Source organism: Theropithecus gelada, chromosome 19 (genome assembly GCF_003255815.1).
Source record: "Theropithecus gelada isolate Dixy chromosome 19, Tgel_1.0, whole genome shotgun sequence".
NCBI classification, from domain to species: Eukaryota; Metazoa; Chordata; class Mammalia; order Primates; family Cercopithecidae; genus Theropithecus; species Theropithecus gelada.
In genome coordinates, this window is record NC_037687.1 from 9,579,442 (window position 1) to 9,704,065 (window position 124,624).

At 51.1% G+C, this 124,624-nt stretch overlaps 3 protein-coding genes and 1 long non-coding RNA gene across 10 annotated transcripts in view; 2 read left to right on the forward strand and 2 right to left on the reverse strand.

Annotated features, from left to right (window-relative positions):
• The window catches only part of UBL5 (ubiquitin like 5), a 3,064-nt gene extending 1,055 nt beyond the window's left edge, over nucleotides 1-2,009 (forward strand). Inside the window, exons 3-5 of one of the 2 annotated variants that reach the window (XM_025366746.1) lie at nucleotides 151-234; nucleotides 388-425; nucleotides 1,850-2,004. In XM_025366746.1, the coding sequence (XP_025222531.1) occupies nucleotides 151-234; nucleotides 388-425; nucleotides 1,850-1,893 (166 nt within the window). In that variant the 3' untranslated portion in view covers nucleotides 1,894-2,004. Of the gene's footprint in view, nucleotides 1-150; nucleotides 235-387; nucleotides 426-1,849 lie in introns of both variants that reach the window. The other variant, XM_025366747.1, reaches the window with a different exon arrangement.
• A 5,387-nt stretch (nucleotides 2,010-7,396) lies between these two features.
• Nucleotides 7,397-8,363, reverse strand: LOC112612341. Its single transcript, XR_003116846.1, has 2 exons — nucleotides 8,180-8,363; nucleotides 7,397-7,995 (listed from the first exon to the last, which is right to left on the reverse strand). It is a non-coding gene; the product is annotated as an uncharacterized LOC112612341 (long non-coding RNA).
• A 158-nt stretch (nucleotides 8,364-8,521) lies between these two features.
• PIN1 (peptidylprolyl cis/trans isomerase, NIMA-interacting 1) lies at nucleotides 8,522-22,991 on the forward strand. 4 transcript variants are annotated; one of them, XR_003116844.1, is made up of 5 exons: nucleotides 8,523-8,718; nucleotides 11,748-11,960; nucleotides 21,332-21,442; nucleotides 22,391-22,613; nucleotides 22,835-22,984. XR_003116844.1 is itself a non-coding variant. In XM_025366744.1 (5 exons), exons 1-4 carry the CDS (start codon nucleotides 8,661-8,663, stop codon nucleotides 22,498-22,500), a joined length of 492 nt encoding a protein of 163 aa, XP_025222529.1. In that variant the 5' UTR covers nucleotides 8,523-8,660; the 3' UTR covers nucleotides 22,501-22,502; nucleotides 22,835-22,984. The 4 variants fall into 4 exon arrangements, 3 of the variants coding, with proteins under 3 accessions (XP_025222528.1, XP_025222529.1, XP_025222530.1); XM_025366744.1 differs by having other exon boundaries at nucleotides 22,391-22,502; XM_025366743.1 differs by having other exon boundaries at nucleotides 8,522-8,718; nucleotides 22,391-22,991.
• Nucleotides 22,992-27,298: 4,307 nt separating this feature from the next.
• OLFM2 (olfactomedin 2) lies at nucleotides 27,299-113,692 on the reverse strand. 3 transcript variants are annotated; one of them, XM_025367249.1, is made up of 6 exons: nucleotides 113,451-113,692; nucleotides 34,599-34,748; nucleotides 31,600-31,746; nucleotides 31,148-31,367; nucleotides 30,692-30,798; nucleotides 27,299-28,441 (listed from the first exon to the last, which is right to left on the reverse strand). In XM_025367249.1, the coding sequence occupies exons 1-6, from the start codon at nucleotides 113,511-113,513 to the stop codon at nucleotides 27,764-27,766; spliced, it is 1,365 nt and encodes a 454-aa protein (XP_025223034.1). In that variant the 5' UTR covers nucleotides 113,514-113,692; the 3' UTR covers nucleotides 27,299-27,763. The 3 variants fall into 3 exon arrangements, with proteins under 3 accessions (XP_025223034.1, XP_025223033.1, XP_025223035.1); XM_025367248.1 differs by lacking the exon at nucleotides 113,451-113,692 and adding an exon at nucleotides 91,987-92,267; XM_025367250.1 differs by lacking the exons at nucleotides 34,599-34,748; nucleotides 113,451-113,692 and adding an exon at nucleotides 31,982-32,053.
• Nucleotides 113,693-124,624: the final 10,932 nt, after the last annotated feature.

Sequence of the window (124,624 nt, forward strand, 5' to 3'; positions counted from 1 at the left end):
AAAAAAAAAAAAAAAAAAAAAAAAAAAAAAAAAAAAAAAAAAAAAACCCGGGAGAGGGGGCGGATGGGGTCCTGGCAGATGGTATTTAGCCCTGGAATGTCCTCTTCCTCGTTCTACCGCTCCCATTTGCCTTAACTCCTCTGCGCCCAGCACGGATGATACTATCGGGGACCTTAAGAAGCTGATTGCAGCCCAAACTGGCACCCGTTGGAACAAGATTGTCCTGAAGAAGTGGTGAGTGCAGTAGTAGAGCCACTGGGTGGACTGGACTAGGCCGGAAGGTTTTGGTTTGGGGGAGCGCTGCAAGCAGCCCTTTGCTTAGGCTGGGCTACCTCATTCAGCCTCGAGCCTACTTAGCCTTATCTCTGAAATGTCTCTTTTCCTTAGGTACACGATTTTTAAGGACCACGTGTCTCTGGGGGACTGTATCCTTTGTGTGACTTCTTGAGGAAGCATCTACATACCCAGCCTCGGTTATCTTCGTTCAAAACTAACGTCTGCATGAGATAATGTTTATTAAGTGTTTAACTTAGTACGTGGCACATGGTGAGCACTTAGAAAGTGGGAGCTAGTCTGAGCGCGGTGGCTCACGCCTGTAATCCCGGCACTTTGGGAGGCCGAGGTAGGCGGATCACAAGGTGAGGAGATCGAGACCATCCTGGCTAACACGGTGAAACCCTGTCTCTACTAAAAAATACAAAAAAATTAGCCGGGCATAGTGGCGGGCGCCTGTAGTCCCAGCTGCTCGGGAGGCTGAGGCAGGAGAATGGCATGAACCGGGGAGGTGGAGCTTGCAGTGAACCGACATCGTGCCACTGCACTCCATCCTAGGCAACAGAGCGAAGACTGTCTCAAAAAAAAAAAAAAGAAGAAGAAGAAGAAGAACATGGGAGCTATGTAACTATTTGGTTGGGGAAGAGGGTAGTTGGTGAAAGTTTGACTTCAAGTTCAAAATATTTATTACTGACCTCCACCTGAGTGCTGGACAGTAGGTCAGGGTGGGGTGAGACTCAGGTATATCTATTGTGCAGAAGGAACAGAAGCTTTTTGAATTTTTATTTTATTTATTTTTTTGAGACAGTCTCGCTCTGTCGCCCAGGCTGGAGTGCAGTGGCGCGGTCTTGGTCCACTGCAACCTCCACCTCCCGGGTTCAAGCAGTTCTGCCTCAGCCTCCCAAGAAGCTGGGATTACAGGCGTGTGCCACCACTCCTTGCTAGTTTTTGTATTTTTAGTAGAGATGGGGTTCTGCCACATTTTCCAGGCTAGTCTCGAACTCCTGGCCTCAAGTGATCCTCCCGCCTCGGCCTCCCAAAGTGCTGAGATTATAGCCATGAGCCACTACACTTGACCTAGAAGGAACATAAACTTTTTTTTTTTTGAGATGGAGTTTTGCTGTTGTTGCCCAGGCTGGAGTACAGTGGCACAATCTTGGCTCACTGCAGCCTCTACCTCCTGGGTTTAAGCGATTCTCCTGTCTCAGCCTTCCAAGTAGCTGGGATTACAGGTGCCCACCACCACGCCCAGCTAACTTTTTTGTATTTTTAGTAGAGATGGGTTTTCACTGTGTTTGAACATCACGATGTTGGCCAGGCTGGTCTCAAACTCCTGACATCAAGTGATCCACCTGCTTCAGCTTCCCAAAGTGCTGGGATTACAGGTGTGAGCCACTGCACCCGGCCAGAAATTTTTTGGTAAAGTTTCAGTTCTCTCCAAATAAAAATGGCCTGGTCCAAAATGGGCTTCCTTAGCCCTGAACTGAGACCTCAGGCCACCCTGACCCAGCTGTGAATGGATGAGAGGGGTGGGGATGGAAGCCAGAGTCAGGATTCCTTAACACCTTTCCTTCAGATGAAATCCACGATGGGATGAACCTGGAGCTTTATTACCAATAGATGAGAATCCTCATCTTCCTGCTGCCCCGCTCTCCTTTCCCATCCTCATCCCCCACACTGGGATAGATGCTTGTTTGTAAAAACTCACCTTAATAAAGACTTAGATGTTGCTTTGTTGCTGTCTCTTTGCATGAGAGCTGTCTAGTGATGGATGGATTGGTCGCTGTTTGGTCTTCACTGCACCATCAGTATGTACCTGCTGAAATAAGAGCTCCAGATCAACTGGATCCATGAGGGCAGAGTAGACCAGCAGGCTGGGAGTCTGTGTAGGAGCCCAGAGAGAGCTCTGGGGTTTGCTGTGGGTGTCTGAAGGTCAAGAGACGCTGGGATTATTGTCACCCTAATAGACCAAAGAGCCTCCAGGTAATGACAGTAGATGGAATTGTTAGGAATTAAGATTCTGAAATCACACAGACCTGAGGAGGTATAGATGAGTTTAAAGCATGTTTAAACATCCACAGTTGCTGGCACCATTTTTTTTTTTTAAGACAGGGTCTTGCTCTTTCACCCAGGCTGGAATGCAGTGGTGCGATCATAGCCCACTGCAGCCCTAAAGTGGACTCACACAGTCCTCCTGCATCAGCCTCCCAAGTAGCTGGGCGGTGTGTACCACCATGCCTGCTAAAATTTTTTTATTTTTATTTTTTTTTTGAGACAGAGTCTCGCTCTATCGCCCAGGCTGGAGTGCAGTGCAACCTCTGCCTCCTGGATTCAAGCAATTCTCCTGCCTCACCTGAGTGCTGGGATTACATACCATGTAAAATTTTTTGTAGAGACGGTATCCCTATATTGCCCAGGATGGTCTTGAACTCCTGACCTCAGACGATCGTCCAGCCTTGGCCTCCCAAAGTACTGAGATTATAGGCGTGCGCCATCATGCTTGGCCCTGGCACTTCTTTTCAAGACAAAAATAAGGTGATAGTAGAAAGTGTGGCACTGTAAGTGTGACTACATGAGCTCAGCCTCAAGAGTCAGACCAACTAGATGTGAATTTTTTTTTTTTTTTTTTGAGACGGAGTCAGCCCAGGCTGGAGTGCAGTGGCGCGATCTCCGTTCACTGCAAGCTCCGCCTCCCGGGTTCACGCCATTCGCCTGCCTCAGCCTCCTGGGTAGCTGGGACTACAGGTGCCCACCACCACGCCCGGCTAATTTTTTGTATTTTTTTCATAGAGACAGGGTTTCACCGAGTTAGCCAGGATGGTCTCGATCTCCTGACCTCGTGATCCACCTGCCTCGGCCTCCCAAAGTGCTGGGATTACAGGTGTGAGCCACTGCGCCTGGCTTAGATTTGAATTTTCTTTTTTTTTTTTTTTTTTTGAGACGGAGTCTCGCTGTATCGCCCAGGCTGGAGTGCAGTGGCCGGATCTCAGCTCACTGCAAGCTCCACCTCTTGGGTTCACGCCATTCTACTGCCTCAGCCTCCCGAGTAGCTGGGACTATAGGCGCCTGCCACCTCGCCCGGCTAGTTTTTTTGTATTTTTAGTAGAGACGGGGTTTCACCGTGTTAGCCAGGATGGTCTCCATCTCCTGACCTCGTGATCCACCCATCTCGGCCTCCCAAAGTGCTGGGATTACAGGCTTGAGCCACCGCGCCCAGCTACATTTGAATTTTGATTGATCCTTAGCATGTGATCCTTTTGCCTCAGCCTCCTGAGTAGCTGGAAGTTATAGGTGCACGCCACCATGCCCAGCTAATTTTTTTAGTAGAGCTGGGGTTTCACCATGTTAGCCATGATGGTCTTGATCTCCTGACCTCGTGATCTGTTCGCCTCAGCCTCCCACAGTGCTGGGATTAGAGGCGTGAGCCACTGCACCCGGCCCTGAATTTCTTATTTCTTTATACCACTCCTCCCACCAGTGGTGAGCATTAATACATTTAAGTGACTCTAGAAACTTTCTGAAATGACCTAGAGTTTTCATCATACGGGGATAATTATATGTTCTGTAATATTTATATGCCATTCCACAGTTTGCTTTTCTATGCTTTATTTTTTTTTATTATTATTTTTGATTATTATTATTTTGTGAGATGGAGTTTTGCTCTTTTTGCCCAGGCTAGGGTGCGATGATGCAATCTCGGCTCACTACAACCTCTGCCTGCCAGGTTCAAGCGATTCTCCTGCCTCAGCCTCCCAAGTACCTAGGACTACAGGCAGGAGCCACCACACCTGGCTAATTTTTTGTATTTCCAGCAGAGACGGGGTTTCACCATGTTGACCAGGCTAGTCTCAAACGCCTGAGCTCAAGTGATCCGCCCGCATTAGCCTCCCAAGGTGCTGGGATTACAGGTGTGAGCCCTTAGGCCAGCCATGATTTAGCAATTTTGAAACTACTTTTGTAGGTATGGGCATATGGGCCCATGTAATACACACAAACAGGGTTGAACAAATAAGAGAGCTGGGTGTCTCACTGTGGAGAAGGAAGTTACAAATAAAACAGGAGATGGGAGTGCTTAAAATGAACCTTGTAGGATTGGATTTGGAGGCATCAGTCTGAATTCAAGGTTTTTGTTTAATAGATACATTAGTACCTATAGATGTGTGTATACATATATATATATTTCCTTGCTCTGTCCACTTCGAGGGACCAGAAACAGTGACACTCCAGTAGCAGTGAGCACCCATCCTGGAACATAAAGAGAACACTAGTGGGATAACAGGACCGGGGGTGGAATTTGTGGTTTAGTTAATAGTATTATATTGATATTGGTCTCTTAGTGTTGATAATTATATTATGGCAGGGTTTCTGAGCTTTGGCATTGTTGACCTTTTTGGGTTGGATTTTTTTTTTTTTTTTTGAGACAGAGTCTCGCTGTATCGCCCAGGCTGGAGTGCAGTGGCACGATCTTGGCTCACTGAAACCTCCACTCCCTGGGTTCAAGCAATTCTCCGCCTCAGCCTCCCGAGTAGCTGGGATTACAGGCGCCTGCCACCACGCCTAGCTAATTTTTGTATTTTTAGTAGAGATGGGTTTTGACCATCTTGGCCAGGCTGGACTTGAACTCCTGACCTCGTGATCCACCCACCTTGGCCTTCCAAAGTGCTGGGATTACAGGCGTGAGCCACTGTGCTCGGCCTTTTTTTTTTTTTTTTTGGGTGTTTTTGGAGACAGTCTCATTCTGTCACCCAGGCTAGAGTGCAGTGGGAAGCTTATGGCTAATTGCAGCCTCTTAACTCCTAGACTCAAGATCTTCCCACCTCAGCCTTCCAAGTAGCTGGGATTACAGGCACGTGCCACCACACCCAGTGAATTATTTTTGTAGAGATGGGGGTCTTGCCATATTGCCCAGGCTTGTCCCAGACTCTGGGTTCAAGCAATCCTCCTGCCTTGGCCTTCCAAAGCCCTGGATTACAGGTGTGAGCCACCACGCCCAGCCCTTGGGTTGGATAATTCTTTTGGTTGGGGCTGTGCCTTGCAGGATGTTAGCAGCATCCTTGGCATATAATACGAAATGCCAGTAGCCAGTAGCATCTCCTGCTCCAAAATGTCTGAAGATATTGTAATAACCAAAAATGTATCAAGATGTTGCCAAATGTCCCTTGGGAAACAAAGTCCCTACTGGTTGAGAATTTTGTTCTATTATTTATTTAAGACACTAATATTACGGAAGGCTGGGTGAAGCGTACATGAAAACCCCACTGTTTTTCTAACTGCCCATGTCTACAATTATTTTTTTAAAAAAGTATCTTTTTGCCCAGGTGCAGTAGCCAAAATCCCAGCACTTTGGGAGGCCGAGGTGGGTGGATCACCTGAGGTCAGGAGTTCGAGACCAGCCTGACCAACATGGAGAAACCCCATCTCTACTAAAAATACAAAATTAGCCGGGCATGGTGGCGCATGCCAGTAATCCTCGCTACTCGGGAGGCTGAAGCAGGAGAATTGCATGAACGAGGGAGGTGGAGGTTGCAGTGAGTCGAGATAGTGCCACTGCACTCCAGCCTGGGCAACAAGAGCAAAACTCCGTCTCAAAAAAAAGTGTATTTTTATTATGCTAATACATGCTTGTAAAAAATGTTCTATTAAAACTTACGCTTTTTTTTTTTTTGAGACGGAGTCTCGCTCTGTCACCCAGGTTGGAGTGCAGTGGTGCGATCTCGGCTCACTGCAAGCTCCACCTCCTGGGTTCATGTCTTTCTCCTACCTCGGCCTCCCGAGTAGCTGGGATTACAGGCTCCCTCCACCATGCTCAGCTAATTTTTGTATTTTTTGTAGAGACAGGGTTTTACCATGTTGGCCAGGCTGGTCTTGAACTCCTGACCTCAGGTGATCCTCCTGCCTTGGCCTCCCAAAGTGCTGGTGTGAGCCACCATGCCCAGCCTAAAACTTAAATTCTTAATTTCTTCCTTCACCTGCATCTCCAGTGATAGTCATTAACATATTGGAAAGAATCCAGAAGTTTTTAGTGATATAAATCTATAGTTTTTATATAATTGTGATAATTACATATTACTTATTTTTATTTATTTATTTATTTATTTATTTATTTTATTTTATTTTTGAGATAGAGTCTCGCTCTGTCGCCCAGGCTGGAGTGCAATGGCATGATCTTAGCTCACTGCAACCTCCGCCTCCCGGGTTAAAGCGATTCTGCCTCAGCCTCCCAAGCAGCTGATGGGACTACAGGCACGTGCCACCGCACCGGGCTAATTTTTTGTATTTTTAGTAGAGACGGGGTTTCACCATGTTAGCTAAGATGGTCTCGGTTTCCTGACCTTGTGATCTGCCTGCCTCGGCCTCCCAAAGTGCTGGGATTACAGGCGTGAGCCACTGTGCCCGGCATATTATTTATTTTTTAACAGGTAATTGATAGTTATATATAATTTAATACTCATACTGTTCAGCAGCTTGCTTTTTATGCTTTATATCTTTGATATCTTTCTATAAGTGATCTATTCATAAATTTCCTTTGCTTTGGTTTTGTTGTTCTTTCATACATACTATAATTGCTGTACCATATTATGACTTGCTTTTTCACCCGGCAGACAATACCAGTTAACACTACATATCCTAGGTATGGGCCAGGCACTGTTTTTTGTTTTTGGAGGTGGGTTTTTTTTGTTTTCTACATGGGGTCTTGCTCTGTCAACCAGACTGGAGTGCAGTGGCATAATCACAGCCTCACTGCACCCTCAACCTCTGAGGCTCAAGCTATCCTCCCACTTGAGCCTCCTGAGTAGCTGAGATTACAGGTGCGCCACCACACTCGCCTTTTTTTTTTTTTTTTTGAGATGAAATCTCGCTCTGTTGCCCAGGTTGGAGTGCAGTGGCACAATCACGGCTCACTGCAACCTCTGCCTCCCAGGTTCAAGTAATTCTTCTGTCTCAGTCTCCTGAGTAGCTGGGATTAAAGGTGCCCACTACCACGCCTGGCTAATTTTTGCATTTTTAGTAAAGACAGGGTTTCACCATGTTACCAGGCTGGTCTTGAATTCGACTTCAGGTTGTCTGCCCGCCTGGGCCTCCCAAAATGCTGGGATTATGGGTGTGAGCCACCGAGCCTGGCTTGAGTGCTTTATGTGGATTAATTTATTTAATCTTCACATCAAACAGAAGGATGTATTATTGCTTATCCCCACTTTGCAGATTGGGAAACCAAAGTACAGAGTAACATTAAGTAATCAGTTCAAGGTCACATAGCAAGTGGCAGTGCCAGGCTTTAAACCCAAGTCTGGCTCTAGACTTCTCTTAGCCTTCTACTGCATCCTGCATCTAATTTGTTGTGGGCAGTTTTCCCTGAGTTCACTTCACTCAGCCTCATTCTTTTTAGCGGTCACATAGGGTTCTATGCTAGGTGAACTGTAGTTGAACTGTTTGCTGTCAGTGTCTTCAACTCCCATATCTACCCACAGTTCCCGAACCCTGGGTCCCAAATACCTCCTCTGTGTCCCACGGGCTCTGCAGACTCTATTTTAAGTTGGCTAAAACTGAGCTCATCTCCTCCCACCTGTACCTCCTCCATGTTCTTATATGAATGTCAATGTCGGCACCCATTGGTCACCCAGGATGGAGGAAGGAGCCAGACTGTGAAGGAATAAGGGAAGTAAGCAGGTTCCAAAAGACGTGGAAGGCGTTTGGGTCCAGAGCCTAGGGAAAAGTTTGGCCCTGCAAAAAATAAAAGAGGCTGGGTTAGCTTTGGACATCTGGGGAAACAGGTGGAATGAGGGAGGATGGAGGAGCCAAATTTAAGCATCGGGCACTTAGGTGCTCATCTCCAAGGCAACTGCATTGCTATGGCAACAGCAGAGGCAGCACCGCCCCGCCCAAGTACCACCTCGACCGCCGTTACCTCCGCAGCAGCCAGACGCTTCCGCATGAGAGGGCTGGGGGCTTGCGGACCTTCGGGAACGGCTCAGGAAGGCGGGAGTTGCTGCTGCATTAGCCAATCCATAAGCTCTGTCCCGCCTGGGTGGGCTCTGCGGCGAGGCGCGCCAAGAAGGGGTCGGGAGTTTTTTGGCGCTCGCTAAAGGGCGTTGAGAAGGGCGGGGCCGCGTCGCTTCGGACCACTCAGGAGCCGAGGAGAGCGAGTGGGCGGGGCCAGGCTGAGGCTGGCCGGGGGCGGGGCAAAGGGATAACGTGGGAGGGTCCGCCCAATCTCTCTTCTACCCAATAGAAGGCCAGAAAGCCAATCCGGACGGTTGGGGCGTCCAATGGGCGTTGCCGCGAGGCCCCGTTGCAGAGCGCGTCTAGCCAATAGGCAGCGGCGGCGGGCGGGCGCGGGCGACCGGCGGCGCGGCTGAGGCGGAGCAGGCGCTGCGGCAGGAGGGAAGATGGCGGACGAGGAGAAGCTGCCGCCCGGCTGGGAGAAGCGCATGAGCCGCAGCTCAGGTGCCGCGGGGGTCGGGGCTGGGGCGGGACCGCGCGGGCCCGCGTAAGCAGGGCTCGAGCTCACCTCTTGGGCGCGGCGGCAGCGGTGCCTCCCTCCTGTGGGGTCCTGGCTCCTCCGCGTCGTACCCGGGGTAACGGCCCCGGCCCGCCCTGTTGTGGGGACTGCGAGCCTCAGGAGCCGCCGGGAAGCCAAAGGAAGCTGAGGCAGGGGGCTGGGCGGGTGAGGGTCCGGGAAGTCCGGGGCGATGGCCCTGGCCCTACCGGCCCGGCTGATACCTCTCGGCCTAATGCACCTGACGCCCCCGGGGGACGTCTCTGCACCTTGCTGGGCCCGGGGGCACCCCTGGGAAGGGGACACTCCAGTACCCTGCAAAGGGCATAGGGTGTTGCCCGACCTCGGGTCCACAACCTACCGTTGCTAACACCCCTACCGTGTACACCTAATGCTGAGTCTGCGACATCGCCGGTGACATTCTGCCAGACGATGGCCCCTGTGCTTAGGCCCGATTTAACGGTTAGCCACAATGATAATATTGCCAGTAACAGGGCACGTTTGTCTCTGTGTCAAGCGCTTTAAGTTCTCTCTGAATTGCCACAACTCTGGGAGCCAGATAGTTATTACTTCCTTTCTTACCAGCAAGGAAACTGAGGCCAGAAAACTGAAGGAACTCGTCCAAGATCATTCCAGGGGCTGGGGGTTGAATTAGGACCTAGGCAGTTTGCCTCCAGATCCCCCCGCCCGTGTCAGAGCAAACTCCTGAGTAGCAGGCCCAGCATCTGTGGGCAGGTCGCGAGTCACTCTGCTGCCTCCAGAGCCCATAGCAATCGCATTTGCAGTAATAATTCTCCTTGGTTGAGTGCCAGGTTCTGGTGAACGCTTTGGATACATGGACTCTCCTCATTAACCCCGTGAGGTTTGATCTCCTTATTCTCTAGTCCCCATTTTTCAGATGAGAAAACTGAGGTGCAGAGAGAGAGAGCCCATTGCCAAGGTTTTAGAGTGAGTCCGTAGCTCAGCTGCATTTGCCCCTGGAACCCGTGCTCTGGCCCATTCTGCTCTAGCCCTGGCCTGTGGCTGGGACCTCCAGCATAAACCGGATGCTCTGCCCAGCCCTGGGCCCATTTCTGCTGTGTCTGCTCGGTTCAACCCTGATGGCTTCCTTTATGGGCGACACTCCATGTCACCCAGGCGAACTGTCAGCCTTTAGAGTGGCACCCAGTAGGGTCTTTACTTCCAGCTTCTTGTTCACAGTATTCACTCCTTCATACCCCTCACTCCCTGGGTAACATCTGGCCACCAGTAATGCTGGTTCCTAGCTCTGCAACACTGTGCACGGTGTAGTAGCTAAGAGCAGAGCTTTCAGGTGTGAAGTACCTGAGTACAGTTCCTCCCTCCCCCTGTATGTGCCTGGAACAGAGTAATGTTACTCATTGCTGCCATTCCCAGAGATGCAGAAGGTGAGGCCTCCGTTTTGTCGTCTATACAATGGAGATAATAAAGGCTATCCCACTCTTAATGTGTGCCAGTTTCTGTCCTAGGCATTTTGCAGATGTGTGAGCTTATTTGGTGCTTTCTTCTTCTTTTTTCTGGAGACGGTCTCACTGTGTGGCTCCGGCTGCAGTGCAGCGTCTGCCTCCCAGGCTTAAGCAGTCCTCCCACCTCAGCCTTTCAAGTAGCTGAGACCACAGGCATGTACCACCACCCATGGCTAATTTTTTATTTTTTATTTATTTACTTCTATTTATTTATTTATTTTGAGACAGAGTCTCACTCTGTCGCCCAGGCTGGAGTGCAGTGGCATGATCTTGGCTCACTGCAGCCTCCGCCTCCCGGGTTCAAGTGATTCTCCTGCCTCAGCCTGCTGAGTAGCTGGCATTACAGGTGCCTGCCACCACATCTGCCTAATTTTTGTATTTTTAGTAGAGACGAGGTTTCACCATGTTGGCCAGACTGGTCTTGAACTCCTGACCTCAGGTGATCCACCTGCCTCAGCCTCCCAAAGTACTGAGATTATAGGCCTGAGCCACTGAGCCCAGCCAGCCTGTTTTTTGGTTTGTTTTTGTTTTTTCTGAGACAAGAGTCTCACTCTTGCACCCAGGCTGGAGTGCAGTGACATGATCTTGGCTCACTGTAGCCTCCGCCTTCCAGATTTAAACAATTCTCCTGCCTTAGCCTCCCGAGTAGCTGGGATTACAGATATATACCACCACACCCGGCTAATGTTTGTTTGTTTGTTTGTTTGAGGTGGAGTTTCGCTTTTGTTGCCCAGGCTGGAGTGCAGTGGCACAATCTCAGCTCACTGCAACCTCCACCTCCCAGATTCAAGTGATTCTCCTGCTTCAGCCTCCCCAGTAGCTGGGATTACAGGTGCCCGCCACCATGCCCGGCTAATTTTTTATATTTTTAGTAGAGATGGGGTTTCACTGTGTTGGCCAGGCTGGTCTCAACCTCCTGACCTCAGGTGATCCACCCCACCTTGGCCTCCCAAAGTGCTGGGATTACAGGCGAGAGCTACCACGCTTAGCCCTTTTTAAATTTTTAAAAAATTATTATTTAGTCCTTTCAGTGACCCTAAGGTAGGAACTGTTATCTCCATTTTACAGGTGAGAACGCTGAGGCCCAGGGAAGGTAGATGACATTTGAACGCAGATTCAGATTTGAATTCAGGTGGTCTGCCTGCTGAGTGCATGCTTCGAGTCAACTTCCTGTCCCCCAGCTTCCTCCTTGAAGTTATCTGGGTTATTTTCCTCCTTGAAGTTATCGGGGATTGATGTTATCCTGTGTTTTGTTTGCTTGTTTAGCACCTGTCTGTTCTCACCTAGAATGTTAGCTCTCTAAGGGTAGGGACTGTATCCTGCCACATTGGTTCATGTCTGGAGAGCCTGTGGCACATGGTGAACACGCCATGGATTTGTTGAATGAAGGCACCCCCTGCAAGCCAGGCCCTTACCCTGGCTTCTGGCTGTGGGCTCAGGTGGTGTCATGGAAGCACAACCCTAGCTGAATTCCCACCTGCCCTCCCCTCCAGGCCGAGTATACTACTTCAACCACATCACTAACGCCAGCCAGTGGGAGCGGCCCAGCGGCAATAGCAGCAGTGGTGGCAAAAACGGGCAGGGGGAGCCCGCCAGGGTCCGCTGCTCGCACCTGCTGGTGAAGCACAGCCAGTCAAGGCGGCCCTCGTCCTGGCGGCAGGAGAAGATCACCCGGACCAAGGAGGAGGCCCTGGAGCTGATCAACGGTGAGCAGGGCAAGGGCAAAGGCTTGGGAGGGGATCTTCTCCCAGGTGGGCCTTTGTAGAAGTCACACCAGACCCTTCACCCCAGCTTGCTCAGCTACCAGGCGTTGATGTTGGCCAACACCAGAACGCCAGTGCATGACATGACCCTGACCTTCACAGCAGCCATTCTCTTTCCTTTCCATCTGGCATTTCAGGGTGAGCCAGGTAGGGGCAGAGGACCCAGTCCGGGGACTGGCAGACCTGGGTTCAGGTAGTACTGTGCCTCTGTGAACTCTGTGACCTTTGAGAGGGGACTCATGTCACCTCCCCTAGACTCAGCGTTCTCTGTAAAATGGGCATCCTCTGAGGACCATTGTGAAAGTTCAAGGGAATAAGGCAATGCATTTTGCCCAGTGGGCCCTCAGTCTGTGGGAACTGTTGTCAATAGTAATATCATCCAGTAGGGGCCCGAGTCACAAACATAGGTGGGTCCAGAGAGAGTGGTCAGAAAGGTAGTGACTGCGTGCAGGGTGCGGTGGCTCACACCTGTAATCCCGGCACTTTGGGAGGCCTTGGAGGGCAGATCACCTGAGGTCAGGAGTTCGAGATTAGCCTGGGCAGTATGGTGAAACTTTGTCTCTACTAAAAATACAAAGATTAGGCAGATGTGGTGGTGCGTGCCTGTAATCCCAGCTACTCGGGAGGCTGAGGCAGGAGAATTGCTTGAACCCGGGAGGCGGAGGTTGTAGTGAGCCGAGATCGCACCACTCCACTCCAGCCTGGGCAGCAAAGCAAGGCTCCATCTCAAAAAAGAAAAACGAAAGAAAGAAAGGTAGTGAGTGCCAGCAGAGCTAGTGAGTTAATTCTGACCTAAGGGAGGAAGCTATTCCCTGCTCTGTTCTGTGTTTCCTCTGCAGTCTGGCACTGGGGTGGCAAACTTTAAAGGCCAGATGGTAAATATTTTAGGTTTCGTGGGCCATGCAGTCTCCGTCAGCTCTGCTTTGTAACTGGATGGCAGTCATAACCAATGTGTAAGCAAGCACATGGTCATGGCTGTGTGCCAAGAAAACTTTATTATTTACAAAATCAGGGAGGATTTGGCCTGCAGGCCATCATTTGCAGAGCCCTGTGTAAAGCTGTCCAGTTTGGCTGCCACTCACCACATGTACTATTTCCATGTAAATTAATTAAAATTACCATTCAGATGCAGTGGCTCACACCTCTGATCCCAACACTTTGGGAGGCCAAGGCGGGAGGATCACTTAAGCCCGGGAGTTTGAGACCAGCTTGTGCAACAGAGCAAAACCCTGTCTCTACAAAAAAATACAAAAATTAGCTGGACATGGTGGTATACACCTATAGTGCCAGTTACTCAGAGAACTGAGGTGGGAGGATCCCTTGAGCCCAGGAGGCAGAGGTTGTAATGAGCCGAGATCATGCTACCGCACTCCAGCCTGGGTGACAGAGCGAGACCCTGTCTCAAAAATAAATAAGTAAGATAATATCAAAAATTGGTTTCTCAGTTGCACTGGTCATACTTTAGCTGGTGGCTGCCATCTTCAACAGCGGGAATATAAAACACATTTCCATTCTTGGCCGGGCATGGTGGCTCACGCCTGTAATCCCAGCACTTTGGGAGGCCGAGGTGGGTGGATCACGAGGTCAGGAGATTGAGACCATCCTGGCTAACATGGTGAAACCCCGTTTCTACTGAAAATACAAAAAAATTAGCTGGACGTGGTGGCAGACACCTGTAGTCCCAGCTACTTGGGAGGCTGAGGCAGGAGAATGGCATGAACCTGGGAGGTGGAGCTTGCAGTGAGCTGAGATCACACCACTGCACTCCAGCCTAGGCAACAGAGCCAGACTCCATTTCAAAAAAAAAAGACAATTTCCATTCTTGCAGGAAGTTGTGTCTGACAGCCTTTCTCAGAGTCCCCAGAACCTCCTGGGCTATCCCTACTCCAAACAACCCATCCCTCAACCATGCCCAGACAGCCTGGGTTGCTATGCAGCTCTGCCGGGTCCTGGCTGTGTGATCTTGAGCAAGTTACTTAACATCTCTGGACCTCAATCTTTTTCTCCTTCTTCTTTTGAGACAGGATCTTGCTGTGTCATAGCTCACTGCAGCCTCAACCTCCTTGGGATCAGGTGATCCTTCCACCTCAGCCTCCCAAGTAGCTGGGACCGCAGGCTCATAACACCACACCTGGCTGATTTTTGTATTTTTAGTAGAGAGAGGACTTCACCATGTTGCCCAGGATGGTCTCAAACTCCTGGGCTTAAGTGATCCTTCCACCTCAGCCTCCCAAAGTGCTGGGATGACAAGCGTGAACCACTGCTCCCGGTGGTCAAGTCTTTTTCATTTATAAAATTAGTATTAGAATAATAGGACCCACCTCCCAGGGTAGTTGTGAGGACTCCTGGCTAGTACAGTAAAGTGGGAGTAACAGCTCCTGGCATTGGTAAACGTTCTGTTATTGTTAGTGGCCACTGTCATTGCAGTTGTTGGTTGTGGTAACACAGGGCCCAGCACAGAGTGCTCACTCGGTCAGTATTGGCTGTTGTTTTACTCTCTCATCACTTGGTCCAGTACTGGCCTGTAGGATGTTATTACACATGCACACCCCCAACATGGCATCTAGCACAGTAAGTGCCCCCGTTAGCCTTATATGTAAGCATGGTAGAGAGAAGCCAAGCTCTTGCACGGAATCTTGAAGGCTGATTAAAGAGCCAGCCTCCTGACCTCTGAGGGCAGGGACTGGATCTCTCTCTTTCCCCTGTATTCCCATCCTGCCACACAAAGCCTGGCCCGGAGTCAGCCCTCACAGCCTTGTTTCATGAGCCAGTAGGAAGCAAGAAGGATTCCTGGCACAAGAACGGGCAGAAGTAAAGGCCTAGGGCTAGGATGTAGCCAGGACTCTGGGGAAGGCTTTGCAGGGAGCTGGGGGGTGGTGAGACCTCTCACGGGCAGGTCCCAGCCAGGTTGAGGATGGTCCTTGTCAGGTGAGGAGTTTGGGTTCTTTCCTGGAGGCAGCAGGACATAATGTGGCCATGTGGGATGAGGAGAGGAACCCAGCAGTGCTCTGCTTTCAGCAAAGATCTGGGAAGCTAGAATGTCAAGGACCAGGGAAACTGGAAGGCGCAGAACCTTCAGAGGTTCTGGTTGCCCCAGAGCAAGAGGAAGAAGTGGAGGGAGAAGCCAGGAGAGAATCACGAGATGACCCCTCGGGTCCTCCCAGCTCTAGTGGTCACTGTTCTGAGGCTTCCGGACCCCATAAGAGTGAGTAGGAGGGCTCAGGCATTTGGGGATGGAGTGGCATGAGGTGGGCTCCTGGGGGTCAGCAGAGCGGCCAGGCGTAGGACAGAGCTGCTTCAGGCGGTCCTGATGAGAGCTGGCAGAAGGCTGAGGCCGATGGGGACAGTGAGGAGGGCATGGGCCTGGGTGTGGTGGGCGAGGGTGTTCCCCCATCTCTGGGTTGGACAGGTGCACCTGGTAAGTAGCCAGGTCTTAGGGCCTCGCCGTAGGTACCTGCAGATTCGGGAATGTCAGCAGGAGCCCCGCCTGCCCACATGATGGAAGCTGTGGGAGGAACTGCAGCGAGAGACAGTGTGACTTGAACTTGGGGGCTGGAAGTGGAGGAAGAAGTGAAAGGGAGCAGACCTGAGAGAGATTCAAGAGGCAGGATAGAAAGGACTGGGTGATGGATTAGGTGGGCAGGGGTGGGATGTCTGGGGGAGGGTCAGGGAAGAATAGCATGGCCCACCCTGGGCTTGTACAGGGCTGAGTTTCAGTGCCGGCTGTGTGGTCTTCATTCCCTGGGCCTCAGTTGCCTCATCTGTAGAATGGGGAGAGGGTGGCTATGAGGATCCAGGAGCGATGGGCTCTGTGGCTGGTGCGTTCTGCATGGTGGAGCCTCAGCCCCAGTCATTCGGGTGTGGACAGTGGGGCAGCTGAGGTCAAGTCAAGGTCTCTGCTCATGGGCAGCCCCTGCTGCCACCCCACAGCCCATAGAAAGAGTTCTGGGTAGGACCACAGGCGGCCTGGTGGGCTCAGCACACAGATGATGACCTTGGCCCACGACCTCCCTCTCCTGGTATACTGCCTGAGACGGTACTGGGGCAGATCCCCTCAGAGGTCAGTAGGAGGCTGCAGTGAGGTGGCCCTGGCCAGGGTACACTCAGTAACATCCTCATGTGCAGTGTCGGTGTGGGCATTGGGCACCTGGGCCTCATTTTCTCTTCCATGAAGTGGATGTTCTCCCCTCAAGGGTTCATGCCGGGTGATCAGGAGATCATGATTTGGGCAGCTCACTCCCCAGCTGGCGGTGGGCTGAATCTCATCAGTGCCCATTTAGATCTGGTGCTCCGCCCTTGCCCCGAAGGGACAGGCTGCCTGCAGAGAGAGTCGGGGCCTCCACGTTTTCTGCTGAGGCTCCTTTTCCCAGCATTGGCTCCTCTGCAGCTGCTGGGCTGCAGCCAGAGGCTGTCAGGGATCCGAGGGAGTCATTGCCAGTGTCCTTGTCTAAGGAGGATGGGCCGTGGAGAAGCCCTCCCTGCCTACTCTCCACCCCCGGCCCCTCACATGCCCAGGGCCTGGAGGGTCCCAGGGAGGCTGAGACTATGAGCAGCCATCCTATCCACATACCCATCCCAGCATCCAGGTCAGCCCCTTTGCCCCAGGGTCCCCAAGGTCACTGGCACCCTTCCAGCTTGCTGGCCTTGGGCCAGCCTCTAGCCTCTCCTTCTGGATCTTGGTCTTCTCAGACCTGACCCTGTCACCTCTTTCCCCAACCGGGCCCCTTCCCCTCTGGTGCCTGGGCAGCCTCAAGGAAGTATGCTGGAAGCAGCGTAATGATCTGGCAAGGCAGAGGAGAGAGCACATCTCAAAACCTTTTTGGGGTCAAGGACTACCCTGTTTGTTCCCTCACTCCCACCTAGGTCACTGAGGTGCATTAGCTTGGACTGTTGTAACAAAATACCACAGACTGTGGCTTAAACAACAGTCACCACTTTCCACAGTTCTGGAGGCCAGAAGTCCATGATCCAGGTTCCCTCAGATTCTGTTCCTGGCGAGAACCCATTTCCTGGCTTGTAGATGGCTGCCCTCTCACTGTGTACTCACATGGTATTCCCCAGTCGCATGTGCACGGAGTGAAGGAGCACAGGCTCTCTGGTGTCTCTTCTTATAAGGACACTAATCCTGGCCAGACGCAGTGGCTCATGCGTGTAATCCCAGAGCTTTGGGAGACTGAGGCGGGCAAATCACTTGAGGTCAGGAATTCAAGACCCAGCCTGGCCAACATGGTGAATCTCCATCTCTACTAAAAATACTAAAAAAAAAAAGTAGTCGGATGTAGTGGCACATGCGTGTGACCCCAGCTACTCAGGAGGCTGAGGCAGGAGGATCGCTTGAACCTTGTAGGCAGAGGTCACAGTGAGCTGAGATCACACCATTGAACTCCAGCCCGGGTGACACAGCCAGACTCTGCCTCAAAAAAAAAAAAAACAAAAACAAAAAGGGGACACTAATCCTGTTGGATCAGGGCTCCACCCTTATGACCACATTTAACCCTAGTTACTTCCCTGAAGTCCCCATCTCCAAATGCAGCCACACTGGGGGTTAGGGCTTTAACACATGAATTTGGGGTGACACAAACATTGAGTCCATAACAGATGGATGGGCAGCTTGGATCTGTCAGGGGCCTGCTCTGCAACAGCCGCTGCTTAAGCGGTCACTGATTCACTCCTTGGAGCAGCCTCCAACGTGGGAGCAGCTGTTACCCCATTTTACAGGCTAGTTGAGTGAGGCTCCAAGAGGTAAGGTCACCTGCCAGACTCGCATTGTTCAGGAGCAGCAGAGGTAGGATCTGAACCTGACGTAGTCCAGAGTCAGCACCCATAACGTGTCCTCTTGGGCCTTGGGGATATGCTGTGAGCAGGCTGGCTGGGGTCTGCCAGCACAGACAGGTGCCATTCTGTTTTGCATACAATTTCAGGGGGTCCTGAACACCTTGAAGCAGGTGGAGGCCCCTGCTCCAGACTGGGAGCTCCTGGAGAGGCCACCCTGCATCTGTGTGGTTCTAAGCTGGAGCCACATCGAATCAGGATGGGGCTCCAGCACCTGACAGCCCCCATCAAATTTCATGGGTTTGGTGCCATCAAGGCTGACATGTTGTCTTGGAGGAGGCCCAGGAAATCTGGCCTTAGGATCACAGCCTGAGTTTCAGGTAGACAGGGCATGAGATTCCAGCATTTCTGCTTCAAGCCCCGTGGTAGGTCCCTGTCTGCCTCCTTCCCCATGGCCTATTTCTGTCTCATTTATTCATGAACTTCTTGAACATTCATGAACACCTGTTTTGTGCACAGTGCTGGGTTCTGAGGGTGTAGCAATGAACAAGGCCAACCCAGCAGCCTTCGTTCCCACACTGTGAGGCAGGGAAGCAACCTGCCAATAGGACGGCAGTAAATGCAGCACCCAGGGGGAGGCACCTCACACAGTAGGGGATTAGGGGAGGCTTCTGGGGGAGACCAGAGGATAGCTGGTGAGTTTCAGGCAGGACGAGAGGCTTAAACCAAGGTCTGCGAGGCAGGGGAGCAGGGCGGGAGTAGGAGGATTTCATTGTCGGGGGGTCGGGTGCAGGCTGAGCTAACAAGACACAGAACCAAACCCCTCAAGGTCAGCCTCACAGAGCAGGAACTCAGGAAGAAAGTGTTTGGTTTTTTCTTTTTGAGATGGAATTTCGCTCTTGTTGCCCATGCTTTGCCATGCTGGAGTGCAGTAGCACGATCCCAGTTCACTGCACCTTCCACCTCCCAGGTTCAGGAGAAAGCACTTTTAAAAAAAAAATCATTCCAGCTACTTGGGAGGCTGAGGCAAGAGGATTGCTGCAGCCCAGGGGTTCAAGGCCAGCCGGAGAAATATGATGAGACCCCATCTCTACAAACGGAAAACAAAACAGTCGTTGCTGGCTTTCATCAAAGCAGAAGGTTTTCCAAGAGAGCTGGCAGGTCAGAGGCAGATCTGGGTGAGATGAGCTGTGGGGGCGCCAAAGTGTGGCTTTTATTTGTTTTTAAGTGGTATGGCTTGCCACTGTGTGTGTGAGAGGACAACTTGGACGGGCTGTCCAATTTCAGGGATCCCTGTGGCTGTGCCCCCAGCCCTGGTCATTGGGGGCTGCAGCAGGGTGATGCTTGTTCAGGGCCTGGGGCTGGACCTGGCTCCTCAGATGCTCAGCGCCTGCAGGCAGTCCTGCTTCCCCGAAGCAGGTGGGTACCCTGGCTGGCTTAGTGGTCCAGACAGAAGCGGGGACAGGGGACTCCAGTGCTCTGTGCCTAAGGCCAAGGAGATACCTAGAAGTTCAGGGAGAGGAAGGGTGGGAGGGGGTCCTAGCAACATCTAATTTAAGTCGGAGTCACTGGTGGATGTGTCTGGCACAGAGGGGGACCCTGTGGCAGCCCTGGAAGTGGGGTGTTCTGATCAAACCAGGGCATCATGGGCAGAAGCCTCTGTAATATGCCATCCCAACAGAAGCTGGGGCCCTGTATGGCATTGATGTCCCTGTCGGACAGGCACCACGCAATGCCCCAGAGTGATGGCCAGATCTGACCAGGACACGTGGGCCGGAAGGGCCAAGGATAGGGGCAGCAGAGCAGTAGAGGCTGCGTCATCCCTGGGATGCAGTCCACACGGAGGGGAAGAATGATGAAAGCAAGGGACATTGGTCAGGGTCCTGCTCGGTGCCAGGCACTGTGCTGCATGTCACAGCCACTGGCACAAGACCGTCAGGTGGAGGAGCAAAGGGATGTCAGAGCAGCAGGTCCTGTTGACATCCAGCTCAGATACCAGGACACTGGTGGCTGCCATGACGTGCAGCCCAACAGGGAGCTATGGCTGTGCTGTCATGGTGGTACCATTTCCATCATGGTCCCAAGCAGGTCAGAGTGTGAGGCCGAGGAACCCTGGGGACAATTGGATCAGTTCAGTGTGTTCAGCAGGTGCCATGATTGGGTGTCCAGGCCTCCTAGCACTGGCTAGGTCACCCAGCAGTGTCCCCATGGCTCTCTGACAGGCTGTAGGCGGGTGCGTCAGCTATGTGTGTCCTGGGCAGGTTGGCCGGCAGTCGTGTCATGGCCTCATTTAGGTCAGAAGGAGCAATGGGTAGAAGTGTCAGGGTGACGTTAGGAAACCCCCTACTGAGTGTGTCAGGGTGACTCTCATGTTGGAGAGAAGAACTGGTGTCCCTGGAGCGTGGCTGCCAGGCCATAGGGTACACGGGGTGGGTGCAGTTCACCCAGAGGGCTGCCCTGGCTTGCTGGGGCTGTCACATCACTGGCCTAGGGAGGACACTGGAAGGGACACCCATTGGTGTCAGAGCAAGAGGAGGATTGGGGTAGAGCAGACTTTGGCCCATGGGCACCTTCCTGGGGGCGGCCTGGACTCGGGAAGGCGGTAAGCCATTTCTTCCCACCTGGCATGTGCACAAGAGTGCATACACAGACTTGCTCACACACATTCACACAACACACACCACGTGCACACACACGCAACCCTCCCCACTTGGCTCCCGAAACATGAGTCACTCAGATGCTACTCTGCTGCTATCCTGCCCCCCTCTGCCAGCAGCCCTGTTCCTCCTTCCTCCAGCAGCCCTGGCCTCCCCCGCCTCCTGGAGAGTCAGAGTCGATGGGCTGGTTTAGGCCACACAGGGTGGGGCCGCCCTAAGTTCTGTCAGCATGCAGACCGTAGGTGGGGAGCCAGGAGAAGAGCTGTGTCGCCTGCCTCTGGGACCCTGGGGCTACAGTCCACGAGTGTCCCTTGCAAAGCCCACCGGGGTGCCTTGGAGACCCTTCCCAGTGCCAGACTGTTCTTCCCAGATGGGACAGCTGAGGCCATGGGCTGCCGTGGCAATGCTGGGCCCTCTCTGGACAGTTCTCCCACCTCTGCCCAGGGGGCCCTGGGGGCCCAGCTCCCTGCCTGGGTCAGCGTCTCCCTGCTTCCTGCACTCCTCTGATCTGTCCAGCTTGGATGTAGATTTTCCCTCAAATGTGTGTGTGTGTGTGTGTGTGTGCATGTGTGTGTGCTGGAGAGAGTGACAGCGGGAGCAGGGATGTGAGACCCGCAGGGTTGCAGGGCTCATGGGTGACTGGCGGGGTGCACCGAGTGCTCATGCACGTGAAAGTCGCCTCTTCTTGGGTGTGTGTGAGGACAGGTGTGACTGTGCCTGCAGGTGTGTGTGAGGAGAGGGGTATGGGGAGCATGTGTGCCTGTAGGGGGAGGCTTTCCGAGTGAAGTGCTGCCTCCCCCGCCGGCCAGCTCTGGAGCCCTCCATCCTGTCTGGTCAGGTCCCGCCGCCCTGACCTGGCACTCCCATTACGTTCCATGTCCGCAGGCTACATCCAGAAGATCAAGTCGGGAGAGGAGGACTTTGAGTCTCTGGCCTCACAGTTCAGCGACTGCAGCTCAGCCAAGGCCAGGGGAGACCTGGGTGCCTTCAGCAGAGGTGCGCAAGGAATGGGCCCCACCAGGTCGGGGGACCCCCACTACCCTGAGGGATAGAGGCCGGGAGGGTCTGGGCACTGGGCTCCCGGGTGCCACACCGGCCTTCGGGGTCCAGCAGGTGGCAGCACAGCCCCTTCCTCAGGCTTCAGAGGCTGCTCTGCTGGGCAGGGCCAGGGCCACACAGGGAGGGGGCTGCAGCGCTTTCTTCCTGGAATCATCTCTACCCGGGGGTGGGGGCGCGGCCTCTGTGTGTCTGCGCGCAGATGTCCTCATCCCAGGCCCACCAAGGCAGGTACGTCCTGTCCTCTGCCTCTTCCTTTTTGTGGTTTAAGGCTGGGGGCCCTGAGAGTCCCAGGGCATGTCCCCCAGAATCCCTTTCAAAGGTGGGGAAACCAGGGGTGAGAGGAGGTGGCCCTGAGTTTAGGCCTGTCTGGCCAGGAGAGTGGAAATCAGGGACAGAGGGGACCAAGCAGCCTCCTCTTTCTCCTCTTCAGTCCTCGTGATCTGCAGAACATCAGGGAAAGGCCAGGATGGGTTGCAGGGTATGGTGTGCAGGTGTCTTAGTGGGGCGGGGTGGCAGCATGGGGCCAGGAGCTGCCCACCAGCTCCGAGAAGGCTGGCGGGACAGATGACATGGCAGGGCTGGGAACCAGGCCCAGGGAGACGAGTTCACCACCGAAGTGGCCCCTAAACGTGCAGCGGCAGCCGCAGCCCTGCCTGCCATCCTTCATGCTGTCCTCCGGCTTCCCAGGGCCTCCTTAATGGCCCTGCCGCCCCTAGCTGGGCCGCCGCTCAGCACCAGCAATAAACGTGGTGACGGATGAATGTGGACGAGTGTGAGGCTCAGCGCAGGCAGGAGCCCCATCTGTCGTGGCTGCTGCCCGCCCTGCCTCATCCTGTCCTCTGCCAGCCCAGCCTTGACGCCCCCACCGCCCCTCCTGGCTCCCAGGTCAGATGCAGAAGCCATTTGAAGACGCCTCGTTTGCGCTGCGGACGGGGGAGATGAGCGGGCCTGTGTTCACGGATTCCGGCATCCACATCATCCTCCGCACTGAGTGAGGGTGGGGAGCCCAGGCTTGGCCTCGGGGCGGGGCAGGGCAGCTGGGCCCTCCAGCTCCCCTCTTGCCCGCCAGCCAGTAGCCAAATCCCCCACTCCCTGCCACCGTAACACAGTATTTATTGTTCCCAAAATGGCTGGGAGGGGGCCCTTCCAGATTAGGGGCCCTGGGGTCCCCACTCCCTGTCCATCCCCAGTTGGGGCTGCGACTGCCAGATTCTCCCTTAAGGAATTGACTTCAGCAGGGGTGGGAGGCTCCCAGACCCAGGGCAGTGTGGTGGGAGGGGTGTTCCAAAGAGAAGACCTGGTCAGCAGAGCTGCCCCGTGTTCCCCCAGGTCCTGGAGGCAGACTTGAGGACCGAGTTATTTCTAGTTAGGCCACGCTCCTCTGTTCAGTCGCAAAAGCAAACACTCGTGCGGCCCAGCCATGGGCCCTCTGAGCAACTGTGCAGCACCCTTTCACCCCCAATTAAACCCAGAACCACTGCTCCGCTCTCCTGTGTCTCATTTCTCCCCGGGGAAGCATAGGGAGGACGATGTCGCGAGGAGGGGATCACAGCCAGCCCATCCTGAGTCCCAGCTGCATGTTCTCCCCCAAGACTCCCCCTTGCCCTGGGCCAGCACCCTGAGACCTGCACCCTGAGACCTGCTTCCCTGCCATCTCAGGTACTTCCGGAAGGTTCATGGGTCCAACCCAGCACCTGGCCCAGCACCCACTGCAGCTGCGGTTACCATGACAACAGGGCCCTCCTGGACTGGAGGGGGCTTCTGCGGGGAGGGGGATGGGAGCAGACACGGCTTCTAGTGCTCAATTGAAGGTGCAGCAGAGGGGATCCTGGGGCGGGTGGTGGGGAGATGGGGTCCCCCGCCAGTGTGGGGGCTATGGATGTGGCCTGCCTGACCCCCATCCCCTGTTCAGTCGGGGGCTGTGGGTCTGGTGGAAAAGTGGTTATGCCTGCACGCCCTATTCCCCTTCCACTTGATGGGGACCAGCCCAGATTGTGGGGGTGCCTGGCTGGCAGAGCTTAGGGACCTGAGCAACTAAAGCCTGGCCCCAGGGGACCTCCCCTCCCGCAAGCGCTGAGTTTCTAATAAAGGCCAAGCCTCATAAACAATCACCTGCGCCTGCTCCCATCTGGCTGGCTTCGGGAGCAATCGCTCACTCGCCTGCTGCCTGCCTGCCAGAGCGTTTGTCATTAGGAAGGTTTAATGGGTTTCCTCTCAGCTCCAGAGGGCTGGGGAGAGCCGGCTGCATGGCTACACCGCCAGGCAGAATGTTCTCCCGTCGCCTGGTGGAAGGGGGTTGGGAGTGAGGCAGCCGCGCCACCATTCACACCAGCAGTTGGATGTGGGGTTGGGGAAGTGACCACCCCTCCTGGAACAGTGGAGGCCCTGGTTCTGGAAGGATAGGAAATTAGTGGCTGGGGCCCAGAGGGTTTGCCGAGTTCCACTCCAAGGTGAAGAATGGGTTTTGTGTCCTGTCAGCAGCAGGGCCCAGGGAAGGGTGTGCATCATTCTGTGTGGGAGACGCTGCCCCTCACCCGTGTGTGTGTGTGTGTGTGTGTGTGTGTGTATGTGTCTGCATTTGCCCAGTAATGTGTGGGGCCATGTGATTGGTTGTCTCTGTGTCCTGTGCATTTCGGGAGTCCCCTGGTCTAGGTGTGACCACCTGCCCCTCCAGGCACCCCCTTCCCTTGTCTGTGCAGTGGCCAAAACCCAAATGAGAATGTCGCTGTTAGGTAACCATGCCTCCAGAGCCCACTTCGGGGCCGTGATTCATTATTAAGCAGCTGTGCATTCCCTTACCTCCCACTCACCCCCTCCTGCCTAGAAACAGGGCATAAATCCCAGGCCTTTAGGATGGTGACAGTGTAGTCTTCCCTAGTGCCACTTTACAGGCACCTCCCAGGCCAGACCTGCCCCAGGGGGTCAATCTCCACATGCCCCTGGCTTCTGTGGCCGTAGGGCAGGGCTGGAGCAGGTCACCTTGGGGTAAACGGGATTACTGCCCCAGGATTGGAGTTGGCTTTGCGGTGCCCATGTCCATGATGAGAGGGGAAATCAGTGAGTTAGCAGTGGACAGCCTAAGACGCACACATATGCACACAGATTGATCCTGGCCTGGGAAGTGTTAGTCTGCCTGCCCATCCTTGTTTGTAACAAAAACCACAAACTCAAAAGCTCTGAGCCTGCGTGTGTGTGTGTGTGTGTGTGTGTGAGTGATCTCTCTCTGAGGACCTGGTACAGATGTGATAGACACACCCACACCTAGCCCCAATCGCGGTTTGAGAATGTGGCTCCCCAGCACTCAGTGTATTGTGGACAAAGATTGTGGACCTCAGCATCCTCAATGCTCTACCTTACTTTGGGAGAATCCAGTATCTAAGGGCAATAAACTACCCTGTCCTCTCACTGTGGAGACTCTCTGCCTCCAAATAAATGTAAATTGGGGTGGGAGTTGGGGGGATACAGATGTTCTAGGTGTCCCGGCTTTGTGCTGCTTTTCATTTCATTTTTTCAGCCAGTACAGAGTAAGGTGCCTCTCCATGTGCTAATCCGGGAATGAATCCTTTTTCCAATGTCAAACATATTTGCTTAAATGGAAATTAATTGCTTTTCTTGAGGATTTCTCTAAAAATTGGTTTTAAATGAGTACATTAGGCAGTCCCATTTATTATTCATTGGTTTCATTCCCAATATGGCCCCAGTATCCGAGTTCCCGGAGATGCCAGCGCGGAGCGGAGATGATTTAATCAGGGAAACCATTAATTAAAAAATCATTAATTAGAGATGGGGAGAGCCTCCCCAGGGGAGTGGGGAGCACCCACTCTGTGGCCTCAGCGGGGTGGGGGTCCGGGCCACTGGGGCTCTTTAAATGATGTTTCTGCTCTGGATTCAATAGGGACCAACCACTGGGGTCAACATGGGGCAGGATCACCTGGGCAGCTTCCCCTACCTTCATTCTTGGCCCCTCAGCCCCAAGGGTGACGCTCCTCACCGTTCTTGTACCCCTTCCAGCTAGCCTGGCTGCACCCCTTAGGTCCACCTCACACAGGCCTTCAGACAGGCCTGGCTCGTATAAAGCCTTCATCTGGTTCTTCCCCGTCTGTGACTTCCCCTCCCCTGCCTTTAGCCAGATCTCTAAGGCTGCTGAAGACTTAGCTTCTCCTTTTTTATTTTTAAAATTGAGACAAGGTCTCACTCTGTGGCCCCGCTGCAATGCAGTGGCGCTCATGGTTCATGGCAACCTCGAACTCCTGGATTCAAGAGATCCTCCCACCTCAGCCTCCCGAGTAGCTGGGACTGTAGGCGCACACCACCACGCCTGGCTAGTTTTCTCAATTTTTTTTAGAGATGCGGTCTTGTTAGGTTGCCCAGGCTGGTCTTGAACTCCTGGGCTCAAGCGATCCTTCCACCTCAGTTTCCCAAAGTGCTGGGATTACAGGCATGAGCTGCTGTATCCGGCCTTCTCATAGTTCAGTCCCTTCCTGTCTCCCTCATACTCTTCTTTCCTGCCTCCAAAACATCTTGTCTTTTCCTCTTCTTCCCCTCCAAGAGTTCTGGTTCCCCATCAAGGGCTATCCCTGCCCAATCCCTCTTCCAGGCAAACAGGCTCCATGTGTGCGGGGTGAGTGTGTTCAGCTGAAGGCACCTGAGTGCCCCTTTAGGCTGTTTTTAGCTTTTTTTGTGATTAGCTAACTCGGCACAAATGTGACTCGTTTAAAAACGATTTTTGAAATTACAAAGCAACAAGAGAAAAACGAAAAAGGAAAAATTCAGCTGGGCCCTACTCTTTCATATCCTGCTTGTCAGAAGCCAGCTCGATTGTTAAAAACCCATTTAAAAAATTGCCGGACTGGCCGGGCTCAGTGGCTCACGCCTGTAATCCCAGCACTTTGGGAGGCCGAGGGGGGCAGATCACTTGAGCCCAGGAGTTCAAGATCACCCTGGACAACATGTCGAAACCCCCATCTCTACTAAAAATACAAAAATTAGCCTGGCGTGGTGGTGTGTGCCTGTAATCCCAGCTACTCGGGAGGCTGAGGCACGCGAATCGTTTGAACCCGGGAGGCGGAGGTTGCAGTGTGCTGAGATCATGCCACTGCACACCAGCCTGGGTGACAGAGCAAGACTGTCTCAAAAAAAAATTTTTTTTGGGCCAGGCGCGGTGGCTCAAGCCTGTAATCCCAGCACTTTGGGAGGCCGAGACGGGCGGATCACGAGGTCAGGAGATCGAGACCATCCTGGCTAACCCGGTGAAACCCCGTCTCTACTAAAAAATACAAAAAACTAGCCGGGCGAGGTGGCGGGCGCCTGTAGTCCCAGCTACTCGGGAGGCTGAGGCAGGAGAATGGCGTGAACCCGGGAGGCGGAGCTTGCAGTGAGCTGAGATCCGGCCACTGCACTCCAGCCTGGGCCACAGAGCGAGACTCCGCCTCAAAAAAAAAAAAAAAAAAAATTTTTTTCCAGACCACTTGGTAATGCATCAAGAGTGATCAGAGAGTGGCAATCCAGTGACGGGAGAATACTCATTTGAGACCAGTTTTCATTGTTGTGCTAGAATTCTCGGTTGTTTTGATCAAACTGCTTTTAAATGAATTGCTTTCGATCAAAACAACTTGGGATTGGGTCTCCTCACCCATCTCTCCAAAGGGCTGGCCCTGGGGAACCCCTTCCCCCCAGTTTGCTTAAGCTCAAGTCATGGAATAAGGGGATCCTCACTGGAGATGGGTCTCCAGGCTTGGACTTGGGGGCCACCTCCACCTCTGCCCCTGTTGGACACACAGAGTCATCAAAGCATCAAATGTCAAAGGTCCCGTTTATTCCGGCAAACCGGAAAGAAAAAGTGTAAATAAAAAAAGAAACAGATCCATGCACTCAACTCCTGGGGGTGGGGGTGGGAGTGAGGGATGAGGAATGGGTGGGAAGCAAGGAGGGAGGGGTGGAAGGACAGAGAGAGTGAGAGAGACAGAGAGAGGCAGAGACAGGGAAAGAACTGGAGAACCAGAGCCATAAAAAGAAAAAGACATCCATAAAAAGGCAGAAAGAAAGAAGTGTATTAAAAGCAGGGATCAATAAAGGAGAAGAGGGGAAATTGAGAAAATAGACAGAAATACACAGGCAGAGAACAAAAGCCCAGCAAAAAGGTGGGGAGAAAGGGCATGACAGAGACAGAGAGATCACCCTTGAGGGACACAGGCAGAATGAAAAGGGCCCCCAGCCCCCGGAGGCCCCCCAGGCAGCAGCCTGAGCCACAGCATTGGCTCAGGGGTCCCCAGAGGTGCTGATGACGTGAAACAGGGTGACATTGTAGAGCACCTGGTGGCCGTTGTTCCAGGTATAGAGGGCGCGCTCCCGGGGGTTGTAATCCAGCATCGAGATGTGGGAATACTGGTTGTGGAAGGGCACGTCCGTGTACTCGTAACTGGACGTGTTGGTGAAATAGGCAAAGTAGACCTTGGCCCCAGCCAGGTGGGAGTTGGTCACGTAGAGCACACCGCAGATCATGAAGGCCTCGCCGGCGCTGCGCTTGGGGTAGCCGGTGTCCCAGGACCGCATGACCTCGAGGGTGTGTGGGTCCAGCCGGCTGACCACGATGTTGCCCGCGTTCTGGTTGGTGGTGTACACAGCCCAGAGCCCGCTCTCGTCCACCATGAAGTCCATGTCGGAGAAACCGCCCCAGGAGTAGGGGAAGGTGTTGTTGTAACCGGCGCCCGGGAGGCTCCTCTGCACCAGCACGGAGCGCGAGCGGAAGTGGTATTTGACCACCACGTTGCTCTGGTACTTGTTATAGAACAGGGAGCCGTTGTACACCACGTGGCCCGTGCCCGCCCACGGCTGGGGTAGCAGGTGCTGGATAAAGTTCTGGCCTTTGATGAAGTCTCCCAGGGTACGGAACTCCAGGACCCGGCGGCCCTTGTAATAGCCATCCATGTACCAGACCTACGGGAACAGCCGCTGGTCACTGGGCTGTTCACTGGTGGGGGGGGACCACCACCAATGACCCAAGGGTCCCAGCACCAGTTACAGCCATTAGAGATCAACGGTCACTAAGTGGTCATTAGTCATGGGAATTCTGTTGACCGTTCATTACCAATTATGGCCCTAGTGTGACCATGATCGTCTCGTGGTGACAGCATTAACCATGGGCAGTGAATTCAAGTGATGTCTTATGACTCAGTGGCTGTCCAGTGACCACTAACCACCCAATATCCAATGACCAGGGAATTCCTGGGCCCAGTGAGTCCCCAGGGGCTGCAGTTTCTTGGGGAACTGCATGGCCCCCGTGGGACCACGATCCCAGTGAGTGCTATTGGTCTTTTTTTTTTGAGATGGAGTCTCTCTCTGTCGCCCAGGCTGGAGTGCAGTGGCGTGATCTCAGCTCACTGCAACCTCCCGGGTTCAAGCGATTCTCCTGCCTCAGCCTCCCGAGTAGCTGGGATTACAGGTGCGTATCACCATGCCCAGCTAATTTTTGCATTTTTAGTAGAGATGGGGTTTCGCAATGTTGGTCAGGCTGGTCTCAAACTCCCGTCCTTGTGATCCACTGTCTCGGCCTCCCAAAGTGCTGGGATTACAGGTATGAGCCACCATGCCTGGCCTTTTTTTTTCTTTTGAAACAAGGTCTCACCATTCTTCCCAGGCTGGAGTGCAGGGGCACAATCACAGCTCACTGCAGCCTTGACCTCCCAGGCTCAAGCGATCCTCCCACCTCAGCGCCCCGGATAGCTGGGACTACAAGCACAAGTCACCATACCCGGCTAATTTATTGTATCTTTAGTAGAGACAAGGTCTCACAATGTTGCCCAGGCTAGTCTCAAACTGCTGAACTCAAGTGATCTGCCTGCCTTGGCCTCCTAAAGTGCTGGGATTACAGGCGTGAGCCACTGCACCCAGCTGCTATTGATCTTAAAACAGACCTGAAGTGGACAATGCTTCATCCCAAAGGACCGGGGGAACTGCAGCCCCTGGGGACTCACTGGGTCCAGGAATTCCCTGGTCATTGGATACTGGGTGGTTAGTGGTCACTGGACAGCTACTGAATGATAAGACATCACCTGAATTCATTGCCATGGTTAACTAACCCCTGTCACCACGAGGTGACTAGGTGTGTCATTGACATTATCGCTGTCATCATGTTAACTAGCATTTGTTGTTTTTGTTTTGTTTTGTTTTGTTTTGTTTTTGTTTTTTTTTGTTTTTTTTTGAGACTGAGTCTGGCTCTGTCGCCCAGGCTGGAGTGCAGTGGCCGGATCTCAGCTCACTGCAAGCTCCGCCTCCCGGGTTTACGCCATTCTCCTGCCTCAGCCTCCGGAGTAGCTGGGACCACAGGCGCCCGCCACCTCGCCCGGCTAGTTTTTTGTATTTTTTTAGTAGAGACGGGGTTTCACCGTGTTAGCCAGGATGGTCTCGATCTCCTGACCTTGTGATCCGCCCGTCTCAGCCTCCCAAAGTGCTGGGATTACAGGCTTGAGCCACCGCGCCCGGCTTGTTTTGTTTTTGAGACAGAGTTTCATTCTTGTTGCCCAGGCTGGAGTGCAATGATGCAATCTTGGCTCACTGCAACCTCCACCTCCCGGGTTCAAGCGATTCTCCTTCCTCAGCCTCCTGAGTAGCTGGGATTATAGGCATGTACCACCATGCGCGGCTAATTTTGTATTTCTAGTAGAGACGGGGTTTCTCCATGTTGGTCAGGCTGGTCTCGAACTCCCAGCCTCAGGTGATCCACCCACCTCGGCCTCCCAAAGTGCTGGGATTACAGGCGTGAGCCACCATGCCTGGCCTCATGGATGGTTCTTGTGTGTCTAAGTGATAGGCAGTCATGACCATGGAAGCTACTAGAAGTCCAAAGGTCACTGAGCAGTGCTTGGTGGAGGAGGTCTCTTGTCCTTGGGAAGGCATTGGTCATTGGGTAGTTACTTGGACGTCAGTAGTCCCTGAGAACTGGTCGGTAGAACTCAGTAACCACTAGCCACTATACAGACACTGGAGGTCAACAGACTGGGATTCACAGGGCTGCAAAGCCCTTGGTCACTTGGGGGTTACTGGACAGGGAGGTCCAATGACCCTGGGGGATCCAGGACACTTTGGGCTACAAGACAGTCACCAGTGTGAACTCCCGGGGCACGTATGGGCAGTCAGAGGCTCTGTCCCTCCCAGGCCCTGACCCCAGGGGTGGGCGCAGTCACTCACCCGGCTATCCGCACTGGGGGCCATCGTGTCAGTCATCCAGGAGCCGAAGCGGGACCCCATGGCCCGAACGGTGATGGGGTTACTGACCCCGGTCAGCTTCCCACAGCCTGGGAGGCAGGAACAGGGGGAATAAGGATGGGGAAGGGAACAGCCCAAGAGAGGCAGGGCAAAGATGAAGTGCTATGATCAAGTTGGGAAAGTTGGGACCAGGGATGAGGGAAGACTCAAAAATCTGGTCCCAATATGTTGTTCAGTTGTGAGTGAGGGGTTAGAAGCCAAGGATCAGGGCCATTTCCAGCTTCTAGACTCAGGTGTAGCCTTAGGTAGGAAGGTCAAGGGTTGAGGTTTAGAAGTTAGAGGTCAAAACTGTGCCCAGCTTCTAGGCACAAACAGGTGATATTGGAGTTGGGTGTGGCAGTCAGAGATCAGGGGTCAGGGTCAAGGGCCAAGGCATACCCAGCTTCTGGGCGCAGGCATGGAGCCGGGCCTCCAGGGCCATCACCCGCTGCTGCAGGTCCTCGTACCCGTAGGCACCCATCTCCTCCTGGATGGTCGCCAGACTGCCGGAGAGATTCCTCACCTCCTCCCGCAGGCGTACAATGGTCCGTGTGTCTGCCTTGTACTGCTCCAGGACCGAGCTCAGGGGCAACAGTTCTGTCATCCTGTCCTTCAGCTCCTGTGCATCAAGATGGAACCATGGCCAAGCCTGACCTCTGGCCTTTGACCCAGACATGACCTCAACCTCTGACTCATAACTTCACTCTTTGTCTTTGATGCACACCTGACCCTTGGCATTTGGCTCAGACTGGACCCTAGATTCTTCCCAGACATGACTCCACTGTAGGAACTAATGGATACCAAATCCCAATCATTCGTTTGAGCTCTGGTCTGGACCCAGGAGGACCCACCTGGAAGCTCTTGGCCGAGAGGGACCCATCAGCCGCCCGGAGCCGCGCATCCAGGCTCCGCATGAGGGTCTCCATGCCGCGTACATACTGGAGGTCGCGATACGTCCGCAGCTCAAGGACCTCCATGGACTGGGAGACATTCTGGACCTAGGAATGGGGACAACTGAAGGGACCAGACCTCCTTCCCCAAATCCCAACCCAGAGATGCCACAGACAAGAGCTGGCAGGGCCAGAGGCTGCGCAAACACCAGATCAACAAGGCCACCTTCTCCTCCCCTGAGCTTACCAGCAGCCTCCCAGTCGTGTGCCCAATCCATCCATCCATCCCTCTCTCCCTCCTACCCACTGGCTCCCATCTGGTCCACCCACTACCACCTCTCACCTCCTCCCTAGTCTCCCAGTTCCACCTTCATCCCCTGTAGTCAATTCGCCACACAGCAGACAGAAGGAACTTTCAAAACAGATTAAATCACCTTCCTCCTCCACAGATCCTGCGCTGGCTGGTCCTGCCCCGCCCCCCACCCCACCCACTTCCTCTCTCTTTGTTCTCACAGACTCTAAGCTCCTTCCCTCCGCAGGGTCTTTGCACTTGCTGGTCTCTCTACCTGGAGTGCTGTTCCCCCCACATTCCCATGGCTGGCTCCTTCTCATCCTTCAGGGTTCAGCTCCAGCATCCCCCACTCAAAGCATCCTTCCCTGACCACTCTGTCCCAGGTAGCCGCTCACTCACTCTCCTCTTGCCTGGTCATTTCTTTCCCAGTGTGACTATGTAGAACATTCTTATCCATCTGCCTCCTTCAGGTGGGACCTTCAGAGACAGAGGCTGCGTCTAGCTTGTCCATAGCTTAACCTCCAGTGCCCAGCACTGGCCTGGAGTAGAGGCGCAGTAAGTACTTTTTGGCTGAATTAGTTAAATAAACTTCCCTTGCCCTGGCCTCTCCTGACCCAACCTGAGAGTCCCCAGCTCCCACCTCACTGTAGCCAGGAGTTACCTGGCTAAGGTGAACTCCGCCTGGGTAAGTTAAACTCCCCCTGGCTAAGGTAGACTCCCACCTGACTAAGGTGAACATCTGGCTAAGGTAGCCACCTTGTTAAGGTGAACTCCATCTCTGGCTTAAGTAGACTCTCACCTGGCTAAGGTAGACTCCACCTGGCTAAGGTGAACACCTGGTTAAGGTAGACTCCCACCGTATTAAGGTAGACTCTCACTTGACTAAGATGAACACCTGGCTAAGGTAGACCCTCACCTGTCTAAGGCAGACCCTCACCTGGCTAAGGCAGACCCTCACCTGACTAAGGTAGACCCTCACCTGGCTAAGGTAGATTCCTACCAGCTTCACCTGACTAAAGTGGACTCCGCCTGGCTAAGGTAAACTCAGAGTCACCACTGGATGCTTGTTGAAATACAGACTTTCCTGTACAATTATTCACATGACACTTGGAAACTCTCAGAAACCCAGCAGCCTAATACCCACCCTGAACGCCACAAAACGTTTTTACAGTACTCTTCCCTTCTCCACAGTTTCACATTTCAGCTGCCTGAGGCCAACCGCAGTCCGAAAATATTAAGTGGGAAATTCCAGACATCAGCAATTTATAAGTTTTATTTATTTATTTATTTATATTTTTTTATTTGAGATGGAGACTCGCTCTGTCACCCAGGCTGGAGTGCAGTGGCGCCATCTCAGCTCACGGCAACCTCCATCTCCCAGGTTCAAGCAATTCTCCTGCCTCAGCCTGCCAAGTAGCTGGGACTACAGGCACACGCCACCACGCCCGGCTAATTTTTGTATTTTTAGTAGAGGCTGATCTCAAACTCCTGACCTCAAGTGGTCCACGTGCCTCGGCCTCCCAAAGTGCTGGGATTACAGGCGTGAGCTACCATGCCTGGCCCAGGGGACTATTTTCTATTGACCATGATCAGAGATAGAAGGAAACTTTTATAGGAGCCTCTTGGGGTGGAGGGTGAGACCCTCCCCAACGGGCACAGAATGCCTTCTTAGCAGGTGAGTCTGGTGAACTGCAAAGCTGAGTGGGATGTGTCTGGTGGACCCATCAGACACATGTGTGAGCTATGTGTTCAGAGCTCACACATAGGACACTGAGATGCTGCCCCTCCAGTCTTCCTTCCTTCCTTCCCCTACCCCAACCCCAATAAGTGCTTGGCTTCTCTCCCAAAATAGCATTGAACAGGCCGGGCGCAGTGGCTCACGCCTGTAATCCCAGCACTTTGGGAGGCCAAGACAGGTAAATCACCTGAAGTCAGGAGTTCGAGACCAGCATGACCAGTATGGTGAAACCCCATCTCTGCTAAAAATACAAAAATTAGCTGGGTGTGGTGGCACACACCTGTAATCCCAGCTACTTGGGAGGCTGAGGCAAGAGAATCGCTTGAACCTGGGAGGTGGAGGTTGTGGTGAGCTGAGATCATGCCACTGCACCTGCACTCCAGCCTGGGTGACAGAGTGAGACTCTGTCTCAAAAAAAAAAAAAAAAAAAAGAAAAGAAAAAAAAAAGCATTGAACAGATAGTGGATAAAGTAGCCATCTGGGCATGGTGGCTCACCCCTGTAATCCAAACACTTTGGGAGGTCGAGGCAGGAGGATCACTTGAGCCCAGGAGATTGAGACCAGCCTGTGCAACATAGGGAGACCCCATCTCTACAAAAAAATATAAAAATTAGCAGGGCATGGTGGTGCATGCCTGTAATCCCAGCTACTCGGAGGCTGAGGAGTGGGGATTGCTTGAACCCAGGAGTTTGAGGCCGCAGTGAGCTGATCATGTCCCTGCATTCCAGCCTGGGTAACAGAGTGAGACCCTGCATCAAAAGGGGGAAAAAAAAAAAAAGGACCTGCCTGGAGAGAAGCTGGATTATCAGCCAGCTCTGAATAATTTGCATAGCTGGATATGGCCACTGGCTGACCTGGATGGGGCTGGAGGGCGGGGTGAGAACTGGGAGATTTTCCCAGCCGCCCCCAGGGCACCTGGAAGGTTCTCACCTTCTCCATCAGTTGCCGCAGCTCCCGACTCCTGCCATCTCGAGAGCAGGTACTCTGCGCTGGGATCACAGCCGTGCAGATGCATTTCCCATCAGGGGCCTGGGCTGAGGTGTACAGCTGCCAGCCCTCTTCTGGGCTCTGGAAGAGAGTCTGCAAAGAGATGGGCGTCAGAGACTGGGATCCCAGTGAGGATCTTGCCTCGTCCTCGCTGGGACAGGAAGGGGGCCCGAGGAAACCACAGATGCCCTTTGCTGGGTTCCAGGCATATGCCAGTGCCTGTTGTGTGTGATCTCAGGCCCTCCTTAAGGAGCCTCATTTCACAGATGGCAAGACTGAGGTGCGGAGGGGTTGAGGAACACGGCAAGGAATTGGAGGACTCAACTGTTCTCCAAGACCAGAATTCATTCTCTCACACAGATTCATGCACACACACAACACTGTCTCCGTAACTGCCATTAGAACAGAGATCTGCCGGGCGCAGTGGCTCATGCCTGTAATCCCAGTACTTTGGGAGGCCGAGGCGGGCGGATCACGAGGTCAGGAGATCGAGACCATCCTGGCTAACACAGTGAAACCTCGTCTCTACTAAAAAATACAAAAAAATTAGCTGGGCGTGGTGGTCGGCATCTGTAGGCCCAGCTACTCAGGAGGCTGAGGCAGGAGAATGGCGTGAACCCGGGAGGCAGAGCTTTCAGTGAGCAGAGATCGTGCCACTGCACTCCAGCCTGGGTGACAGAGTGAGACACCATCTCAAAAAAAAAAAAAAAAAAAAAAAAAGATCCACTCAACCCCCAAACCTGGGTCTGCTCTCTGCTTCCCCAGGCCACAGTGACATATCGGCTCTGGAGCTATCTCAGGACCACTTCATGGTTTGTTTTTTGTTTGTTTTTCGGTTTTTGGTGTTTTTTTCTTGTTGTTGTTGTTGTTGTTGTTTTTTGAGACTGAGTCTCGCTCTGTCGCCCAGGCTGGAGTGCAGTGGCCGGATCTCAGCTCACTGCAAGCTCCGCCTCCTGGGTTTACGCCATTCTCCTGCCTCAGCCTCCCCAGTAGCTGGGACTACAGGCACCCACCACCTCGCCCGGCTAGTTTTTTTTGTATTTTTTAGTGGAGACGGGGTTTCACCGGGTTAGCCAGGATGGTGTCAATCTCCTGACCTCATGATCCAACCATCTCGGCCTCCCAAAGTGCTGGGATTACAGGCTTGAGCCCCTGCGCCCGGCCTGTTGTTTGTTTTTGAGACACAGTCTTGCCCTGTCGCCCAGGCTGGAGTGCAGTGGCGCAATCTGGGCTCACTGCAACCTCTGCCTCCCAGGTTCAAGGGATTCTCCTGCCTCAGCCTCCTGAGTAGCTGGGATTACAGGTGCACGCCTCCATGCTCAGCTAATTTTTGTATTTTTAGCAGAGATGGGGTTTCATCATGTTGGCCAGGCTTATCTCCAACACCTGGCCTCCACTCTAGCCTGGGTAACAGAGTGAGACCCTATCTCAAAAGGAAAAAAAAAAAGGATCTGACCTCAGGTGATCCGCCCGCCTCAGTGCTGGCATTACAGGCGTGAGCCACTGTGCCCAGCCATCAGGGCCACTAAATGTTAAGTGCAACCCTGCTGTGCCCCACCCTACCTGGAGCCGCTCAGGCAAGGTAATGGCAGACAAAATGCTCAGATAATCCAGTGATCAATTATGGCTTTGTTTCCCAAGCCATGCTCCTTGCAACACTGGTAATCTTACCAGGTGTGCTGGGAAAAGGATGCTCTGTGGTCAAATAAATGTGTGTCTTACTGGGAGAAACAAGTTTTGTTACTGTGGGACTTATCAGAGTCTTAGAAATGCTAATAAGTACCAGGGAACTCTAGGCACAAGACAGTCATAAACTTCCAAACTGACTAGAAGATACCCATGAGGCAGGTGGATCACCTGAGGTCAGGAGTTCGAGACCAGCCTGGCCAACATGGTGAAACCCTGTCTCTACTAAAAATACAAAAATTAGCCAGGCGTGGTGGCAGGCGCCTGTAATCCCAGCTACATGGGAGGCTGAGGCAGGAGAATCACTTGAACTTGGGAGGTGGAGGTTGCAGTGAGCCGAGATAGACCACTGCACTCCAGCCTAGGTGACAGAGCAAGACTCCATCTCAAAAAAAAAAAGAAGATATCCATGAGAGTCTCTTCTGTCCCAGGCATAGGGTCTGGGATAGGATCAAGGAAGAGAAGGAATGAAGAAAACATCTGGTGGTTGTCCATGGAGCTACTAGGAGAGACGGACATCTATCACTTAATGCCATTGATGCTTCTGGAACCACATGCTGCAGTGAGTGCTTTGAAGAGATAGTGCAGGGAGTAACAGGGGGTCTTCCCTCAGGCTGAGGGTTCCTGAGGAGGTGTCCAAGAGAATGGGCTCTTGAGATGAACTTGAGGGACGAGTGAGACAGAGGAAAAGGAGAAAGCAGGGGGCATTTCTGTCATTACAAATCCTGATCAATATCTGGAGGGGCCTGGGAATTTGGCTCACGCCTGTAATCCCAGAATTTCGGGAGGCTGAAGTGGGCGGATCACTGAAGGCCAGAAGTTTTTTTTTTTTTTTTTTTTTGAGACTGAGTCTGGCTCTGTCGCCCAGGCTGGAGTGCAGTGCAGTGGCCGGATCTCAGCTCACTGCAAGCTCCGCCTCCCGGGTTTACGCCATTCTCCTGCCTCAGCCTCCGGAGTAGCTGGGACCACAGGCGCCCGCCACCTCGCCCGGCTAGTTTTTTTTTTGTATTTTTTAGTAGAGACGGGGTTTCACCGTGTTAGCCAGGATGGTCTTGATCTCCTGACCTTGTGATCCGCCCGTCTCAGCCTCCCAAAGTGCTGGGATTACAGGCTTGAGCCATCGCGCCCGGCGGCCAGAAGTTTAAGACCACCCTGAGCAATATAACAAGACCTCATCTATACTAAAAATTAAAAAAAAAAAAAAAAAAAAACATTAGCTGGATGTAGTGGCATGCACCTGTGGTCCCAGCTACTCAGAAGGCTGAAGCAGAAGGACTGCTTGAGCCCAGGAGATCGAGGCTGCAGTGAGCTATGGTTGTGCCACTGCACTTCAGCCTGGGCAACATGGCAAAACCCTGTTTCTACAAAAAATACAAAAATTAACCAGGCATGATGGCACACACCTGCGGTCCCAGCTACTCACATGGCTGAGGCGGGAGGATCGCTTGGGTGCAGGAAGTCGAGGCTGCAATGAGCTATGGCTGTGCCACTGCACTCCAGCCTCGGTGACAGAATGAGACCCCATCTCTTAAAAAAAATACAGAGTCTGGCCGGGCGCGGTGGCTCAAGCCTGTAATCCCAGCACTTTGGGAGGCCGAGACGGGCGGATCACGTGGTCAGGAGATCGAGACCATCCTGGCTAACATGGTGAAACCCCGTCTCTACTAAAAATACAAAAAACTAGCCGGGCGTGGTGGCGGGCGCCTGTAGTCCCAGCTACTCGGAGGCTGAGGCAGGAGAATGGCGTGAACCTGGGAGGCGGAGCTTGCAGTGAGCCGAGATCGCGCCACTGCACTCCAGCCTGGGTGACACGGCGCGAGACTCCGTCTAAAAAAAAAAAAAAAAAAAAAAATACAGAGGCTGGGCGCAGTGGCTCACACCTGTAATCCTAGCACTTTGGAAAGCGGAGGTGGGTGGATCACCTGAGGTCAGGAGTTCGAGACCAGCTTAGCCAACGTGGTAAAACCCTGTCTCTACTAAAAATACAAAAATTAGCCGGGCATGGTGGTGGGCGCCTATAATCCCAGCTGCTTGGGAGGCTGAGGCAGGAGAATCGCTTGAACCCGGGGGGGTGGGGACGGCAAGCCGAGGTTGCAATGAGCCGAGATCACACCACTTTACTCCAGCCTGGGCAAAAGAGCAAAACTCTATCTCAAAAAAAAAACAAACAAAAGGATGTGGGGGAACGTGAGGGTTGTGGGGTAACTGGCTTGGGCTTGCACATGTTCAAAACCTGAAGTCTTTGCTTAAGACCTGAAGGAAGTGAGGGAGGAGCCATTTGGATGTCTGGGGAAGGGGTTCCAGGCAGAGAGAACGGCAAGTGGAAAGGCTCTGAGGCAGGACCACGCCTGGTGTGTCTGTGAAACAAGGAGGAGGCCCACGTGGCTGGAGCAGATTGAGTAAGGGGTAAGTGGAGGCAGATGAGGGAAGGGAGGTGATGGGGCAAGGCCTTGTGGGAAGCAGTGACGGCTTCGGGTTCTGCTCTGAGGAAGGTGGGAGCCATGGAGGGTTCCGTGCAGAGGCGGGACGTGACCTTACTCGGGTGTTCACAGCGACCTCTGCCTGCTCTAGAGGATGAGGGAGGGAGGCCAGGGCAGGGGTGACTGCACGGATCCAGGCAGGCGATGATGGGTGGTGGCCATAGAGGCGGTAAATGGAAGATTCTGGTCCTATTCCAGGATGCATTCTGACAGGCATGGAAGAAATTCTGATTTAAAAAACCCCCAGTGTTTTACAGAGAAACAAAGCACCACAATCATTGATCATTTGCACAGCCGTTACTAGATCTCCCAGCAGAATCGGTGCCGTGAGCTGCAGCACAGAGAAACCAAGCTGTGAATTATGAGCAATCCCAGGGACTCCAACTATTAGCCCACCTTTTTCTCTCCCACTCAATCAAGTCTTTTTTTTTTAAGCCTTATTGGAATATGAGCAAATGATATAATTGTACAAATTGTACAGATGAGCTTGACTCCCCCACTAATCTATAAGGAAAACAAACCATTCATAAATGCCAGCTGAAACTATTTTAGTCATTCTTGGAGCCTTTGTACACCCTTCCTAAATGGGGATAACCCCTTTGTAAGTTGCACATCCTCAGTCCCGGCAGAGAAGCACAGTAACTCACTTTCTCCGCCTTCCTTGTATTCAGGTAGGAGCTGGGTGGAGCTAACATTCACTGCAGGTGTGCCCAGGATTGGCCACAGCCAACAGCTTTCTCTGGTGGTCAGACTCCACCCTGCCCTTGCATGGGGCCAGCAGAAAATACACCCAGCAATCCTCAAAGATGACCCACAGGCATTAGTGATTAATACCACTCCTCTTGCCTCTCCAGTGGGAAAGAACTCGAAGGTGTATGTTCCATGAAATCTCCCAGAGGAACCCATTAAATTTGCACCTCAGTTAGGCCGGGCGCGGTGGCTCAAGCCTGTAATCCCAGCACTTTGGGAGGCCGAGGCGGGTGGATCACAAGGTCAGGAGATCGAGACTATCCTGGCTAACACGGTGAAACCCCGTCTCTACTAAAAATACAAAAAACTAGCCGGGCGCGGTAGCGGGCGCCTGTAGTCCCAGCTACTTGGGAGGCTGAGGCGGGAGAATGGCGTGAACCCGGGGGGCGGAGCTTGCAGTGAGCCGAGATCGCGCCACTGCACTCCAGCCTGGGAGACACAGTGAGACTCCGTCTCAAAAAAAAAAAAAAAATTTGCACCTCAGTTGTCCACAGCAGCAACCTACTCCTTACTTCTCTTTTATTTATTCACTTATTTTATTATTTTTTATTTTTGAGACAGACTCTCGCTGTGTTGCCCAGGCTGGAGGGCAGTGGTGCGATCTTGGCTCACTGCAACCTCCACCTCCTGGGTTCAAGCGATTTTCATGCCTCAGCCTCCCGAGTAGCTGGGATTACAGGTACCTGCCTCCATGCTTGGCTAAGTTTTGTATTTTTAGTAGAGATAGGGTTTCACCATGTTGGCCAGGCTGGTCTCAAACTCCTAGCCTCAAGCTATCTGCCCACCTTGGCCTCCCAAAGTGCTGGGATTGCAGGCGAGAGCCATTGCGCCTGGCACATTTATTTATTTTTTTAAGATAAAAAAATAAGACCCAGGACTGAGTCTTGCTGTCGCCCAGCACTGGGTCTTGCTGTCACCCACCACTGGAATGCAATGGTGCAATCCTAGCTTACTGCAGCCTCAAACTCCTGGGTTTAAGCCATCCCCTCCCACCTCTGCCTCCTGAGTAGCTGGGCCTACAGGCAGGTACCAACACACCCAGCATTTTCTTTTTTTTTTTTCCCCTTTTGTAGAGACAGAGTCTCACTTTGCTGCCCAGGCTGGTCTTGAACTCCTGGGCTCAAGCGATCCACCTGCCTCGGCCTCCCAAAGTGCTGGGATTACAGGTGTGAGCTGATGCGCCTGGGGTACTCATTAACTCTCCCTGCATGGGTTTCCTTCACTTCCTCTCTCACTTCACTGCTCCCCCACTGGTTCTTCCTGGCGTCTCTTAGGTGGATACTTGCACTTACATCCTCCCTGAAGAAGCCTGACCTAAGACAGCAAGGATGGCCCAGTACAAGAGGAATACCCCATGAGAGCTTGTGCCTTTGGTTCTGCGAGGATCCAGAACTACTCTCCCCCACCTCCCTTCTTCTTCTTCTCTTTTTTTTTTTTTTGGAGATGGAGTCTCACTTGGTCACCTAGGCTGGTGTGCAGTGGCACTATCATGGCTTACGGCAGCCTCACCCTCCTGGGCTTAAGTGATTCCTCCCTCTTCAGCCTCCCGAGTAGCCGAGACTAAAGGCCTTTAGTCTCACCATCACACCTACTACTTTTTAACTTTTTTTGTAGAGATGAGAGTCTTGCTATATTGTCCAGTATGGTCTCAAACTCCTGGGCTCAAGCGATCCTCCTGCCTCAGCCTCCCAAAGCACTGGGATTACAAGGCATGAGCCACTGTTACCTCTCTGGTTATTTTTGCTTTTTTGTTTTATTCTGAGAGGGAGTCTCGCTCTGTCACCCAGGCTGGAGTACAATGGTGGGATCTCGGCTCACTGCAGCCTCCACCTCCCAGGTTCAAGCAATTCTCCTGCCTCAGCCTCCCAAGTAGCTGGGATTACAGGCATGCGCCACCAAACCTGGCTAATTTTTGTATTTTTAGTAGAAACAGGGTTTCACCATGTTGGCCAGGCTGGTCTTGAACTCCTGACCTCAAATGATCCACCTGCCTCAGCCTCCCAAAGTGCTGGGATTACAGGCATGAGCCACCTCCTCCGGCCCTCCCTTCTTAATAAATCCAATCCAATTCTTTAAAACAAAAAAACAAACAAAAAAAACAAAGAAAAACATCAAACAGGAGCCCAAGCATCCCTGCCCCTCCTCCCCTGGCTCTGGTCCCCAAGCAATTTGGATAGAACCCCCTAAGGAATATCTTTTGTGCAGAGACAAAGCCGCCGGTTCAACGTAATTAACATCTTCCTACATTTCCTAGTGTGTCCTTTGAAGCAAACAAGCCATTTTCTCTCGACAGAGGAAATATTGAATTGTAAAAGAGAAGCAAGATTTAAGTGGTGCAGAGAGAAGGCCTCCATGGTTTTCCTAAAATAATTGTCTGCGTTGGACGCATCTCACCGGAGTGTTCTCTGCAGCAGTGTAATTAAATGCCTGGGTTTTGGCTGCCAGATCTCAGCACGCAGAGGTCCTCTGTTTTGCCCATTGGGTTTAAGTTCAGATATGCAGTCAATGCATGTCCCTAGGAACCACTGGAATGTTCTGGAAGGTTCCATGTGCTAGCTCTCCCATACTGGGTCTAGCTTGGAAACAAAGTCAAGAGCTCTTGGCAGTCAGAACACTAGGGAGGAACAGAGAGTGTCCTACTCTAGGGGAAATGCTTATAACAGCAGGTGCAAGAACACAGGCGTTCTCCAGCATAGAAATCTGTGGTCTAGCAGCCTGTCTCACCTTGGATGTGGCAGATGTACTAAAGAAGCCAACGCACTTTTTTTTTTTCTTTTTTTGAGACAGGGTCTTGCTCTGTTGCCCAGGCTGGAGTGCAGTGGCATGATCTAGGCTTACTGCAGCCTCAACTTCCCTGACTCAAGCAATCCTCTCGCCTCAGCCTCCCCAGCAGCTGGGACTACAGGCGTGCACCACCAGGACTGGCTATTTTTTTTTGGTACAGATGGGGATCTCACTACGTTTCCTAGGGCTGATCTTGAACTCCTGGGCTAAAGCGATCCACCCACCTTGGCCTCCCAAAGTGCTGGGATTATAGGCATGAGCTACCGCGATAGCCCTGCCAACCACTCTCTCTTTGCTGAGCCCTTGGTTCAGGGTTTAATATTCCTGTTAATGGGCTTTAAGACAGTGAAGCTATGCACTCAAGTAGCTGTTCCTCAAATGTCTTTTCTGGCTGAAATCTTTCAAACACTGTTGCTGAGGCTGCCCCAATTAAACATCAGCCTCTAAAACAGGTCCAGGATTAACTGAGTAGGACACAGGCAGGAAAAGTTTTTCTTGCTGTCAGGCCAGGGATCATCATCTCTTACTACTCCACCACCTATATCTTGGTTCAAAAACAATTCCTGGCGGCCAGGCGCAGTGGCTCACGCCTGTAATCCCAGCACTTTTGGAGGCTGAGGCTGGCAGATCACAAGGTCAGGAGATTGAGACCATCCTGGCTAACACGGTGAAACCCCGTCTCTACTAAAAAATATAAAAAAAATTAGCCGGGTGTGGGTGGCGGGCGCCTATAGTCCCAGCTACTCAGGAGACTGAGGCAGGAGAATGGCGTGAACCCGGGAGGCGGAGCTTGCAGTGAGCTGAGATTGCTCCACTGCACTCCAGCCTGGGTGACAGAGTGAGACTCCACCTCAAAAAAAAAAAAAAAAAAAAAAGAAAAAAAAGAAAAAAAAAATTCCTGGTGGCTGGTCGCAGTGGCTTACGCCTGTAATCCCAATACTTTGGGAGGCGAAGGTGGGCGGATCACCCGAGGTCAGGAGTTCGAGACCAATCTGGCCAACATGGTGAAACCCCATCTCTACTAAAAATACAAAAAATTAGCCAGGCATGGTGGTGGGCGCCTGTAATCCCAGCTCCTCAGGAGGCTGAGGCAGGAGAATCGCTTGAACCCAGGAGGCGGAGGTTGCAGTGAGCCGAGATCGTGCCACTGCACTCCAGTCTGGGCAACAGAGTGAGACTCCGTCTCAAAAAGCAACAACAACAACAACAACAAAAAACAATTCCTGGTGCTTCCCTGGGGACGGAGGCATTGCTACAGGGTCCTGGGGATAGGAGGAGTATTGGCTATCAGGAAGTAGCCAACGAGAAGACAGCAAGCGCCTACCTCTTAATAAAATGAGGCTATTATTGTGTTTGAGGCTGGATAATTTAATCAGGAAGCCAAGGCAGCTTGGGGCTTACATATTTATTTGTGCCCTGCCTTGTTCCAGAGAGGACTCTAAGTGGTTTACAAGGATATGTAAAATACCATAAGATAGCGCCAATTAAATATGAGAGCGGGGATTAGATATTTTTGGAGGACAGACTGCCAGTCCACAGCCAAGCCATTAAGGTTTCTACAATTTGCATTTTATTCGGCCAATCCAAAGCTAAGAATTCAGCCCATGGAAACTTTGTGGACAAGCATCTGATTGCTATAAGGGAGGTTCATTAAGCATTGTTTAAAATTGGACAACTAGAAATTATTTTGATCAAAAGCTATTACACATGCTAGAAAAAAATTTTTTTTTTGGAGACAGCGTCTTGCTCTGTCACCCAGGCTGGAGTATAGCAGCGTGATCATAGCTCACCATGGCCTCAATGTCCCACGGCTCAAGTGATCTTCCCACCTCTGTCTCCTGAGTAGCTGGGACTACAGGTGTGAGCCACTACACCAGGCTAGTTTTTTTTTTTTTTTTTTGAGATGGAGTCTTGCTCTGTTGCCCAGGCTGGAGTGCAATGGCATGATCTTGGCTCACTGCAACCTCCGCCTCCAGGGTTCAAGTGATTCTCCTGCTTCAGTCTCTGGAGTAGCTGGGATTACAGACATCTGCTACTATGCCCAGCTACTTTTTGTATTTTTGTAGAGATGGGGTTTCACCATGTTGGCCAGGCTGGTCTTGAACTCCTGACCTCAGGTGATCTGCCCGCCTTGCCCTCCCAAAGTGTTGGGATTACAGGTGTGAGCCGCCACGCCTGGCCCAGGTAAATTTTTTAAAATTTTTTTGTAGAGACAGGGTCTAGCTATGTTGCCCAGCCGGGTCTCAAATTCCTGGGCTCAAGCAATTCTCCTGCCTCAGCCTCCCAAAGTATTGGGGTTACATGCGTGAGGCACTGTGTCTAACCAATTTACAAATTTAAGATGCATCTACAGAATGAGATACTATGCAGTCATTAAAAATTAGGGATTAATGGAGATTTTAATCACCATCTTTAAATTTATCTTATTTTCCAAATTTTCTACAATGAACATATATCATTCTTTTTTTTTTTGAGACAGAGTCTCGCTCTGTCGCCCAGGCTGGAGTGCAGTGGCTGGATCTCAGCTCACTGCAAGCTCTGCCTCCCGGGTTTATGCCATTCTCCTGCCTCAGCCTCCCGAGTAGCTGGGACTACAGGCGCCCGCCACCTCGCCCGGCTAGGTTTTTATATTTTTTAGTAGAGACGGGGTTTCACCGTGTTAGCCAGGATGGTCTCGATCTCCTGACCTCGTGATCCACCCGTCTCAGCCTCCAAAAGTGCTGGGATTACAGGCTTGAGCCACCGTGCCCGGCCTATATCGTTCTTATAAAGATTTTTAGGCCGGGTGCAGTGGCTCATGCCTGTAATCCCAACACTTTGGGAAGCCAAGGCAGGAGAATCACTTGACCCCAGGAGTTTGAGACCAGCCTGGGCAACATAGTAAAACCCCATCTCTACAAAAAATTTAAAAATTAGCTGAGCATGGTGGCACATGGCCTCCAGTCCCAGCTACTCGGGAAGCTGAAGTAGGAGGATCACTTGAGTCCGGGAGTTCAAGGCTGCAGTGAGCTATGAAGGCGCCACTACATTCCAGCCTGAGTGACAAAGTGAGACCCTGTCTCAAAAGAAAAAAAAAAAAAAAATTCTAAAAAGTCCCTTAAAATTTTTTTTTTTTTTTTTTGGCAAGGGAGAAAAAGAAGAAAAACAAAAGCAGGGACATAAGACAGAGCCAGAAACGAGGCTAAGAAAAACTCATCCCTTAAAAACCTGAACAATCAGCATATGGCCGGGCCATAAGTTTGGCTCCAAGCTCCTTAGCAGCCAACTCAAAAAGGGAAAGCTGGTCATTTATGCGGTTCTCAGTGTCCTGAAACAAAAGTACACCAGATGCTCAGGAGAAAGCTCAATTATTTTTGGCAGGGATTTCTCCCACAGTCCTCCCAAAAAGGATTCCACGTGATGTCACCAGCATCTCTCCGGGCAATATCCTTACGATAGAAGTGACTAGCTTCCTCTAGATGTTTCTTATTCCTCCTGGGATGGTAGAGTAGGGCCAACTGGTAAGAGCAGGGTCCTGGAGTCAGGATGTCTGGGTTTAAGTTCTGGCTTCGCCATTCGCTTGCTGTGTGACCTCAGCGAGTGGCTTAACCTCTCTGTGTCTTTCTTAGTTTTTTCATTCGTACAATGGACATGATGACTACCTACTTCTCAGGGTTGCTAGGAGGATCAAATGAGTTCATAATATATATAAGAACAATTCGAACAGTCATCAGCATGTAGTAAGAGCTACACAAGTGTCTGCCAATACTGTTATTTTTATTTTTCAAGAGATAGGGTGTCACTCTATCGTCCATGCTGGAGTGCAGTGGCACAATCATGGCTCACTTCAGCCTTGAACTCCTGACCTCAAGCGATTCTCTGGCCATCAGCTTCCTGAGCAGCTGGGACTACAGGCATGTGCCACTATGCCCAGCTAATTTTTTATTTTTTGTAGAGATGGGAGTCTTGCTATATTGCCCAAGCTGGTTTTGAACTCGTGGCCTCAGACAGTTCCTCCAGCCTCAGCTTTCCAAAATGCTGGGATTAGAGACATGTACCACTGTACCTGGTTAATTTTTAAAAATATTTTTGTAGAGACAGGATCTTACTGTGTTGCCCAGACTGCTCTTGAACTCCTGGCCTCAAGCAATCCTCCAGCCTCAGCCTCCCAAAGTGCTAGGATTACAGGCGTGTATCACTGCACCTGGTTAATTAAAAAAAATTTTTTTTTGCATAGGTGGGGTCTCACTATGTTGCCCAGGCTGGTGCAGCAGCATGATGATGGCTCACTGCAGCCTTGGATTCCTGGCCTCAAGAGATCTTCCCATCTCAGCCTCCCAAAGTACTGGGATTACTGGCCTGAGTCATCACACCTCACACCATAATAATGGCCCTGCTATTATTATTATCTTCATAACACTCAAAAGGCCAATTTGGTAACTTCCTGAGGTCAAACGGTGTGAGTCTCGACACAATAAAAAGGATCTGGCAAAAGTCTCATGGAGTTGGGGTTGAGGCTGTGGGATCATGAGGTAAAGAAAGTCCAGGCCGGGCGCGGTGGCTCAAGCCTGTAATCCCAGCACTTTGGGAGGCCGAGGCGGGCGGATCACGAGGTCAGGAGATCGAGACCATCCTGGCTAAAATGGTGAAACCCCGTGCCTACTAAAAAACACAAAAAAACTAGCCGGGCGTAGTGGTGGGCGCCTGTGGTCCCAGCTACTCGGGAGGCTGAAGCAGGAGAATGGCGTGAACCCGGGAGGCGGAGCTTGCAGTGAGCCGAGATTGTGCCACTGCACTCCAGCCTGGGCAACAGAGCGAGACTCCGTCTCAAAAAAAAAAAAAAAAAAAAAGAAAGTCCAACAAGGGAGAGAGGAGAGTGAGGGATGAGAGGGGACACTTGCTCCATCCTAGTCCCCACGCTGCCCAGCTGGCTTCCTGTTCCAGAACATCTCCTTGCTATAACCTGGCAGCAGGGGAGCCACGGTCCTGCATCCTTACAGGCAATGAACCAGGATGTAGGTGCACACTGCTGTGTTCTCTCTGGCCCATCCTCTCTAATTGTCTTTCCGTTCCCAGGTAACAAGATGCTTATTCTCATCTCCAGGCCTTTGCATGGGCCGGGCCCTCTGCCAATCCCCGCACTCTCCCCTTCTCAGGGCCAGGCTAACTCTTCCCCATGCCTGGGGCTCAAGCATCTAGGTCTCTTCCAAAAGCAGTCTTGGCTGTCCCTGCCACACGTTACCCTCCTCTCAAGTCATCCTCTGCATTTTCCCTAACGCTTCTGTTTCTTTCTTTTCTTTTCTTTCTTTCAGAGACAAGGTCTCAACTCTGTCACCCAGGCTAGAGTGCAGTGGCGCGATCTCGGCTCACTGCAGCCTTAACCTCCTGGGCTTAAGTTGTCCTCCCGCCTCAGCCTCCTGAGTATCTGGAACCACAGACATGCATCCCCACACCCGGCTAATTATTTATTTATTTATTTATTTTTGAGACAAAGTTTTGCTCTTGTTGCCCAGGCTGGAGTGCAATGGTACAATCTCAGCTCACTGCAACCTCTGCCTCCCAGGTTCAAGTGATTCTCCTGCCTCAGCCTCCCGAGTAGCTGGGATTACAGGCATGCACCACCACACCCAGCTAACTTCGTATTTTAGTAGAGACGAGGTTTCTCCAGGTTGGTCAGGCTGGTCCTGAACTCCCGACCTCAGGTGATCCACCCGCCTTGGCCTCCCAAAGTGCTGGGATTACAGGTGTGAGCCACTGCGTCCTTACTCCTCATAGAGCAAGGCTAGGAGGAAGGTACTGTCATTATCTCCTTTTAACAGGTGGAGAAACTAGGGAAGAGCGGTCAGGGCTCTTTGCTGGGTGCGGAGGCTCATGCCTGTAATCCCAGCACTTTGGGAAGCCATGTCAGGCAGATCACTCTAGGTCAGGAGTTCAGCCTGGCCAACATGGTGAAACCCCATCTCTACTAAAAATACAAAAAATTAGCTGGGCATGGTGGAGAGCGACTGTGATCCCCGCCACTCGGGAGGCTAAGGCAAGAGAATCACTCCAATCTGGGAGGCAGAGGTTGCAGTGAGCTGAGATGGTGCCACTGCACTCCAGCCTGGGCAACAGAGCGAGATCCTGTCTAAAAAAAAAAAAAAAAAAAAAAAAAAGCCACGTGCTCTGGCTCACACCTGTAACTCCAGCACTTCGGGAGGCCAAGGCAGGTGGATCACAAAGTCAGGAGTTCGAGTCCAGCCTGACCAACATGGTGAAACTCTGTCTCTACCAAAAATACAAAAAAATTAGCCAAGTGTGGTGGCGCTGTACTATAATCCCAGCTACTCAGGAGGCTAAGGCAGGAGGATCACTTGAACCCTGGAGGCGGAGGTTGCAGTGAGCCAAGATCCTGCCACTGCACTCCAGCCTGGGCGACAGAGCAAGAGTCCATCTCAAAAAAAAAAAAGGCTCTTTGCCAAAGTATCACTGCCTGTAAGTGGTGTAGCTGAAATTCGAACACAGACCATCTGGTTCCACAGTCTACATTGGCTTGTGGCACCTCTCCTGTCCTTCTCCTCAAAGCCCTGATCACAGTTGCCATTAGGAGGGCCTCACTGCTGGGAACGCTGGCTCCAGGCCTGCCTCTACCCTGGGACAGGAAACGACAGGGAGGTGGGGAGTTTTGTTTGCTTTGCAAACAATTCATCCGTGATCCTCAGAACCTGGCACGAGGTATGTTTGTTGAATGAGGATGTTGATGGCCCAGTGGGACAGAGAGCAAACACTTTCACAGGTCTACCGTCAATTTCTCCTTTCTGCCACGGAGCTGGCTTCTGTTGTTCATCGTGGGGAAGGATAACCTGAGATTAGGCTGCAGACAGGTGCCCAGTAGGCTAAGCAGAGGCTGTGGCTTCTCTCTGACTGTGGGGATGGCAGGAGGACCGTGATGAATGATGGAGAATGTGCCTGTCTGCTACGTCTGAGCTGTGACAGGGGGCCATGTCCCTTTGGAAAGCTTGAGATAATAGCAGCCTGCTCTTGTCAAACCGTGAGGTGTTGGGCAAATCTCCCCTGAGTGATAAACTTGACAGTCCTTAAAGAAGATAGCAGCCAGGCACTGTGGCTCATGCCATCATTCCCAGCACCTTGGGAGGCCAAGGCAGGTGGATGGCTTGAGCTTAGGAGTTTGAGACCAGCCTGGGCAACATGGTGAGACCCTATCTCTACCAAAAATACAAAACAATTTAGCCAGGCGTGGTAGCATGAGCCTGTGGTCCCAGCTACTCGGAAGGTTGAGGTGGGAGGATCGCCTGAGCCTGGGAAGCAGAGGTTGCAGTGAGCCGAGATCACGACACTACATTCCAACCTGGGTGACAGAGTGAGACCCTGCCTCAAAAAAAAAAAGATATCAGCTCACCCATGCCATGCTGGAAGCTTGGGAACTGCCAGGGGCCTCCCTCAGCCTGAGAAACCGGGGTTCTGCCTGGAAGAGCCTTGTGGCTCGGGGAGGGGTCAGGATAGAAAGTGATTGTGAGTCCACACATTCATTCATCCATCCATCCGTTCACCTTTCCACCCATTCATCCATCTATCCATTCATTCATACAACCAACCATCTATCCATCTATCCATCCATTCATTCTTCTGTTCATCCATTTATCTATTTAGCATTCATTCATTCATCCATCCAACCATCCATTCACTCATATTCATTCATCCAACCATCCATTTATCCATCCATCCATCTATTCATTCACCTGTCCATCCATCCCCAAGCTCTACTCCCATTCTGAATTTCATATTTTACTTAACACTTATAGAGCTCACTCTTCTAAGTTGCTTTACAAAATATTACCAACATTCAATACTTAGAGCCCTATATCATGGTAGGTACTAACACCAGCTCCATTCTACAGATGGGAAAACTGAGATACAGAGAAAGGTCAAGTTGTCCAAACTCACAGAGCTGGGATTTGGATGCCAGCCTATCAGACTCTCAGTCACTATGCTGGGAGGATAAGAGACATTTCCTTCAGGGTCTCACTCTGTCGTGCAGGCTGGAGTGCAGTGGTGCAATCACGGTGCAATCCCTGCTCACTGCAACCTCCACCTCCCGGACTCAAGCCATCCTCTCATTTCAGCTCCCTGAGTTGCTAGGACTACAGGTGCACACCACCACGCCAGGCTAATTTTTGTATTTTTTGTAGAGACGGGGTTTCACCATGTTGCCCAGGCTGGTCTTGAACTCTTGGGTTCAAGGGCTCCACCTGCCTCAGCCTCCCAGAGTATTGTGTTTACAGACGTGAGCCATCACACCTGGCTGACATTTTTGGTTTCTTAAAAGACAGGGTCTCAAGCAGTTGCCCAAGCTGGAGTGCAGAGGCATGATCATAGCTCACTGCATCTTCAGCCTCCTAGGCTCGAGCAATTCTCTTGCTTTAGCCTCCTGAGTAGCTGGGACCACAGGTGTGTGCCACCACACCCTGATACTTTTTTTTATTTTTATTTTTGTTTTGAGACAGGGTCTTACTCTGTCCCCTGACATTGGTGTGATCATGGCTCACTGCAGCCTCAACCTTCCAGACTCAAGCAATCCTCCCACCTCAGCCTCCCAAGTAGCTGGGACTACCGATGTACACTATCGTGCCTGGCTAATTTTTTTTTTTGTAGAGACAGGATCTCGCTATGTTTCCCAAGCTAGTCTCGAACTCCTGGCCTCAAGCAATTCTCCCATCTCTGTCTCTCAAATCGCTGAAATTACAGGTGTGAGTCACCATGCCTGCCTAATCAACTTTCACTTTTGGATTTATTTTAGATTTACAGGAAAGTTACAAAGATAATACAGAGAGCTCCTGTCTACCCCTCATCCTGCCTTTCCTGTTATTACACATCTTACATAACCAGGGTACACTTGTCACAACTAAGAAATCAACATCGGTGCATTCATTACTATTAACTAAACTCCAGACTTTATTCAAATTCCCCAGTTTTCCCACTTGAGTCCTTTTTCTGGTCCAGAATCTAATGCAGGATCCCACGTTGCATTGAGTCATCACATGTACTTAGACTCCTCTGGTCTATGACGGTTTCTCTGTCTTGTTTTTTCTGACCTTGACAGTTTTGAGGATTACTGGCCAGGGAGTTTTGGAGAATGCTTTGGAGAATGGAGCTGGGGTCTCATATATTGCGCAGGCTGGACTCAAACTCCTGACCTTAAGTGACCCTCCCACCTAAGCCTCCCAAAGTGGTGGCATTACAGCCATGAGCCATCATGCCCAGCCACCACTGGCTTTTATTTATTTATTTATTTTATTTTTATTTTTTTTTGAGATGGAGTCTTGCTCTGTCACCCAGGCTGGAGTGCAGTGGCTGGATCTCAGCTCACTGCAAGCTCCTCCTCTCGGGTTCACGCCATTCTCCTGCCTCAGCCTCCCGAGTAGCTGGGACTACAGGCACCGGCCACTTCGCCCGGCTAGTTTTTTGTATTTTTTAGTAGAGACGGGGTTTCACCGTATTAGCCAGGATGGTCTCGATCTCCTGACCTCATGATCCGCCCGTCTCGGCCTCCCAAAGTGCTGGGATTACAGGCTTGAGCCACCGCGCCCAGCCGGCTTTTATTTATTTATTTATTTTTGAGACAGAGTCTCGCTCTGTCACCCACCCTGGGGTGCAGTGGCGCCATCTCAGCTCACTGCAACCTCTACCTCCCGGGTTCGAGCGATTCTCCTGCCTCAGCCTCCCAAGTAGCTGGGACTACAGGTGTGCACCACCATGCCTGGCTAATTTTTCTATTTTTAGTAGAGATGGGGTTTCACCATGTTGGCTGGGCTGGTCTCGAACTGCTGACTTCAAGTGATGACCCACCTTGGCCTCCCAAAGTGCTGGGATTACAGGCGTGAGCCACCGCACCCAGCCTTTTATTTTGCTTTTTAGAGACAGGGTCTTGCTGTGTTGCCCAGACTGGTCTTGAACTGCTGAGCTCAAGTGATCCTCCTGCCTCAGCCTCCCAAAGAATAGGGATTACAGGCATGAGCCACTGCACCCGTCCCCTACTGGCTTGAAGGCAGGAACTAGGGCCTCACTTTGTTGGCCGTATCCCCAGCCTGTAACCCAATGCAGTAGCTGTTTCAGACACTTCCTAAATGAACAAATATTGAATGGCCATCACTGAGAGCTTTATCTTCCTGTCCTCCCTGTTCCGCAGGCATCCCAGCCAGAGGCTAGATCTAGAAGAGTTCACGGCGAAATAAAAGCTTTTCTCCTTTCAGAAAGATTCGTTTTTGATCCTTTCTTTGTAGACATCAAGGATTCATTTCTTTAATATTTAAGGGCTTTTGTACCAAAGAGAAGCAGCTGCATTTGCATCAGTCTCATTTTTTCAAGGCGGACGAGAGAGATCTTTCTAGCAAGATGGGGTTTCTTCCTTCATGGAGCTGTCACTTGATTTATCTGCTTTTCCTTCCCCAGCCTTCATGCCTCTGGCAGGGAGCAGGGAGGAGCGAGGGTTCTGGAATGATCCACAGACTCTGATGTCCTCTCTGCCACAGCCCAAGGAAGCTTAATTAGAACCTCGCCAATTTGCAGGGACTGAGGTGGCCTTAGGAGCTGGTGCAAGGGCCTGGCCGGGGAGGAAGATGAATTAGCAGCTTTTTTTTTTTTTTTTTTTTTTTTGAGACAGTGGCACAATCACGACTCACTGCAGTTTCGACTTCCCTGCCTCAGGTGATCCTCCCACCTCAGCCTCCCGGGTAGCTGGGACCACAGGCACTCACCACCATATCTGGTTGTTTTTGTTGTTGTTGTTGTTTGTTTGTTTTTCCCGCAGAGACAGGGTATCGCCATGTTGCCTATGTTGGTCTCGAACTCCTAAACTCAAGCAATCCTCCCACCTCGGCCTCCCCAAGGTGCTAGGATTACAGGTATGAGCCACTGCACCTGGCCCGAATTAGCAGTTTTATTTCCTGTCCCTCTCAATATCTCAATAGCTACCACGGGGACCAAAAGCCTGCCTTGGGTACTCAGAGCATGTCCCTTTTCTAACATTAGCTGGTCAGAAGCGGGAATCCCTTTAGCCACGCAGGCCTGCAGGTCTCACTGTTTTTTATTTCTCAGCCCCGGGAGGCCAAGCTGAAGGCAGAGAATCTAAAGAAACTGTCCTCAGCGAGGTCATCTCCCCGCCACCGAGGTCCCTACTGCTGGGAGACACTGGCCTCGATTTAATCTCTTGCCTGAAGTTTTTCAGACGTAAAAATGAGTCTGGGTGAGCTTTTCAGATAGTTCCTTCAACTTACAGGAATTCAATTTCTGGCCTGGATATAAATTTGCAGCCATCAGCGCCCGCGGTAGGGGCTGGGACCGGGCGCGTTGGTCGGGGATGGATTTCTAAAATCAATCCGTCAGCGCGTGGAAAAGGTCATCATGGGGGACATTTATCTTCTATGGCTGGCTGAGGCATTTCATACCAATAGCCAGGGACACCCCTGTACAAAATGGAGGTGTTTGCTGCGAGGCCCCCAGGTGGTGGCTGGAGGGAGCCCTCAAAGGCTGGACAGCACAGCCAGGAGGGGACATTGATCAACCTGCCTAATAACAGACAGTCAGGTACCGGGACTCCTGAAAACCCACCTCCAAGGGCTCCTTCCTGCTAGGTTCTCCGTGTGCCCCTGGGGGTGGCAAGTCCACTCTGGGCCCAAACCCTTTATCCCTTGGCTACACCTGCAACACACATTCCAGGGTTTCAAAGAAATGAGTCTCAAAGGCATTCAATTCCCCCAGTGGAGGTGGGAGGACATGGTCATTAAGGGTCTTAGGAGACCTCAAGCCTCAGGTCTGCTGTGTGACCTTGGGCTAGTGACTTAACCATCCTGTGCCTCCGTTCCCCCAGTTAGAATATACAGCTGAGAATAGTACTGATGTCATGAGGTGGTGGTTAATATATCAGAATGGCTTAACATAATGTTATGGTTTGAATGTGTCCCCACAAAATGCATGTGTTGGAAACGTAATCCATTTTATTTATTTATTTAAAGTGAAAGCAAGTTTATTAGAGAAGCAAAGAAACAGAAGAACAGCTGGGTGCGGTGGCTCATGCCTGTAATCCCAACACTTTGGGAGGTCAAGGAGGGGGCAGACCAGTTAAGGCCAGGAGTTCGAGACCTGCCTGGCAAACAAGGCGAAATCCTGCCTCTCGTAAAAATATAAAATTTATCTGGGCATGATGGCGGGCACCTGTAATCACTTGAACCAGGTAAGTGAAGGTTGCAATGAGCCGAGATCGTGCCACTGCACTCCAGCCTTGGCGACAGAGCGAGACTCCAGCTCAAAAAATAAAAATAAAAAATACGGCCTGGCGCGGTGGCTCATGCCTGTAATCCCAGTACTTTGGAAGGCTGAGGTGGGCGGATCACCTGAGGTCCGGAGTTTGAGACCAGCCTGACCAACATGGAGAAACCCTGTCTCTACTAAAAATACAAAATTAGCTGGGTGTGGTGGCACACGCCTGTAATCCCAGCTACTCGGGAGGCTGAGGCAGGACAATGGCTTGAACCCAGGAGGCAGAGGTTGCTGTGAGCCGAGATTGCGCCATTGCACTCCAGCCTGGGCAACGAGAGAGAAACTCTGTCTCAAAAAAATAAAATAAAATAAAAATTAAAAAAGTAAGTATTGAGAGGTAGCACCTTTAGAGATGAAGTTAGGATGAATTAATGCCATTATCAGGGAAGTGGGTTAGTTATTATCGGTGTGGGCTATTGACAAAAAGAATGATTTTGGCCCAATTTCCTCTCTCTGTGTCACTTTTGCCTTCAGCCCTTTGGCCATGGGACGACCTGTGCCAGAGGCTGGCACCATGCCCTTGGACTTCCCAGTCTCCAGAACTGGAGAAATAAATTTCTTTTCTTTTCTTTTATAAAGAAAGATTAATTAATTGATTGATTATTTTACAGATGAGGTCTGGCATTGTTGCCCAGGATGGAGTGCAATGATGCGATCCTGACTCATTGCAATCTCAACACTCCGGGCTCAATCGATCCCCCTGCCTTAGCCTCCTGAGTAGCTGGGACTACGCATGTGCCACCACATCTGGCTAATTTAAAAAATCTGTGTAGACATGGGGTCTGGCCACATTGCCCAGGCAGGTCTTGAACTCCTGGGCCCAAGCAACACTCCCACCTTGGCTGCCTAAGTGCTGAGATTACAGGCGTGAGCCACCACACCCAGCCCTTTATAAATTACCCAATCTGTGGTAGTCTGTTATAGTAATAGCAAACAGGCTGGGACACATACGCAATGTGATATTCAAGGGAGTGTGACAGAATTGCTTATGGAGTAAAAATAAGCAAATCGGTACTGACTGGGAACACAGAAAGGTGGGCTGGACCATCTGAGCTTCAATCTTGGCTCTGTGTTACCCTGGGCAAGTGACTCTCTCTGAGCCTCAGTTTCATTACTCTTTTTTCTTTTTTTTTTTTTTTTGAGATGGAATTTTACTCTTGTCACCCAGGCTGGAGTGAATGGCACAATCTCAGCTCACTGCAGCCTCCACATTCCGGGTTCAAACAATTCTCCTGTCTCAGCCTCCTGAGTAGCTGGGATTACAGACATGAGCCACTGCACCTGGCATCAGTTTCATTTCGCAAACAGGGAAACTGGCAGTAGGTGATGAGATGACCCTGTCAGCATTTTGAGGATCCAGCGAGCGAATACACCGAAAGTGCTTCAAGCACTGGTCTAGAGAGAGTGCTCAGGAAATACCAACCGCTGTTTTCCTTGCAAAGGCAGATAGGACAGCACCCTCCACAGCTTCCCCACATTCACAAATAAGCAAGGAAGAAAGAAAAGGAAAGAGGCAATTATAACAGGGTGTGACAAGTGCCGCGATGTGGGGAAGCACAGAATGCTGGAAGAGCAGAGCTGGGCTCCAGAGCCTGCGTTTTTTGTTTGCTTATTTATTTGAGACTCGGTAGCCCAGGCTGGAGCACAGTGGCGCAAATTATGGCTCACTGCAGCGTCAACCTCCTGGGCTCAGGCGATCCTCCCACCTCAGCCTCCTGAGTGGCTGGGTGACAGGGTTTGGATTTGTGTCCCGTCCAAATCTCATGTCAAATTGTAATCCCCAGTGCTGGAAGAGGGGCCTGGTGGGAGGTGACTGGATCATGGGGCTAGGTTCCCCCTTGCTGTTCTCGTGATAAGGAGTGAGTTCTTATGAGATCTCGCTGTCTGTTTGTTTATTTATTTATTTTGAGACAGAGTTTCACTCTTGTTGCCCAGGCTGGAGTGCAGTAGCGCAATCTTGGCTCATCGCAACCTCCGCCTCCCGGGTTCAAGTGATTCTCCTGCCTCAGCCTCCCGAGTAGCTGGGATTCCAGGCATACGCCACCACGCCCAGCTAATTTTGTATTTTTAATAGAGATGGGGTTTCTCCATGATGGTCAGGCTGGTCACGAACGCCCAACCTCAGGTGATCTGCCCACCTCAGCCTCCCAGAGTGCTGGGATTACAAGCGTGAGCCGCCATGCCCAGCCAAGATCTCATTGTTTAAAAGTGTATAGCACCTCCCCCAATCTCTCTCTTGCTCCTGCTCTGGCCGTGTAAAACCTGGCTGCTTCCCTTTCGCCCTCTGCCATGAATGTCAGTTTCCTGAGACCTCCCCAGCTATGGTTCTTGTACAGCCTGTGGAACTGTGAGCCAATTAAACCTCTTTTATTCATAAATTACCCAGTGTCAGGTATTTCTTTAGAGCAGTATGAGAATGAACTAATACACTGGGACTCCAGGTGTGCGCCACCACGCCTGGCTAAGTTTTTTAATTTAAAAAAATTAAATTTAAATGTTAAGAGCCTGGGCTACGTTGCCCAGGCTGGTCTTGAACTCTGTTTTTTGTTTTTTGAGGTGGAGTCTCGCTCTGTCGCCCAGGCTAGAGTGCAGAGGCAAGATCTCAGCTCACTGCAACCTCCGCCTCCTGGGTTCAAGTGATTCTCCTGGCTCAGCCTCCTGAGTAGCTGGGACTACAGGTGAACGCCACTATGCCTGGCTAATTTTTGTATTTTTAGTAGAGACAAGGATTCATCATGTTGGCCAGGCTGTTCTTGAACTCCTGACTTCAGGTGATACACCTACCTGGGCCTCCCAAAGTGCTGGGGTTACAGGCATAAGTCACTGGGCCGGGTCTGGTCTTATTTTTTTCTTTTTTTTGAGATGGAGTCTCGCTCTGTCGCCCAGGCTGGAGTGCAGTGGCCGGATCTCAGCTCACTGCAAGCTCTGCCTCCCGGGTTTACGCCATTCTCCTGCCTCAGCCTCCCGAGTAGCTGGGACTATAGGCGCCCGCCACCTCACTTGGCTAGTTTTTTATATTTTTTAGTAGAGACGGGGTTTCACCGTGTTAGCCAGGATGGTCTCGATCTCCTGACCTCGTGATCCGCCCGTCTCGGCCTCCCAAAGTGCTGGGATTACAGGCTTGAGCCGCCGTGCCCGGCCTAGTCTTAAACTCTTGAGGTCAAGTGATCCTCCCACCTCACCCTCCCAAAGTGCCAGGATTACAGATGGGAGCCACTGTGCCTGGCCCAGAGCCTGGTTTTGAGGGTGTAGCAACAAAACCTTCTGGAAGAAGCAATAGCTAAGCTTACGGATGTAGGAGCGAGAGTCGGCATGGGCAAAGGCAGGGAGGGCACAGCATCTGTTCATCCCAGAAATATTTACTGAACACCCACTATGTGCCAGTCACTGTTCTAGGGGTCACTACTGTCCAGGAGACGGGCAGACATCCCCACCCTCATAAAGCTTCTGCTCTAGTAGGAAGAGGCATGGCAAACGGAGGGTCCTGAAAGTTGTTCAGTGAGGAGCTGGGGCCCGGTGTGATGGGGCGCACCTGTAATCCCAGCACTTTAGGAGGCTGAGGTGGGAGGATCACTTGTGACCAGGCGTTTGAGGCTGCAGTGAGCTGTGATCACACCACCGCACTCCAGCCTGAGCAACAGAGCGAGACCCCATCTCTAAAAATAAATAAATAATACAAATAAATAAAAGAGGCGATGAAGACACAGACACACATAGGAAAAGACCACGTGAAGATACAATAAAATGTGGCCACCTGCAAGCCAATGAGAGCGGCCTCGAAAGAAGCCAATGCTGCCCACGATTTGATTTCAGGCTTCAAGCCTCTAGGATTGTGAGAAATTAAATTTCCATTGTTTAAGCCACCTAGCCCGAAGCACTTCACGACAGCAGACCTAGCAAACAAACACACGTTTCTGCAGCTTTGGCGCTCTCTCTGTGGCCTGGGGGTAGCAATAGTTCCTCTCAGCTGCAGACCCCAGGGATTTTCTGAGACAAAGTCTTGCTCTGTCACCCAGGCTGGAGTGCAGTGACGCGATGTTGGTTCACTGCAGCCTCTGCCTCCCAGGTTCAAGCAATTCTTCTGCCTCAGCCTCCCAAGCAGCTGAATTTACAGGCACTCGCTACCACATCCCGCTAATTTTTGTATTTTTAGTAGAGACGGGATTTCGCCATGTTGGCCAGGCTGGCCTCAAACTCTTGACCTCAAGATCTGCCCGCCTCGGCCTCCCAAAGTGCTGGGATTACAGGCATGAGCCACTGCGCCCGGCAACCCCAGGGATTTTCAACATCCTTTTGTTCCTTCTGTTAACCCTGCCCACATCTCTGAAAATAGTCATTTCATTCCAGAGAATTCTCCTCTGGAATCCCTTTTGAAGGAACTATGCTTTTTCCTGGGACCCTGCCCGATACAGTGATGTTATGCAGGAGCCTGGCCAGGCAGGGCTACTGAGAGATGGACTCTGAGATGACTCAAGGATAGGAAACTTCCAACGGCGTGCATGTGAGTTTGACTGCGTATCCCAGGCTGGGCAGCATAAGCAACAAAAATGCATTGTCTCACAGTTATGGAGGCTAGAAGTCAGAGGTCAAGGTGTCAGCAGGGTTGGTTCCTTCAAGGCTCACTGTAGCCTCAACCTCTTGGATTCAAGGGATCCTCTCAGCTTAGCCTCCCGAGTAGCTGGAACTATGTGTACATGCCACCATGTCCTGCTAATTTTTAATTTTTTCTTTTCTTTTTTTTTTTTTTCAGTTGGGGGTCTTGCTGTGTGGCCCAGGCTGGTCTCGAACTCCTGATGTCAAGCGATCCTCCCACCTCGGCCTCCCAAAGTGCTGGGATGACAGGTGTGAGCTACTGCACCCAGACCTAATCTCCTTTTCTTATACAGACATGAGTCATGTTGGAGTAGGGCCCATTCCAAAGACCTCATTTTAATTTAATCACCCCTTTAAAAAACCCCACCTCCAAATACAGTCACATTCATTGTGAGGTACTGGGTGTTAAGAATTAAACATATGGGCTGGGCGTGGTGGCTCACGCCTATAATCTCAACACTGTGGGAGGAGGCCGAGGTGGGTGGATGGCTTGAGCCCAGGCAATTGCTTGAGACCAGCCTGGGCAACATGGCAAAACCTCATCTCTACAAAAAATACAAAAATTAGCCAGGTGTGGTGGCTTGCAGCAGTAGTCTCAGTTACTCGGGAGGCTGAGGAGGGAGGATCACGAGGTCAGGAGATCGAGACCATCCCATCCTTGTTCACACAGTGAAACCCCGTCTCTACTAAAAATACAAAAAACTAGCCGGGCGTGATGGCGGGTGCCTGTAGTCCCAGCTACTCAGGAGGCTGAGGCAGGAGAATGGCGTGAACTCGTGAGGTGGAGCTTGCAGTGAGCCGAGATTGCGCCACTGCACTCCAGCCTGGGCAACAGAGCGAGACTCCGTCTCAAAAAAAAAAAAAAAAAAAAAAAAAAAAGAATTAAACACATGAATTTTTGGAGGATGGAAACACACAATTCAGCCCATAGCCATGTGTGAGTCGGGTAAGAATGTGGTCAGGGGCTGGACGGTGGCTCACACTCGTAATCCCAGCACTTTGGGAGGCTGCGGTGGGTGGATCACTTGACCTCAGGAGTTTGAGACCAGCCTGGGCAATGTAGTGAGACGCCGTCTCTACAAAATATTAAAAAATTAGCTGGGCATGGTGGTGCATGCCTGTGGTCTCACCGACTCGGGAGGCTGAGGTGGGAGGATGTTTTGAGCTCAGGACTGAGCTATGATTGCACCACTGCATTCCAGCTGGGGGAACAGAGCAAGACCCTGTCTATTAAAAAAACAAAACAAAAGTCTGGGCGCAGTGGCTCACGCCTGTAATCCCAGCACTTTGGGAGGCCAAAGCGGGTGGATCATGAGGTCAGGAGATCCAGACCATCCTGGCTAACATGGTGAAACCCCGTCTCTACTAAAAATACAAAAAATTGGCCAGGCGCGGTGGCTCATGCCTGTAATCCCAGCACTTTGGGAGGCTGAGGCGGGTGGATCACAAGGTCAGATCAAGACTATCCTGGCTAACATGGTGAAACCCCGTCTCTACTAAAAGTACAAAAAATTAGCCGGGCATGGTGGCGGGCGCCTGTAGTCCCAGCTACTTGGGAGGCTGAGGCAGGAGAATGGCGTGAACCCGGGAGGCGGAGCTTGCAGTGAGCTGAGATAGCGCCACTGCACTCCAGCCTGGGCGACGGAGTGAGATTCCATCTTGGCGGGGGGTGGGGGGAAAAAAAGCCAGGTGCGGTAGCTCATACCTGTAATCCCAGCACTTTGGGAGGCCAAGGTGGATGGATCACATGAGGTTAGGAGGTCGAGACCAGCCTGGCCAGCATGGTGAAACCCTGTCTCTACTAAAAAAAAAAAAATACAAAAAAAATTAGCCGGGAGTGGTGGCAAGTGCCTGCAGTCCTAGGTACTTGGGAGGCTGAGGCAGGAGAATCACTTGAATCCGGGGGTGAAGGTTGCAGTGAGCCAAGATCCCACCACTGAACTCCAGCCTGGGTGACAGAGCGAGACTCCATCTCAACAACAACAACAAAAAAATGTGGCCAAGAAGCAGATCATGAAAGGTGAACTGGCCAGGGCAAAACACAGGCAGAAATCCAGCAAATTCCAGGTAAGCATATCCAGGCTGACTCAGCCCATCCCTCTGAATAATTCTAAGACTTCCAAAGGAATCAATCTCAGAGGCAGAAAACAGCTCCAGCCTGGAGGCAGGCACGTCCTCTGCTTTGAGGGGAGGGGGCAGTGGCGGCCACCTGGGTCACCTGAGACCTTTGTTAGCGAGAATGGGCCGCTTAAAGAGAAATCAATCCTGGCTTACACTGAGCAGCTGCTCCCAGTCAAAGCTGCTGGAGAGAGGCCCTTGGCCCCCCAGCTTCTCCAGGGCTGGGAGTGGAGCCAGAGGAGGCTGAAGACTGCTCTGCCAGGTGGCAGGACTCAGAGGGCCTTCAATCAGCCTGCATTGTACCCACCAGCGCCTGTATTCATCCCCGGCTGAGCACGCACTTCAGTATCACCTCTAGCCACGGCATTCACCAAAGAGCAGCATCCAGCAAGTAATAACATCTTCACCAGCCTAGTCAAGCACTGCCTGTGTGCCAGGCATTCCACATGCACGATGTGTGCACGGGGGACCTCATCGCACCACCTCCTAGCCATGACCTCAAACAAGTGACTTAAGCCTCATGGTGCGCCAGTTTCCCCATCTGTAAAACGAGGTGAATGGCAGCATCCACCTCTTAGGGCGGCTGCGGAGGTTGAACGAATGCCTACGCTCACAGAGCTTAAAATCGTAGTAGTCTTGGCTGGGCATGGTGGCTCACGCACTTTGGGAGGCTGGGGTGAAAGGATGGTTTGAGCCCAGGACTTCGAGACCAGCCTGGGTAACATAGTGAGACCTCCGTCTCCACCAAATATACATAGATTAGCCAGGCATGGTGGTGCGCACCTGTAGTCCCAGTTACTTGGGAGGCTAATGGGGGAGGATCACCTGAGTCCAGGGAGGTTGAGGCTGCAATGAGCTGTGATCACACCACTGCACTCCAGCCTGGGTGACAGAGTGAGACCCTGTCTCAAAAATTTTAAAAAAGACAAAAACAACAAAACAAAACCAAACCCAGGCACAGTAGCTCAGGACTGTTATCCCAGCACTTTGGGAGGCCGAGGCAGGCAGATCACAAGGTCAGGAGTTCGAAACCTAGCCTGGCCAACATGGTGAAACCCCATCTCTACCAAAAATATTTAAAAGTAGCCGGGTGCGGTGGCAGGCGCCTGTAGTCCCAGCTACTCAGGAGGCTGATGCAGGAGAATCACTTGAATCCAGGAGGTGGAGGTTGCACTGAGCCGAGATTGTGCCACTGCACTCCAGCCCCAGGTCTATGGGATTGTAGAGATGTTGGTGTTTCTACAGCTAGGACTCCCCAATTCTAGGCATTCTTCAGGGCTCACAGCAAACATCACCACCTCCAAGAAGCCTTCTCCATCCTCTAAGATAGGTCTGTGTTCCTTCCTGTGTACCATCTCCACAGCTCCCTGCCCCTTCCCTCCACAAGGTTCCTATATTTTATTCTTTTCCTTGCATGGTAGGTGTCTGCATGCCCCATTAGGATGTGAGCTCCAAAAGGGCAGGGCTGAGTCTTTCTGCTATGGTCCCGACACCAGCAGATGCTGGAGAGAATGAACAGGCATCAAGACATGAATGAATGAATGAATGAATGAATGAATGAATGCTTCCTGTACACTCCAAGTTTTCCATGTGGCCCCTTCCTCCCCGACTCCCCAACACACTCTGTCTGCTCTCTTCCTCCTTCCTCTCCCATCACAGGGTGGATACAGGGGCTCTGGGTTTTGAAGGGGTCATGGGGTCAAAGGTTGTTGAGCACATGGACCCTGGAGGCTGATAACTTGAAATTCAAAACCCGGCTTCTCTTTCTAGCTGTGTGACCATGGACAAGTGACTTAACCTCTCTGTGCCTCACTTTCCCCACCTGCAAAATGGGAGCGATAGTAGGTGCCTTACTGTTGAGTGAGTGATTCTGACCCATTTAGAGGCCGCGTCTCTTCCTTGGGGTCCCTTCTGCAATTCCCAGACTGGGAGGCAGAGGGCTGAGTCTCCGGCAGTTAATGAATCCGGAAAAAATCTCAGCTGTGTCAGAGGAGCCCCAGTGCCAAGTTGGCCTGGTTTTTATCCCGAGAGAGCTGAGAACAGGGTCTGGTGTCAGACATCCACGCTGCGATTGGCGTAAATGCCTGGTGCTCCTATGACCCCCCTCGTTAGGGCTGGGGGAGTGTGGGAGATGCTCCTGGGGCTCTGCCCGGAGCTCCTGACTGCCTAGATGTACCCGCCCTGCAGCTGCTGAGCATGGCGGCTCATTGCTAGCAGCTGTGAACTTCTCTGGAGACCTGCCAATGGCTTTTGGGAGCCACCACACCTTGGAGATGCTTGGGAGGTGTCACCTACCCCCAGAGGCAGCTAATGACTGATGCAGGGGTAAGAAGCCCACCCCTTTTCTCATGGTGGGATAACTCCACAGTGCCCCCCACCCTTGTGGATCAAGCCAAACACGGACTTTACCTAGGATCTCATCTTTGCTCAATCTATTCTCTTCCAGGTCCTGCTCCCCTCACCCCTGCCCCGACTTTCAATTATGTGCTCCACGGTTGGGCACGGTGGCTCACGCCTGTAATCCCAGTACTTTGGGAGGCCGAGGCAGGAGGATCATTGAGCCCAGGAGTTTAAGACCAGGCTGGGCAACACAGCAAGACCCTGTCTGTCTCTACAAAAGATTAAAAAACTACACACCTGTAGTCCCAGCTACATGGGAGGCTGAGGTGGGAGGATCACTTGAGCCCAGAAGGTTGAGGCTGCAGTGAGCCATGACTGCACCCCTGCACTCCAGCCTGAGCAATGGAGTAAGACCCTGTCTCAAAAAAAAAAAAAAAAAAAAAAGAAAAAATTCATGTGCTGGAAACCTACGTCTCTAGTTCTACTTCTCAGGAACCCAACCTAACATGGAGGAAATGATGCATGTTCAACCTAAGAGGGTTATTATTATTATTATTTTTTGAGACGGAGTTTTGCTCTCATTGCCCAGGCTGGAGTGCAATGGTGTGATCTCAGCTCACTGCAACCTCCGCCTTCCAGGTTCAAGGGATTCTCCTGCCTCAGCCTCCCGAATAGCTGGGATTACAGGCGCATGCCACCACGCCCAGGTAATTTTTTGTATTTTTAGTAGAAATGGGGTTTCACCATGTTAGCTATGCTGGTCTCGAACTCCTGACCTCAGGTGATCTGCCCACCTCAGCCTCCCAAAGTGTTGGGATTACTGCACCCAGACCTAAGAGGGTATTTATGTCAGTGTCCCATCGGGCTCACATTCACACCGCGGCACTGAGTTCTGTCATTTCCACCTGAATAAGCAATCCATCCTGCACAACCCTGAGAGCAGCCCTCGCTTCGAAATGCATCCCGGATTCTGCCCAATCTGCCTTGTTTACATGTGCAGACCCCGTCATGCTCCAGGGCCAGCCCTGATGCATTTTTCTGCATAGGTCTGACTATGTTCCCCACCCCACCTTACATTCATCTCGGTTTTTTTTCTTTCTTTCTTTTTTTAAATCTTGGCTCACTGCAAACTCTGCCTCCTGGGTCCAAGCGATTCTCCTGCCTCAGCCTCCCAAGTAGCTGGGATCACAGGCATGTGTCACCACGACTGGCTAATTTTGTATTTTTAGTAAAGATGAGGTTTCACCATGTTGGCCAGACTGGTCTCAAACTCCTGACCTCAAGTGATCCACTTGTCTCGGCCTCCCAAAGTGTTGGGATTACAGGTGTGAACCACTGCACCCGGCCTACCCTCTCTTTCTCTTATACCAATGCATCAGCCTTACCTTTAGAATCTACCCATTGCCCTACCCTCTTGATGGCCATCTCCGTGATCAAGCCCCTGGCATTGCTTACCTGACCCAGCACAGTTCATCCCTTCTGTGGTCTCCCAGTTCCCCCTACTTGCCCCCACAGTCTGCTTCCCCCACAGCAGGCAGAGAGCGCCTGTGAACACCTGAATTACGTTGAGTCTCTCCTGTGCTGACAGCCCTCCATGGCTCCCATCTCCCTTGGGGTCAAAAGCCCAAATCCTTAGCCCAGCGTGGTGGCTCACACCTGTAATCCCAGTATTTTGAGAAGCAGAGGCGAGAGGATCACTTGAGCCCAGGAGTTGAGACCTGCCTAGGCAACATAGTGAGACCTCATCTCTACAAAAAATTTAAAAATTAGCCAGACGTGGTGGCATGTGTCTGTCATCCCGGTTACACAGGAGGCTGAAGTGGGAGGATCGCTTGAGCCTGGGAGGTCGAGGCTGCGGTGAGCCATAATCTCTCCTTGTCTCAAAAAAGAAAAAGAAGAAAAAGCTTTTTCTTCCTTTTCTTTAGTAGAGTTCTCCCCAAGGCACGTAAGTCCTGCACAATCTGTCCCATCACCTCCCTGCCCTCACTTCCTTCCACTCTCCCTCTCGCTCACTCTGTTCCAGCCACACGGTTCCTGCAAAACCCCAAACATGTTTCTTCTAGATCACCTCTTTGCACTGGCTGTACCCTCTGCCTGGAATGTCCTTCCACCTCCTTCAGATCCTTACTGAAATGTCATTGTTTCAAAAGAGCTTCCCTGCTGGCCGGGCGCAGTGGCTCACGTCTGTAATCCCAGAACTTTGGGAGGCAGAGACGGGTGGATCATTTGAGGTCAGGAGTTCGAGACCAGCCTGGCTAACATGGTGAAACCCCGTCTCTACTAAAAATACACAAATTAGCCAGGTGTGGTGGCGCACGCCTGCAATCTCAGCTACTCAGGAGGCTGAGGCGGGAGAATTGCTTGAGTCTGGGGGGCGGAGGTTGCGGTGAGCTGAGATTGTGCGACTACACTCCAGTCTGGACAACAGTGAGACCCTATCTCAAAAAAAGAAAAAAAAAAAACCTTCCGTGATCTCCCCTGGCCAGAACTACAAGTGCCCAAGCACCCCCCATCCACTTCCCTACTCCATCTGCTTCTGCCACATCATTTATGCATTAATTTTGCAAATTATCTTTCTTCCCCTCCAGAATGTCAGGCAGGAGATTTTACCTGTTTTTGTTCACCGCTGTGTTGCTAGCACTTAAAATAGATCATCTTGCACACAACAGGCACCTGGTATCCATTTGTTATTTTTAAAACTGCACAACCACCATATGAGGTAGGAACTCTCGGTGTGCCCCTTATGTGGGTGGCGAAACTGAGGCCCAGAGAGGGGAGGGGCTGTGCTTGGGTCATGGGTCAGGGAGTCAGCTGTGGCCATGTGTCTCTCCATGGTGTGTATGTGTGCAACTGTGTGTTTTTTGTATTTTGTTTTTTGTTTTTGAGATAGGCTCTTGCTCTGTTGCCCAGGCTAGAGTGCAGTGGCACGATCACAGCTCACACAGCCTCGATCTCCCAGGCTCAAGCAATCCTCCCACCTTAGTTGGCCAAGTAGCTGAGACTACAGGTGCATGCCACCATGCCTAGCAAGTGTTTGTCTTTTTTTGCAGAGATGGGGTCTCACTATGTTGCCCAGGCTGGTCTCGAACTCCTGGGCTCAAGCCATCCTCCTGCCTCGGCCTCTCAAAGTGTTGGAATTACAGGCATGAGCCACCATGCCCAGCCCAACTGTGTGTTTTGTGCAGATGCAGCGTGAGTGACTGGCTGCATCAGCCCGAATGTGGACAGAGGAGGATGCATTTAGGCTCACTTTGCATCGGGGTGTCTGTGAGTGGAAAGGAGGCAGTGGGCCAGACCCAGGCAGGTGTGAACACGTGTCTGGGTGTTCGGCTGGGTATGAATGCGTGTGTGTGCCAATGCACTGGCGGATGGGAAATTGTGCATCCACAGTGAAGCTGTGTGTATGTGTGTGTGAAGGGGAGGCTCTGTGAGCCTTGGATGGGGCTGGAGCTGCAGTTGAAGCAATGTTGTGGGTGAGGGAAGAACCCCACCAGCCACAGGCCTGTTATTTATAGACGAATCCTGGTTCATAAATTCCAATTTTTTTTTTTTTTATCTCCCTTACTGCCAGGCCCCTATAAATATTCATGAGTTTCCTGCCTTGGAATATTTGAGTAGTCAGAAGGAGGAGTGGGGAGGAGAGGGGAAGACGAAGGGTCCCCGGTGGCGCTGGGAGATCATGCGGGTCAGGAGGACAGGGGTCTCTCTGGTTTTGCCTTCTCTTCCCTCTGGGCTCCCCTCTTCCAAGCTGCAGCTGGCAAGATGAGGAAGGCGCTCGGATGATAGAGAGATCTACCAGCACCTATTATTATTCTTCCCCAGTGTCTGTGGAAAAATACCACCCACTCCGGGGGCAGAAAAGGTGTCTGCACTGTTTTCTCAGCTCCGGCTCTAGCTGCGGCTCAGAAACTCATTACCCCTGGGACCCCCAGCTCAGCAGAGACGGGGAGATCCCTCTGATGTATCTGAAGCTAAGGGAAGACTCTTGGGGGAGGGGGTGGGCACTGTGGCCTCCTGCCCTGCCTCAAGGAAGGAAACAGGTCATGAGAATGAGCGCCCGTGAGAAGGAATAAAGTGTGTGCATGTGGACGTATCTATGGGAGTAACTGTTGAAACATGTAAGAGGCTGCAGCAGTCAATAGAACTGTTGACAAATCTTCTAGTTCTTTTCTCTTAGGCATATGATGGGGCTGTAGGACTTCCCCAGTGTGGCCACGTGACTTCCTTTAGCCAATGCTGTTTAAGTGCAGTGACTTCCGGGTGAATACTTTAAGAGCCAGTGTGGACCAGGTGTGGTGGCTCACACCTGTAATCCCAGCACTTTGGGAGGCCAAGGCAGAAGAATTGCTTGAGGCCAGGAGTTTGAGACCAGCCTGGGCAACATAGCAAGACCCCCTATTCTACAAAATATTTAAAAAATTAATCAGGCATGGAGGGGCACACCTATATTCCCAGCTACTCAGGAGGCTAAGGCAGCAGGATTGTTTAAGCCCAGGAGTTGGAGGCTGCAGTGAGCTGTCATCACACCACTGCACTCCAGCCTGGGCACAGAGCAAGACCCTGTCTCTGAAACAACAAAGAAAAAAAAAGCCAAGTCAGTGTGCAATGCCACAGTCTTCCCTCAGCAACTGCAGAAGGGCATGTTGGGCTGGGTGCCGTGGCTCACGCTTGTAATCCCAGCACTTTGGGAGGCCAAGGTGGGTAAATCACTTGAGGTCAGGAGCTCGAGACCAGCCTGGCCAACATGGTGAAACACTGTCTCTACTAAAAATACAAAAATTAGCTAGGCCTGGTGGCAGGTGCCTGTAATCCTAGCTACTTGGGAGGCTGAGGCAGGAGAATCACTTGAACCCGGAGGCAGAGGCTGCAGTGAGCCAAGATCGTGCCATTGCACTGCAGCCTAGGCAACAGAGTGAGACTCCATCTCAAAAAAAAAAAAAAAAAAAAAAAGCGCATGTTGGGGCCAGGCATGGTGGCTCACGCCTGTAATCCCAGCACTTTGGGAGGCCAAGGTGGGTAAATCACTTGAGGTCAGGAGCTCAAGACCAGCCTGGCCAACATGGTGAAACTCCATCTCTACTAAAAATATAAAAATTAGCCATGTGTGGTGGCACGTGCCTGTAGTCCCAGCTACTTGGGAGGCTGAGGCAGGAGAATTGCTTGAACTGGGAGGCAGAAGTTGCAGTGAGCTGAGATGGTGCCACTGCACTCCAGCCTGGGCAACAGAGAAGACTCTGTCTCAAAAAAAAAAAAGAAAGAAAAGAAAAAAGAAAAAAGTACATGTTGGTATGAAGGCTCCATCACTGGGGTCCCTGAATGGCCAGACTAGGCAGAGACTCTGCCAACCCTCAGGTATCATGCTCATTTGGTTGTAGTAACCCTCTGAGACTTGGGGGCTGTTTTGTTACACAGCAAAACCTAGCCTATGCTGACTGGCACAGAGCCAGTGAGTGTGTGAGACGGAGGTGTGGTACATCTGTGTCTACGTGACCAAGAACACACATGAGCATGTAGCCATATATAGGCTTACGTGTGTTAGCATCAGCAAGTGTATAAAACTATGCATATGAATGTATAAAATAGGATGGTGTCAGATGATATATAAGTGAGAAAACTTCAGGGACACTGTTCTCCGAGAACACCACGACCCTGGAGTTGGGTACTATCGCAGATGTGAAACTGGTGTGGTGAGGAGGGCTATGTCTGAGTGTGCCAGTTGGCTGTGTTTGTAAGACCGTGATGTGGTCTGTACATGTGTGTGCCAGGGTTTGGGGTGTCAGTGTGCATGTCTGTGCCACATGTGTTGCTGTGTATCTGAGGCACGTGCATGGGTTGGTGTGACTGTGTGTCTGCACGTGCATATATGCTGCTATGTGGATATGGGATACGCTGGGTGTGACAGCTTATGTGGAGTGGGGGCATCACTCAAGTCTGTATCAGAATACACACAGTCAACACCAGAGGGAGGGACAGCCACCCTGGGCATCCCTAGTGCTGTTGGCTCATGGGCCTGAGCTGGCTCAGCCTTGGATCCTAGGATGACCTGGCATTGGGAAATAAAATTCTGGCTGGGCGCGGTGGTTCATGTCTGTAATCCCAGCACTTTGGGAGGCCGAGGTGGGTGAATCACTTGAGGCCAGGAATTCAAGACTAGCCTGGCCAACATGACAAAACCCTGTCTCTACTAAAAATACGAAAATTAGCCGGGCATTGTTGCAGGCACCAGTAGTAGTTCCAGCTACTCAGGAGGCTGAGGTGGGAGAATCGCTTGAACCCAGGAGGCAGAGGTTGTAGTGAACCAAGATGGCACCACTGCATTCCAGCCAGGGCGACAGAGCGAGACTCTGTGTCAAATGAAATCAAATAAAAATAAAATTCTCTTTCCTTCATGAGTCCTGGGACATCCCAAGTCATCTGCAATGGCCATTCATCCCAGAGGCACTCAACAGTTTGGGTGATGCGGTTCAACAAGGAGAGTAAACCTGTTCTCCCACAACTTCAAGTTAAGCTTATTTCCAAGATAAGCCCATTTTCTGATTCTATCCTCACAAGGTTCTGATCTGATCTGTCTCAAGATGTGGGTGCCGCCCTGGTCTATCTCAGGATTCAAGTTAAACTCCGGTCTATCTCAGTACCTGGGTTTAGCCTTGTCTGTCTCAAGTCCACAGCGTAGCCCTGATCTACCCAGGACTCGGATTTGGTCCTGGCCTCCTTCATCTCCTAGAACCAGGTTTCTCTTTGGTCTCTCCCAGTTTAGCCATTGTCTCGTTGTCTGTCCTGAGCTTGAGCTTGACTCTAGTTTGTCATAGAGTCAAACCACGAGGCATCTTTTTTTTTTTTGAGACAGAGTCTCACTCTGTTGCCCAGGCTGGAGTACAGTGGCACAATTGCGGCTCACTGCAGCCTCCACCTCCCAGGTTCAAGCAATTCTCCTGCCTCAGCCTCCCAAGTAGCTTGGATTATAGGCGCCCACCACCACGCCCAGCTGATTTTTGTATTTTTAGTAGAGACTGGGTTTCACCATGTTAGCCAGGGTGGTCTCAAACTCCTGACCTCAGGTGATCCACCCAACTCCACCTCCCAAAGTGCTGGGATTACAGGCATGAGCTACTGTGCCCGGCCAACCATGGAGTATCTTAACACCTTGAGGATGTGTCCCTGTTCTGTTCCAGGACTTGAATGAACCCCCCGTCTTGGAACCTGAACTGAGCCTGGTCTATCTCAGTACCTGGGCACAACTTGCCCTAGTAGAACGTTCACAATCAGGTGAGAATTTCGTGGCAGAAGTTTCCCCCTCCTGGGCACCTTCTCACGTGTGGAGCACTTCTCTTAAAGTGCTTGGGGCCTCTTGGGTGAACGTCTACTGCAAATGATTGCTGTGTCTCAGGATTAATGAGGGTAAGGGGATTTCATTTCTCCAACGCCATCATGTAAAATTCATTAAAGCAGAGTTCGCAGGTCTATTTCAAGGATTATTACCAGGGTTTCTTGATGAGCTATTACACACAGCATAAATCTTCAAGAGGTTTCAAGACTTTACAAGAACCATCCTGAGTCTCACCTCATAGATACTAGAGTTGAACGTCCCTCTATCTGAGCTCTCCCCAGCCTCAGACACCAAACCTCAGGTCAGGAGTTCAGGAGAGAGCATTCAAGAGAGTTTTCTCGGTCGGGCACTGTGGCTCACACCTGTAATCCCAGCAACTCTGGGAGGCCGAGGCGGGCGGATCACTTGAGACCTGGAGTTTGAGACCAGCCTGGCCAACATGGTGAAACCCCATATCAACTAAAAATACAAAAATTAGCCGGGTGTGGTGCTGCATGCCTGTAATCCCAGCTATCAGGAGGCTGAGGCAGGAGAATTGCTTGAACCTGGGAGGCAGAGGTTGCAGTGAGCCGAGATCATGGCAACATGCGCTAAACAGGAAGGCTCAAAACCTACGGTCACCTGAGCCCAGGTAGGTCGAGGCTCAGTGAAACCAGGATGGTGTCACTGCACTCCAGCCTGGGCAACATAGTGAGACTCTCTCTTGAAAATAATAATAATAAAAATAAAATAAATAAAATAAAGCCGGGTGCGGTGGCTCATGCCTGTAATCCCAGCACTTTGGGAGGCCGAGACGGGCGGATCACGAGGTCAGGAGATCGAGATCATCCTGGCTAACACAATGAAACCCCATCTCTACTAAAAATACAAAAATAATTAGCCGGGTGTGGTGGTGGGCGCCTGTAGTCCCAGCCACTCGGGAGGCTGAGGCAGGAGAATGGCGTGAACCCGGGAAGTGGAGCTTGCAGTGAGCCAAGATTGCACCACTGCACTCCAGCCTGGGCGACAGAGCGAGACTCCGTCTCAAAAAAAAAACAAAAAAAACAAAAAAAACAAAATTAGCCAGGCATGGTGGCGCATGCCTGTAATCTCAGCTACTCAGGAGGCTGAGGCAGAAGAATCGCTTGAACCCGGGAGGCGGAGGTTGCAGTGAGCCAAGATTGAGCCATTGCACTCCAGCCTGGGCAACAAGAGTGAAACTCCAATCAAATAAATAAATAAATAAATAAATAAATAAATAAAATAACTTCCTGCTCCCCGGTTGAGAACCACAGCTCTAGACTTAGCCTTGCATTTCCTCTTTACCTTTGTCTTTCTCTAAGGAGTCTTACCCTTACCAAAGCGTCCATCAACACCTGCCTGTATATATGTCCTCAGAGCTCCGATGCATATATGCATCATCTGACTCCTTGACCGCTCCTCCTGCCCTGGATATCTCTAAGGCATCTCAAGCCCAACATGTTCAAACTGAAGTGCACAGCCTTCCCTTCCAAACCAGTTCTTATCCAATATTCCTCATGTCACCATCTCCATCCTCCCCACCCCCGGGTCAGTGGGTCAGACACCCAGGCATTATCCTCACTCTCATTTTACTCCCTCACTAAATCCTACTGACGTTAACTCCTAGATAGCTTTAGAATTCACGCATCATTCTTCATCTCTATCACCATGCAATGATCTAAGCCACTTTCACAATTCAGCAAGTCTAGGCTGTGCGCGGTGGCTCACGCCTGTAATCCCAGCACTTTGGGAGGCCGAGGTGGGAGGACTGCTTGATCCCAGGAGTTTGAGACCAGCCTGGGCAACATATTAGGACCCCAACTCTACTCTAAAAAAAATTTTTTTTTTTGAGACGGAGTCCTGCTCTGTCGCCCAGGCTGGAGTGCAGTGGCCAGATCTCAGCTCACTGCAAGCTCCGCCTCCCCGGGTTCACGCCATTCTCCTGCCTCAGCCTCCTGAGTAGCTGGGACTACAGGCGCCCGCCACCTCGCCCGGCTAGTTTTTTGTATTTTTTAATAGAGACGGGGTTTCACTGTGTTAGCCAGGATGGTCTCGATCTCCTGACCTTGTGATCCGCACATCTTGGCCTCCCAAAGTGCTGGGATTACAGGCTTGAGCCACCACGCCTGGCCAAAAAAAATTTTTTTTAATTAGCTGGGTGTGGTGGCACATGCCTGTAGTCCCAGCTACTCAGGAGGCTGAGGCGGGGGGATCACTCAAGCCTGAGAAGTCAAAGCTGCAATGAGCCGTGATCACACCACTACACTCCAGCCTGGGTGACACAGTGAGACCCTGTCTCAAAAATAAATAAATAAATAGTTGTAAAATATGACAAAATTTTTAAATAAAAATAAAGAAAGTCTACTTGGTCTACTTCAATCTACCTTTTTTCTTGCTAGTAACTCTACACATGGGAGCTTCCAGGAAACTTTATTTATTTTTATTATTTATTTTTTTTTTTAGACGGAGCCTTGCTCGGTCATCTAAGCTGGAGTGCAGTGGCAGGATCTCGGTTCACTGCAAACTTCGCCTCCCGGGTTCAAGTGATTCTCCTGCCCCAGCCTCCCAAGTAGCTGGGATTACAGGCGCACACCACCATACCTGGCTAATTTTTGTATTTTTAGTAGTGACAGTGTTTCGCCATGTTGGCCAGGCTGGTCTCAAACTCCTGACCTCAGGTGATTCACCCGCCTTGGCCTCTGAAAGCCAGGAAACTTGACGATGCAGGTGTGATCACATTATCCTCCCAGCCAAAACCACATTGGTGGATTCCTTTAATTCTTAGGATAGAGACAAAACTCCTTAACATCGCCACAAGAGCCTGTGGGTCTGCACTTTACTTACTTATCTGCTTTCATCTGGTCTCCTCGCTCCCAGGCCTTCCTTACTTTATTTTAATTTTTTTTCAGAGACAGAGTCTTGTTCTGTTACCCAGGCTGGAGTGCAGTGGTGCAATCATAGCTTACTGCAGCCTGGAACTCCTGGCTCAAGCCATCCTCCCACCTCGGCCTCCCAAAGTGCTGGGATTATAGGTGTGTGCCACCTCATCTGGCTTTGCAAGGCCTTCTTTAGTCCATCACGTTTTCCATCCTTCCTCTCACCCCAGGGCCTTTGCATAAGCAATTCCCTCTGCCCAGAGCATCCTTTCCTCTCTGCTTCAGATCTCAGCTCTTGCTTCCTCCAACTTCCAAATTACATCAAATCTCCTTATTAGAAGCTCCTAGAGCACCAAGAATCTTTCCCTCAAAGCTGTTATCACAGCTGCCAATTATATTTATTTACAAGTACATAATCATCACCTACCTCCCTGTTTTGCAGGAGGCGCCACACATCCACGTCTGTTTGATTGAATTTAATTTCTCCGTTAAAAGCACATAAGAAGTCCTCAAAAATACTTATTGAGGGTGCAGTGGCTCACACCTATAATCCCAGCAGTTTGAGAGGCTGAGACGGGTGGATCGCTTGAGCACAGGAGTTCAAGACCAGCCTGGGCAACACAGTGAGACCTTGTCTCTACAAAAAAATTAGATGATGTGGGCTAGGCATGGAGGCTCACGCCTGTAATCCCAGCACTTTGGGAGGCCAAGGTGGGCAGATCACCTGAGGTCAGGAGTTCAAGACCAGCCTGGCCAACATGGTGAAACCCCATCTTTACTAAAAATATGAAAATCAGCCTGGCATGGTGGCAAGTGCCTGTAATCCCAGCTACTTGGGAGGCTGAGGCAGGAGAATCACTTGAACCCAGAGGTGGAGGTTGCAGTGAGCCAAGGTCCCACCACTACACTCCAGCCTGGGTGACAGAGTGAGACTCTGTCTCAAAAAAATAAATTAGAAGGCATGGTGGTGTGAGCCTGTAGTCCCAGCTACTCAGGAGGCTGAGGTGGGAGGATGAGCCTAGGGAGGTCGAGGCTGCAGTGAGCTGGGATCGCGCCACTGCAATCCAGCCTGGATGACAGAATGAGACCCTGTCTCAAAAATAAAATCAAATAAAAACAAAATACTTGTCGAATAAATAAATACACGGATGGATAAATGGCTCCGCTGTTTTCCGGATCTAGTCTGAGTGACTTGGCCTGGCATTTGAGGCTCTCCATGACCTCAGGGGCTGAGCTCCCTCCTGGTCTCAGTAAAGGTCAGAGCAAAAACCCAAGGGCACGAGATGCCAGGTGGGGAATAATAATTCAGCAGAAGCAGGAAGTCAGAAGCACAGTAACCAAGACAATTCAGGCCCCTCCACAGAGTCACAAAAATGTTGAGGGAAACACTGACTTTCTTTTCATGGAGTATAGAAGGGGGTTCGGATCATTGTTACTTCCTGGCTATTAACAGGCAGAGTGACCTGTCTGATGTCTGTTCTGCCTTGATTCTCCTTGTCTTTTATTTTATTTTTACTTTTAGACAGGGTCTCGCTCTGTTACCCAGGCTGGAGTACAGTGGCATGATCATAGCTCACTGCAACCTCGACCTCCTGGGCTCAAGCAATCCTCTCACACCTCAGCCTTCCAAGTAGCTGGGACTATAGATGCTTGCTACTGTGCCCACCTATTTTTTTTTTTTTGAGACAGAGGCGGGGTTTCACCATGTTGGTCAGGGTGGTCTCAAACTCCTGACCTCAGGTGATACACCCACCTCAGCCTCCCAAAGTGCTGGGATTACAGGCATGAGCCATGGCGCCCAGCCCCAGCTAATTTAAAAAAAAATTTTGTGTGTGTGCTAGGAGTGGTGGCTCACGCCTGTAATCTCAGCACTTTGGGAGGCCAAGGCAGGCAGATCACCTGAGGTCAGGAGTTCGAGACCAGCCTGGCCAATATGGTGAAACCTCTTCTCTACTAAAAATACAAATATTAGCTGGGTGTGGCGGCAGGCGCCCGTAATCCCAGCTACTTCGGAGGCTGAAGCAGAAGAATTGCTTGAACCCAGGAGATAGAGGTTGCAGTGAACTGAGATCATGCCATTGCACTCCAGCCTGGGCAACAGTGAGACTTCGTGTCAAAAAAAAGAAAAAAAAAAAGCGTGTGTGGAGACTGGGTCTTGCTATGTTGCCTAGAGCAGTCTCCAGTTCCGGGGCTCATGCGATCCTCCCACCTCAACCTCCCAAAGTTCTGGGATTACAGGCATGAGCCACTGTGCCTGGCCCCCTCCTTATCTTTAAGAAATTCTCCCTGGACCTTAGAAGTCTGTTTAGTCACCACGCCGTTTCTATGTTCCTCTCTTTCCCCATTTCATCACATCTGATCCATCAGCAAGTGCTGACGGCTCTGCTTCTGAGATGAACCAATCTGCCCACTGCTCACCATTCCAGCTGCCACTGTTCTGGTTCAGACAACATTAGGCTTGCTTGGTCCTTCTGCTTCTACTCTCACTCCATTACCCAACCCACCAGCTAGAGAGATCTTTAAATAATGTGAATCAGATCAAGTCCCTCCACCCTACTGCAAATCGTCCAGCAGCTTCTCACTGCATTTAGAATAAAAGCCAACAACTTTGAGAGGCCGAGGTGGGTGGATCACTGGAGGTCAGGAGTTCAAGACCAACCCAGCCAACATGGCAAAACCCCGCCTCTACTAAAAATACAAAAATTAGCCGGGCGTGGTGGCAGCCACCTGTAATCCCAGTTACTTGGGAGACTGAGGCAGGAGAATCACTTGAACCCGGGAGGTGGAGGTTGCACTAAGCCAAGATTGTACCACTGCACTCCAGCCTGGGTGACAGAATGATATTCCATCTCAAGAAAAAAAAAAAAAAAAGAATAAAAGCCAACAGTTCACTGTGGCTGGAAGCCTCGAATGCAGTGTTCCTTGCCAACCTCTACAACTCCATTCTCTCTCCCTCTCCAGCCTTCTCTTTCCAGAGTGCACCACACTTGTTTCAACCTCAGGGCCTCTGCATGTGCAATACTCTCTCCCATAACGCCCATCTCCCTGGTTCCTTCTCAATCAGCTCCCCAAAGAGCTTACCCCAGTGACCCGACATAATGGGGCTCACCCACTCATCCTCTCTCCCACCTGTTGTGTTCTTCTCTTTTCTTTTTTGAGACAGAGTTTTGCTCTGTCACCCAGACTGGAGTACAGTGGTGTAACAATGGCTCACTGCAGCCTCGACCTCCTGGGCTCCAGCGATCCTCCCATTTCAGCCTCCCAAGTAGCTGAGACTACAGGTGCATGCCACCATGCCTGGCTAATTTTTGTATTTTTTTGTAGAGATAGGGTCTCACTACATTGCCCAGGCTTGTCTTGAACTCCTGGGATCAAGCAATCCTCCCACCTCGGCTTCCAAACGTGCTGGGGTTACATACTTATGGTGAGCCACCGCACCTGCCCCCCGCCGCCAGATACTGTTTAACCCTCTGTATTGCGCTTATGACCAGATGATAATTTCTTGTTTATTTGTTTGTTACTGATCTCCTCCCACCACAATGTCAGTTTCACAAGAGCAAGTGGCTTGTCTCACGTGTACCCCTGGCACATAGTAGGTGCCTAATAAATATCTGTTGACTGAATTGACAAAGGAGAGAATAATGGCTTTCTGAGTCCCTGGAGCCCCAGCTATTGGGTTTTGGCAGATTCCCTGCATTCCTTACATAAAGCTCCTATTTCCCTGGGCTGGTTAGGAGGCTTTCAATTCCAAACAGACTCTCTGACTCCCCCCCACCCCCTGGCCGACAGGAGGCAAATGAAAATGAAGAGGGGTGTCAGGGAAGAGCTAACTGCCGAGAGAGGAAACCTGGGAAGGGGAGGAGGGGGATGACTTGAAAGGATGGACCTTCTCCGGCTGGAGCAGGGAAGGAGAGAAACTGGTGGAGCTGCATCAGTGGATAACGGAGCAACATCACGGTGAATGCAAGCACACGCAGAAGCTGTGAGAAAAGGCTGGAATATTAGACAGAAAAGGGCCGGAATCTCTCTGCACTGCACTGGTGGAGAATATTCATGATAGTAATCATGATTCAACTCAATAAAAACCATAGCCTCGGCCAGGCGCAGTGGCTCACGCCTGTAATCCCAGCACTTTGGGAAGCCGAGACGGGCGGATCATGATGTCAGGAGATTGAGACCATCCTGGCTAACACAGTGAAACCCTGTCTCTACTAAAAATACAAAAAATTAGTCGGACGCAGTGCCGGGCACCTGTAGTCCCAGCTACATGGGAGGCTGAGGCAGGAGAATGGTGTGAACCCAGGAGGCGGAGCTTGTAGTGAGTCGAGATCGCGCCACTGCACTCCAGCCTGGGCTTACAGAGCGAGACTCTGTCTCAAAAAACAAAAACAAAAACAAAAACAAAAAATACCACCACGGTCTCTACCATGCCTCACGCCCTTCCTTGTGCCGGGCATCTTTCTGTGCATTGGCCCCCATACTTAGCTCTGATGGGGGAAAGGTGTGACACGTGACAGGGGGTGGGGTGGGGGGGAATCCCAGCTAAGAAGGGCTGGTGAAGCACTTTGGGTGGCTGAGGCAGGAGGATCGCTTGAACCTAGGAGTTTGAGATCAGCTTGGACAACATCGTAAAACCCTGTCTCTACAAAAAAATTAAAAATTAGCTGAGCATGGTGATGCATGCCTGTAGTCCCAACTACTCAGGAGGCTGAAGTGGGAGGATGACTTGAGCCCAGGAGGCTGAGGCTGCAGTGAGCTATGATTGCAGCACTGCACTCCAGCCTGAGTGACAGAGCAAGGCCTTGTTTCAAGAGAGGAGAGGGGAGGGAAGGGGAGGGAAGGGGAAGGAAGGAAGGAAGGAAGGAAGGAAGGAAGGAAAGAAAGAGAAAAAAGAAAGAAAGGGAGAAAGGAAAGAAAGAAAGAGAAAGAAAGAGAAAGAAAGAAAGAGAAAGAAAGGAAGAAAGAAAGGAAGGAAGGAAAGAAAGAGAGAAAGAGAAGAAAAGAAAGGAGAGAAGGAAAGAAGGAAAGAGGAGGGAAAGAAAGAAAGGAGAAAAACAAAAAAAGGAAGGAAAGAAGAAAGAAAGGAAGGGAGGGAGGGAAGGAAGGAAGGAAGCTGGATACAGTGGCCTGTGCCTGTAATTCCAGCTACTTGGGAGGCTGAGGAATTAGACTTGCTTTAGCCTAGAAGGCAGAGGTTGCAGAGAGCTGAGATCACGTCACTGCACTCCAGCCTGGGTGACAGATTGAGACTCTGTCTCAATAAATAAATAAATAAATAATAATAATGAAAGAAACGGTGTGGTTAGCAGGGCTGTGCTCAGGGCTCCGTATTCCTGGCTCACTATCCAGGATGGCCGAGTACCCAGACACCCACCTGACTCTAAACTTCCCTCTAAGCTCCTTTCAAAAGAGCCTGAGGGCACTTCTGAGGCCACCTTTGTTAGCTTTGAGATCTTGCTTTACCAGGAGTTCAGAGAATCTCTGGAGATTTGGTTATTTGTGTTCCAAAAAAGGAGCATGTAGGCATTGGAGCGCACGGGGATTCTGACGCCTGTGTTTATCCACAGGCATATGTGAATTCCCACTTTCAGGGCACATGTAGGGTATCTGGACATGCCTGTGACTAGCCACGCACATATGTGCACATCAGTGAAAATCCAGGGAAATGCCATTGTGCATTGGAGGATATGTATGTCTGTGTGCTGTGGCCGATGGCAATTAACATTCCTTTTGTTCACACATGTTCACAAACATTCTATTTCCATAGATTCTATGTACAAATCGTGAGCCCACAAGTCAACCTGTGTAATGACTTTATATACTGACTCTATATTGATATCGAGGACACTGGATATATCTGTGTTTACTTGCCTTTATCTATTTTTTTTGTTTTTTGAGATGGAGTCTCGCTCTGTCGCCCAGGCTGGAGGGCAATGGCGCGATCTTGGTTCACTGCAACCTCCGCCTTCTGGGTTCAAGAGATTCTCCTGCCTCAGCCTGACGAGTAGCTGGGATTACAGGAACCCACCACTGTGCCTGGCTAATTTTTATATTTTGTATTTAGTAGAGATGGGGTGTCACCATGTTGGCCAGGCTGGTCTTGAACTCCTGATCTCAAGTGATCTGCCTGCCTCGGCCTCCCAAAGTGGTGGGATTACAGGTGAGAGCCCAGGAGTTCAAGACCAGGTGTGAGGATCACCCAGCCTTTTTTGGTTTCTTTCTAGAGACAAGATCTCACTATGTCACCCAGGCTGGGGTGCTGGTGCGATCATAGCTCACTGGAGCCTCGATTTCCTGAGTAGCTGGGATTACAGGCATGTACCACCATACCTGGCTAATTTTTTATACTTTTTGTGGTAGAGACAGGATCTCCCTATGTTGCCCAGCCTCATCTTGAACTCCTGAGCTCAAGTGATCCTCCTGCCTTGGCCTCCCAAGTAGCGGAGACGACAGGCGGGTACCACCACACCCAGCTAATTTTTGTACTTTTTGTACAGACAGCCTCGATTTCCCGAGTAGCTGGGATTACAGGCGTGCACCACCATGCTTGGCTAATTTTTACATATTTTGTTGTAGAGACAGGATCTCACGATGTTGCCCAGACTGGTCTTGAACTCCTGGGCTCAAGCGATCCTCCCACTTCGGCCTCTCAAAGTGCTGAGATAACAGGTATAAGCCACTGCACCTGGCCGTTGCTTTTATCCTTCATAATTCTGCAGCCATGGACAGAAGTGCACATACTCATACTCACAAATAGCTCTGGAACATGCGCCAGTGTGTGAGCCCATCACACTGGTGAACACCTCCCTATGAACACCCATGGCCCTCTGTGTGTTCTCCTGAACAGCCAGGTACACACGGGTATGCCCACCAGGAGCCAAAAACATGTTATTCACTAACATATTATCCACACAGAAGGCACACACTTGCGTCCATTCAAGGAACAACTGTGCCCTTCAGTGATTAACTCTCCACACCCATTTGTGTCCAGCTGCCTCTATCCACGAACATTCCTACATTCCTTTCAGGAGGAACTGGCATCTGTATATATCTTTCAGCTGCCATCTTAGGTCTCCCAACGAACTCATTAGCATTGCGGTGAGACCTGAAATATTCCTGCAGAACTTCTGCTATACTAATAAGCCTGATGTCCTGCTGAGGTCACATGGCACTTACAAGGGCTAACGGAGCCAGCCTTGGCCAGCAGGGTTAGGAAATCCTGGACTCCTGGAAGAGCCAGAGAATGTCTGGCTATTTACTCCCAAGAATAAACAAATTTCCTTTCCTTCTCACTGCACCAAGTGCCCCAGCCAGCATCTATCTGCAGAACCAAAGTCATATTTCAAGATACATTTTTGGCCTCAGTACTATCCTGGCATCACACTAACGGCTACATCTACTTGTTATTCTACTGAAGGTTGCATTACTCTGATGGGCACTACACTGGGAGCTGCATCACCAGACTTGTCATTATACTGAAGGCCACATCACTATCATGGGCACTACACTGAGGGCTGCATCACTAGACTTGTCATTATACTGAAGGCCACATCACTATCATGGGCACTACACTGAGGGCTGCATCACCAGACTTGTCATTATACTGAAGGCTGCATTACCTGGTTGGGCATTACACTGAGGGTTGGATCATCAGACCTGTCTGAACCATCCTGTTAGTCTTGCCCTTAGGTCTCCAATCCCAGGCTGAGTATTTGTGTGTGTGTGTGTGTGTGTGTGTGTGTGTCTGTGTTTTGAGACAGAGTCTCACTCTGTCACCTAGGCTGGAGCTCGGTGGCAGGATCTCGGCACTCAATGCAACCTCCGCCTCCCAGGTTCAAGCGATTCTCCTGCCTCAGCCTTCCATGTAGCTGGGATTATAGGCATGTACCACCATACCCAGATAATTTTTGTATTTTTAGTAGAGATGGGGTTTCACCATGTTGGCCAGGCTGGTCTCAAACCCCTGACCTCAGGTGATCCACCCACATCTATCTCCCAAAGTGTTGGGATAACAGGCATAAGCCCAGCCCAGTCTGAGTATTCTGAGTATTAAACTGAGGGCTTCATAACTAGAAAGGTAAACTTAAGAGGCAACACTTTCCCTCAGCACTGGTAGCTCCTCTGTGTGGGGTGTGAAGGGGCAAGCAGAAGTGGGGTTGAGAAGTGATTCTGAGGTACCTGATAGGACTAGAGAGATGAGGAAAATTGGGGATCCTGAAGCCACACACTGGGGGTGGGAAGCCAGAAGACAGAAAAGCACCTATTACATCAAGAGTTGGAATTCTGGCCAGGCGTGGTGGCTCACACCTGTAATCCCAACACTTTGGGAGGCCAAGGTGGGAGGATCACTTGAGGACAGGAGTTCGAGACAAGCCTAGGCCACATAGTGAGCTCCGTCTCTACATAAAATGCAAAAATTAGCCAGGTGTGGTGGTACACACCATAGTCCCAGCTATTTGGGAGGCTCAGGCAGGAGGATCGCTTGAGCACAGGATGTCGAGGCTACAGTGAGCTATGATCATGCCAATGCACTCCAGTCTAGGTGACAGAGTGAGACCCTGTCTTGGGAGGAAAAAAAATGTTAGGGCCGGGCACAGTAGCTCATGCCTGTAATCCCAGCACTTTGGGAGGCCGAGGTGGGTAGATAGCCTGAGTTCAGGAGTTCAAGACCAGCCTGGCCAATATGTTGAAACCCCGTCTCTACTAAAAATACCAAAAAAAAAAGGCCGGGCACAGTGGCTCATGCTTGTAATCCCAGCACTTTGGGGGGTCGAGGCAGGCAGATCACGAGGTCAGGAGATTGAGACCATCCTGGCTAACACGGTAAAACTCCATCTCTACGAAAAATACAAAAAATTAGCTGGGTGTGACGGCGGGCGCCTGTAGTCCCAGCTACTCGGGAGACTGAGGCAGGAGAATGGCATGAACCCGGGAGGCAGAGCTTGCAGTGAGCTGAGATCGTGCCACTGCACTCCAGCCTGGGCGACAGAGCGCGACTCCGTTAACAAAAAAAAAAAAAAAAAAAAAAAAAATTATCCAGGCATGGTGGCAGATGCCTGTAGTCCCGGCTACTCGGGAGGCTGAGGCAGGAGACTCACTTGAACCCGGGAGGCAGAGGTTGCACCACTGCACTCCAGCATGGGCGACAGAGTGAGATTCCGTCTCAAAAAAAAAAAAAAAAAAGTTGGAATTCAACCTTCCTAAGCCACTAGTGCTGAAGGGGCTGGAAAGATTGAGATTGGTTCATCTTGGAGGCTGTGGATCCTTGTCCTGTCTCTGCTGTTCCTACCAGGAGCCTCTGCCAAAAACCTACCTTGCCATGCCCTTGAGAAGAGATGCTTTACCTGCAGGTACAGGCCTTGGCAGCCTGGCACAGGAGCTATACCCTGAGCAGTCTCAACATGTGCCACATCCTCAGATGTGCTCCACATGCCCCATCACACCTCAACACAGTCAGGCATGCCTTTGCCACGCTCAGACATTCTGCACACAAGACACGCTCTCATCCACTCCAATGCGTCCCTTGGGTTCAGACACAACTGATGGCTATCAGATTGCCCTTACACGAAGGGGTGTGCTTGCCATGAAGACACACTCAAACATGCTATGACATGCTCTGATACGCAGGGGGCACGCACACACCCAAGCATGCTTTCGCAGGGGCCAGGCAGGTCTGCAGCCTCTGCCAGAGTCTACGCGCCCGTGGCCACCTTGCCCTTCCGGATGGATTGATGGGGCGGCGGGGAGAAGGCTGTTATAAATTAAACATTGAGACACTGTCTGAGCACCAGGCTCTGCCATCCACTCATTGGCTGGTTCCCTCCCAGGAGGCTGCGGGTACGCAAGGTGGGGGGGAGGGCAGGGGAAGTGGCTCGCTTAATTAATTAGTCCTAATTGAGATATCTTTGCAAATATCCCTTTATTGAAGGACACCATTCCATCCGTTTCCTGGGAATTTGTCGCCTCTATTTGTCTCTGGCCCCTGAGTATCGCAGAAATGACAAGACAAGAAAGAGCACTCCCAAGAGCTGCTCGAACCTTAGCTGTGTGTCTGATCATGACAGCAGCACTGAGGGACAGGCGGGAAGGCTCAGAGATTCACAGAGATCCAGGCGGAGGGGCAGAGAGATTAGGCAAGGGGAGATGCGAAAACTCAAATACAAACCGAACTGCAGAGCCAGAGATACGGACTCTGAAATGCAGGAAGAGAGAGACGCAGGCAGAGAAAACTTTGCAACTGGGAGGACCAGAGTGGGGACAGATGGACGCGCGGCTGGGCAGACAAACCTCCCCTCTGCCTTTTCCCGCCTGGCTTGGCCTCTCCCACCTCCTGGGCAATCCACGCTCTGCGGCAGCAGCAGTAACAATCAGGCCTGATTCCTTTTGGCCCTAGCTACCCTCCCCTTCCCTCTCCCTCCCCCAGTCACTCCTGCAATCATCTCCCTTGTTCAAAATGAGCTTCTGCAGCTGCAGCCCAGACAGCTGTTCCATCTTGGAGCCAGTACTGGGCCTGGTGGCTGGGTCCTAGAGGGACGCCCTCCCGAGCGGCAGCAGGGGAGGGGAAATGGTGCTGGGGGGCAGAGGGGGCAAGAGGTCACCTGGAGCTTGGGAGCCCACCTCCATCTCCAGTCAATGCTTGGCCCCATCACCAGCGTACCCAGGGGGTCCAGATACTCCCAACGCCTCTCTTTGGGACCCTCAAGAGAGGTGGCCTGGGGCTGGGTGTGGTGGCTCACGCCTGTAATCCCAGCACTTTGGGTAGCTGAGGCGGGTGGATCACTTAAGGTCAGGAGTTTGAGACCAGCCTGGCCAACATGCTGAAACCTCATCTCTACTAAAAATACAAAAATTAGCTGGGTGTGGTAGCGCACTCCTGTAGTGCCAGCTACTCAGGAGGCCGAGGCATGAGAATCGCTTGAACCCAGGAGGTGATTGAGGGAGGCTGCAGTGGGCCAACATGGTGCCACTGCACTCCAGTCTGGATGAGGCGAGATTCCATCTCAAAATAAATGAATAAACAAACAAACAAATAAATAAGAGAGGTGGTCTGGGTCATCCTGCCCTCTGTCACCAAATCCTCCCTAACATCCAACACAGGTCCTAGCCCTAGAAGCCTCTCTCGCTCAAGAATTCTAGTCTGTTTCCCAGGGTCCTCGTCAGGGTCCTATGGTGAGATGGAGACAGAATCCCAGAGATGGAGACAGACGGACACAGAGGGACATGGAGAGACAGACATGAATGAGATAAAGAGACAGCTATAGGCCGGGCATGGTGGCTTACGCCTGTAATCCCAACACTTTGGGAGGCCGAGGTGGGTGGATCACTTGAGGTCAGGAGTTCGAGACGAGCCTGGCCAACATGGCAAAACGCCGTCTCTACTAAAAATACAAAAAATTAGCTGGGCTTGGTGGTGCACGTGTCTGTAATCCCAGCTACTTGGGAGGCTGAGGCAGGAGAATCACTTGAACCCAGGAGGCGGAGGTTGTGGTGAGCAAAGATTGTGCCACTGCACTCCAGTTTGGGTCACAGAGTGATAATCCATCTCAAAAAAATAAAATAAAATTTAAAAATTTAAAAAATCTAAAGTCCCTGAAAAACCCCCCTCCCCACAACATGATATGGCTCCCATCACCTCCCTTCCCTCACCTCCTCTCCCTCTTCCCCCCACTCACTATGCTCCAGACATGGGCCTCCTCCCTGTTCCTCCAACATGCCAGGCAAGGTCTTGCCTCATGCTCTTTGCAGGGGCTGTTCCCTCTACTTATAACTCTCTGCCTCCTGAAATCCTCCCTCTTCCCCCCTTTACATCCTTCCGATCTCTGCATATATGTTACCTCCTCAGAGAGGCCACTCAATCTAAAATAATTCCTCCCTTATTCTTCTCTTATTTTTTGTTGTTGTTGAGACGGTTTCACTCTGTCACCCAGGCTGGAGTGCAGTGGTGTGGTCATAGCTCACTGTAGCCTCCAACTCCTGGGCTCAAGCAATCCTCATGCTTCAGCCCCTGAAGTAGCTGGGACTACAAGTGTGCACCACCATGCCCAGCTAATTCTTTTTATTTTTCTTTTATTTCTTTTTTTTTTTCTTTTCCTAGATGGAGTTTTGCTCTTGTCGCTCAAGCTGGAGTGCAATGGTGTGATCTCGGCTCACTGCAACCTCTGCCTCCTGTGTTCTCCTGCCTCAGCCTCCTAAGTAGCTGGGGTTACAGGCGCCCGCCATCACACCTGGGTAATTTTTTTTTTTTTTTTTGGAGACAGAGTCTTACTCTGTTGCCCAGGCTGGAGTGCAGTGGCGCAATCTCAGCTCACGGCAAGCTCCGCCTCCCGGGTTCACGCCATTCTCCTGCCTCAGCCTCCTGAGTAGCTGGGACTGCAGGCACCTGCCACCATGCCCAGCTAATTATTGTATTTTTCGTAAAGACGGGGTTTCACCGTGTTAGTCAGGATGGTCTCGATCTCCTGACCTCATGATCTGCCCGCCTCGGCCTCCCAAAGCACTGAGATTACAGGCATAAGCCACCGGGTTTCACCATGTTTCACCAGGCTGGTCTTAAACTCCTGACGTCAGGTGATCCACCCACCTTGGCCTCCCAAAGTGCTAGGATTACAGGTGTGAACCACCGTGCCTGGCTAAAAATGTATTTTGTTTCTATGTAGAGATGGGGTCTTGCTATGTTATCCAGGCTGATCTCGAACTCCTGCCCTCAAGCAATCTTCCCACCTTGACCTCCCAAAGGGCTGAGATTACGCATGTGAGCCACTGTGGTTAGCCTATTTTAATTTTTTGTAGAGACAGGATCTTGCTGTGTTGCCCAGGATGGTACTGAACTCTTAGCCTCAAGCAATCTTCCCACCCCTGCCTTCCAAAGCTTGAGAATTACAGGCATGAGCCACAGTGCCACTCTAAGAGCCTTTTGCTGAGAGCTGCTCAGCCCCTCCTTATTCTTCCCATAAAGCAAAAGGTCCCCCTCAAACAGCATACCCCTTCTCCATCTCCCCTTCTTTCTCTCCAGCCCCCCAGGAGGAGGGGATGGTTAAGGGTATAACATACAAGATTCAGGTATTTCACTTCAGGCCCTGAAATGATGGCCGCAGCTGGCAATACAGCTGACAGCTCTTAGTCTGGTCCTGGATTTATGATCCCCAGGTGAGGAGCCATTCTGCCGAAGGCTCCCGTCCCACAGAGATGGTTTATGGCTGGGAGTTGGCCAAAGGTAGTAGCGGCAGCTTCCTCCCCACGTCTTCCCAGAGATGGTCTGTAACCACAGGAATGCTAAGCTGCTTCTGCAATTCAGGAGGAGGAAACCAGAGACAAGCAGGACCCCCGACGCTCTAGGCTCACCGCCACCACACCTCTGAGTTCCTTTTTAAAGCCAAACCCCAGCGTCCAACCTTCCGCCTCCTGACTTTGGGAATCCATACTGCTTCGTTTCCTGAACCCCTCAGCCTCCCCCACGCTGGGACGCTACACCTTCCGACATCTCCTCCTAACTGAGCACCTACTATGTGCCTGGTCACTTTCCATTTGTTATCCCCAGTCCTGAGGAAGGTGAAATGATTTAGACACTTGAGAAATATTTATTCCAGGCTCGGCTAGAAGGGTAAACAAAACAACCCCTCCTTACTAAACACCTACTATGCGCCCGTTATTTATCTGTTTTTGTTTGAAGGAGGAATCCACAAATCCTTATGAAGGTGTGGTTGTGGATTCAGTCATCTGACAAATATTTATTGTAGTCCTACTACGCGTCATACCTTAGGGTTCACTAGTAAGCAAAACACAGATGTCTTCAAGGATCTTACAGTCTCATGAAGACTCTAAATTCCCCCTGACTAATAAGGAAATCAAATCCCAACTTCTCAGGACGTTAAGACGGAGGAATGACTTGGGCCTAGGAGTTCCAGGTGTCAGTGAGCTATGATGGCACCACTGCACTCCAGCCTGGGTGACAGAGTGAGACTCTTTCTCTAAAAATAATAATATTAATAATAATAACAATAAGGAAATTGTGGCTTAGAGAAATTAAATAATTTTCCCCCAAAGTCACACAGCTAGTAAATTACAGGGCCAGAATTCAAACCCAGATATGTCTGACTCGAAAGTCTTATCACTAACTGAGCATCTGCTATCTTAGGCACTGATCTGGGGGTTTTCAAACGTAAAAGTTCTTGACATAGAAGAGGCACTTGATAGTCTTGCGGAATAGGCTGGGTGCTGGTGGCTCATGCCTGTAATCCCAGCATTTTGGGAGGCCGAGGCGGGAGGATCCCTTGAGCCCAGGAGTTCAAGACCAGCTTGGGCAACATGGTGAGACACTCCATCTCCTTAAAAAAAAAAGTTTTGTGGAATAAATACAATGGATGGAAGGATAGATGAATGGATGGAGAGGCAGATGGATGGTGGAAGGATGGATGCATAGAGGATAGAAAAAGAGATAGTTGGATGATGGATAATGGATGGATGGAGGGATTAGTGAATGCAAGTATAGAGAGATGGATGGATAGAAGAATGGATCCATGAAAGGACAGAGAGACAAATGATGAATCATGGATAGATGAAAAGAGATGGGTGGAAGGATAAAGAGATGGACGTGTGAAAGGATGGAGGTACAGATGGATGGACAGATGGAATAATGGGTGGGTGTATGAGTGAATGGATGGATAGAAAAATGGATGGGTAGATGAAGTAATGGATGGATAGATGGATGGACTGATGGAATAATAGGTGGATGGATGAATGAATGAATGGAGAGATGGATAGCAAGACAGATGGAAGGATGGACGTAAAATAGATGGATAGGCTATCTATTTTTGGCTAACACTGTGAAACCCCGTCTCTACTAAAAATACAAAAAATTGCCGGGCGCGGTGGCTCAAGCCTGTAATCCCAGCACTTTGGGAGGCCGAGACGGGTGGATCACGAGGTCAGGAGATCGAGACCATCCTGGCTAACACGGTGAAACCCCGTCTCTACTAAAAATACAAAAAACTAGCCGGGCGAGGTGGCGGGCGCCTGTAGTCCCAGCTACTCCGGAGGCTGAGGCAGGAGAATGGCGGGAACCCGGGAGGCGGAGCTTGCAGTGAGCTGAGATCCGGCCACTGCACTCTCCAGCCCGGGCGACAGAGCAAGACTCCGTCTCAAAAAAAAAAAAAAAAAAAAATACAAAAAATTAGCCAGGCGTGGTGGCGGGCACCTGTAGTCCCAGCTACTCGGGAGGCTGAGGCAGGAGAATGGCGTGAACCTGGGAGGTGGAGCTTGCAGTGAGCTGAGATTGTACCACTGCACTCCAGCCTGGGCAACAGAGCGAGACTCTGTCTCAAAAAAAAAAAAAAAAAAGGCCGGACACGGTGGCTCACGCCTGTAATCCCAGCACTTTGGGAGGCCGAGGCAGGCGGATCACGAGGTCAGGAGATCGAGACCATCCTGGCTAACACGGTGAAACCCCATATTTGCTAAAAATACAAAAAATTAGCCGGGTGAGGTGGCGGGCGCCTGTAGTCCCAGCTACTCGGGAGGCCGAGACAGGAGAATGGCATGAACCCGGGAGGCAGGGCTTGCAGTGAGCCGAGATCGTACCATTGCACTCCAGCCTGGGCGATGAGCAAGACTCCATCTCAAAAAAAAAAAAAAAAAAAAAAAATAGATGGATAGATGGATGGAAGCAGGGATGGATGGATGTACGAAGAGATATATGGAAGGGTGTAAGGTTGGCAATTTGAACAGCAGATCTCTGTTACAACAATTCTGTGAGGTAAGACATCATTCCAATTTTATAGATGAGAAAACAATAGCTTGGAGTGACAAAGGCAGTGGCTAGAGTCATAGAGCAAGTTGGGGACAAAATCTAGATTCCAACATAGGTCTATCAGACTCCCAAGATGGACACCCTCATGTCACAGTCCCCTCCCAGCCCTCACCCTGAGTACCTTAACATCTCACTTCTCAGATCCCTTTTGACAAAGTATAATGAGACTGAGGGATGGGGTGGTGCCAGGGATGGGAGGGCCATTGGCTTTCAGCAGATGAATTCATGGAAGCATTGGATGAAGGTGCTGTTAGCTACGAATGGGCCAGAGTGGAGATCAGGTCTGTCTGGGCACACACACACACACACTTACAGAAAACACACAGCACACAGGGCATCCTACCCATATGCGTACAAGGCAGGCACACACACACTTTCATAAATACACACTTGCACTTATATGCACACATTTACAAAGACATAACTGTCCACACATATGCACACAAAGATATTTGCACACATGTCTGCACAGATACGTCTGCATACACAAAATCATAACTCATAGACATGCTCTTGCATACTTATGTATGCATTCTGCAGACACACCATATACACACATTTACACACACCTGCACAGAACACATGCACACAGACTCACATGCTTTCGATGGTGGTGGAGGGAAATTTGGCTTCTGATTTCAATGAGATACCATCTCTCTCCCTTCTCAGATGGCAACGGCAAGAAGCCTGTGTCATACTCATGTATAACAAACTCATATGCACACACGCAATCTTGTAACACACGCAAACCCATAGTCGGGGACAGGCAATTGCAGATATGTCCACATCCAAGCACAGTCACTCAGGGACACACCCACACTCATTCTGGGATGCACCCTCACACACAGGAAGACACACCCGGACCCAATGTCAGCAGTATACATAAACTTTCTCCACTCCCATTCCCCCCATATACACACGGAAACACACACATATAGACACACCAGGACATACCCAAGTAATAAGCACTTGATGTGACAGACACACAGAAACACACCGTCTCACACATTGGCTGCCAAGTCTCATCTAGCCTGAAAGCTCTTACCTGTGTCAAGCCCAATACTACCCCCACCAGGGGCTGGATAAAGCCTTCTCAGGTGTCCCCACCACCACCACACACACTTGCCTTCGACCCTAGGGAGCAAATCTTCTTTGCCCCCAGCAAGGAGAAAGAAGCTGCATGATGACCATTTGGGGCTAAGCAAGGGAGGGTTAGTGAAGAGTTGGGGCTAAAGAAAGGGAGCCCCAGGCATCGCAGCCTGGGTTTGGGGGACGATTTAGGAGAAGCCCCCAAACAGATGGAACAGGTGTGGGGCTACCAGAGGTTGAGGAATCGGAGGGGAGGGGCACATCTGGAGGAGGCCCAGGGAAGTTTGCAATGAAGGAAGCCCCTCCCCTCTCTCCCCAGGACACCACTATGAACCCCACTGAGTTCTCTCCTTCCCCGATCCAGGGAAGCTCTGTAGCAGGGAAGCTGGAGGATAAAGCCACAAAGGGGGATGGGATGGGAAGGCGCAATCCCGGAGCTCCTGGAGGCAGTGTCAGCTCCAGCCCCAGTCTGCGCCCTTTCTACCTCCCAGGGAGGGTGAGTTATGGGGATAAATATTCAGCACATGGCGAGGCAAGAATGGAGGAAGGGGTGCAGGGGAGAGAAAAAGAGACAAAAAGAGACACAAACTCTCAGACAGCGCCACAGAGCCAGAGCCAGAGACAGGGAGAGACAGAAATATTAATAGAAAGAGACCCAGAGACGCAAAGCAGGGGAAATAGACCCAGACAGAACTACTCAGAGACGCCAAGACGGAACCAGGCAGAGACCTTGAAGGTGGAGACACTCGGAAACCCCTGGATCCTCCCCTCTTTCAGAGACAGGGTTTTTCTAAACCCCTGAGTCTCACCGTCCTCCCGCTGCACCCCACTTAGCCCGGACTCGGCTCAATTCCGCAGCCCTTGTCGCCTCCGCCCTGGGGCTGGAGCGAGCCCGGTACACTGTTGGCGCTCAGACATTGCTCACTAATAATAATAATAATCAATAATAACAACAAGAACCATGCCAAATGGCGCGGAGATGGCTGCGGGTCCCGGGGCTCCTTCTGCCTCCACGTCCGACCCTGGAACCCCGAGAGGGCGTCCCCTACCCAGGCGCGCCGGGCAGGGTCGTGGGGAGCATGGGGGTAGGGGGGTACAGGTGGGGGCCCCCGGGGGCTGCGGCGGCGGTAGTGGCGGTGGCGCGGGCACCACGCCCCCCGGGAGCGCCCCCCGCGCGGCAGCCACTCACGATTTTCTCGGAGGCGCCCGCACGGGACACGGTGCCGTTGAGCCCCACGAGCGAGGGCAGCGTCTGCGACATCCAGTTGGTGACCATGGCCATGGTGCTCAGCACAGCCCCGATCTTGAGCAGCGGCACCGACATCGCGCCCCCGCCTCATGCCCCGCGGCCGCCCGCCGCGCTTCCCTTCTCTGGCCCGCCGCGGGGCGCTCTGTCCCTCGACACCCAGGCGCCCCGGGGGGCGTGGGGGAGGGGGCACGAGCGCGAGCTGCGGGTGGGGGGGTTCCGGGCTGGGGTGAGGGGGGGCTCGCGGACGCGGGCTGCGGCTCGGCGCGCCTGGCGGGCTCCTCTTATAAAGCGCCGGCTCGGCCCCCCGCCCCCTCCAGCGCCTCCGCGCCGGGCACTTCCAGCCGCCGTGACGTCACGGCTCCGGCCCGGAGCCCGGCGGGGGGCGGGGGGCGCCCAGACTGCCCTCACCTCCCCATCCAACAGCCTCGCCCGCCCCCCGCCGGGGACCGCTCCATGGGGCGGGGGATCTCCCCCTGGTGGCATTCCCCAAGCGCCCCACCCCCACCGCGGTGTCATTCCCCAGCCCCGCCCCCCAGCGGTATTCCCCCCCACGCCGCTCCCCCTAGGCGGTGTTCCCGGACCGCCTCCCGCGCGCAGCCCCTCTCCGAGCCCCAGCCGTGGGACCCCGCGCGTAAAGGCGCACTCGGCCCACCCCGGCCACCCGAAGAGGGCAGGGGGCCGGAGTCGCAAGTCCCCACCCACTTACTGTTGAGACACCCACCCTGGCTCCCTAAAACCTTGGAGAGCGGGCATTGGGGGGCGTGGGGGGCGACACGCTCGTGCGCTCCCATGAATCGGGTCACCAAGAATCTCCTTTAGCTGCGGGAAGGGGCTTCCTTCCCGGGCACTGAGACCACTCTAGGGATCCCTCGGTCATTTCGTGCCCCAAGGGTGGCGTGATCCAGGGCCAGCAGACGCAATTGCTTGGGTGCAGGTGCGGTGCTGGGGTCACTTCGGCCACGGGAGGAGTTCCTACGACAACCAAGGGCAGCATCCTACCCAGGGACCGCGGAGACCCAGTACGCAGCTTTTAGGAGGCGAGTCTCGGGCAGGTGTAGACTCGCAACTTTAACTTGGGGTGGGGGCGGGGCACTCACGCTTCGGACCTTTCTCGCGGCCCCGGGGAGCCGCTCCCGGCCCGCCCCCTCGGGGGAGCTGGAAGCGCAGTGCCCTCGCCGCCCACCCGTCCGCCCACGCACCAGCCGGCGGCGGCGGCCGCGGGGCCGCGAAGAGGAGCGTCGGGCTGGTTTTAATTTCCTCTGTTTTGCCTGCACTCACGCCCCCTCCTGGCGTCCCCGCGTCACCTCGCGCCGCCGCCGCCGTCGCCCTCAGCCCGCGGCCGCCGCCGTCTGGAGGCGGCGATGACTCAGGCCTTTCCAGGCGACGGCCTGGGGCTGAGGGCTCGGGCTGGGGAGAAGCGCTAAGGATGAGGGGGGAGTGGGGCTGGGGGTCTTGAACAGTCTTTTTTTCTGAGCTGGACAACACCGAGATGGAAGTGTGACCTGCGGGGATGACTGTTCCTCTCTGCCTCAGTTTCCCCATTTGCCAAGTGGGTGGTGGAGACCTAACACGTGTAAAGGGCTTGGTCATCCTGAGAATCAGGTAATTTACTGAGCATCTACTATGTCCCAAGTACTGTGAACAACAGACAAAAATGTCTGCCTGTATGAAATTGAATATTCTTTTCTCTCTCTCTCTCTTTTTTTTTTTGGTAGAGATGGGCATCTCTCTATGTTGCCCGGGCTGGTCTCGAAACCCTGGCCTCAATCGATCCTCCTACCCTGGCCTCCCAAAGTGTTGGGATTCCAGGAGTGAGCCTCCAGGTTGGATGTGAAGATGAATATTCTATGGGGTGAGAGAGTCAAGAAATAGGGGAAAAAGTAAAGTACGTAAGATATTAAGAGGAAGGGGAAGTAAACTTTAAACAGGGTGATTGGAGAAAGGGACGTTTAAGCAGAGACCTGAAGAAAGTGAGGAAAGGGGGGCCGGTGCGGTGGCTCACATCTGTAATCCCAGCACTTTGGGAGGCCAAGGCAGGCGGATCACGAGGTCAGAAGATAGAGACCATCCTGGCTAATGCAGTGAAACCCTGTCTTTACTAAAAATACAAAAAATTAGCCGGGCGTGGTGGCGGGCACCTGTAGTCCCAGCTACTCGGGAGGCTGAGGCAGGAGAATGGCGTGAACCCAGGAGGCGGAGGTTGCAGTGAGCTGAGATCGTGCCACTGCACTCCAGCCTGGGCGACAGAGCGAGACTCCATCTCAAAAAAAAAAAAAAGAAAGAAAGAAAGTGAGGAAGAGAACCATTTGGATATCTGGGGGAAGAGAGTTCCAGGCAACAGGAACAGCAAGTGCAAAGGCCCTGGGGCAGGAGTGTTCCAGGACCAGGAAGGAGGCCAGCACAGTTGGAGTGAGCCAGGGGGACAATAAGGGATGATGATGTTTGTAAAATACTTTACAAGTGTCTGGGACACGTTAAGTTTTTCAAATAGTAGCTACCATTGTTGTTATTATTTGAGGCCGGGCACAGTGGCTCATGCCTGTAATCCCAGAACTTTGGGAGGCCGAGGCGGATGGATCACTTGAGGCCAGGAGTTCGAGACCAGCCTGGTCAACATGGTAAAACTCTGTCTCTACTAAAAACACAAAAATTAGCCGGCTATGGTGGCGCACGCCTGTAACCCAGCTACTTGGGAGGTTGAGGCGGGAGAATTGCTTGAATCCGGGAGGCGGAGGTTGCAGTGAGCGGAGATCGAGCCACTGCACTCCAGCCTTCCAGCCTGGGCGACAGACAGAGTGAGACCCTGTCTAAAAAAAAAGAAAAAAGAGTTCTTACCAGCTTGTTCTAAAGCTTTCATTGATGAGTGCTAAACACTTTGCAGATGCATTGTTAACAGTTGCTGCAACATCCATGAACAGTACAGCGACACTCTTATTTCCAGGTGAGGAAACTGAGCTCAGAGAGGAGAGGGACCCAGATCAGGGGAACCCAGCATGGAAGTGGGGGCCCAGGTTTTGAAACCAGGTCTGTCTGATTTCAGATCCTAAGACCAACTGGGCTCCAGGCCTCCTGGCTTAGACAATTTGGAACCCAACCCAACTTTCTCACTCTCTGGCCATGGGTGCTGTGGGAAACTGCCTTAGTTCAGCGCATCCAAGCTTCTTCAAGGAGTGGTCTGTGCTCAAGTTTGCACTTCTTGCATTTAATTCCTCGCCTCCCACCTCCCCAGCATTTCCAAAACTCCTCTCACCGAAGGTGCCAATTTGCCAGGTCCGTACCCTCATGCCAGTCCTCCTTAGGTCATTCTCACAGTCAGTCAGTCTCCATGCACCATCACCTTCTTGAAACTCCTTTTTCCCTTGACTTCAGAGACACGGTATCACTTCCTAGTTCTGCGCCCACCTCTCTGGCTGTGCCGTCGCTGTCTCCTGCTACTCCCAAAAACTCTGTATCTTTCAGGGCTTTGTCTGGGTTCCCTGCCACTCTCATTCTGCCTGGACCATCCACCCACTCTCAAAGTTTTGGCTGCATCTGGGACACTGCTACCTCAGGACCTTTGAACTTCCTGTTCCCTCTACACAAAACACTGTTACCAACGATGCCCCACATGACTTGTTCCTTTACTTACTTAATGTATTTTTTAGAGGCAGGGTCTTGCTCTGTCACCCAGGCTGGAGTGCAGTGGTTTGATCATAGCTCACTGCAGCCTCTAACTCCTAGGCTCAAGCTATCCTCCCGCCTCAGCCTCCCAAGTAGCTGGGACTATGGATGCGAGCCACCATTCCCAGTCCTTTATTTAATTTATATCTCTGCTCTGTCATTAGGTGGGTCAGAGCCATGCCCTGCCCTTCCCCCGAGAAAACTACATTTCCCAGATTCCATTGCATACTGGCTTCCTGTTCGGTTTATCCAATGGGAGGCACTGGAGGGAGATGGGAGCTTGGAGAGGAAGGGAGAAGCCAACGTGTTTCTCTCCTGTGTCCGCTTGGGGTGAACGGTGTTTTCCAGCAGTGGCTACGCCTCCTCCATAGTCCCAGTTCCTACCCAAGGGTCCCTTCCTCATCACATCCCCTCTGTGCCATGTCCCTCCAGTAGTGTTCTGCTGTAGCTTATTCCGGATTTCCTCATCATCCCATGTGGCTTCTCAACTCTTTCTTCTCCCACTTAACCAATTCCCTGTATTAAATTCCCCCTCTCTGAAACACACAGAGTGGTTTGTTTCCCTAACAAGACCCTCAGTGATATGGTGATCTTCTCCAAAGGACCTTCCCTGGCCACCTCATCTACAATCTGAGCCCCCCGCCACTCTCTGCCACTTACCCTACTTTAGTTCTTTTTTGTTTTGTTTTGTTTTGAGACGGAGTCTCACTCTGTTGCTCAGGTTGGAATGCAATGGCAAAATCTCTGCTCACTGCAACCTCCATCTCCCGGGTTCAAGTAATTCTCGTGCCTCAGCCTCCCGAGTAGCTGGGTTTACAGGTGCATGCCACCATGCCCGGCTAATTTTTCTATTTTTAGTAGAGATGGGGGTTTCACCATGTTGGCCAGGCTGGTTTTGAACTCCTGACCTCTAGAGAGCCACCCGCCTCGGCCTCCCAAAGTGCTGGGATTACAGGCATGAGCCACCACACCCATCCACTGTGGTTCTTTTATCTTTTTTTTTTGAGACGGAGTCTCGCTCTGTCGCCCAGGCTGGAGTGCAGTGACCGGATCTCAGCTCACTGCAAGCTCCGCCTCCTGGGTTCACGCCATTCTCCTGCCTCAGCCTCCCGAGTAGCTGGGACTACAGGCGCCCGCCATCTCGCCCGGCTAGTTTTTTGTATTTTTTAGTAGAGACGGGGTTTCACCGTGTAGGCCAGGATAGTCTCGATCTCCTGACCTCGTGATCCACCCGTCTCAGCCTCCCAAAGTGCTGGGATTACAGGCTTGAGCCACCGCGCCCAGCCTATTTTTTTTTTTTAAGGCGAGGGTCTGGGCACTCTGTTGCCCAGGCTGGAGTGCAGTGGTGCAATCATAGTTCACTGTAACCTCAAATTCCTGGGCTCAAGTGATCCTCCCACCTCTGCCTCCTGAATAGGTGAGACTACAGAGGCACACCACCGTGCCCAGCTAATTTTTTAAGTTTTCTGTAGAGATAGGGTCTCACTATGTTGCCTGGGCTGGTCTCAAACTCTTGGGCTCAGGCAATCCACCTGCCTCAACCTCCCAAAATGCTGGGATCATAGGCGTGAGCCACCACGCCAGACCCTAGAAGTCTTTTTAAAGACCCAACAATTCCATCTACCCAAGAGAAACCAAAGCATATGTCCATGAAAAGACCTACACATGAATATTCATAGCAGCATTGGTTATAATGAGTGAAACAATCCAAATACCCATCAACTGGTGAGGAAATAAACAAATTGCGGTACATCCATACAACGGAATGCCATTCCGCCATAAAAAGGAACACGCTCCTGATATATGTTACAATGTGGATGATCCTCAAAAACATTTTGCTAAGTAAAAGGAGACAGAGGCAAAAGGCCACATAGTTTATGATTCCATTTATACAAAATGTCCAGGGAGAGCAAATCAATACAGACAGAAAGTAGACGAGAGATTGCCTGGAACTGGGGGTGGCAGTGGAGATGGAATGCAAATGGGCACCGGGGCTGTTTTGGGGGTGATGAAAATGTCCTATAATTGGATCAGGGTGATGGCTGCACAACTCTGTAAAATTTACGAAAAGTCATTGAATGGCATGCTTACACAGGTGAATTTTACACCTGTCTGTAAATTACACCTCCATAAAACTGCTGAAAAGGGAAGATCCACCAGGCGCCGTGGCTCACGCCTGTAATCCCAGCACCTTGGGAGGCTGAAGCGGGAGAACTGTTTGAAGCCAGGAGTTGGAGACCAGCCTGGGCAATGTAGTGAGACCTCGTTTCTTCCTATTTATTTATTTTTTTGAGACAGAGTCTCACTCTGTCGCTCAGGCTGGAGTGCAGTGGCCCGATCTGGGCTCACTGCAAACTTCCCCTCCCGGTTCAAGTGATTCCCTTGCCTCAGCCTCCTGAGTGGCTGGGATTATAGATGTGCGCCATGACACCTGGCTAATTTTTGTATTTTTAGTAGATGTTGCCAGGCTGGTCTATGTTGGCCAGGCTGGTCTCAAACTCCTGATCTCAGGTGATTCTCATGCCTTGGCCTCCCAAAGTGCTGGGATTACAGGCATGAGCCACCACACCTGGCCCCCTGCCAATTTTTTTTTTTTTTTTTGAGACAGAGTCTTGCTCTATCGCCCAGGCTGGAGTGCAGTGGCGAGATCTTGGCTTACCGCAACCTCTGCGTCCACGTTTCAAGTGATTCTCCTGCCTCAGCCTCCTGAGTAGCTGGGATCACAGGGGCATGCCACCATGCCCAGCTAATTTTTGTATTTTTGTTTTTTTAGTAGAGATGGGGTTTCACCATGTTGGCCAGCTGGTCTCGAACTCCTGACCTCAGGTGGTCTGCCCACCTCAGCCTCCCAAAGTGCTAGGATTACAGACGTAAGCCACACCACCTGGCCCCTCCTCCCCGCAAAAAAATTTTAAGTAGCTGGGCATGTCCCTGTAGTACCAGCTACTTGGGAGGCTGAGGTGGGAGGATCACTTAAGCCCAAGTTTTTGAGGCTGCAGTGAGCTATGATGGCACCTCTGCACTCCAGACTGGGCAACACAGCAAGACCCTGCCTATACAAAAGGGGGAGGCATTTTTAAACTTTGCCTGCAAGCTCCCTCTTTGAGGTGCCCTGCACTGTACTAACATGAGAATAAATGTCTCCTTAAATTTTGAGCCCAAGGTTCCTTGCTTGCATCACCCTGGTCCTGGCAATGATGTACCCATGGTCAGAAATGAGAGACTGTTTACTTTTTACCCCTCCTTCTCCATCCCTCCTCCTCTATCCAAACCAGCACCACAGCCAGCTAATCCTGATGCAGAAATATCTCAAGAAAGTGTCAACTCTTCCCCATCATCATCACTATGAATATCATGCTGGTGAGCCACTGAAAAAAATATTTCTTCTGGGGCCAGGCTCATGCAATAATCCCGGCACTTTGGAAGGCTGAGGTGGGCAGATCAGTTGAGGTCAGAAGTTCGAGACCAGCCTGACCAACATGGCGAAACTCCATCTCTACTAAAAATACAAAAAAAAAAAAAAAATTAGTTGGGCATGGTGGCACAGACCTGCAATCCCAGCTACTTGGGGGGCTGAAGCAGGAAAGTTATTTGAACCTGGGAGGCAGAGGTTGCTGTGAGCAGAGATCGCACCACTGTACTCCAGCCTGGGCAGCAGAGTGAGACTCTGTCTCAAACAAAAAAAAAGTTTTTTTTCCCTTGAAATTTCTGGGTAAAAAATTAATAACTGTTGGGAAAATATCAATAATTGCTGAGGTTTACTTAGTACTATCATGTTCCAGACACCATTTGCAGCAAAGTACCTGTAATAACTCATTTAACCCTCAGAATACCCCTATGCAACAGACAGAATTATAATTTCCTTTTGTTGTTGTTGTTTTGAAACACGATTTTGCCTGCCCTGTCACCCAGGCTGGAGTGCAGTCACGTCATCACACTTCACTGCAGCCTCGACCTCCCTGACTCAAACGATCCTCCTACCTCAAACTTCCGAATAGCTGGGACTACAGTTACATGCCACCATGCTTGGTTATTTTTTTATTATTATTTTTGGTAGAGACAGGGTCTTGCCATGTTGCCTAGGCTGGTCTCAAACTCCTGGCTCAAGCGATCCCCTTGCCTCAGCTTTTCAAAATGCTGGGATGACAGGCATGAGCCACTGCACCCAGCTAGGCAAAGATTTTTAAAATAGAACACTAACAAGCACTAGCCATGAAAGAAAAAAATGATTTGAACTACATTAAGATTAAGAAATCCTGGCTGAGTGCAGTGGCTCACACCTGTAATAGCACTTTGGGAGGCCAGGGCGGGAGGATGGCTTGAGCCCAGGAATTTGAGACCAGCCTGGGCAACATGGTGAAACTCCATCTCTACAAAAACTACAAAAATTAGCTGGGTGTGGTGGTGTGCACCTGTAGCTCCAGCAACTCGGCAGGCTGAGGTGGGAGGATGGCTTGAGCCCAGGAGATTGAGGCTGCAGTGAGCCATAATTCCACCACTGCACTCCAGCCTGGGCAACAGAGCGAGACCCTGTCTCAAAAAAAAAAAAAAAAAAAGAGAGAGAAATGAAATGAAATTAAGGACTTCTATTGATTAAAAGACACCACTAAGAGAATGAAAAGAAAAGCTACAGAGGAGAAGATATTTGCAATCATTATGTCCAACAAAAATCTCATATCCTGATTTTACAGTTATGTAAAATATGTATATGTATCTATGTAAAATCTGGGTACACTCACACACACACACACACTCCTACAAATCAGTAAGAAAATCCAGACATCTGAACAGAGAAGTGGGCAAAAGACTTAGACATTTCACGAAAGTGGATATCCAAGTTGTCAATAAACATATGGAAAGGCACTTAATTCATCAGCAGGCACATCATTCATCATCAGGAAATGTAAATTAAACCCACAATGTTCCCAGCACTTTGGGAAGCTGAGATGGGAGGATCACTTGAGCCCAGGAGTTGGAGACCTGCCTAGGCAACATAACCAGACCCTGACTCAAAAAAACAAAAATAAATTTATAAATAAACCCACAATGCAATACTATCTGGCATCCATCAGAATGTCTAAAATTAAAAAAAGTTCAGGCACAGTGGCTCATACCTGTAATCCCAGTACTTTGGGAGCCCAAGGTGGGTGGATTACTTGAGCTCAGGAGTTCCAGATTAGCCTGGGCAACAGGGCAAAACCCCATCTCTACAAAAAAATTAGCCAGGTGTGGTGGTGCATGCTTGTGGTTCTAGCTACTTGGGAGGCTGAGGTGGGAGGATTGCTTGAGTCTAGGAGGTTGAGGCTGCAGTGAGCAGAGATTGTGCCACTGCACTCCAGCCTGGGTGACAGAGTGAGACTCTGTCTCAAAAAAAAAAAAAAAGAAAAGAAAAAAAAAAGAGGCTGGGCATGGTGGCTCACGCCTGTAATCCCAGCACTTTGGGAGGCCAAGGCGGGCGGATCAAGAGGTCAGGAGATCGAGACCATCCTGGCTAACATGGTGAAACCCCGTTTCTACTAAAAAAATTTTAAAAAACTAGCTGGGCGTGGTGGCGGGCGCCTGCAGTCCCAGCTACTGTGGAGGCTGAGGCAGGAGAATGGTGTGAACCCGGGAGGCGGAGCTTGCAGTGAGTCGAAATCGCACCACTGCACTCCAGCCTGGGTGAGACTCCATCTCAAAAAAAAAAAAAAAAAAAGACAATACCAAGTGTTGGGGAAGATATGGAGCAACTGGAACACTTCATACACTACTGGTGGAAGAGTACGTTGTTGACTTTTCGGAAGAGGCTCTGCAACTTTGGAAGAGTGTACAGCAGTTTCTCCCCATGGCTCAGCAATTCCACTCCTACGTATATACAGTTGAGCTTCATGATTCAAAAATTCCAGATTGGCAAATTCGCCTACTTGTTGCAATTTGTTTATACTCTAAGATCAATACTCGCTGGGGCATTTGTAGTCATTTGTGGACATGCACAGTGATAATATTATTTTTCTTATTTAGAAACAGGGTGGAGTAGCCGGGTGCGGCGGCTCACGCCTGTAATCCCAGCATTTTGGGAGGCTGAGGCCGGCAGATCACTTGAGGTCAGGAGTTTGATACCAGCCTGGCCAACATGGTGAAATCCTGTCTCTACTAAAAATACAAAAATTAGCCAGTATGGTGGGTGCACACCTGTAATCCCAGATGCTTGGGAAGCTGATGCACAAGAATTGCTTGAATCCAGGAGGCAGAGGTTGCTGTGAGCCAAGATCATTGCCACTGCACTCCAGCCTGGGCGACAGAGTGAGACTGTCTCAGGAAAAAAAGAAAGAAAAGAAAAGAAAAGAAAGACGAAGAAAGGAAGAAAGAAAGGGAGAAAGAAAAGAAAGAAAGAGAGAAAGAAAAATGAAGAAAGGAAGAAAGGAAGAAAGAAAGGGAGAAAGGGAGAGAGAGAGAAAGAGAGAGAGACCAGGCGTGGTGACTCACACCTATAATCCCAGCACTTTGGGAGGCTGAGGCAGGTGGATCACTTGGTCAGGAGATCGAGACCATCCTGGCTAACACGGTGAAACCCTGTCTCTACTAAAAATACAAAAAAATTAGCCGGGCATGGTGGCGGGCACCTGTAGTCCCAGCTGCTGGGGAAGCTGAGGCAGGAGAATGGCGTGAACCCAGGAGGCAGAGCTTGCAGTGAGCCAAGATGGCACCACTGCACTCCATCCAGCCTGGGTGACAGAGCGAGACAGACAGACAGACAGACAGAAAGAAAGAAAGAAAGACAGAAAGAAAGAAAGAAAGAAAGAAAGAAAGAAAGAAAGAAAGAAAGAGAGAGAGAGAGAGAGAAAGAAAGAAAGAGAGAAAGAGAAAGAAAGAAAGAAAGAAAGAAAGAGAGAGAGAGAGAGAGAGGGAGGGAGGGAGGGAGGGAGGGAGGGAGGGAGGGAAGGAAGGAAGGAAGGAAGGAAGGAGAAAGAAGCAAGGAAGGAAGGAAGGAAGGAAAGGTGGGAGGGAAGGAAGGAAGGAAGGAAAGAAAGGAAAGAGAGAAGAAAGAAAGAGAGAAGAAAGAGAAAAAAAGAAAGGAAGGAAGGAAAAGAAAGAAAGGAAAGAAAGAGAAAGAAAGAAAGCAAGAAAGAAAAAGAGAGGGAGAAAAAGAAGAAGGAAGGAGAGAGAAGAGAGAGAAAGAAAGAAAAGGAAGGAAGGAAGGAGAGAGAGAGGAAGGAACGAAGGAAAGAAGGAAGCAAGGAAGGGGAGTTCAGTGGTGGGATCATAGCTCACCGTGACCTTTACCTCCTGGGGTCAAGCAGTCCTCCCAAGTAGCTGGGACTTCAGGCATGCAGCACCATGCTTAGCTAATTAAAAATTTTTTTTTGCAGAGCCGGGCATGGTGCCTCACGTCTGTAATTCCAGCACTTTAGGAGGCCGAGGCAGGTGGATCACCTGAGGTCAGGAGTTCGAGACCAACCTGGCCAACATGTCAAAATCCCATCTCTACTAAAAATACAGAAATTAGCCAGGCTTGGTGGTGTGTGCCTGTAATCCCAGCTACTCGGGAGGCTGAGGCACAAGAATCACTTGAACCCAGGAGGTGGAGGTTGCAGTGAGCCGAGATCGCGCCACTGTATTTCAGCCTGGGCAACAAAGTGACAGCCCCGTCTCTACAAAAATAAATAAATAAATAAATAAATAAATAAATAAATAAATAATTTTTTTTTTTTTTTGAAACAGAGGTTTCACTCTGTTGCCCAGGCTGGTCTTGAACTCCTGGGCTGACGCCATCCTTCCGCCTTGGCCACCCAAAGCGGGATTATAGGCGTGAGCCATTGCTCCTGGCCTGACAACATACTCAGTCACCCAACCCTGTTGAGGTTCTAATAAGGAGACACACTGCTTTCTTCCTCCAGTTCTGATACTACATGCAAGTGTCTTTTTTATGATCCATTTAGTGCTAAGCTTTTCATATTTTTATGCTGTTTGTTGGTGACTTCGCTATCTTCAGTGGCCCCCACGCACAGTGCTGAAGTGTAGCCTAGTGTTTCTGAGTGCAAGAAGGCTGTGATGTGTCTCATGGAGAAAAGACATGTGTTAGAGAAGCTTCATTCAGGCATCAGATGTAGTGCTATTGGCCGGGAGTTCAATGCTAATGAATCAAAAAATAAATATATATGTGATATATATATATGTGTGTGTGTATATATATATCTGATATATATATATGATATTCTAAAACAGAAACACACATAAAACAAAATTATGGCTGGGTGCCATGGCTCATGCCTGTAATCCCAGCACTTTGGGAAGCTGAGGCAGGCAGATCATTTGAGCCCAGGAGTTGGAGACCAGCCTGGGCAACATGGTGAAATCCCAGCTCTACAAAAAAATCAGCCAGGCATGGCGGTGCATAATCCCAGCTACAGAGGTGTTGGGAGGCTGAGGCGGGAGAATGGCCTGAGTCCGGAAGGCGGAGGCTGCAGTGAGCCGAGATCACACCACTGCACTCTAGCCAAGGGGACAGAGTGAGACCCTGTCTAAGCAAAACACAACAAAAGAAAAAAGTTATATATTATTCAGTTGACAAAAACATTGTGGTCAGAGGCTTTCGACAAAAACAACAAGTGTTAGCGAGGAAGTGGAAAAATAAGAACCCTTTGTGGGAACGTAAAATGGTGCAGCCGCCGTAGAAAACATTATTGTAGTTCTTCAAAAACTTAAAACATAGTTACCCTTTGACCCAGCAATACCTTTTTTTTTTGAGACAGGATCTTACCCTGTCACCCAGACGGTGGTACAATCATGGCTCACTGCAGCCTTGACCTCCCGGGCTCAAGTGATCCTCCCACCTCAGCCTCCCGAGTAGCTGGGACCACAGGCACAGCTAATTTTTGTATTTGTTGTAGAGACAGTGTTTTACCATGTTGTTGAGGTTGGTCTCAAACTCCTGGGCTCAAGCAATCCACCCACCTCAGCCTCCCAATTGCTGGGATCACAGGTGTGAGCTGCTGTGCCTGGCCCAGCGACGCCACTGCTGAGTACGTACACAAAAGAATTGAACTCAGTGTCTCAAAGAGATATTGGTACACCCATGATCACAGCAGTATTAATCCCAGCACCTTGGGAGGCTGAGGCAAAAGGATCACTTGAGGCCAAGAGTTCAAGACCAGCCTGGACAACATAGTGAGACCCCCACCTCTACAAAAAAAAAAAAAAAGAAAAAGAAAAATTAACTGGATGTAGTGGTACACACCTGTAGTCCTAGCTATTTGAGAGTCTAAGGTAGGAGGATCACTCGGGCCAAGGAGGTTGAGGCAACAGTGGGCTGTCGTCACACCACTCCAGTCTAGCCTGGTCAACAGAGCAAGACCCTGCCTCTTAAAAAAAAAATAAAACAAAATAAAATTTAAAAAGAACCTGGCTCACCATGTGCTCAACATGTATTTTTCTTGGGATTCACCAGGACTCTCACAGCCTAAAAAGTGAGAAGCTATTTACCATTTCATTTGATGGCTGAACCGGCTCTGCCTTTTGGTTTTTTTTCTTCTTGTGCAATGACACCTGTCTTCTCCTCTATTAAGCAAGGCTAGGTACTAGCTGCCCAGGATTGTTGGAACTATGTATAAAGTAAGAGTAAACAGGGACCAAGAGTCTACTGGGTCCCCAGGAGCAATAAGGACAACCTTTTCCAGGCTGGACGTGGTGGCTCATGCCTGTAATCCCAGCACTTAGGGAGGCCAAGGTGGGCGGATCACTTGAGGCCAGGAGTTCAAGACCAGCCTGGGCAACATGGCGAAACACTGTCTCTATTAAAAATATAAAAACTGGCCAGGCGTGGTGGTGCACACTTATAGTCCCAGCTACTTGGGTGGCTGAGGCATGAGAATTGCTTGAACCCAAGAGGTGGAGGTTGCAGTGAGATGAGATCGTGCCACTGCGCTCCGGACTGGGCGATAGAGTGAGACTCTGTCTAAAAAAAAAAAAGAGGCCGGGCGCGGTGGCTCAAGCCTGTAATCCCAGCACTTTGGGAGGCCGAGGCGGGTGGATCACAAGGTCAGGAGATCGAGACTATCCTGGCTAACACGGTGAAACCCTGTCTCTACTAAAAATACAAAAAACTAGCCGGCGCGGTAGCGGGCGCCTGTAGTCCCAGCTACTTGGGAGGCTGAGGCGGGAGAATGGCGGGAACCCGGGGGGCGGAGCTTGCAGTGAGCCGAGATCGCGCCACTGCACTCCAGCCTGGGAGACACAGTGAGACTCCGTCTCAAAAAAAAAAAAAAAAAAAAAAAAAAAAAAAAAAAAAAAAAGAGAGAGAGAGAGAGAGAGAAAGATAGTAAACTTTTGTATATAGTCTTCATGGAATCTCCTCTCCCTACTCTCTGCTCTTTCCTGGTTACTTCTTGGTTTGTGGCTGCGCTCTGGATGGATGAAGTCGCAAGACACACTGAGGTGGTGTGCACCTGTAATCCCAACTACTTGGGAGGCTGAGGCAGGAGAATTGCTTAAGCCCAGGAATTCGAGGCCGCCCTGGGCACCATGGCAAGACCCCATCTCAAAAAGAGAAAAAGAGACAGAATGGGCTTCCACCTTGGCAGTGAAGACATGTTAATGTTCTCAGACAAGAGTTTCCTAGATGTGGGAATAAAGTGTTCCTGTTATGACAGCTTTTCCCCAACACAGCCAGGCTCAACTCCTCCAGAAGTTAAATCTACTCCACTCCTTGAGAGCACAAACTACCACCTAGTGCTTACTGCATAGTATCATGCTTGAGGTACAGAAGGCTGTCAATGAATGCCTTCTAAATCAATACATGGGCCGGGCATGGTGGCTCACGCCTGTAATCCCAGCACTTTGGAAGGCTGAGGCAGGTGGATCACCTGAGGTCAGGAGTTTGAGACCAGCCTGAACAATATAGTGAAACCCTGTCTCTACTAAAAATACAAAAATTAGCTGGGCATGGTGGCGTGCACCTCTAGTCCCAGCTACTCGGGAGGCTGAGGTGGGAGAACGGCTTGAACTCGGGAGGCGGAGGTTGCAGTGAGCCGAGATTGCGCCACTTCCCTCCAGCCTGAGCAACAGAGTGAGACCCCGTCTCAAAATAAAATAAAAAAATAAAATAAATGAATACATGAGTGTAGGAACAAATGAAAACAGCACATTACTGCCTCCCAGGCACTGACACTGAATCCTGGGGCTAAAAAGTCATTGCCCACACCAGCCACTGGGCTCATCAGAAACCCACACATACTAGGCCAGGCACGGTGGCTCACGCCTGTAATTCCAGCATTTTGGGAGGCCGAGGCGGGCAGATCACCTGAGGTCAGGAGTTCGAGACCAGCCTGACCAACATGGAGAAACCCCCGTCTCTACTAAAAATACAAAATTAGCCAGATGTGGTGGCACATGCCTGTAATCCCAGCTACTTGGGAGGCTGAGGCAGGAGAATCGCTTGAACCCAGGAGGCGGAGTTTGCGGTGAGCCGAGATTGCGCCATTGCACTCCAGCCTGGGCAACAGAGTGAAACTCCGTCTCAAAAAAAAAAAGAAAGAAAGAAAGAAAAAAAGAAATCCACACAAAACATATGGTTGGCCTACAAGGATGCAGTCACTGGTGTGATGATGATACAAGCATGTCCCTGTGCTCATGGTCCCTGAACCTGCACACAACCACCAAACATATACATACATGCATGACACCACAGACACCTGCCTACGGGGCCAAAATTAGAGTGAGGTAAGTTATGCAAGTGCAGACGTGGAGCCCATAGTTAATTAAAAATTTGTTTTTGTTCATCGTAGATTTTTCTTGCATTAATTTAGATTTTCTTAAAATGTTCCATTAAAATATTATTTATCTTGGTTACTGGTTTTTATTTTTTTAGGGCCATCCCCTTAAATTTTGCACTATAGCTGAACACTATACCATGTACCTGTCACCCTAGCTACTCAGGAGGCTGAGGCAGAAGGATCACTTGGGCCCAGGAGTTGGAGGCTTCAGTGAGCTATGACTGCACCACTGTACTCCAGCATGGGTGACAGAACAAGACCCCGTCTTAGCAATAGGCCCAGCACTGTGGCTCACGCCTGTAATCCCAGCACTTTGGGAGGCCAAGCCGGGCGGATCGTCTGAGGTCTGGAGCTCGAGACCAGTGTGGGCAATGTGGTGAAACTCTGTCTCTACTAAAAATACAAAAAAAAAAAAAAAAAAAAAAATTAGCTGGGTGTGGTGATGCGCGCCTGTAATCCCAGCTACTCGAGAGGCTGAGCAGGAGAATCGCTTGAACCCGGGAGGTGGAGGTTGCAGTGAGCCGAAATCGCGCCATTGCACTCCAGTCTGGCCAACACAGCAAGACTCCGTCTCAAATAATCATCATCATCATCATCAACAACTTTTTAAAATGTTTGCACCCGCGGCGAGTATCTCACCTGTTTTACCCTGACCTGGGCACCTCCATCCCACATACGCACATGCACCCGCACAGGTGTAAAATCACACACATTCACCCACCAGTCACACAGACGCACACAGTCTCTGCACAAACCTCATTCAACCACTAGATGTCGCCCAAGCTCCATAATCTTAAATCCAGCCCCAAAGGGGCGCTTCCCTACACTAACTCAAGAGTCTTTAAATTTCCTTTTACTTCCCTCCACTGGGACATTTACATACTCTAAAGGAGCCCCAGGAGAACATCGTCCTATCCCTAAATAGCAGTGCCCTATCAGGGTGGAATTTCAGGCACAGGTAAAGAAGATGGGTGTTCTTTCTTTCTTTTTGTGGAAACAGGGTCAATCTGTCGCCCAAGCTGGAGTGCAGTGGTGCAATAATAGCTCACTGCAGCCTTGAACTCCCGGGCTGAAGTGATCCTCACACCCTGGCCCCTAAGTAGAACTACAAGCCTGGCCAATTTTTTAAAAAGTTACTGTAAGGCCGGGCGCGGTGGCTCAAGCCTGTAATCCCAGCACTTTGGGAGGCCGAGACGGGCGGATCACGAGGTCAGGAGATCGAGACCATCCTGGCTAACACAGTGAAACCCCGTCTCTACTAAAAAATACAAAAAACTAGCCGGGCGAGGTGGTGGGCGCCTGTAGTCCCAGCTACTCCGGAGGCTGAGGCAGGAGAATGGCGTAAACCCGGGAGGCGGAGCTTGCAGTGAGCTGAGATCCGGCCACTGCACTCCAGCCTGGGCGACAGAGTAAGACTCCGTCTCAAAAAAAAAAAAAAAAAAAAAAAAGTTACTGTAAAGGCCAGGCACAGTGGCTCACGCCTGTAATCCCAGCAGATTGGGAGGCCGAGGCAGACAAATCAAGAGGTCAGGAATTTGAGACCAGCCTGGCCAACATGGTGAAACCCCATCTCTACTACAAATACAAAAATTAACTGGGCATGGTGGCACGCCCCTGTGGTCCCAGCTATTCGGGAGGCTGAGGCACAAGAATCTCTTGAGCCCGGGAGGCAGAGGTTGCACAGAACTGAGATCATCACACCACTGTACTCCAGCCTGGGTGACAGAACAAGACTCCATCTCAAAAATAAAAAAAAGAAAAAGTTATTGTAGAGATGGGATCTTGCTGTATTGCCCAGGCTGGTCTCAAATTCCTGGCCTCAAGAGACCCTCTGGCTTTGGTCTCCCAAAATGCTGGGATCACAGGTGTCAGCCATCACACCTGGCCCAAAGAATGGGTTTCTCGGTGCCTTTCATCCAGGAGCGAGTGTTCCCCTGACACTCTCTTGATACAAGAATCCTGTGTCTTGAGAAAGAAAGACACTCTGTGTGTGTGAGGGGGTCCATCCATCCACCCAGCAGATACTTCTGAGCACCTACTGTGTGTCAGGCTCTGTTCTAGACACTGGAGAAACAACACAGCTGGCTGAACACTGATAAACTGCCGCTGTAGTGGGGAAATAGACAATGAATGAATAGAAGAATCATAGAAATGTGGAAACAAGAGCTGTAAAGGAAAACATGGCCGGGCTCACATCTATAATCCCAGCACTTTGGATGGCAGATCACCTAAGGTCAGGAGTTCAAGACCAGCTTGGCCAACATGGTGAAACCCTGTCTCTACTAAAAATACAAAGAAAACTGGCCGGGCGTCAGGTGGCATGTGCCTGTAGTCCCAGCTACTCGGGAGGTTGAGGCACAAGAATCACTTGAACCTGTGAGGCAAAGGTTGCAGTGAGCCGAGATCGCGCCACTGCACTTCAGCCCAGGCAACAGAGCAAGACTCAATCTCAAAAAAATAAAATAAAATAAATACATAAATAGAAAAGAAAAAGAACACGGAGTAAGCACTCAGAGAGTGGCAGCAGGGGGCTATTTCACCTAGCTGTTCAGGGTGGGCCTCTTGGAGGAGGTGACATTTAAGCAGAAATCAGAGATAAATAGCTACCAGGGGGAACAGTGTCACAGGGAGACGGAGCGGCAAGTGTGAAGTCCCTGAGGCATGTGATCTAAACTGAATTATTCCTTCTCCCCATCCTCTGGAAGCCCCAGGAAAGAGTTGGTCCCAAACCCAGACAGTGCCAACGATGTAGCTAGATCTTAGGAAGGGATCAGGGATCAGGAAGGCATCTTTTCCACAGGGAAAATAGTGGAGCTCAGAACTATCAAGCTCTCTGGTAGTCACTCCCAGGCCAGAACCCAGAACCTCGTGGATAGATCCTGAATGAATGGACAATGCCTCTGAAAGGCTCTGCTTTCCTGTTCTCCTGCTCTCTGGGTCAAATCCAAACTTCCGCCCACAGTTTACAAGTTCCTACGTGGTCTGGCTTCCCTGGCCTCATCTCCCCACCAACGTCCCCATTACTCACTCCTCTCCAGCCACACCAGTGTCCACACTGCTTCTGAAACTCACCAAGCTTGTTCTTACCCCAGGGCTTTTGCACCTTCTGTTCCTCCCACCTTGAATGCTCTTCCCCCAGACACCCACAAGGCTCCTTCTCTCACCTTCTTCAGATGTCACCTGAAATGCCACCTATTTAGAGACACCTTCCCTCACCACACTGGCTCAAATAGCCTCCACCCTGTAATCTTTTTCTGTTTTTTTTTTGCTTTGAGACAGAGTCTTGTTCTGTTGCCCAGGCTGGAGTGCAGTGACATGACCTTGGCTCACTGCAACCTCCGCCTCCCAGGTTCAAGCAATTCTCCTGCCTCAGCCTCCCGAGTAGCTGGGATTACAGGTGCCTGCCACCACGCCCAGCTAATTTTTTATATTTTTAGTAGAGACAGGGTTTCACTATGTTGGCCAGGCTGGTCTCGAACTCCTGACCTCAGGCGGTCCACTTGCCTCAGCCTCTCAAAGTGCTGGGATTACAGCTGTGAGCCACTGCACCCAGCTCCACTCTAATCTTCTATACTTTATCTGTTATTCTTCATGCTACTTGCATTGTATCATATGTATATTTAGTTGCCGACACTGTATTACATGGGTTACTCGGTTCTTTTCTGTCTCCTCTACTAGGTCAACTCCAGGAGAGCAGGGATTTGATGACTCAGTTGGTGGCTGTATCCCCAGTGCATAATCTGTTCGCGGAATGGATTAATCAATGATTTCTAGGAAGGACCCCGGGTCCATCAGGGACAGGGAAGAAGTCTTTGGAAAGTGATGGAGGGAGCTACGAGCGGGTAGAGCATCCTCTCTGCAGACCCCTCCCTTCCCTGGGTTTCCAGGCTGGGTGAGCCAATGCCAAGGGGGTGTACAGGCCGCCTAGACTGTTTTACGACCATGTAGTTCCCGCAGTGGCCGCCTGGAGGCACTGCAGCCCACGGCAGGATTCCACCAGCCCCGCCCTAACGGATTACCTCATTTGGCCACGCCTCCATTGTCCTTTAGCCCCGCCTCCACTGACCTCGTTAGTCCCGCCCCCAAAGCAACTCCCTCCCAGCCCTGGGGGCTGTAGGATTCACCCTCCAATTGCAACTCTGGCAGCAAACTCTGGCACCCTAGCCAATCTTGGTGAGAAGACAGAAAATCTAGGGTCCCCCTAGCAGGGGGTGGAGGAGAAGCCACAGGGGGTGGCTCCAAGGATAATTCAACTTGATTCCTGGTTCATTTTTTTTCCAGCGGTTTCTCAAGTGTGTGCCTCTTTTGGTCTTTTATCTCTCCCAGGTGTGTCTCTTTGCTTCTCTCCGGCTCACACATCCATTGAGTACCTACTGTGTGTGGCCTGATGCCTGGCGTTGGGCACAATCCCTATTCCACCCAGCGCGTGGGTGCTTAGATGCGTGGGGAAATGGAGGAGCGAGGGAGGGGACCCCACAACCTCTCCTCGTGGCCTAGAAATCCTTCTATCTGGAGTCTAACCTCCATTCCTCCCAACACCCCCCTGGGGTGAGTACAAGGGTCTGATTCTTTTCTTGATGAGGAAGGGGAAGGTGCCCAGATTGTTTCTCCCCTGCCTATCTACCTAACCCCGCCCCCCAGCAATGTCTTCACGGACGCTGTCCACACCCATGGAGCGGATTATTTAACAAGAGGGTAATCGTGTGGGCTCAGGAGCCAGACTGCCTCGGCTCAGTCCCACCTCTGTCACTCTCGAGCTTGAGAAAGTGATTTAACTTTTCTGTGCCTCAGTTTCCCCATCTATAAAATGAAGGTAACAATACCATGCCCTAGTAGACAAGAGGCAGAGGGGGTTAAATGCCTTAGTCTGTGCTGTGTGATTGAAACAGCACCCCTCAAATTAGCACGTAATGAATGCTCACTGTTATTATAATGACTACTTTATTATTTTTGATCCCAGCTTCCCTGTGAACTCCTACAGAGCTGAGAACTTGGGGGTGCTCTCACCCCCAAGATAGAGGAGGAGAGGGGGGCTTTCCAATAGCAAAAGAGAGCGTGGACGCCCCACATTCTGCAAGGCTCCCTGAGCCTGCCCAAGAGAAGGGTGCCAGGGGGAGGGAGACTGCTTCTATAAGGGCATGAATGGCGTGTGCGGTTGTGAGCAAGGCACCAAGACACACACACGTGCATGGATGGACACGTTTGCACACACAGCGCTTGCGCGCGCGCGCGCACACACACACACACCCTTTTAGAATGATTTACCCAAAGGTACAGAATAGCACACGCTGACTCCAAGGCTCTCACACGGCCACACACCTGGCCACACACGTATTGTACAACACCCAGTCATCTGGAGCCAGTAATGAGGACACGGTCACACACAGACTCTGTCTCACATACCGATCACACCCCAACTCAGGCACTACTTGGACAAGCCCCCCAATCGCCACACACACAAACTCCCCCCGTCACACCCAACCACGACACAAAGACACACACGTTTACCCTGCACCCCCAAAGCATTTCACACGCGTCCCCGTCAGTCACTCTCACGTGAGTCCCGCCCCCTGCCCCACACTGGGGGCTGCAGGCGAGGAGTGGGGGGCTTCAGAAACTGGGCATCTCGGCCCCGAAGAGGAAGTCAAGGGTAAGCAACCATCCCCGTCCAAAGCCCCCTGAAGTTTCCCTCCCAACCCCACTCAGCTCCGGCGAGATGGCGGGGTGGGGGCTCGAGGCCGTGGAGGGGTTGAGAACCCCAAAGATGCCACCCCCAAACCAGCCCAACCTGAGGCTGGATTTGAAGCCCCCCTTGTCCTCTCCCAAGCCAGAGAGTGCACGTCCCGGCCCCTCCCCCGCTGCGACCACCGTCCCTCGCCGCCCTGCAGCTGGGGGGGCTTGTGGAGCCTCCCAACACCGTTTCTGCAAGAACCTTCCGTGCCCCCCTCCTCTCCCGGAGCCACCCGCGCCCGCACCTGCCCGCCGGGCCCCTACCTGTCCGGCCAGGCCTGAGCACAGCAGCAGCAGCAGCGGCGGCGGGACCGTGAGCGGCCACATGACGCGCCCCCAGCCCGGCGTCCCGACCCCCGCCCGCCCTAGCGGCGTCTCGGCGCGGGGACCGCAGCAGGCGCGACCCCGCCCGCCCGGCCGGGGCGACCCTGCGCCGCCGCCTCCCCCGCCTCGCCGGCGGCCGGGATTCCGCCCCACCCCCGCCCCCTCGCTTGCTCCGAGTCTTTGTTGCGGGCTCCGCCCCCCGCCCCGCCCCCAGCTCGTCTTCGGGCGCAGCTCGAGCAGGGTCGGGTGGGGGGGTGGGGGGCGGGGAAGTGGGGGAGCCAGCACCAGCGAGGGGACCTGAGGACAGGACTTGGCAGCGCCCCCCAACCCCCAGGCCATTCCGGGAGCGGGTCGCGGAGGTGGGGGAGGGGTGCCCGTCACGTGTTTGTAAATTTCACCCTCCAGGGGACATTTCCCACTTTGCAGGTGGGAGGGGGATGAATGGTTGAGGGAGAGGAGTAGGAGGAAGGCCTGGTAGCAGAGAAGAGAAATGATGAACGCTCCCTCCCTAAAAACTCAAGAGTCAACAGGGAAACTGAGGCAGAGTCTGAAATTGGAAGTTGGAGGAGGGGTCAATGCCAGGACAAGACGGGTGGGGCATAGATGGAGACGGGGAATAAGAAGAAAAAATTGGTTGGGGGGGACAGGAGACCGAGAAACAGGCAAGAGGCCAATGGAAATGGCCACGTGGGTGAGCCTGGCCTCCAAAAGGGGCGTCTCGTTTTCACTCTCCCGGGGCGCCCCATTTCCCCACCAGTCCTCCCGCTGGAAGCCTCCCCGCCTCCGCCACACCTGGAAGAGTTTCTCCTCGCTCCTGTTTCAATAGCCCAAGATGAAAGACCACATCCCCCGAGAGAATCAAAATATTAACACCGCCTCCACGCGAAGCCATTTGCATATGAAGGGCGTCCTTGTCTAGCCTCTCTTTCGGGAGGCTTTCCAGCCTTTCTCTGCCTCTCACTCCTCCAAAAGTGTTCCTAGGCCGGGCGCGGTGGCTCACGCCTGTAATCCCAGCACTTTGGGAGGCTGAGGAGGGCGGATCATATGAGGTCAGGAGTTCAAGACCAGCCTGGCCAACATGGCAAAACCCCATCTCAACTAAAAAATACAAAAATTAACCGGGCGTGGTGGTGCGTGCCTGGAATCCCAGCTACTCGGGAGGCTGAGACAGGAGAATCGCTTGAACCCACGAGGCAGAGGTTGCAGTGAGGGAGATCGTGCCATTGCACTCCAGCCTGGGCAACAGGAGGAAAACTCGTCTTAAAAAAAAAAAAAAAAAGTGTCCCTAGTCGTCTTCCCTCCCCACCCCTCCAGGGATTTAGATGTATGTAGGGAGAGGTGGAGGAGGAGGGCGGGTAAGTAAGTCAGATTAGAAAGAAATTGGGCATAAAATATGGGAGGCTAGGAAGCCTGGCATTTTTGTGACCCTGATACTGATGGGCTAGGAGGGATCTCCCCAGATGCTGGTGGGGCATCCAGGCTCTTAACACTGTTGCAGGAATGAATTCAAGGAGGAATCATAAAATAATGAAAAGTTCAGAGATTTTTTGTTAAAGGAAAAGTTCACACTTGAGAAAAGGGAGTGGGTGTACTCAAGAGAGAATAATGGGCAAGGTGGTTTGGGACTGCTACCTTTATGTGTCTCTTTTTTTTTTTTTTTTTTTTTGGTACAAAGTCTCACTGTGTCACCCAGGCTGGAGTGCAATGGTGTGATCTTGGCTCACTGCAACCTCCGCCTCCCGGGTTCAAGCGATTCTCCTGCCTCAGCCTCCTGAGTAGCTAGGACTACAGGTGTGCGACATCGCAGCTGGCTAATTTTTTGTATTTTTAGTAGAAACGGGGTTTCACCATATTGGCCAGGCTGGTCTCAAACTCCTGACCTCATGATCCACCTGCCTTGGCCTCCCAAAGTGCTGAGATTACAGGCGTGAGCCACCACACCGGGCTACTATGTGTCTGTTTAACCGAGGGATGGAATATTCTTGAAAACTGGAAAAAGGTGGACTGTGGTGCCACCCATTTTTACACCAAATTTGAGTGTCCCTGGAACTGTCACAGGAGCTGGTGGGTGGGTAATTTTAGTATTTTAATGAGTGCATAATGAGATCCCAGGTGAAACCTAGGTAGAACACAACACCATGTTGGGTCCAGTAGGTCTTAGCCAGCTTGGTCCACACCCTGGTTTTCAGGGTATTATCAGTCCATAGCCTCTAGTCATGTGAAGCAGCTGCCTGTGACCACCATGTATCATTCCTGTCTCAACCCTACTGGGGATAAAACATGTTAATGATGGATTTGTCAGGTTAATGAGAAAGAGCTAGGTGACCCACAGACCTGGGTTCAACCCTGGTGCTGCTACTTCTTGGCCATGTGACCTTAGGGAAAAAGCTTTCCATCTATTAGAAGACCTGTTTTTTGCAGAGTTATTGGGAGACATCTGTGACTCTAAGCAAAGAGAGCACCTAGCTAGTGCTCACTCTCTGCACACATTGCACCAACCAACCATGCACTGGGTTGAAGACACTCGTCATGGGATGTGGACACAAAATAGAGTCTGAGCCTAGGAAGACATCCCATTTATTCTTCTCTCTCTCTCTCTCTTTTTTTTTTTTTTTGAGACGGAGTCTCGCGCTGTGTCACCCAGGCTGGAGTGCAGTGGCGCGATCTCAGCTCACTGCAAGCTCCGCCTCCCAGGTTCACGCCATTCTCCTGCCTCAGCCTCCGAGTAGCTGGGACTACAGGCGCCCGCCACCACGCCCGGCTAGTTTTTTGTATTTTTTTTTTTAGTAGAGACGGGGTTTCACCATGTTAGCCAGGATGGTCTCGATCTCCTGACCTCATGATCCACCCGCCTCGGCCTCCCAAAGTGCTGGGATTACAGGCTTGAGCCACCGCGCCCGGCCTCTTTTTTTTTTTTTTTTTGAGATGGATTCTCACTCTGTCACACCCAGGCTGGAGTGAAGTGGCTCAATCTCAGCTTGCAACCTCTGCCTTCTGGGTTCAAGGGATTCTCCCGCCTCGGCCTTCCAAGTAGCTGGGATTACAGGTGCCTGCCACCACACCCATCTAATTTTTCATATTTTTAGTAGAGATGGGGTATCACCATATTGGCCAGGCTGGTCCCGAACTCCCGACCTCAGGTGATCTGCCTGCCTCAGCCTTCCAAAGTGCTGGGATAACAGGCGTGAGCCACCACATCCAGTGTATTCTATCTCCTTTTCCCAAACGGGAGACAGTCCTTTGTGGGCCCTTCAGGCCAAGCCTGCAGTTGGCATTGCATAAAAGGAGGACATTGGTTGGTAGGACCCACAAGCTCTTGGCCAATAATGGGTCTCATGGTCAAGAGTCAGCACTCTTGACTCATGAATGCTGCATTTCAGGACCATGAACAGTGTCCTCCTTGGGCTTTGGTCACTGAGATGATCACAGTTACAACTAAGCTACAGCCTGTGTTGTATAGTTGGAATTTGGTCAATATGCACTTAGATCTGTTCCCCACTTTTCCCCTGCGCCCCTCTGTATCAGGGCAATGGCTTCTGCAAATTATCTTTCTCAGGTTCTCTACAAACTACATTTCCCAGGCTTCCTTGCATCTGGTTAGGCTCAGCCAATGGGAGGTCTAGAGGGAGATTGGAAGGTGCCAAGAAAGGAGAAGCCAGAGAATTCCCCCCCTCCACTTTGAGTGTTTCTAGCCATGGCTGCTGTGCCCCCTCTGTGGTTGCAGTCCCATTAGGTATTCCCCACCATGGTTGGGGGTGGGGGCAGGTGACTGGCCAGGTGACTGCAGTTCCTGGATTCAGGTACCTACCACCTCCCTTTGTTGTTTCAGTCCTTGCAAAGATGATAGCTAGCAATTAGAGTTGATTCACCTTCTCCAGTTTGCTCTTAAAACCTACCTAATAGGGACAGGCGTGGTGGCTCATGCCTGTAATCCCAGCACTCTGGGAGGCCGAAGCAGGTGGATCACCTGAGGTCAGGTGTTTGAGACCAGCCTGCCCAACATGGCAAAACCCTGTCTCTACTAAAAATACAAAAAATTGGCCGGGCGCGGTGGCTCAAGCCTGTAATCCCAGCACTTTGGGAGGCCGAGACGGGCGGATCACGAGGTCAGGAGATCGAGACCATCCTGGTGAACACGGTGAAACCCCGTCTCTACTAAAAAATACAAAAAAACTAGCCGGGCGAGGTGGCGGGCGCCTGTAGTCCCAGCTACTCCGGAGGCTGAGGCAGGAGAATGGCGGGAACCCGGGAGGCGGAGCTTGCAGTGAGCTGAGATCCGGCCACAGCACTCCAGCCTGGGTGACAGAGCAAGACTCCGTCTCAAAAAAAAAAAAAAAAAAAAAAAATACAAAAAATTAGCCAGGCATGGTAGCGGGTGTCTGTAATCCCAGCTACTGAGGAGGCTGAGGTAGGAGAATCGCTTGAACCCAGGAGGTAGAGGTTGCAGTGAGCTGAGATCGCACCACTGCACTCCAGCCTGGGCAACAAGAGCGAAACTCCGGCTCAAAAAAGAAAAAAACAAAAACAAAAACAAAAACTTACCTATCGGCTGGGTGCCATGGCTAACACTTCTAATCCCAACACTTTGGGAGGCTGGGGCAGGTGGATTGTTCAGCCAAGGAGTTTAAGACCAGCCTGGCTAACATGGTGAAGCTGCATCTCTACCAATGGGCCAGGCATGGTGGTGCACACCTGTAGTCTCAGCTACTCGGGAGGCTGAGGTGGGAGGATCACCTGAGCCTGGGAAGGTCGAGACTGCAGTGAGCTATGATTACTCCACTGCACTCCAGCCTGGGCAACAGAGTGAGACCCTGTCTCAGAAAAACCCCACAAAAACAAACAAATAAACAAACAAACAAACAAACCTACCTAATACCTCTGTGTATGGCTAATTAAAGTCCCCGTATTAAATTCTTTCTATTGAATTTCCTGGGATGAGCTGTTGTTCTGACTGGACCTTAGCCAATGCATTCAATGCCATTGGTCATTGACTGGTATGGTTAGTGTCCCTCTGGGTGTCCTGATGGTGCTGTGGTTTGTGTCCTGTTGAACTGGGATCTGTGCTGCTGTCAACATCATGGTTCTGCCAGGGTCAGCATTGTGGTCAGCGTTGTGGTCACTCCTGGTCATTCTTGGTTGTGTTGTGGTCAGTGTGGTGATTAGTACTACAGTCAGTTTCCTGGTGACACTGTGCTCTGTCCTAGTGCTATGGTCCTTGACCTGAGCTCGCTTTGGATAGTGACCTGGCCGAGCTATGGTCAAAATTATGATTGAGTCATACTGCGGTCAAAGTCACACTCGGCATCCTGGTTGCACTGATACCAGTTTCAAGGTCAGCACTGGGGTTAATGTTAAGAAGAGTGCAGTGAGCCGGGCCCAGTGGCTCATGCCTGTAATCCCAGAACTTTGGGAGGCCGAGGTGGGCGAATCACCAGGTCAGGAGATCGAGACCATCCTGGCTAACACGGTGAAACCCCGTCTCTATTAAAAATACAAAAAATTAGCCAGGCGTGGTGGGGGCGCCTGTAGTCCCAGCTACTCAGGAGGCTGAGGCAGGAAAATGGCGTGAACCCGGGAGGCGGAGCTTGCAGTGAGCCGAGATCGTGCCACTGCACTCCAGCCTGGGCGACAGAGCGAGACGCTGTCAAACAAACAAACAAACAAAAACCATGCAGTATCTATGATGTAGTGGTCAGAATTTGGGCCATCATTGAAGAGACATCAGGATCCGCTTCTCAAGGATCTATTGTGGCAAAATGGATGAACTGGGGACTCAGGGTCTGGCACTGGGCACAGGTCATTCTCCACAACACGTAGGAAGCGGGGAGGCAGGGCGTTGGATCTTGCCATCTGACCACTGGGTTTTTCTAATTGGCACTTGGACAGCCATGGGTTCCTGTCACCCTCTCATGTTTCCAGCCAGAGGGAGACCCAGCCCACATCTGTTTCCTCACACCCTGCACCACCCCCTTCATAGAGAAAATGATCATGGAGTGAATGCCTGTCAACACATGTCTTTGCTCTTGCTAATCCCTAAATATATTATTTAGAGGTCCTTTGGTAGAAATTAGCAGAAACTGAACTTGAACTGGATTAAGAAAAAAAATCTATTGGCTCATATAACTTAAACAAAAATGAGGGTAGTGGAATTCAGGCATGGCTGGATCCAGGGGTTCTGTTATATCATCAGGATTCGGTCTCCATTCCTCATCTCTCATTTCTCATTCCATGCTGTCTTCTGGGAAGGATTCACTGTTAGCCAAGAGATGACAAAGATGGTTTCCAGAAGCTTCTTTCTTCCAAGCTCAGCAGCATCAGCAAAAAGAGAGCTTGCAAAATAATGTCTCTTATTATGCATCCCAAGTTGTGTGCCCATCCTGAACCAATTATATGTTCAGAGGAATTCATTATTTGGCTTGGCTAGGTCTGGCTCATAGATCACCCCCACAGAGCCAGAGAGTGCAGATAGCCTTATTTGACCTACATTGGATAGGAAATGGGAGGTAGAGGGGGATATAGAATGTTGACCACTAAAAGAAAGGACACTGTACAAGCAAAACCAAAATACGTGGTGAGGGGGGTGGTACTTGGCACCGTTTCAACCCTCTAGTATACATTCCTTATTATAGAGCCTGCAAAGCGAAAATACTCCCAGACTCCCTTGCAGCTAAACTTCTGTATGCCAATTAGGTTCCATCCATTAGAAGCATGAGAGGTGGGTGGTGGAAGAAGGTAGAATTAATCTTTCTGTCATGCTGGTAGAGGCAGCTGCTAAGCACAATTGGAAGACACTGGATTTTCCTGCAGGAATGTTCCTATTTCCAACTGTCAGAACCACCCGTTTTTGTTGAGAGTCCATTGCAGTAACAATGATGACTGCCTACATATCTCTAAATTGCAACTTTGCTGGTGTTTTCACTGTTTTGTTGTTCCTGTTGCCATTGTTGTTGTTGTTGTTGGTTTTGAGATAGAGTCTCACTGTGTCACCAAGGCTGGAGTGAAGTGATGGGATCTTGGCTCACTGCAACCTCCACCTCCCAGACTCAAGCAATCCTTCCACCTCCATCCATCCCAGTAAGTGGGACTATAGTTGCATACCACCACACCTTGCCAATTTTCTGTATTTTCTGTAGAGATGGAGTCTCTCCATTTGCCTAGGCTTGTCTCAAACTCCTGGGCTCAAGGGATCCACCCACATTGGCCTCCCAAAGTGCTAGGATTACAGGTGTGAGTCACCGCACCCAGCCATGTTGTTCCTTTTTATGGCTCAATAATATTCCATTGTGTGGCTATCCCACATTTTGTTCATTAATTATGGTGATGTAGTCTTAAAGTCAAAAATCCCCACCTTCCTGCTAATAATAGAGGTGGAAGCTCCTGCATGGGTGAGTTGGGAGGTGACGGTTTTTTTTTTTTTTTTTTTAAGATGGAGCCTCGCTCTGTTGCCCAGGCTGGAGTGCGAGTGCAGTGGTACAATCTCTGCTCAACGCAACCTCAACCTCCTGGATTCAAGCAATTCTGCTTCAGCCTCCAGAGTAACTGGGATTACAGGTGCGTGCCATCACACCCAGCTAGTTTTTTGTATTTTTAGTAGAGACGGGGTTTCACTATGTTGGCCAGGCTGGTCTTGAACTCCTGACCTCAAGTCATCTGCCTGCCTTGGCCTTCCAAAGGGATAGGATTACAGGGGTGAGCCATTGCACCTGGCCGGGAGGTGGTGTTTTGTAGCAAGTCGTTCTATCGGCTTTCCCTCAATCACTATTCTCCAGCCTTAGTTCTGTAAGCACCAAGTTCCCTGGTTTCAGTTCTCATTTCCTACAACTAAATGTGATTGATATGTGCTTGGAAAGTTCATTCCCTTTATCTTTCTGAAGAGAACCTCATAATTCACAAAGCCCTAATACTTCAAGCTATTCATGACCTACCTACTCAGTACTCCCTCCTGGACTATGCTGGAAACATCTCTTTAACAGGACCTTCCTGAGTCACTGAGCTCCAGTGAAGCACTCAACACTGGGATACATCCTCTGCATACACTAATTCCTTGAGTTCTTACAACAACCCTATAGGGTAGGCACTATCATCCCCCATTTAAAAATGCAGGGCAGGTGCAGCGGCTCATACCTGTAATCCCAGCACTTTGGGAGAACTGCAGATCACTTGAGTCCAGGAGTTTGAGACCAGCCTGGCAACATGGCAAAACCCCATCTCTACAACAAATACAAAAAGTAGCCAGGCATGGTGGCTTGTGCCTGTAGTACCAGCTACCTGGGAGGCTGAGGGGGGAAGATCGTTTGAGCCCAGGAGATTGAGGCTGCAGTGAGCTGCGATTACACCATTGCACTCCAGCCTGGGTGACAGAGCAAGACCCTGTCTCTAGTAAATAAATAAATGAAAAGTTTGAGGCTCAGAGAAGTTAAGTAATTTGCCTGAGGTCACTCAGCTATAAAGGGCAGACACAGGATTCAGACTCAGTTCCATCTGACTCAAAGCCAACCTACTGGCTGGGTGCAGTGGCTTGCACCTGTATTCCCAGCACTTTAGGAGGCCAAGGTGGGAGGATTGCTTGAGCCCAGGAGTTCTAGGCTACAGTGACCTGTGATGGTGCCACGGTACTCCAGCCTGGGTGATAGAGGAAGACCTTGTCTCTTTTCTTTTTTTCAAAAGAAGAAAAAAAGGAAGTAGTTGGGGTCTCACCCAGGTAATTATTTTAATTAACGAGAGCCCATCTCTACTAAAAATAAAAAGTTATATGAGCATAGTGCCTTATACCTGTAGTCTCACCTACTTTGAAGGTTGAAGCAGGAGGATTGCTCGAGCCTGAGAGGTTGAGGCTGTAATGAGCTGATTACACCACTGTACTCCAGCCTGGGCAACAGAGCAAGACCTTGTCTCAAAAACGAAAGAAAGAAAGAAAGGGGCCGGGCACTGTGGTTCACAACTGTAATCCCAGCACTTTGGGAGGCCGAGGTGGGTGGATTACTTGAGGCCAGAAGTTTGAGACTAGCCAGGCCAACATGGTGAAACCCCGTCTCTACTAAAAATACAAAAATTAGCCGGGCATAGTGGTGCATGCCTATAATCTCAGCTACTCGGGAGGCTGAGGCAGGAGAATTGCTTGAACCTGAGAGGTGGAGGTTGCAGTAAGCTGAGATCACTGCACTCCAGCCTGGGTGGCAGAACAAGATGAGAGAAAGAAAGAAAGAAAAAGAGAGAGAGAGGAAAGAAAGAAAGAAAGAGAGAGAGAGAGAGAGGAAGGAAGGAAGGAAGGAAAGAAAGAAAGAAAGAAAGAAAGAAAGAAAGAAAGAAAGAAAGAAAGAAAGAAGGAAGGAAGGAAGGAAGGAAGGAAGGAAGGAAGGAAGGAAGGAAGGAAGGAAGGAAGGAAGGAAGGAAAGAAAGAAAGAAAGAAAGAAAGAAAGAAAGAGAGAAAAGAAAGAAGAGGCCGGGTGCGGTGGCTCAAGCCTGTAATCTCAGCACTTTGGGAGGCCGAGGCGGGCGGATCATGAGGTCAGAAGATCGAGACCATCCTGGCTAACATGGTGAAACCCCGTCTCTACTAAAAATACAAAAAACTAGCCGGGCGAGGTTGCGGGCGCCTGTAGTCCCAGCTACTCGGGAGGCTGAGGCAAGAGAATGGCGTAAACCCGGGAGGCGGAGCTTGCAGTGAGCTGAGATCCGGCCACTGCACTCCAGCCTGGGCGACAGAGAGAGACTCCGTCTCAAAAAAAAAAAAAAAAAAAAAAAGAAAGAAAGAAAGAAAGAAAGAAAGAAGAAAGAAGGAGAGAAAGAAAGAGGAAGGAATGAAGGGAGGGAGGGAAAGAAGGAAGGAAGGAAGAAGGAAGGAAGGAGAGAGGAAGGGAGGCAGGGAAGGAAGGAGAGAGAGAGAGAGAAAGAAAATACACACATACACACACAACTCCACAAAACTCACAATTCAGACACACAGCTCACACACAGGTCTCCAGCATAGACATTTTATGCATCCATTTACTCAATCACCCACAATACAATCACACAACACAGGCAGACAGTTCACATGCCAACACACTCTTGCACAGACACACAAACAGAAGCACGGAATTTGTACAGAGCACGCTCACAGTGTCTGATCCATAACTCAGACACGGAGTCACGCCCACAAAGGCACAGTAGAGGCAGAGTTCACACACAAACAGACCCGTCAGGACCCACAACACAGCCCTCTGACACGCGGACGCCAGGCGAAGGGCAGCGTGGGAATGAGGCTGCAAGGAGGGAGTGAGGTCGGGGGGATGACTCAGGAGGCCTCTCTGGGGGAGGAGGAGGAGGGAAGGAGGGAGGAGGGCAGGCATCCAGCGCATGTGGTTCCTATTAGGAGCCTGGGAATTGAGGCATGAGCTGGCGGGACAAGGAGACCCAGGAACGCTTCCCAGCCCTACCAAAGCAGGAAGGAGTGAGGCCCTGATCTGAGGCTCTGCGGCCGGAACTTGGCTCAGAACCGCAGCTGCTCCTAAAGCAGAGTGGTCTGCCCCAAGCCAGGCCCAGCGGGGGACTCATTTCAACCCCTGCGATAGTCCTGGAGAAGGTTTCTTTTTCTTTTTTTTTTTTTTTTTTTCTGAGACAGAGTTTTGCTCTTGTCGCCCAGGCTGGAGTGCAGTGGTGCAATCTCAGCTCACTGTAACCTCCTCCTCCCAGGTTCAAGCGATTCTCCTGCCTCTGCCTCCCGAATAGCTGGGACTACAGGCGCCTGCCACCAGGCCTGGCTAATTTTTGTATTTTTAGTAGAGACAGGGTTTCACCATGTTGGTCAGGCTGGTCTCGAACTCCTGACCTCAGGTGATATGCCCACCTTGGCCTCTCAAAATGCTAGGATTACAGGCATGAGCCACTGTGCCCGGCCTCCTGGAGAGGGTTTCTTTCTCTTTCTTTCTTTCTTTTTTTCTTTCTTTCTTTTTCTTTCTTCCTTTCTTTCTTCCTTTCCTTTCTTTCCTTCCTTCCTTCCTTCCTTCCTTCCTTCCTTCCTTCCTTCCTTCCTTCCTTCCTTCCTTCCTTCCTTCCTTCCTTCCTCTCTCCCTCCCTCCCTCCTTCTTTCCTTTTTCTTCCCTCCTTCCTATCTTTTTTTTTTTTTTTTTTTT

Excerpts from the sequence above, each read along its gene's own strand:
- PIN1 (XM_025366743.1), top strand. The coding sequence starts at position 8,661 with ATGGCGGACGAGGAGAAGCTGCCGCCCGGCTGGGAGAAGCGCATGAGC. Across the intron at positions 8,719-11,747 it reads GCGCATGAGCCGCAGCTCAG|GCCGAGTATACTACTTCAAC; the intron begins GTGCCGCGGGGG and ends CCTCCCCTCCAG. Across the intron at positions 21,443-22,390 it reads CCTGGGTGCCTTCAGCAGAG|GTCAGATGCAGAAGCCATTT; the intron begins GTGCGCAAGGAA and ends CCTGGCTCCCAG.
- OLFM2 (XM_025367248.1), bottom strand. The coding sequence starts at position 92,121 with ATGTCGGTGCCGCTGCTCAAGATCGGGGCTGTGCTGAGCACCATGGCC. Across the intron at positions 31,368-31,599 it reads TCTCGGCCAAGAGCTTCCAG|GAGCTGAAGGACAGGATGAC; the intron begins GTGGGTCCTCCT and ends CTTGATGCACAG. Across the intron at positions 28,442-30,691 it reads CCCCCAGTGCGGATAGCCGG|GTCTGGTACATGGATGGCTA; the intron begins GTGAGTGACTGC and ends CTGTTCCCGTAG.